This window comes from Cervus elaphus, chromosome 4 (genome assembly GCF_910594005.1).
Source record: "Cervus elaphus chromosome 4, mCerEla1.1, whole genome shotgun sequence".
NCBI classification, from domain to species: domain Eukaryota; kingdom Metazoa; phylum Chordata; class Mammalia; order Artiodactyla; family Cervidae; genus Cervus; species Cervus elaphus.
The window spans coordinates 67,006,073-67,148,719 of NC_057818.1; the positions used below are offsets into that span (position 1 = coordinate 67,006,073).

The following is a 142,647-nucleotide window of genomic DNA, read 5'->3' on the forward strand; positions in this document are numbered from 1 at the left end:
TCCTTTATTGAGCCCATCTTTGCATGAAATGTTCCCTTGCTATCTCTAGTTTTCTTGAAGAGATCTCTAGTCTTTCCCATTCTGTTGTTTTCCTCTATTTCTTTGCACTGATCACTGAGGAAGGCTTTCTTATCTCTCCTTGCTATTCTTCCGTTCATATTCTCTGCATTCAAATGGGTATATCTTTCCTTTTCTCCTTTGCTTTTCACTGCTCTTCTTTTCACAGCTATTTGTAAGGCCTCGTCAGACAACCATTTTGCATTTCTTTTTCTTGGGAATGGTCTTGATCCCTGTCTTCTGTACAACGTCACAAACCTCCATCCATAGTTCTTCAGGCACTCTCTCAGATCTAACCCCTGGAATCTATTTCTCACTTCCACTGTATAATCATAAGGGATTTGATTTAGTCACACCTGGATGGTCGAGTGGTTTTCCCTACTTTCTTCAATTTAAGTCTGTATTTGAGGGAAATGCAAATCAAAATAATAAGAGGGCCATTCCTGGCAGCCCGATGTTTAAAGACTCTGAGCTTCCCGGCACAGGTTAAGCCCTGGCTGGGAAGCTAAGATCCCACCTGCCTTGTGGCCAAAAACAGTCACGAGAGACAGCACCGCATGCCTGTTAGGATGGCTATTATCAAAAAAGACAAAAGATAACTAGGGTTGTTAAGGATGTGGAGAAAAGAGAACTCACATACTTTCAGAGGAAATACAAATTGATACAGCTCCCATGGAAAACGTGGGATAAACACTGCATGATCTCACTTACATGTGGAATTGAAGAAAGTCAAACTCTTAGAATAGTGGTTGCCAGTGTCTGGGAAGTGTGGGAAATGAAGGGGTGTTGCCCAAAAGGTATAAAGTTTTAGTTACACTGGATGAATACATTCTAGAGTTCTAATGTACAGCTTGGTGACTTTAGTTAATAATACTGTGTTATATACTTGAAAGTTGCTAAAAGAGTAGATCTCTCTTCTTGCCCCCCAAACATAACCATGTGAGGTGATGGATATGTTATTTATTTTGATTGTAATAATTATTACACAATGTATATGGAATCAACACATCACATTGTAAACCTCAAATAGATAAAGCTTTTTAAAATTAAAGGTGAACACCAGGCTACTGGCATATTTTAAATTAATTCATTTTTTGGCTGCGCTGGGTTTTTGCTGCGGCTCTCAGTGGCGGAGAGCAGGGACAGCCCTCTAGTTGTGGTTCAGGAGCTTTTCACTGCAGTGGGTCCTTTGAGGGGCCATCACATCCATGAGGCTGTCAGAACTGCCCTGCCCCCGCTCCAGGATCTGACTACACCAGCCGTACTTCCTCGTCTTTTTTTAAACTTATTTTGTATCGGGGTGTAGTTGTGACAGTTTCAGAACAGCCAAGGGACTCAGCCACAGATATTTACATGTGCCCACTCTCCCCCAAACGCCCCTCCCGTCCAGGCTGCCGCCTACCCCTGGGCAGAGTCCTCTGTGCTCTCATGGGTCCTTGTTGGTTCTGCATTTTGGATATAGTCGTGTGTGCACACGTCCATCCCAAGCTCCCTAACCACCCCCCTCCATCCTTTCCCCCTGCAACCGTAGGCGTGTTCTCTGCGTCTGTGTATGCTTCCTCCTTTTCAGTACGGGGGTTCAGCTCACCCCAAAGGACATCAGAGAGCATTCCGAAAGCTGCCGCTCCCACGGGCAGCGCCCCCTGCTTCCCCTTGTGTGAGAGGGAGGTGGTGGGTGAGGAGTGTTTTCAAGGGCTTGGAGCTTCAGAGGGGTCCCTGTGTTTCCAAGTCTCCTAGACACCACCATTCCGATTGCCAGGATTCCATTTCTCCGGGGCTGCCTGAGCTTTTCTCGCGGGAAACAGGGCGGGGCTCTGGACGTGGCCAAGCACAGTCAGAGGGAGACCCGCAGCATCGCGGCGTGCATCAACAGAAGCCCACCTGCGGCTCTCACCCGGACACCCTTCACAGTCTCGGGGGTTGTGACAGTTGCTGTCAAGCCCTCCCCTATTCCCCACGTCCCCACCCAACCAGAGGAGCCGGAGGACTGACGTCCGGGCGGTATGCAGAGATCTTACTGCCGCGTGGCCTGTCTTCTGGGCCCCCCTCCCCATCCCGGGGCCTGACCCTGAGTTTTTCAGAGTATCCCAGTTGCCCTCAGGGTTTATCATGTCCAGCCCACACTCTGTCTCCATTAGGGCTCTTTGGGGCTACAAATGGCCAACTTTGGCCAAGTAGAGCAGGGGAGGAGAAGCCTGCAGGGACAGAGTGCTCAGAGGATGAATGGGAGGCATTGATGCCTGGTCAGCGCTGACCTTGGGAGGACTCTGTGTTCAAGGGGCCTGAGCGGCTCCAGGCTCAGCCCTGGGGACAGGGACGGGGAGGGGCCGGGAATTGAGCCTTCTCACCAGACTCGGCAATTCCCAGGGAGGGGAAAGGACTCGGGGCCGGTGACAAAGTCAGCTCGTGGGAGAGGGGTTCCGAGGGAGCCCCAGGTGACAGTGTCGCCAGGATCCCCAGGCGCTGGGCGCCCAGCGTCCCTGGCGCACGTGGCCGTGTCCATCTGCACGCCCAGCCACGCTGGTGTGAGCGCCGGGCCAAGCCCTGGTCTGGGTCTGACGGGACCACGGCGACCCAGGGGCAGTCAGCTGAGGCCGGGGAGGGTCTGACCCGGGGAATGAGAGTGTGGTGGGGCACTGGGGAGCTGTCCGAGAGGGCCAGCGCTGGCCAGGCAGGCCCCAGTGACCCTCACCTTTTCCCTTCCTACAGGACATCCTTCAGTGACGGACCCTGCACGAAGTCAGCCTTAAAAGAGAACCGACCCCTCGCTCTGATGATCTCGGACGCAGGGGAGGATTATTGAAGCTGTCACTCGAGAGCTGGTCAGGCACCTCCAGACAGAACCATTCAGCTTCAGGGGAGTTAGGGACCCACATGTCATGTGACAGGCCTTCTGGTGGCTCAGACCGTAAAGAATCTGCCTACAATGCAGGAGACTCGGGTTGGGAAGATCCCCCGGAGGAGGAAGTGGCAACCCACCCCAGTATTCTTGCCTGAAGAACTCCGTGGACACAGGAGCCTGGTGGGCTATAGTCCCTGGGGTCACAGTCGGACACGACTGAATACAAAGAGATTCCAAATCACAGTATTTAAACATTTTTTATGTTACGGGGGATCATTCTTGTTTGTGTTTGAGGGAGTATTCTATTTAGATGAGATTAAAATTTTAAATGCAGACTCAAAGTAAGTGAAACTTACTTAACGTTTAATGTCAAGTTTAAAAACATTATTGAGATGTATCTTTTAATTTTATTAGTGCAGTTACAAATGTGGCTTTGTGTAGTACTGAGAGATCCCTTAGAAGTGAGCTCTTGAAATACACAATAATTAAAAAAGGCATGAGATTTGTAGGGCCTAAGGGGACACTAAGTGCTTGGATTTTGCTAACCACCCCAAACACTTCAAATGGACAAAAGAAGAGGCTGAGAGCTATCTTACTTTTAACTTTATTTTTATTGGTGACACGATTACAGATAGAACGGCCACAACCATACTAACAAACCAAAAACCTGTGCACAGAAACAAGATGAAGAAAACACGTCAAGATGTTAACCGTCGTCTTTGGGTGATGGCGACAGGGGCACGCCTCTCTTCCACACTTCTGTAACTGCCAGCTTTCTACCACAGGCAGACAATGCGGTTACCACGGAGGTGCCCGTGATGAAAGGTCGGTGACCGGGACAAGGAAACAAGCCTTCCAGGAAAGCGAGCCCCACAGCCTCACGCCGCAAAGACCACACAACCGTTTCCTCACTGCTTCCCGTGTTTCCTCTCCTCTTCCGCCCTCTGCATTCTCACCTCAGACACCCCCGTCCTCAGACTGTGCACAGATCAAGGTTTAACAGCAATGATTGTTGGGTGTCGGGAATATACGTGAATTTCTTTTGCTTTACTAAATCTCCCCCAAAATATGCCATGAGTATGTATTAAGAGTTTTAATGGAAAAACATACATAAGATTTAATACTCAAAACACCAAAGATCATTCAAGAAATTTGAGACAAGATAGTTAACCATAATCCCACAATGACAACACTACTTTAATTATTTTCTGTAATTTTTTCTTCATTGTAGACTTTATGCACACATAATCACCACGGTCATAAATCACAAGCTTGTGCACTGATACGAGATGGAGGAAACAGATCAAGATGTTAACAGTAGTTGTTGGGTGTTGGGAATATGGGCGACTTTTTTGTTCTTTTCTAATTTATTTTGCATTTTTCAATTATTCCTCTGGGTGTGTATTATGCTTGCTAATTGAAGCAAGCATAATAAACTTTGTTATCAGGAAACTATTTTAAGGGCCATCTGAAAACATTAAGATGAAAGCGTGTAACCGTAATTCCACAAAGGTAACACTTAATCTGAGTACACGTTTGGGACACAGTTTTAAGCCTGTGCACAGAAACAAGGATAAACAATATAGTGAGGCGTAGATCTGTCATCTTTGGATGGTGGGTATATGGATTTTTTTTTTTTCCCTCCACTTTTCTGTATTCTCCAAGTGCCTGAATAATGATCTCAAATTATGTTCACAATGGAAACGTGATTATAAACTTTTGATTAACACTATCATAAAGAACAATCAAGGAATTTAAGAAAATAATGCTCAACTATAAGCCTACAACAGCACCACCACCACAGCTTTTGACTATAAGCATACATTTTTAAACAGCTATAATTGTAGTATAAATATAATTCTGTGTCCTGCTTTTTCCACTTGGTATTCCGTAAATATATCTCCACGTCACTACATAACTCTCCATGATTATCATTTCTAGACAGCTGCATTCAGACTCCGCGGACACATGCCCTTCACCTTGCTCCTATTTTTGGCATTTGTCAGTTGTTCCTGTTCTCTCACTGACCGAAGGACGGCTGGAACGGACACCGGCAGGCGGCTCTCTGAAAACACTCTGCCAGTTGGTGCCGCCGACAGCGATGAGCGCCAGGTTCACCCCCACGCCGCCCGGGCTGGCTCTCAGCCCGGGCCCCCCCGATGTTGGCCTCGCGGCCCCTCGGGGCGCTGGGGCGTCCATTCCAGTGCTGTGTCTCGTGATGCAGCTGCCCTCAGGCCACCAAGTGGCCCTTCTCCTAACTGCCAGGACACCCTGCTCATTCATTCACCCCCCATCGGGCCTTCCAGTCCCTGCTTCCGATGTTCCTTCCATCTGACACCACCCTCCCAGGTCTGTGTGAGGCATCAGGACCCCCTGCTTTGGCTCTCCCCAACTTTGGCGTTCCCTCCAGCTCTGACACGCTCTCCCCAGCCCTCGTGGCAGGGACCTAGGAGAGGGGGGTCCGGACGCAACTCCAGAGCAGGCCTCCTCGCTCTGCTCTCCCAGATGGTCTGCTCTTAGCTTCTGCTCACTGCATCTACAAGATCCTCTTTTTTTTTTAAAGTTTTTAAAAAAATTTTTTAAATTTTTTTGCCAGCCAACTCAAAGCCAAGAAATTTCTTAATAGTCATTATGCAAAGAGGGGGCGGGGAAGCAGAGGGAGGGCACAGAACAGGACGCAAGAGACCCCAGAGCGGTGAGGTCAGCTTGGGACGAGGACACGGGAAACCGGGGCCGCTCTGAGGACAGCGGGGGTGCTTGTCAGGAGGGCGCTTCCTGAGAGGGGGGGACAGATGGCAACGAAACAAATTAAGGCTGCCGGGGAACCTGAGTCCATGTTGAGCTTGAGTTGGCTGTAAAGAAAGATTTTTTTTTTTTTAAATGCAAGTTAGATACGGGGTTGGCTGAGGGTCAGACAGGTGGAGAGAAGGATTAAGTCTCAGGCTGGAAAGCTCTAAGGATACTAGCTCCTGGGCGCCCAGGGTGCAAACTTGCCATGTGGCGGCACGGAAGGGCCAAGCCACGTTGCTACTTGTCACTTAAGGCAGGAAGCGCGCAAAGGGAAGTAATGAAGAAGTAGCCCCTCATCCGTATTTACAACAGGAGAGCCCCCCTCCCCCCGGTGGTTCTCAACCTTCATTAGGCACACGTGATCTAGTGATGGTTACAACCCACTCTTTAAAGGCAAGGATGTAAGACTCACAGGGAAAAGCTTCGGCTTTTGTAAAATTCACTATCGAAGAGACATCAAGGTGGGTTAAAAAAATAAAAATAACAAAAACTTGTAGTGTTTTTTGCATGAGAACCACTGCAAGGTTACAAGGTGGCAACCAACCAATGAGGTTACAAAAGGCCAATCCACATGATAAAGGCTTACACAGCACGAGGTTTCAAAAGTGTCGGTGTAGACGAGGCGGCTGAAAAGGGAGCAGAGAGGCTTCCCTTCACACAGCAAAGCGGGCAAGGCGCGCTGCCTTTCATGCCTACACCGTGAGGGGGCTATGTAAAGAATAAGGAACCACACAGTAAGTCAGTCAAAAAGATACGGATAGGGTTCAAACAGCGCACAGTAAATCTTTCTAAAGCTCTAAAATGCTTACAAATATATTGTACTTTGTTGCTCTCTTCCTCCTCCAAAAAAAATAAAACAGCAAAACCAGAGTACCAGGTGAGGTGCGGCTGCAGGTGAACCGCCGGTGAGGGTCACACTCAGTCCAGTTCGCTGTGCTGTGTTCTGGGTACATCGCGGGAGGCGGTGGCGGAGGTCCCGGGCGGTCACAGATGGGTGCTCTCTGCAGCCGCGGAGGCCCCACGGAGGGCGGGTAGGTGCCCTGCTGTCCCGCATGTACCTGCTGTGCTGGACACGGGAGCCGCCGGCGTCTGCACCTGGGGGCCGAGAGTGTGAATCCAGGCCGGAGGGTGCAGTGCAGGCCGGCTCGGGGGTCCGGTTGTGCGTGGGTGAAGGGGGCCGGGTCCCAGTGGAGGCCCCGGCCCGCCGAGCCGAGGGTCTGAAGTCCAGGTCGGGTGGGTGCAGTCCGGGCTGTCGCGGTGGGTCTGGTGTGTGTGGGTGAGGAGGGTCGGGTCCCGGGGGCCCCCGGGCCTCAGCCGGTGTGGGTGTTCTGGTGCCTGGCCAGGGACAGGCGGTCGCTGAAGAGCTGCCCGCACACGTCGCACTTGAAGAGCTCGTCGTCGGGCCGGCCGCCCTCGGGGCCGCCGGCGCCCTCGCCGTAGAGGCCGGCGGGCTCCAGGATGATGAGGCTGGCGTGCGCCGTCAGATGCTCGGCGTAGGCGGCGCCTGACGGGAAGGTCTCGCCGCACTCGCCGCAGTCGTAGTAGGGCTCCTCCACCTGGATCTCCTGCTCCTCGCCCTCCTCTTCGGGGTCCTCGATGCCCGCGCCGTCCGGCTCGTCGGCGTCACCCTCGGGCTCTTCGGCGCGCTCCTCCGGGTCCTCGATGCCTGCGCCGTCCGGCTCGTCGGCATCCATGTCGGGCTGCTCCGCCTCGGCGTGGGGCTGCTCCGCCTCGCCGCTCGGCTCCGCGGCCTCCCACTCCGGGCCCTCGGCCTCCGCCTCGGGCTCGGCCGCCTCCGCCTCGGGCTCGGCCGCCTCCACCTCGGGCTCCGCCGCCTCCGCCTCGGGCTCGGCGGCCCCCACGTTGGAGCCCTGGAGGCGCAGGACCTCGCGGGGGACGAGGACGTTGGCCTCGGCGCCCTGGGCGGCGGCGGCGGCGGCGGCCGCGCCGTCCTCCTGCAGGTGCAGCCTCTGGTGCTTGGCGAGGATGGTGCTGTGGATGAAGGACTTGCCGCAGTCCTTGCACTCGTAGAAGGGCCAGTCCCTCCTGGGTGGCTCCGTGAGGAAGGACGTGTGCACGAAGGCGGCCCCGTAGGCGTAGGGCTCGCTCTTCTCGTGCACCCGCATGTGCTCCTGGAGGTCGGCCTGGCTGGGGAAGGACTCGCCGCAGGTCTCACACTCGTAGCGCGGCTCCTCGCCCGGGCCCTGCTGTGGCTCCGTGGGCGCCGGGCCGGGCCCCGCCGCGCCCGCGCCCCCCTGGCCCTGATCCGGCAGCCCCTCGCCGGCGTGGCCCCGCACGTGCTCGCTGAGGACGGAGGCGTGGATGAAGTCCTGCCCGCACACCTGGCACTGCAGGGCCGCCCCGAAGGGGACGCTCTTCGGCGGGGCCTGGGGCCGCCGCGGGGCGGCGATCAGCGGCTGCATGAAGGGCTCGTACCGCCTGTGGCCGTAGAACTGGTCCTGCTCGTGGACCTTCTGGTGCTCGAAGAGGAAGGAGCTGTGCACGAACGACTCCCCGCAGGCCGGGCACTCGTAGAGCTGCTCCCCGAGGCAATCTTTCTGGTACTCGCTGACAGGAGGCGCGTGCACCGCGGGGCGCGTGTACTCACGGCTCTCCACCAGGGGCTCCCGGCGGTGGACCTTCTGGTGGTCGCGGAGGTCCGCGCGGTCCGCGAAGCCCAGCCCACAGTCCTTACAGCCGTAGATGGAGTCTTCGGGCTCCTCGGGCTCGTCCTGCTCCTCCTGCTCCTCCTGCTCGTCCTGCTCCTCCGTCTCTTCCTCTTCACCCTCGGGCCCGTCCAGGCCCAGGTCCGGCATCACAGGCTCTCCAAACAGCTTCCCGTCATGGAAATTCTCTCGGGCATAGATCTTCTGATGTCTGGCAAGCTCTTCAACGGTGGCAAAGCATTCCCCACACTCCTTACATTCATTGAGAACTGGCGGCTCGCAGTAACTGGCCTCACTTGTTAGCTCAGCATAGCTGGTCTGAGCTGGTGGTTCAGAGTAACTGGTCTGAGCTGTAAGCTCAGCATAACTAGTCTGATCTGCTGGCTCAGAATAACTGATCTGAGCTCCTAGCTCAGCATAACTAGTCTCAGTTGGTGGTTCATCATAGCTTATCTGAGCTGCTAGCTCAGCATAACTAGTCTCAGTTGCTAGTTCAGCATAACTGATCTCAGCTGATAGATCAGCATAAGTAGCCTCAGCTGGTGGTTCCTCAAAGCTGACCTGAGCGGCTGGGTCAGCGTAACTGGTCTCAGCTGGTTCTGTATAACTAGCCTGAGCTGGTGGCTCAAAGTAACTGGTCTCAGCTGCTAGTTCAGCATAACTAGTTGGAGCCGCTAGTTCAGCATAACTGATCTGAGCTACTAGTTCAGCATAACTAGTCTCAGCTGGTGGTTCCTCAGCATATCTGGCCTGAGCCGGCTCCTCAGCATATCTGGCCTGAGCCGGTTCCTCGGCATAACTGGCCTGAGCCGGTTCCTCAGCGTATCTGGTCTGAGCCGGTTCCTCGGCGTATCTGGTCTGAGCTGGTTCCTCGGCATAACTGGTCTGAGCTGGTTCCTCGGTATAACTGGTCTGAACTAGTTCCTCAATGTAACTGGTCTGAGCTGGTTCCTCAATGTAACTGATCTGAGCTGGTTCCTCAATGTAACTGGTCTGAGCTGGTTCCTCGGCGTAACTGGTCTGAGCTGGTTCCTCGGCGTAACTGGTCTGAGCTGGTTCCTCGGCGTAACTGGTCTGAGCTGGTTCCTCGGCGTAACTGGCCTGAGCTGGTTCCTCAATATAACTGGTCTGAGCTGGTTCCTCGGCGTAACTAGTCTGAGCTGGTTCCTCGGCGTAACTGGCCTGAGCTGGTTCCTCAATATAACTGGCCTGAGCTGGTTCCTCGGCATAACTGGCCTGAGCTGGTTCCTCGGCATAACTGGCCTGAGCTGGTTTCTCAGTATAACTGGCCTCAGCTGGTTCCTCAGTATAACTGGCCTGAGCTGGTTCCTCAATATAACTGGCCTGAGCCGGTTCCTCGGTATAACTGGTCTGAGCCAGTTCCTCAATGTAACTGGTCTGAGCCGGTTCCTCGGCGTAACTGGTCTGAGCCGGTTCCTCGGCGTAACTGGTCTGAGCCGGTTCCTCGGCGTAACTGGTCTGAGCCGGTTCCTCGGCGTAACTGGTCTGAGCTGGTTCCTCGGCGTAACTGGTCTGAGCTGGTTTCTCGGTATAACTGGCCTCAGCTGGTTCCTCAGTGTAACTGGTCTGGGCTGGTTCCTCAGTGTAACTGGTCTGAGCTAGTTCCTCAATATAACTGGTCTGAGCTGGTTCTTCGGTATAGCTGGTCTCAGCTGCTGGGTCAGCATAACTAGTCTGAGCTGGTTCCTCAGTACAACTGGTCTGAGCTGGTTCCTCGGCGTCATTGGTCTGAGCTGGTTCTTCGGTGTAGCTGGTCTCAGCTGCTGGGTCAGTGTAACTGGTCTGAGCTGGTTCCTCAGTGCAACTGGTCTGAGCTGGTTCCGCAGTGCAACTGGTCTGAGCTGGTTCCTCAGTACAACTGGTCTGAGCTGGTTCCTCGGCGTCATTGGTCTGAGCTGGTTCTTCGGTATAGCTGGTCTCAGCTGCTGGGTCAGCATAACTAGTCTGAGCTGGTTCCTCAGTACAACTGGTCTGAGCTGGTTCCTCGGCGTCATTGGTCTGAGCTGGTTCTTCGGTGTAGCTGGTCTCAGCTGCTGGGTCAGTGTAACTGGTCTGAGCTGGTTCCTCAGTGCAACTGGTCTGAGCTGGTTCCGCAGTGCAACTGGTCTGAGCTGGTTCCTCAGTGCAACTGGCCTCAGCTGGTTCCTCGGTATAACTGGTCTCAGCTGCTGGGTCAGTGTAACTGGTCTGAGCTGGTTCCTCAATACAACTGGTTTGAGCTGGTTCCTTAGTATAACTGGCCTCAGCTGGTTCTTCAGTGTAACTGGTCTCAGCTGCTGGGTCAGTGTAACTGGCCTGAGCTGGTTCCTCAATACAACTGGTCTGAGCTGGTTCCTCAGTATAACTGGCCTCAGCTGGTGCCTCAGTGTAACTGGTCTGAGCTGGTTCTTTGGTGTAACTGGTCTGAGCTGGTTCTTCGGTGTAACTGGTCTGAGCTGCTGGGTCAGTGTAACTGGTCTGAGCTGGTTCCTCAATACAACTGGTCTGAGCTGGTTCCTCAGTATAACTGGCCTCAGCTGGTGCCTCAGTGTAACTGGTCTGAGCTGGTTCTTCGGTGTAACTGGTCTGAGCTGGTTCTTCGGTGTAACTGGTCTGAGCTGGTTCTTCGGTGTAACTGGTCTGAGCTCCTAGTCCAGCATAACTGGTCTGAGCTGCTTCCTGGACATAACTCATCTGCAGTGACTGGCCTTGGTAGCTGGTCTGAGGGTCAGTGGAGGTCAGGCTGCGAAGGACAGACCGTAGGTAGTTTTTATTTCCGGGGAGCTTCTTTCTGCTGTGGATCTTCTGGTGTTCAGCCAGCTCAGAGCTACGGACAAAGAACTCTCCACACTCTTGACATTCGTAAAATCTCTCTCTCGGGCGAAACGTTTGAGGCTCACCAAAACGCAGCGTGTGCATCATGGAGGTGTCATAATTCTTGCGCTCGATGTTCTTCTTCTTGGAGCGTGCCTTCTGGTGCTGGCGGCCGTCTGAGCTGGAGCCGGAGGCTTCACCGTCTCTCTTCCACCCGCTGGGGCCTTCCCCAGCAAGGTGGTCCAGAGGGGCGGGGCGCGACGCACGGTAGAAGACCGAGCTCCTGAAGAAGCTGTGTCTGCCTCCGGCGTAAGGGCTCTCCCAGGCCGGGGTCTTCTGAGGCGGGTCACGAAGGCCTGAGAGGTATGTGGAGGGCTCCCCGTCCTCCCTGAGGCCACGGGGAGGCCGGAAGGCGGCCAGGCTGTGGAAGATGGCCCTCTCGTAGGCACTCCTCTCATAGGCCCGGGCCTCCTGGCTGTCTTCGGGGTTGCTGCTGATGGTGAATGCCTTCTCGTCGTCGTCGTCCTCGTCCTCAGGTGGCCTGGTGATCGTGTGACTCTTCTGAGACCCAGGCATGGACATGCTGTGGAGCAGCGGCTTCTCGTACCCTCGGCTGTCGAAGCAGCTCTTCCGAGAATGAATTTTCTGGTGCTCCATGAAGTCTGAGCTCCGCCCAAAGGCATCCCCGCCCTCTCTGAAGTCGTAGAGCTTCTCCTTGGAATAGGTTTTCTGGCGCCTCTTCAGGGACTGGCCAGGAATGAAGGTCTCCTCGAAGGCTCTGGCCCTGCCGTCGGACGGGCTCCCGCGGCTGTGGATCTTCTGGTGCTCCCGCAGGGCCGCGCTGTGGTGGAAGGTCTCCCCGCAGACCTTGCACTCATAGCGCTTCTCCTTCCCGCAGGCCCTCTGCAGCTCGCCGAGCATGGGGGTGCGCCTCACCGCGCCCGTACTGCGCTCCCGCTCCCGCTCCCTCTCCCTCTCCTCACGGCTGTGGATCTTCTGGTGCTCGATCAGGGCCGAGCTGTGCAGGAAGGTCTCCTTGCACACCTTGCACTCGTAGAACTTGTCTTTGCCGTACATCTTCTGAAGCTGACTGACGGTGGGGCTGGGCAGGTGGGGCTCGTGCTGCTCCTCGCCCCCGCTGCCCCCCAGGTGCTCTCGGGCGGGGCCCCGCCGACGCTCGGCCGGGCCGGTGGCGCCTGCGGCCTGCGCGCCCTCGGGGCGCCGGGCGCCCGCGGGCCGGCTCTGGGCCTCGCTGACGGCTGCGCTGTGGACGAAGGACTCCCCGTACTCGTACAGGCTCTCTCGGGTGTGCACGATCTGGTGATCCACAAACTCAGAGATGACCGCGAAGGACCTCCCGCACTCATCGCACACGTAGGGCATGGCCCCCAAGTCCGGTGGCTGCGACAGGGCCACGGGCGGCGCGCCCAGGTTGCTGCCGCCCACTGCCCTGGCAGCCTTGCGGGCCTCACCGCCGCTTTCGAAGGGCCGCTTCCTCGCCCCGCCCCTGGGATCGTGCACTGGGCCCTGCCCCTCCGCGTCGAAGTGGTAGCGCCTTTTTCTCTCCAGAGCGCGCCTTTTGGAAACCAGGTCTGAGCTACAGCTGAAGCCTCCTCCCCCAAAGGCGCCCCCCTCTGAGGCTCCCGCCTCCCTCCTGCTGAAGGACGCTTCCTTCCAGTCGCCGCCCGGCCTCCGGGAGAGCCGGTGCGGCCGCTCATTCGGCTCCCGTGCCCGCCCGGACCTGGAGCTGCGCGCCACGTCCTTGATGAACTTCTCCATGATCACCCCGTGGGAGGACTCGGCCTCACAGATGCCCCGCCGGTGGGATGACTTCCTGGTCTCGGGCGCTGTCTTCAGACCTGGAAGCAGCCCCGTGTGAGCACTCTCCGGGGCCCCGACTGCGTGCCCCCAAGTGTCACTGCACGCCGCCATATGCCTGTGTGCACACCCGTGTGACTGTGTGTGCTGTGTCTGTGCACGCCGCCCCCCCCCCGCCCCGCGTGGCAGTGCGTGTACACCGCCGTGTCTGTGCGTGCACCTGGCACCCGCTCCTGCCGCGGGGCCTCATGCTCACCTCTACTGGTGCTCGGGTAGGCACTTCTCTTTGACCTCGACGAGTGGCCTTGGGTCATGTGTGAGTGGCCGTCGTCCTCGGCAAGCTGAACCCCTGTCCGCAGGAAGAACACAGCATGAGCCGTGTCACTGCAGACGACGGGCTTTCTCTCGGGTGCTGAGCGTGCCCTGGATGGCCTGTGTCTCACCTTTCCTCACTGTCCATTCCTTAGCCCCTTGCCCATCTCTTCTTGGTTAATTCCCCAGACTCTGCTGACAAGATTGCGCAGAGGCCTCCGAGCACCCCTAAACCCAGGGAGTCCTTGCTGGCTCTCTGGCTCCACAGGCTTCCCCACCTGACACGGCCCACACGACCCCTCATGGGCCCACTGCCACCTCAGACCCAACCACGTGTCCCCTGGGGAAGCCACCCAGGACTGCGGACCTGCCTCAACGCAGACTGGAGCCGCAGGGCGGCACTCCAGGGTGAGAGTCGTGTGGGCACAGCCCCGTCGGAGCAGGCCACAGGGCCACTCCCTCCCGCTCCTGCTCTGCCAGGAGCCACGGGATCACCCTTTCAGCGCTCACCCAGTGAGAGCAGCTTCCGGTAGTTCTCCATGTTGTCCTGAATCGGGTTCTGGGGCTTGTGATCCTCAGTGAGGGCCACCATGTCCTGGTACAACACCGCCTCCTGCAACAGCAGACGTGTCCTTAGTGGGGTCTGCCCAGGCGCCCGCGGCCAGGACCGCGCCGGTGGCGCGGGAGCCACACACACACACACAGTGTGCAGCAAGTGCTCACAGCGCCGGGGGTTCCGAGTGGTCTGGTCAGGCTCTACTAGGGACCTACGTCGTACCTACCTTGGCGCTACACTCTGAGGAAGCTCCCAAAGACGGAGGGCACATATTCCTTGCCCTCATGCAGCTTATCATTTGGTTGGAGAGAAACAATCAGAGAACAGTAAACAACAAAGTGGGGTGCAGAGAGTCGGCGCTAAGCGGGCATGGCAGGGGGACAGCTCAGGGTGGGCTGGGGGGTGAGCAAGACCCGCAGGTGTGGGTGGGGCCGGGAGCGCTGCTGAGGCCCCAGGAGGGGCACGGAGCCAGAGGAACGCCAGGGTCAGAGGAGCTCAAGCACCTTCACGACCGAGCAAGCTGGGAACAGAAGTCCTCCCGAACCTCAGCGACCTCATCTGTGAAATGGAGAGGAGGGTGTCCACCTGCCCCCCTCACGCCGTAAGGGTCCTGTCACGTGGGCCGCTGACCTGGGGCGAAGTACTGAGGGGCTAACAGTAGGTGTGCATGTCCCGCCACGTGGTCTGCTGCACGTGGGGCTAAGTGTGCAGGAAGACTCGGTGGGCCTCCCCTGGAGGGCCAGCACTTAAGACCCTGGGCTTCCACTGCAGGGCGCGTGGGCTCAGTCCCTCGTCAGGGAACTGAGACCCCACACGCCATGTGGCTGGGCCCAAAAGTAAAACGAAAAAAATTATGTAAAGAAAACAAGTGTTGTCACTACTGAACTGTCGTGTAAAGATGTTTGACATTAAATCTGCCATGGTTCTGGCAGTGGCACGGGACACGACAGCCACGTGCAAGTGCAGCAGAGAGAACAAGCGCCGCGGGCACAGGTAGGTGCCGCTCCCCCGGGGAGAACCAACAAGCACAGGCGCTGGGGCTGAAGGGGAAGAAAACCGCCTTCACACAAGTGCCGGAGCTCAGCAACTAGAAACGAAACCCCTGGCAAAACGAAGCAGGGCTTCAGAAACGGACCCCTCGCCAGGGCAGGGCTGTGGAGTCCAGGGGCACTCAGGGCTGACAGCGCCCCCTGCTAAGGCCTCCCCGAGTTATCACAGCGCAGGAGACTCCGTGGGGTGGGCGGAGCACAGGTGTGTCTGCCACGGGACAGGCGGAAACAAACCGGAGCTCCTAGCTCAGGGCCGGCAGAGAGCAGATGAGGTCAAGAACTGGGGGGCCGAGGGTGCCACAGGGCACCACCCCTGGTGCTAACAGACCCCAAGAGGCAACGGCAGAAGGAAGTGGCACCTCCCACACCTTCCTGTCGGTCGAATCTGAATGACACAACATGCATTACCTTCTGGACTACACTGTTCCCAGGAAAGAGCACGCTGCTCTGACTTGAGCTGGCCCGACCAGTGGGCAGCCCTAAGCAGGGTCCACTCTCTCACGCGGCTGCACGGGTGCCCTCCTCCACATGGCCACGTCGCATGTGGCCATCTTTCTCGAGCCCCTCCTTGCCTGTGCCCCTGTCCCTAGTGCACAGGGGCTGGAAGTGACAGCGTGCCCACCAGGCCACGCACTGTGCACCCCTCACAACAGCCCTGCTGAGGCTGTCGTCACACCCATTTCACAGATGAGGAAACTGAGGCTTGGTGCAGCTAGCGGGCTGGCAGGTGGTAGAGCCAGGCTGCAGACTCAGCTCTTTTCGGCTCCGGGACCTGAGCGCCCTCTCCCTCTGCTCTGTGCATGGGACAGCCGACCGCCAGGGGACATGAGTGCTGACCCCGTGAATGAGCTGGAAAGCAGGCGACAGTCACTGCGGCCACTGGTCACCCCTGGGCTCTCTCCCCAACCCTGGTGGGCTTCTAGGTGGCAGATAACTCAGCCTCCCGAGAAAGAAAGGCACCTCCAACACGGAGTGAAGACGGCCCTCCCAGAACGAGAGGAAACCTGGGCGCACCTCGGATCTGGCGTCCAAATCCAGCAGGGAGTCCCTGCGTCTGTGCTCTCTCTCCTTGGCTCTCTCCGCCAGAGGAAGGGTGAGGTCCCGCTGGTGAAACCCTGGGAAGGGAGAGGTGGCGTGAACGGATGTGGCGCAGTAGGCCAGACGGCGAGTGGGGCGGCGGGGGGGGGTCGCAGGGACACGTACTGCTCCTGGGGCTCCGGACGGACGGCCAGCGGTCCCGTGACTCCATGTCCCGGTTCCGGCCGCGGCGGCGCTCCCGCTCCCGCGCCCGGCCTCGCTCCCGGTCTCGCTCCCAGTCCTGGTCCCAGTCCTGGTCCCGGTCCCGGTCACCTGCGGATGCAGACATGCGGAGCTGACCGCGTGCTCTGCACACCCCTCCACACCCGAACGCTATGCCTGCTCTCCCCTGGGAGCTGGGGCCCATACCGAGGGGCAGTTGTCCCCGACACCAGGGACTGGACCTGCTGCTGCGGCCTGGACCCACTTCCGGGGCTTCGCGCGGGCTGGCCTGGCCTCGGTCAGGCCGATGCCCTCTCAGAGGGGCCGATGCCCTCTCAGGGGGCCCGCTCCCGCTTCAGGCTCTCCCGGTGTCCCGGCTCCTGCGGTCTCCGCCTTCAGGAGGGCCATCTGCCAACCCTCCATGGCCTAGCCAACCCCAGCCCGGCTTAACGTGCTCCCCACTTGACTATAGAGAGAGAGAGCACCATCCCCAGAGCACCGCTGCTTCAGAAAGTTGTCTGGAGAACCCTGAACAAACGAACAGCTGTGCAGGCAAAGTGGCGATGAACTTCGCCTCCCGGAGGCTGTGGGCACAACCTGAAACAACCTACTGCAAATTCCAAATAGCTTCAAAATTTTAAATGTTTTCCCTCATCATTGAACAATAAAAAGTTGTATTTCACTCCATGGATGTGTCTGCCCTGATGAAAACGTCTCATTCCGCCATCCCAGAATCCCCCGCCCCAGATCCCCGAGCAGCAGCAGCAGGGCCCCAGCAAAGGGCTGTGCGCAGACCCCACGGCGGTGGGCGGCTACTCACCGCTGCAGGGGAGGGCGGGGCGCGGCGGCGGGGACTCCGCGGCCCTCCGGCTCACTCCACCTTCGCTGTGGGTGTCGCTGCTGTTGTCGTCTGAAGGGACACCAGACACGGCTCAGGGGCTCAGCCACGCTTGCCCATTAGCTTAGCCCCTGAGGGCACCCGCCACGCCCCTCTCCACCGCCACCGCCCCCCCCCCCCCCCCCCCCCGGCCCCTTGCGGGCAAGAAAGGCCAGGGTTGCCACATCCAGCCCCCCACCCCCGGCCCCCCAGAAGAATCCTGCCAGAGCAGCGGGGGCCCCGCCTTCCCCTTGGCTCACCTTCCGGCTCGTACATCTCCTCGTAATCTTCCAGCAGAGCAACGAGCTCTTCGCAGTTATCCGGCTTTCTTGCCTGCACCCAAGGCTTGATCTTTTCCGGAAGGATGGTCAGGTACTGCTCCAGGACCAAGACCTCGATAATCTCCTCCTTGGTGCGAATCTCCGGCTGCAACCAATCGAGGCAGAGGTTTCGGAGTTTGAGAAGGGTCTTCCGAGGCCCAAGGAATTCCACGTAGAGGAAGTTCCGAAACCTCTGATGAAAGAACTCAGAGTCAGTGGCGCCTTCTCCTGGGACGGCGTCCGGCTCAGACAAGTCACTGTCTAGCTCATACTGGTTTGGGGCCCAAGACTTCTTGGGTTTGGTGGCGGACAAGGACTTGGGAGGCAGCATGTCTCTAAGGAAAAGTTTCACTGGAGGAACCCAACATGCGCCAACAGGGCAGACGCAGCAGCAGGGGCAGTCACTGCTCAGGGACCTGCGGATCGTAAGGAGACACACATGTCCCAGGGGTTGGGGCCCGCCCGGCGGGAGGACAGGCCCAGGGCGGGCGCCGCACCACACCCCCGACACACAGACACATGCGAGCAGTCGCAAGCAGCACGCCTGCAGTGGGAGGACTGCGCCCTGCTCCTGACTGCCTCTGCGACCCTGGGCCTTGGGGCCCGCATCCTGCAGTCTGTCCCTTCTCGGCAGGCCCGGGGCCACGGACCCGCGTGCCTCCCGCGGCCTCAGTGTACAGCACAGGAAAGCCGCACACACACGAGACCGCGTGGGCCCGGGGCTTCGGGTACTCTGGGCAACTTCTCTGCGCCTGTGCTCTGCATGTGCAACATGTGCTGGCCAAGCTAAGGGCCCCTGAAATCGGCAGCTCAGCTCCTCTGTCCCACCAGCCGCGTCCCCACCGCACCAGCCGGCTGGCTGCCCTGTGTCTGCGGCAGCAGGCATGCCTTCTCCACGGCGTGCACCGAGGGCAGCCCTGGGCTCCTGTTTGCACCACTGCCTCTGGAGCCCGAAAGGAGGGCGATCTACTGGTATTCCGGGCACCCCTCGAATTTCGTCTTAAATATCTGAGCCAACTGGCCTGGGCCCCACTGTGAAGGGATCAGAGACAGATGCTTCCCTCACTGGGAAAGGCAGGGGTCAACACCGGCCCCGCCGGCGTTCCGTGGAGCTCGGACCCCGGTGCCCAGCTCAGCGAGCCAGCAGAAGGTCGGATGGAGCGCCGCTGAGTCCGTGGGAACCCCACATCTACTACTCACATCAGTGGTGATGACATGCCCAAGCGGCCAGCAGGGTTCTGTATGCCCCACACCACCTCCTGCTCTGGCCAGCCTCGTCTGAGATCCAGGGGTCTCCAGAGAAACCAGCTTGCTACTCCCTTCACCCTCCCGCCGCTGCGGCTCTATTCTACGGTCTGCCCACACCCTGCTAAGAGAACTTCTCAGGCCGAGTATAAAAGCTGACTCCCCGTCCTCCTCTCGCTCTGGTGTCATCAGCTAAGGCTCCTCACCCCCCTTCACCTGGGCCACTCAGCGGCCCACGAGCTCTCTGGCCCCGCCTTGTCCTCAGTGGTCAGCCACGCTGCAGCAGGAAGCGGGCGGCACAGCAAAGAAGTCCAGGTCGGGGTGCAGTAACTTACCTGACAGTTTTGTACTTCTGACTTTACTTCCAGAGAAGGACAAAACCACATGCAGCAAAAATTCTTTTTTGTTTTAAAAGGAAAACCAGTAAGTTTAAAAAAAATTGTTTTTAATGTCTAAAGAGAAAACAAAAGGGGTTTCAATTATTTAGTCTTACAGCAGCCTTCCTGACTGGGGCGTGAATGCCTCACTGTGGTGGGCTTGCTCTGCCCCTGCACACACCCCCACTCTCTCTGTAGCGTCCTGCCCACCAGCTGGGCAGACCCTTGCCTCCGCCACTCCCGCTCGGCCTGCCCTGCCCTCCTCTCCTCCACAGCAGACAGGGTGCCAGGTGACAGCCTGCTGGGCAAGCCCCCAGGCTCTGGAGAGCTGCCGTGAGCTGACCCTGAGCCTGGCGAAGAGGGACTGCCTGACCAGAGCAGGGCCCTCAGAGCCCGTGGGCCTGGGGGGGGACAGGGCAGTGAGCCCCGGTCTCTCCATGGCCTCCGATTCAGAGAACTTGTTCCCCTAGACGGCCACGGCCCCACCTCTCAAGAGGCCACGGGACACCCCTGGGTATGTAAATCACCTGGTGGGAATAGGGTCCCTTCCGGAACTTCTGAACAAGTAGCTATCCACAGGAACAGAGTCAAAATGCCAGGCACCTGCAGACATTTTAAAGAAAGAGATACATGGACAAATCAACACAGAAGAAGTGTCAAGAGTGTCAGAGAATTCATTCTCCATGTGGCTGTGGACTGAGACCACGCTGTGGGCAAGGCCTTTAGGTATCGTCTTCAAGAGAAGGCCCACTCCCCCATCATATAAACAAACCAGAGACAGGAGGTAGAAAGCTTTTGTTTCTGCTATGAAACCTGAATAATTTAAGAAATCTAAGACAAAGAGAGAGCCACGGAACTCCAGACCAAACTCCCTTCTGAAGCGAACACACACTGCTATGACTGCTGAGCCACACCCCCTTGAAACTGCAAGCCACACGCCTTGATCCCATTTGTTCCTACAGGAAATCTTTCATAGTCTCTATACATATTACATCGTTTCTAACAAAATGAGATCACACCAGGGGCTCTCTGTGTGTGTGTATTTTTAAACGCAGTAATTTTTGATCAGTACATATAGATTTTCCAATCAGTACATATAGATTTACGTCATTGTTTCTAAAGGCCACACAGTCATCCTTTCTATGGATACAGTCAATTCACACTTGATGTAAATGACTAATGTAAAAACTGTTTAAAGCATTAAATGAAAATACTAGGGTATGAAATGGTATATAGCATATCTGGCATTCTTACTGCAAACATACTCATTTATATGTACACAGAAAATGATGAAGATGTCCCCACATGGAATAAAATGCAGTTTTAGAAAGCAAAGCTGTAGATGGAGGCGTGTTTATACTGAAATTCTTATGGCTGTTGCTAAAGAGCTGCACAAAATCATGTCCACACACAGAAACACACCCACATAAATGTAATGGACACAAGGTCCCAACTTTCACATCACGCCCCACCCCCAACCAAATGTTGCCTAACACCCCACTTACGCTTCACTCTGGTGGCCTGAGTTTGAAGCCTTAATGAATTGGGCATAGTCTTATTAAAATCAAAAAAGCTACATAGGTACTTAAACGTACGGAGGTGCGTACAAACCAAGGTAGAAGCCAACTTCCATATAAACTGGGAACTTCCCTGATGGTCCAGTAGTTAAGACTCTGTGCTTCCACTGAAGGGGGCACAAGTCTGATCCCTGGTCAGGGAACTCAGATCCTGCATGCCACACAGTGGGCCAAACAACTACATAAATAAAACTTGTATAAGGACCGTTAGTAAAGTGGGGAAAACTGAAAAAGGAAATGATTAATAAAAGACACTTTATCATACATTTCAATTTAGAATGTTATTTGAAGTTCACAATCAGAAAAAAACCTGAATGTAAATCTGAAGTAAGCTCAGCAGCTGTGGGCTTTCCCCTCCTTTCTGTTGGCCAGTGCCCACAGGAGCCCTCCTCCTGTGTCTCCCTCCCTCTCCCACCTGCAGAGCTCCATGGAGCACCCCCCCACACACACACCCTTCAGGGCAGAACAGCACTGCTGGGGCCCCCCGCCTAGACCCCGACATCGCCATCTGCTGTCCCCTCTGCCTCCCTGAACTCTGGCCCCGAGGGAACCAGTGTGGTTTCCGGGCCTGGAGGTGGGCTCTCACCGGCCCTAGTTGCCAGGCCCCCACCACACTCTCTTTGGAGCAGGAATCCCAGAGTGAGTTGAGCAGTGGTCAAGAGCAGGATTTTAGAAGTCAAGGTCTGACCACACTCAGAGGATGGGAGCGAGGGTGGGGTCACACAGAGTTGGGACTCAGGCCATCTCTGCTTGTAGGGCCAAGGGGGGCATCAGCTCTGCGGGTGGGGTGGACAGGAGATGAACGAGGGCAGACGGTCAGGACGAGGTATCACCACCTAACCAGGCAGAGGGGTTTACGGGGCTCCAGCTCAGCTGTCCTCAAACACACTGGACAATGAGCGTGAAGCATGTGCGCTGTGAGCACTGTGTGCAGATGGAGCTCAGCGCTGAGCTGGGCCATCCCACCACGGCACAGCAGGGCTGCCCGCAGGCCAGCAGCGCTGCCCCTTGGTCCATGTGGGGTATTTGGGCCGCACTTTCAATATCTTACAGTCCTTTACTTCTACTTCGTAAAAATGCATAGAAAACGAAAGCACGGCCTCACAACTAATGTACCTGAAACAAAGCCGGAGCTCACCACGTGTTCCTGCCACAGGTCAGGGGTGGGGGTGGGGGGTCTTTGGCCTCCAAAAAGATCAGTGGGTCAACTGTTCAACTGCACGGGGAGGAACTCGACTACTGGGGGCTGGACTGGTGGCTGGGCCATGGGAGGAGAAGTCAGACAGTCCGTGGCCCCTGGGGCCCCAGGCTCCCCACACCCCACCAGGGGTGCCAGCAGCTCCGTCGTGTGGTCTCCAAGCCCGGTCCCACTTGCTCACTTTGGGGCCTCGTCACGGAGCTCTGAGGCCCAGCCCCTGTCTCCTGCTCCCTACCTCATCAGAGGGGCTAGAATTGAGAAGTTACTGCCTTCGTCTCAGGGGCAGCAGAGGGCACGCACTCTTCTCTCATGCACTCCGTTCTCCTGCCTGTCTCTGCACACAGCCTTACTTTTTTCAATGTCTTTCATTACCCAAAAGACTATGAGCTCCAAGGAATCACTTCTTTTCCCACTCAGGGTCATGACTGATAGAAGACTCAATGAATTTCTCATGCTTCCTTAACTACCCAATAAGAAAGGGCAGGCCTGAAGGAGTAGCTGAGTGTTGGGAAGAGAGCCTGGACACCCCAAAGGGTGGCGTGAGACCAAGGAAAATCTGGTGAACACACGGTCCACCGGAACAGTCTGCACACTCTCAGCAAGCACGAGCGGTGCCTGTGGTCAGGTGCAGCGCGTGTGCAGCAGGGAAGGGTCAGGCTCAGGGAGCACGTGCTCATCCCCAGGATGGCGTGACGTGGTCAGAAGGGACTTCAGCTCACCTGGACCCAGACACCTGGCGTTTGGACCAAGTCCCTCTTCCTCCCGCCGATCACCTCGGAGAAGAAGAGAGCAGAGCTGGGGAGGGAAAAGAAAACATGAGACCTCAAATTTATTCTCCAAATCCTGGAATTCCCAGGCTGGAAATGACCCCACACAGTTTCATCTCTACCTCCCACAGGGTGGATAGGTCATCAGTCTCACCCCCTGGGGTGTACGTTGTACTGCGGGCTGTAATCACAGCCTTCCCCCAGTGAGGTCATGTCAATGGGTGTGCAGCCAACTCTGAGTCTGTGTCTCAGAACCTTCTCTAATAAGCAGAGCAAAATAGTAAAAACACAGGACTTGGGGCTGAGAAATTCAAGACCCCAATTTCCCACTTAATAGCTCTGCTGCACCGGCCACCCTTTTAAAGTCAAGGTACACACACTGCAGGTAGAAACTAGAGGGAGAAAATGGCTAAGAAAATAGTACTATTTATTGTTAATTACGTGCCTCCTATAGTGCTTAGCACCTTACTTTCAGCATCTCTGTTAGTTCTCACATTACTAATTTTCTACATATTTTACAAAAATGAAGCAGAGAACTCAACCTCAGAGTTCATGGCAATTACAGATCAACTAATGTCATTTTGGAAAACAGTACATCTACAGATATTTTCTATGGAAACCTTGTGAAACAATGATATAGACACCACTTAGAAAGATGAGCTGAAATTCTATTTTTGCCATGTGATAACCAGTGATGCAAGTCCAGACCTATGCAGCATGAAGAGACTAGCTTATATTAGGACCTTAATAATAGTCATCATCACTACTATGAGATAACGGCATCATTACTTAACCTTACACAACATTTTAGGTTATCAACAAGATCCCTGTGGACGACACTACACGTTTCAAATCCCACTGTGGCTCAGAGCATGTGTTCAATCAGAGGCCCGTAGAAGCTCCTTCAGGTCTGTGCCTCTGGCTTTTATTAACACTATCAGCTGTCAGCGGATGTATAATTAGGTCCCGCCCACCACACACTTGGCAACGCCCCCCTCACACCACCCCTCCCTGCTGGGGCCACCCCGCCCCGCCCCGCCTCCCAATCCCGCCCACCTGCCAGCCCCTCCTCCGTCCCACCAGGCCCCACGCCACGCCTCCCTCGTAACCTTCCACCACCGCACATGCTCCAGGCCATCTACGAGCTTGAGTTTTTTTCCTTCAAGTCACCGCCTACCAACCTCAGAGCCTCCCACCCTCAAATCTCATATGCACAGCCTCCTCCACTCTCTCACTTAGGAACCCACCCTCCCCCAAGTCTATTAAGATTCTGTTTCCCACGTGACCCCTGGATGTGCACAGTTGAGCCCTGCCCCACAGCCCCCGCCCCCACCCCCTCCAGGGAACACAGCGCCATCGCGCGGTCGCTGAGATGTGGCGCAGAGGCAAGCAGCGGTCCACCTGGCGCCTCGCACAGCAGAGACTGCAGGGCGGGCTCGGTCTCCCGGGACACCAGAGGTGGTGGCCCGCTAATCCAGCCCCGCTGGCACTCACGACGGCGCATGCGCAGCAAGCAAAGCCCACCCCCTGCCATTCAAGATGGCGCCTGCGCAGTAAGCCTCACCGCCACCTGTCGGTCAGCAGAGCTCTAGGTGGGTAGGGGTCTGCAGCCCCTCCCCCGGCCCACCCCCTGAAGCCAGCCCCACGGTCATTCAAGCCGGTGCCTGCGCAGTAAGCCTCGGCGCCCCCTGTCGGCCAGCGGAGCACTAGGTGGGTAGGGGTCTGCAGCCCCTCCCTCGGGCTGCCCCTGCAGAACCACCGTCATTCAAGATGGCGCCTGCGCAGTAAGCCTCGGCCGCCACCTGTCAATCAACAAACAGCGCTGGAGTGGGCAGGGCTCTGAAGCCCCGCCCTCGGCCCGCCCCTGCGGCCAGCCCCGCTGCTATTCAAGATGGCGCCTGCGCAATAAGTCTCGGCGCCACCTGTCAGTCCACAGTGCTAGAGTGGGCAGGGCTCTGGAGCCCCACCTTCGACCCGCCTCCTGAGACCAGCCCCTCTGCCATTCAAGATGGCGCTGGAACTGTAAGCCTCGGCCGCCACCTGTCAGTCAACAAACAGCACCGGAGTGGGCAGGGCTCTGCAGCCCCTCCCTCAGCCCGCCCCCTGCGGCCAGCCCCACTGTCATTCAGGATGGCACCTGCGCGGTGCCATCTTCTCTTGCCATCAAGACTTGGCGCCACCTGTCAGTCAACAAACAGCGCTGAGTTGGGCAGGCTGCTACAGCCTCTCCCTCTGCCTGCCCCGAGACCCGCCTCGCTGTTACTTAAGGCAGCGCCTGGACAATAAGCCTCAGCTTGTCTGTCAACAAACCGCAGTGGGGAGGGCAGGGCTCCGCAGCCCCTCCCTCAGCCCGACCCCTGCAGCTCCGCCGTTATTCACAATGGTTCGTGCGCAGTGAGCCTCGGCGCCACCTGTCGGCCACCATATACACAGTCACAGCGCGCAGGGCTTCACAGCACTCCGCAGCACTCAGTCCCCACAGACGGCCCGCGGCCCCATGCCCTCGGCCCAGCCAACGGGGCACCTGTGCAACGCGTCTAGGCTGTACCCGCCGCCCAGTCCCCACAGGGCCAACCAAAGCATGGAGCCAGAAACATCCCAGGGTAAAAGCAGTCCAGAAAGGAGTCATGCTCTGCAACCCCAGAGCAGCCAAAGAGAGGCAGCGGGCACAAGGACAGCCCGTGACCCTGTCCCTCAGGACAACAGCTCCTTAGTGACAACAGTGTGGCCCCTGCTGATCAAAAAGAAGCCCCCCTCCCGTCACCAGACCACAAGCCGGTCAGGGGTGACGCATCGCGGCAAGCATCTGCGGCAAGCGTCCGCGGCAAATGTCCACGACCGACCCGAGACCAGAAAAAAAGGGTTGAGACAGAGGACCCCCTCAGCCCTCAATCACAGCACAGACTCGGGCACCACGACCCGCAGCCCCGCCCCCGTGGCTGGCCAGCCGGACCGCGCCGGCCAAGCCTCTGCCGCCCCCATCAAAGATGGCGCCGCGGCGGCGGGTTTGACTGGACAGTCTCTTCTGAGACCCACTGTCACGACAGCCCTCGGCCCCGCCCCGGCCAATCAGAACAGCGTCCTTGCAGCCCATCTCCGCTGCTGCTTCAAAGACAGCTCCAGGGTGGGTGGGCAGCAGCTCGTCACCGCCCTGAGAACACACCCAGCAGGCACCGCCATCCTCGGCCCCGCCTATAGCTCCTCCCGCCGCCACTGCGGCAAGCAAGCCCCGCCCCAGACACCGGCAAGGATGCAGGGGTGGCCGGAGGGGACCTGGCTAGTCTAGGACCCCGGGGGATGGGGTGTCTTTTGCAGCCCCCAGGCCAAGCCGAGGAAGACGGGGGCACCCTGTGACTTCTCCTGCTCATCAGGGACCGCCGCCACTGCTCCAGCACCCACCCCAGCGGACTGCGGAGCCCGGAGCCCGTGGCAGTCCCACCCCCTGCCCAGGATGATCAGCCGTCCCTGTACACGCTACGCTCAAGACAGGTGGCATGGGAGACCCAACCCCAGACTCTGGCTGGCCGCGCAACATGGTGCGGCTGCGGCAAGCGCGGCAGCTCTCGCCCGTTGACCCGGGTCCCGGCTCTGCGGCATCCATCCCGACGCACCATCCAGATGCAGTGGTGCGGGCCGGGGCAGCCGGACTCACCTCACCGGACCTCAAGGCACCACCCTGCCCCGGGCTGACAGCTCGACCACAGCGCAGCCTGTGCAAGGTCTAGTGCCCCCACAAGGCTCCAGGCGCTCAGTGGCGCCAGCAGCCAAGGGTAGACATGTCCGATCCTCCGCTCCAACCTCTTTCTCCCGCGGCTCCCAGCGTCTGCACCGAGCCCCGGGCCCGCGGCTCCTTGTCTGGTTCTCCGCAGAGGCGGGGCCGGGCACCGGCCAATCAACGGCTGTGTGCGGCGCCCAGGGCCCCTCGCCACACCCCCAGCCCTGCCCATCGGGCCGCGGTTGCCGTGGCGACTGCTTGGCGCGAAGGCAGGAGGTTGACGTCAACGGAGCCAATGCTAGGGGCCCTGAGGAAGGGTCTGGAAGCGGGGGGGGGGGGTTGTTCGACCCCCAAACAAAGAAGGGGGGGGTTACACGGAGAAAGCCTTTCCAACGACTCCCAAATGCAAATCCTCTGAAGAGACCACACAAACAAACAAACAAACAACCCCGTACATTTGTCTAAGAAAGTGAAAAGCTGGCGGGCAAAAACATGTATGTTGAAGTTAAAGACAAACGAGAAAGTGGGAGACGAGACTTTTCCGCCTGGGACACACGAAAGACCCGGGGCTAACTTCCCTAATAAACGAAGAATTTGGAAACCGATACGGTAAAGACCAAATCGCGCCTGAAAAATGGGCAAAAAGGGAGGACACTGGCAATTCACAGAAAAGCACAAATGGCTGACAGACCTACGGGACAGAACTCTTGACCCGACTTCCAAAGACCGAAAAACTGAGAGCGCAGACCTGCGCCGTTCCGCAGGCGCTCTCCTCAAGCGGCCGCGCGCGCCGCCGCCGGGCCGGTCCACCGCCGTCCAGCCAGACCGTTGACGTGCGGGGCGCACCGCCGCCTGCGGAGACCTGTGTGCGGCGGGAAATGCGGGCTGCGCCTCGCGGGACAGACCACCACCGAGGACTCGGCCGTCAGTCACACCGACAGTCAGGCCGAAGCATGCAGACACGACCCGGTAAGTACTCGCACTTGTTCGTTTGTTAAGGGTGAACACACACGCGGTTAAACCTCTGGGGAAGCGTGCAAGAAATTGTCAGCCGGTCACCTCGGGGGCCACGGGAGTGAGGGGAAGGAAGATGGAGGAGGGCTCCTGCCCGTCTCCAGTCCATTCTGCCGGACTCCCCTTCCAGAAACACGCGTTTTGTCGTGCGGTAGCCGCGGGGTGTCTCATAGAGCCTCCCGAGGCGCGGGTGATCCGGCCGCCCCACTCTCCAGGAATAAAGCGGAGAGGTGTGAGCGAGTCCATGCAGGCGTGCTCAGCGAGCGTCACTTTTTATGAGAAAAAGGCACTCTGTGGAAGCACTAAACCGTACTCGGGCAAAGCCATACCGTGCAATTTTATGTGGCCAGTTAAAATGTAAGACTTGAATTTTAAAGGAGAAGATTCATGAGATACGTTCAGAATAGGATATCCAAAATGAAAATTTATATTTACACTTCGTAAGTATAAATATTTATAAATCAGTGGTTCCTGGGGATACTGGAAGCTGCTGACCTGGGGCGGGGGGCGAGGAGGGCAGTGTTTGAAACCCTCCAAGCCTTCAACAGTCTCCGGTCAGCCAGCAGTGCCACGTAAACAGAAAATCTGAATGAAAATGCCTTTGCTCTGCACCCTTGAAATGTACTCCTCAGGAGCATCCACGGAAATTCTAGAGGTACCACTGAGAGTGAATGCGGTCCTAAGCTTAGGGAAGAGGTTTCCAAATCTGGCCACACACGTCAGGAGCCGCTGGGGGAGCTGTTGGACGCTGCAGGTGCCCAGCGTCCCACAGAGGTGTTTTTTCCGAACCCCGGAGGGGAATTTAAAGTCTGGCTAAGGTCTGGAAGGTGATTTAACACATTCAAGGGACCCCTCCATCCCCTCTCTCCTCAAAGACCTCTATCTGCAATACAGGTTTTTCTCCTGGATCCTGCATCATTCATTCCCATCAGATAGCACATGCTCTCAGAGCGTCTCCCCTTTCTCAGCACTCCCTTCTGGCACTGGCCAATAAAGCCTTCTTGATGGAGTGGTCTCTGTCACAGACTCAACAGACTTACTGCGCATTCTCTCCCCTTACCATGCCACACGGGGGGCTTACTCCTTTCCACACTCCTGAAGCCATTTGGCAATTTCAGCAGTTCTCTATGTGGCTAGGAGACTTGTTCTTAATCTCACTTGATCTTTCAGTAACATTCAACATCCTCATTAAAACAATGATAAAAACTCAGACCATCTTATTTTCAGAGACACTACACTACCCTGGTTTTCCCCTTCTGTTCTCTTAGCTGGCTTCTGCTCTGTTCAAGCTCCCAGTGCTCAGAACTCAGTCACTAGCCTTCTCCCTCAACATCTACCCCCTAGGCAGCAGTCTCACCTCGCGGGATGGTTTCAGAGCCACCTGCATGCCAACAGCTCCCCCTGGCACAGAACTCTCCACAGAAGCCGAGTCTCATATACCCAGCTAGCTGCCTAACAGCTGAGTGCTCTACCAGGATGTCAAATGGGCAACTCAAAACACGAAAACAAACAGCAATTTCCCTTTTCCTTGTTTCTATAAACAGCACCAGCTGCAGTAGCCAAAAATCTTGCAATTGTTCTGGATTCCTGGTTCCCTTACCACCAACATTCACTTCATCAGCAGGTCCTGCTGGCTCTACATCCAAGATACACTCCAAATTTGTCCCCTTTTTGCTCTGCATGATAGTCCTAATCATTACCCCCTAGGTATTAGCCTACTCACTTGACTACCTGCTTTGACTTCAAACCCTTCCCTCTAGTATTTTCTAGAGAGCATCTTCTTTAACCGTAAATAAGACATCATGTTGCAGCTTGAATTACCTTCTATTCTTGACCCCAATCACACTTCAATATGTCTAAAATCCATACCATGAACAAAGTTAAAAGAAAAGGCATCAATATCTTTTGTCACGGAAGAATGTTAAATATTTGTGCTGTAAAATTTAATAATCTTTTCCTTCAGATTTCTGCTTTTTATACCTTAAGAAATCCCTCTCCACGCTGAAGTCATAAAGATATAATACTCTTAAGTTTTAGTCTTTTTAGGTTTAGTTTTATATATATTCTGTGGTATGGATTTATTTTTTCTCCTGACATATATCATATTTCTGTATGAGTGTTCCTAACCTCTAGTCTGTCCCATTGGTCCATCTGTGTGCATTAATTATTGGAGCGTTATAATATCTTGATATCTTAAAGGACAATTGCCCTACCTTGTTTTTCAAAAGTGTCTTTGGCTATTCTTAGCCGTTGACATTTTACTGAATCCACAAAAAAATTTAAAGAGAACCAAAAACATTTTATCACAACATCTCATCTTTGCCTATGATCTGTGCTACCTGTTTATTCATGTCTTCTACAGCCAACAACAACAGTACACTGTAATTTTTTCCCATAAAGATCTTAGTTGACTTTTGGAGGTCTTTTTTCCTATTACTTACCTAACAGGTTATTTTTGAGTTAAAACAGTGATAAAGCTTTTAAAAAATAATTTCATATTTATAGAAAAGTTGCAAAGATAATGTAAACATTCCTTCCTCAGTCCCCCCTGATGTTTACATCTTACCTAACTTCGGTATGTGGTCAAATGAAGAAATTACCACTAGTACAAAACTAGTAATTATACTATAGATTTGCCATAAATGTCTTCCTTCTGTCCCAGGACCCCATCCAAAACACCACATTACATTTAGTTGTGTGTCCTTAGACAACTCCAGGCTGTGACAGCTCCTCGGTATCTCCTTGTTTTTCATGACTTTAGCAGTTTTGAGTAGTGGTGGTCAGGTATTTTGTAGAAAGTCTCAATTTGAGTTTGTCTAACAGTTTCTCATGATTTGTCTTGGATTATGGTTTTTGAGAATTATCTACTATTGCTTTTTATATGTTGATTTTTTTTTTAATCCAGTGAATTTGCTGACCTGTCCTTGTTAGTTCTAATAGTTTCTCACAGATTTTCCTGGACGCTTTAAAAATGTTAATCTGTTTATGACAGTTTTTAGATTTTTATTGACAATTATATCTCATTTCTATCATAATGTGTTCTCTAGGACCTCTGGGGAAATATGGAATAAATCTTGTTCTAGACTTGAAAGGGGATACTTATCTTTTACTATCAAGTAAAAATGTCCACAGTAAGCTTGTTTGCAAAGCCTCTTTGTTGGGGATTAAGGAAATTCCCTTTAGTTCTAGTTTTCTAAAAATTTTATCATGAATACATTTAATTTTTATGTAATGCCTTTTCTGTTATCTATTGGGAAGATTATGTTATATAATCTGTTAATGTGGAGAATTAAGGCAAATTTTCTGATGTTGAAACATGTAGCATTTGTAACCCCTACTTGATCATGATAATGAGGGTCTGATTTATATACACATGTAGCAGGATACTACTGAGTTATATTTTACTTTTGGTTTTTGCACCTAAGTTCTTATTCTACTATACTTGTTTCACTTTGGTATCAAGGTTGTACTAGCCTTATAAAATTATTTGGATTTTCTTCCTGCTTATATTCTCTATAACAGAACATACAAAATAGAGTTTCTCATTTTTGAAAGTTTAACATAACTTACTATAAAATTAAATCTGATGTCTTTTTGCATGAAATATTTTTTACTTGGTTTCCTTAGTTTTGTTCTATATTTCTGCTTTATCTTGAGTCAATTTAGGTCATTTCTATTTTCTAACATATTTGTCCTCTTTACTTATTCTTTTTTTACATTTAATTTCTGCTCTCTATTTTATTATTTCCTTTTTTCTCTTTATTTGAGTTTCTTTTCCTAGCATCTTGAGTTGCACATTTAACTCATTTACCTTTAATCTTTCTTAATTTTTAACAGGTACATTTAAGGCTATTACATTCCTTTCAAGTACCACTTGAACCGCATTCCATACATTTCACTGTTGTTTGGTACTATATTCCATTGCTGCAAATAGATTTCCTCTTAGTCACACTAAGGAATGTATTTAGGTTTTCAAGTTCTTTAAAAGTCTTTTGATTATAGATTTCCAATTTAACTACATTATAGCCAAATGATATGGCCTATATGTTATTGATACGTTAAAATTTCTTTTGTGATCTTAGGATGTAATTAATTTTTAATTGTTCAGTATATTAGAAAAGAATAAGTATTCTCTAATTATCAGGTACCAATTTCTATTTATGTCCATAGGATCAAGTTCTGTGTTTACATTTTCAGTATTCTTATTTTCTGTCTGCTTGATATATCAGTTCTAAATAATTATTTTTTAAAAAAATCTCCCATTAGCATATGGCTTCATTCACTGCTCCTGGTAATTCTTTTTAGTTTTTGCTTTATGTATTTCAAGGCCATGTTTTCAGGTAGGAACAAGCTCATGATTTCCTCTAAATCAGATATCAGAGAAATTAATCTTGAAGTCTGCCTTTAATAGGGGAGTTAATCTGTTCACATTTTATATTTCTGATATACTTGCTTGTTAAATGTTCCTTTTCCTTTGTTCCTTATTTTCTCCATTCCTGCCTTCTACTGAGTTGATCAAGCTTACTTTTTTTTCCCTTTGCTAATTTGAAAGCTTTCAATTAAACTTGTTATTTTATTGTCTAGCTTTAAATTCCTAATTATACGCAAGTACTTATTTTTTTAAACAGAGTGTAAAATAATAAAGGAAGCTGGCATACCTTAGCAATTCATTGAAGTTCTTATTCCTACTTTCCTGGTTACTGTCTAGAATTTTAGCTACATATTTTTAAAACAAACCCAAAGCACAATTTTTGCAGTCAATGATTAATTACGTTTATTGATAATTTATTCTCATTTCTCGAATTTTACTCCTCTCTAGGTTCTTTTTTTCCCCTCATTGTAATAAATCCTTAATTAAGCCTTTTAGTATAGGGGGCAGTCTCTCTATTTGTGTTTCTAAAAATGGCTTTAAGATATTTTTTTGAATGACAGTTTACTTAAGTATGGAATTCTAAAGTGACCCTTCTCTTATTTTGAAGATATTATTCTATTGTCTTCAACATCTAACATTGCTGATGAGGTTTGCTATGATCTAAGTGTTCCTAATAGCATTGGTTTTTTCCTCTGTGGCTTTTCAAATGGTGTCACATATGGATTTATTTTTGTTTCTCCTGCTCAGGACTTGTGTGACCAATGAAGGTCTTTTTGCCATTCTGCAGAATTCTTGGCCAGTCTATCTTGGCCAATATAGCTTTTCTGCCATTTCAACTTTATTCTCTTCTCAACCTAATAGAGTATATTCGCCCTTCTTAGTCTGTCCTTTGTTTATGTTCTCTATTTTTCATATACTTTTCTGGGTTGCTTTCTGAGTAACTCCTCTTTTAAACTGCATCCAATATAGTGTTTACCTTGATGTGTTTTACAGTGGCCATTTTTTTTTCACGTGTAAGATTTTTAATCCATACTTTTTTATATCCACCTTTGTCAAATGGATGAACATTTTATGAATACTATTCTTTATCTTTCAAGAGTCTTAAAGTTACACTGAAACTATTAGAATTGCATTTTATCAGGAATGAATTCATCCCGACAGCTGATTTTGTTGTCTTGCTTATTAAGTTTTCCTATGCTTAACTCAGTGCTTTGTAAATTTAGTTTCTAAGTGTTTCTTAGAACACTTAGCTATCACCTCTGACCCCACCTGTCTCTCCCCTCCATATCTAGCTTTTTTCTCTTTTTTGGTTGTGTCTTCTTTGCTCTGAGAAACTTAGTCCTGAGACAAGTCAAATGGGGGCTCTGTGCCATGTGATAAAGGGGGTATGTCAGTCACTGAGCAAAAGTTAAGCACAGGCTGGGTCCGCTCTACATGGCCATGTGTTCACTCCTGCCACTGCTCTTAATATAAGCTGAAGCCCTGAGTAACTATTACTGGCTTTTTTCCAGTCTCATTTCATGTCAGGAGAATCTCACCCCAGCCCCTGTTTGACACAGTGAGCCTGGGACCTCAATGTGCATGGAGTGCTTCTGGACCTTGTTACTCCACAACAGTCAAATTGTTAACTACCTCCGCCTATTTAAAGATCAGAAGTCCAACAGGTTCAGCTCTTCAACCCCACAGATCCTTGTTTTTCTGTTCAGTTTTTGATCCATACAAATGTCATGCACTTCTAGATCACTGGAAGTTATATTAAAAAGAGGTTGAAGTGTGAATGCAGCACTCACAGCACCAACTCAATCAAAAATATTATCCTTTTTTTGGTTGGGGGGAGGGCACACTGCCTGGCAGGTGGGATCTTAGTTCCCCAACCAGAGATCGAACCCACACCCTTTGCACTGGAAACGCAAAGTCTTAACCACTGAACTGCCAGGGAAATCTACAAAATACTATTTTCTAAATTATCTACAGCAGTTCTCACTTCTTTCCCAAGCGTACAATGGGGTTTTCCTGAGGCTCTATGACATGTGGTATCACCACCGAGTGAATGCTGAAGCAGTTGAGAATCTAGCTGTTTTCATTCAAGCCAGTTGTTAGATTTGTAAAGATTTAAAACAATGCCATTCTTCTCAGTAGTCTTTTGCTTTGGGAATTATTAACGTTAAATTTAAAAAAGGTTGCTTATATTAACATGTAATAAACTTACTACCTATTTTAAATTAATATACATTTAAAATTTTAATTTCTAAAACTATATATATTGATAGGTGTAATCCACATAAAAAATTCTTTGGAGTCCTCAATCATTTCAAGAGTGTAAATGGGTCTTGAGAAAAAAAAAGTTTGACAACCCCTGGTCTACAATAAATCTTTAACAGATTGGGTGATCTGGGTATTATGATCCCATGGATTTGCATAGAGTTTAGTACATGGTTAAGTCTCTCAACGAATGCTTACTCATCCATTCTTTAAGAACTATTTGAGTGCCATATATATATATATATATGGACCAGTGCTAGGCCAGGTTCTGGCTCACTGCAATTAAATTAGAAATGGCCCCTGCCCTAAGTCATTTATTTCATAAATATGTCTTTAAGCTTCAGTCTAGCTGGCAAGATACATAAAGTTGACCAAAAAAAACCTTTAAAAATTGCAGTGAGGAGTCTGAAGAAAAAACAGGCAGCTACAATGAGGTGGAGAGGTGGGTAAGTGTTTGTATGGCAGTTAAATAGAGCAGTCAGGGAAGGCTTCTCTGAGGAAGAGAAGCTAAAACTAAACCGTGAGAAAGAGCTAGCCCTGGGAAGAGCAAGGGGAAGAATATTCTAGACAGATAAAACAGCAATATACAAAGACTAAAAAGGAAAAAAAAATAGAACAGACATCAGAATGCCTGGAGGATAGCAAGAATGGAGTAGAGGGGCGTAAAATGAGGTTTTACAGGTGTGCAAAAGCCAGTTCTTTAGGAACTGGAGGCCAAGATAAAGATCTTGAATTTGATCCAAAAGGTGATACGGAGTCATTAAAGATGTTTAAATAAGGTCTGACATAATCCATTGAAAGACAATTCATGTTGCTGTGTGGAGAACTAGGGGACTAGAGATTGAAAAGAGAGGAGGCCCGTAGACCAGTTAGGAGGCAGCTGTCTAGGCAGGATGACAGTGCTCTGAACCAGCAGGATGGCAGTGGAGATAAGGAGAAGTGGACAAATACAACGGGTGTTTTGGAGACAAAATAGACAAACCCTGCTGATAATTTGTGTATTTGTGGCAAAGAAAAAAACATCGCAAATGATTCCTATATTTTTGGTTTGAGCAGCTGGGTAGATGGAAGTGTTATTTAGTGAGTCGCTGAGTCACAGGTTTGGGCAGGGGAAGAGCAGAAAATCCAGAGCTCTCTTTTTGATGTGTTACATTTGAAATGCTTACCCTCAAGCAAGTGGAGATGTTGAGTAGGTACTCTGGAGAGGTTGGCTAGAGCTCTGACTCTGGAAGTTTTCCACACAGAGCTGTGAAGTGAACACTGTACTCTACAAAAATAAATTCAAAAATGTGTTCTTCAGTATTTAGTACTCTTGCATATATATTTAGTACTCTTGCATATTCAGTGCTGGATAGGTAATTATCTTAGTATACAAATTTGTATACAGTTCCTCAGTAATGCAAATCTAACCAATTTTCTTTGAGAGTGAACTTAATTTTTTAACCCCCTCTAGGAATTTCAAGACAACAGAAAACCAAATATTCACATAAAGGCAACCAACTCTATCACAAAAACTGCTTCTAAATTCAAATATTAAACAGTTAACTACACATAAGATTAAAGACAGGCAAAGGAGAACCCTGTCACAAATCTGACGTTAGTAGAGAAAAATTCAGTGTCAAATCTGGCTGACGGTGTTAAGGTTCAGAACTATGAGACTTCCTATAGGCCAGGAAGGCTCGCCTACCCACAGTTCTGCTCACACACCCCTGTCCAAGAGGGCAGCAGGTGCCTTCTCTCACAGGGAGCACAAGCACTCAGAGTCAAGTTATCACATGCCAAGCAAAATACTTATCTAAAAAACAAAAGGTTATTCACATACTTTTTTCTCATATTGGTTTGCCAGGCAGAAAGCTCTAATCCTGAACTGGCAAAATGGTAGACACTCATTTATTCAACCATTTAATAAGCAGGTATTATCAAACACATCCAGACACTAGGGATAAAACGATAAAGGAGATGCAATTTCTGCTTTCATTGGGGTGTATGGTTCATGGTGACACCAAATAATTATGAACAGCCACATAAATAAGAAGAATGACAAGCAGTAAATGTGACGACGATACACTGTGCTATAAGCATGTATGTGAGGGAGTCTGACTTGGACCAGGTGCTGAGGAAAAACATTCCACGTCTAATAAACAGCATGTACAAAGGTCAGGAGGTAGAGAGGACTGTGGAGAACCATGCAGCTAGAATACAGACCGGCTTAGGACAAAGGAGGGAGAGAGAAGTCGGATCTTGCAAGGCCTTGGAGGCCACTTAAGGACTGGAGATCCCTGACGATCACAATCTCTAGCTCGCCTCAAAAATTCCCCCCAGGGTGATCAGCCAGCACTCGAATCTCACTCAAGTCTCCCAAAAAGTGGCATGATTTCCACACATACTCACATGTCAACACCTCAGGATGTGATGAGAATGTTATGGAGAGGTGATCTGGCTTCCACAATGCAGATTGTCAGGCTAGGAGAGAACCCACACTCTTATCTGGTTCATTTTGCCAAAGGCCCACCAAAATAAATCTGAAGAGAATAGGAAAAAGACCATCATCGAGATAAAAGTAAAACATGAATCAGAAAGCAGAAAAACAGCTGGAGATTAGAGAAACATTTTATAAATTCTACACATTTCACATAATAGAAACTCCCATAGCCATAAAAAAAAAAAAAGATGAGAAATACCTTATGGAATGATCTCCAAGATACACTGTTAAGTGAAAGTCAAGGTGCTGAACACTGAATATAATATGCTTCATTTGTTAAACAAAGAGGCAAACAATATACACGTTTGCTTCAATATACATGAAATAACTTTGGAAAGAATATACACAAAACTAGTGACGCTGGTTATCTACAGGGAGGGAAACTGGTGCTGAGAGAAGGGATGTGGGAAGGAAATTTTCACTGTATACCCTTTCTCCTTTTTGAATTTTGAGCCACACAAATAAATTACCTATTAAAAGTTAAAGCAAACATGTTAATATTAACCAAGGTTTTAGACAAATGATATGAAAATTTTAATGAGAATGAACATTGTCACGGAAAATGCTGCTGCTGCTAAGTCACTTTAGTTGTGTCCGACTCTGTGCGACCCCACAGACGGCAGCCCACCAGGCTCCTCTGTCCCTGGGTTTCTCCAGTCAAGAATACTGGAGTGGGTTGCTATTTCCTTCTTCAGTCAAGGAAAATAAGAATTACTAAAACTGACTACCAATGGAATAGGAAAAAAATTAGGAGAAATCTTCTTACAAAGAATTCCTGTGTGCTAAGACTCTCTATTTTATAATTTCTATGCGAAGAGCTGACTCACTGGAAAAGACCCTGATGCTAGGAAAGACTGAAGGCAAAACGAGAAGGGGTGGCAGAAGATGAGATGGTTAGACAGCATCACCAACTCAATGGACATGAATTTGAGCAAATTCTGGGAGATAGTGAAGGACAGGGAAGCCCGGCATGGTGTATAGTCCATGGGGTCAGAAAGAGTTGGACATGACTGAGCGACTGAACAAGACTCTCCACATTTAATAGCCTAGCACAACGATTTTCAACCTCACAGTCTCTATGAGATTAAAAACTAATATTTATTTAGCACTTCCTGTATGCAGGATACAGCATAAAACATTATATGTATTTGCAGCTCCTCCTTACTGAGATAGAGGTGACCTCGTGACCTGTTTTACATGTAAGCAAACTGAAGGTCATGGAGTCTTATTCCAACTTCCAAACCCAGCAAATGACTGCAGAGTCAGACTCTTCAACCACTATGCTAAGATAATTTTATGCTAACAAATTGGAAAATCTTAAAGGAATGCATCACTTTCTAGGGAAGCAGAAATTATTTGAAATCTCAGTTTGACTGGAACTGTCCTTCAAATGCTCAAGGAGCAAATTATTCTTAGTTGGTACACATTGTTCCAGAGCATTTAAAAAGACAGAAGGTTTGCAAGTTTATTCAGCTAAATTAGAAGAGTGGCCTTCAAGAACAAATTTTTTACAATAAAATGGCTATCTTGTATGAGGCATTTGCTCTATGTCAAGTTTTAGGAGTCAAGTTCTTTAAAAATGATCTGGGTGCTACTTGGAAAACAGTCTGGCAATTCCTTAAAAGGTCAAACAGTTACCATAAGACCCAGAAATTCCTTTTTCTGGGTGAAATGAAAACATATTCACATTAAAAACTTGTACATGAATGTTCACAGCAGCAGTATCACAAGAGTGATACTGAAGTTTCCACTTCAAAAAGTAGAAATAACTCAACTGCCCATCATTTGATGGACCCATTGTTTGATAAATGGATAAATAAAAGGCGGTATATCCATACAACAGAGTATTTGGCAATAAAAAACGAAGTACTGATACATGCTACAGTATTGATGGACTTTGAAAACATTATGCTAAGTTAAAGGAAACAGTCATAAAGGCCCACAAGATCGTATGATTCCATTTATATGAAATGTCCAGAATAGGCACAGACAGAAAGTAGATTAACAATTGCCTAGGGCTAGGGCAGAGGGGAATGAAAAGTGAGGGTTTCTTTTTAGGGTAATGAAAATGTTTTAAAATTGATTTTGATTATGGTTGCACAATTCTGAATGTATTAAATACCAGTGAAGTGGGTGAACTGTATGGTAGTGAATTAATTACATCTAGATGAAACTGTTATTTAAAAATATGTATCTGGGATATACTCACTGGGTGAGTGCTCCCAATAATCTTAATGAAACTAGAACTAATATACTTGTTTTATAGATGGGAAATCTGCAGCTCAGAGAAGATGGCATTTACTCAAGTTCATAATCTGGTTGAGACAGTCAAGACTCAAACCTAGGTCTTTCTGTCTACAGTGCTTTCTACTTCCCAACACAGTTCTATGCAAATAAAGTGAGAATCTTCAGGAAATGGCCCCCTTGTTGAGAAACATAAACTGATGGCTAACAGGTTCACGAGAGCAATGTCCTAAGAACAAAAAATTCCTACATTATTAAACATTCCAAACTTAGAATGAGAGAGAAGGCTGCCCATTAAAAAACCTAGCAAGTGGTTTTCCATCTCAAATGGGTCTGACTTTAATAAGAGTGCCCTGGAGGACAACAAAAGTAATAGCTGTCATTTATTAAACTTTTACAACAGGCAAGGCCTGGCATCAAGCACTTTATATGCATCAGTATGTTTAATCTTTGCAGAAACTCTATGAAATAGATACTATTATTATCCAAGTTTCATAGATCAGAAGTGAGCTATGGGAGGTGGGTAGCTTGTCTCACGTCACATGTTAGTAGACGGTAGAGTCAGGAATCAAATCCAGATCTGCGAGACACCCAAGCTCTCACCACCGAATACACTTCTGAGATATGAAATTTGAAAGCCATAATGGAATGGATCATTCTTGAGAGGAAGGCAGATAATAAAAACTTGGCAAATATCAAGGGAGTGCTTTCTTCAGAAAGTGCCCTAATCCCTTGCCATTTACCAGCAAGTTTCCTCTCATTTCCAAGGTACAAATCCTATGCTTTATAAATTGCACCATTTCAGGGGAAAGAGGCAAAAGTCTTTCATTTTAACAACACAGCACAGGAGTTTTTAACCCCAAATATATCTTGTGAAATAGTAACAGCTAATATTAATGGAGAACTTATATGTGTCAGAAATTTTTCAAAGTGTTTCATTAAGTGTTAGCTTACTTAATAGTCAAGACAATTGTCTGAAGTAGGTACAATTTGGACACAGAATAGTTGAATGAAAAAGTGGTTAATTGATTGGAAAAAAATCAAAATAATACTTTGTGACACATGAAAATGGTATGAAATCCAAATTTCAGTGTTCATAAATACAGTTTTATTGGACACAGCCACATCCATGTTGACATACTCTATATGGCTGCTTTCACACTACAGTGGCTCAGCTAAGTAATTCTGAAAGATACCACATATCCCACAAAGCCTGAAATATTTACTGTTTGGCCCTAACAGAAAAGATTTATGGACCCTCATTCTTTTGGGTATTAAATTTAAAACTCTTAGTGAAAAATGGAGGGGGAGTATATAAAAAGTACTCCCTCAAAGAAGAAAAAGCATGGCTTTAAAGGGTGACTGGAGTAGGAATGGAAACTTCCTTCCAAACTTTCAAGGAACAAATTTCTATGTTCCAGAACGCGTTCCAAGGCCTCAAAAACAGTGGAGGACGTCCCAGTTCCTTTTAATGACTGGTTCATAAAGGTTTACAACCCCTCAGCTGTTTTAGTTGGAAAGAACTCTGCATAATGAAAATAACAACAGCTGACAGTTACAGAACTTTCCCTACGATTCCAGGTGCTTTGCTAAATACAAGATTTCCATGTAATCCTCAACCAAGGAAAGCAGGGTACCATTGTTATCCAATTCTGTGGGTGAACTGGAGACTCAGGAGGTTAAGCACATTGCCCAAGGTGCTAAAGGTGATAAGAGCTCAGGCCTCTAACCCTTGCTTCTGTCTTCAGAGTCTACACTCTTAACACGACACCATTTAATTTTAATCTGGTCTGCAAATATTGAGGAAATGCACACTTTCCTGAGCAAATAAAAAGTACCAAAAACTACCAGAATAATCTTGAGGTGGGGAGGAGTATATAGAAGCTTCCTACTGACTCCCAGGGCTTCCCTGGTGACCTGTACGGTAAAGAATCTGCCTGCAATGCAGGTGACAAGGGTTCGATCCCTGGGTCGGGAAGATCCCCTGGAGAAGGGCATGGCAATCCACTTCAGCATTCTTGTCTGGAGAATTCCATGGGCAGAAGAGCCTGGCAGGCTACAATCTATGGGGTTGCAAAGAGTCAGCCACAACTAAGCAACTTTCACTACCACTACCGACTCCCAGGGAACAAATAATTATGTGCCATAAATTGATTTGAGGGTGTGGAGAAGAGAGCCCTCCTACACTGTTGGTAGGAATGGAAATTGGTGCAGCCACTAAAGAGAACAGCATAGAGATTTCTTTAAATTAAACTAAAAACAGAGCTACCATATGATCCTACAATCCCACTCCTCGGCATATAGCTGGAGAAAAACATGGTCCAAAAGGATACGTGCACCCCCGGCACCCCCAATGTTCACTGCAGCACTGTTTACAACAGCTAAGTTCATGGAAGCAACCTAAATGTCCACCCAGAAATGAATGGATGAAGAAAATGTGGTGCATATATACAATGGAATATCACTCAGCCATTAAAAAAATAAAATAATGCCATTTGCAACAACATGGATGGACCTAGAGACTGTCACACTGAGGGAAGTAACTCAGAGAAAGAAAAATATCTATCGCTTGTATGTGGAATCTAAAAAATAAAATAAAATTACAAACTTATCTACAAAACAGACACAGAGAAGGAACTTATGGTTACCAGTAGGGAATTGTGGGGGGTCAGGGATATTTAGGGAGTTTGGGATTAACATTTACACATGACTATATTTAAAATGGATAATCAACAAGGACCTGCTGCGGAGCATAGGGAACTCTGCTCTATTACCGTGTAACAACCTACATGGGAAAAGAATTTGAAAAAGAATAGGTACAACTGAATGTGTCTGTACAACTGAATCACTCTGCTGTACACCTAAAACTAACACAACATTGTTAATCAACTATACTCCAATAGAAAATAAAAAGTTAAAAGAAAAGGCCTCTCAACCTAACACACCAATGTTATACCCTAGCTGAGTCAGTTGCAATAGCACTCATTTGTTGACTCACCACCCTCTCTCCCCTGGAAAGGAATCCCTCTAAGATAAGGAGAGTTAACCTTTTCAGCTGGAGTGTGTGTCAGGGCACTATTTTAAGACTTTCTATGCAGTAATTCATCTAAGGTAGGAATGATTACTTCCTGAACTGAGAACCACAGAGACTAAATGGCTGTTGACAGTCTCACAACTAAGAAGTTAAAAGCCAAGTCAGGCAGCAAAGTCAGCATCCTTAACAGACTCCCTACCATTCCATGGTAATAAATCTCAAAATCCTAATCAAACATGTTCGACCCAGGGAAAACAGAAATTGGAAAACCTGAGCCAAACTTATGGCAGGGGTTGTGGGGGCAACGGCATTCCAATAGTGCCCAGTCAGCTGTCTTCACAAATTATCTAAACTCCCAGCAGAGCAGTTCTGAACCAAAACCATCTGACTTCCCAACTCTTGATAAAGAGACTTCAAAAGCTTTATGCTAAGTTTAAGAAGCCAGCCGCAAAATACCACATACTGTACCATTTCATTTTCATGAAACTTCCAGAAAAGGGAAATCTAAAGAGACAAAGTAAACTCATGGTTCCTCAGTGGTAGGAGCCACCACTGACTGCAAACGGGCGGGACCGAATGGAACTGTTCTAAAGTGGCCTTGCAGCGGGGCCTGCACAACTCCTTAGTGAAGTCAGAGTCGCTCAGTCGTGTCCAACTCTTTGCGACCCCATGGACTATACAGTCCATGGAATTCTCCAGGCCAGAATACTGGAGTGGGTAGCCTTTCTCTTCTCCAGGTGATCTTCCCAACCTAGGCATCGACCAGGTCTCCCGCTTTGCAGGCAGATTCTTCACCAGCTGAGCCACCAGGAAGCCCGGCACAACTCTTTAATTGTGCTTTAAAAAAAAAGAAAAAAATTTGAGTTGAACACTTAGAGTGGGTAAGTTTTAAGGTAAGTTAATTTATGTTTCAAGAAAGCTGTTTCAAAGACAAGAGGCTGGCTGTTTCGACAACCGATTCCTAATCGAAGGCAGTTTCCTAGACTCAAGGCTTCCTCTAGTCAAGTCAATGGTAGTCACGGGAAAGCCCAAATTCAGAGAAAACACGGGGGCGAAACAGAGGTAGGGAGCGGGCCCCGAACTTCAGAAGCTCTTCCTGGAAGGTTTCTCGCTGTTTGAAGAAACCTGGCGGTGAGGCTGGAGGTCTTCAGTGGGCCCGGCCGAGAAGCAGCCCCGCAGCGCGGGCAGGCAAAGGGAACCGAGGTTGTGCGGGCACCGAGGAACGCCTCATTCCCGACGGCTTGAGTCCAGCGCGAGGCCTGACAAGGACGCCCGGAGAGGCTCCGCAAGGGAGGGAAAACCGACGTCCCGAGGGGCTCCACGACGCGAGCCCACCAACCTCGCAGCCCCGAACGGCCAGGACGGGGATGGATCGCCTCCCGCGACGGCTCAAGATGGTGCCCGGACCCTGAGGGCCCGCGCGCCTGCGCCCTGGACCGGCTTTGCCATTGGGCCCACGCCGGGGCGTCGGCCTTTCAGCGGTTCTCCCACCGGTGTGGACTAGTAGCCCGATCCCTCGGTAGCGAACGGACAGAAGAATCACGCCCTCCATTTACTGCGGCTTTAGGGTCGCAAGTCTCTAAGCCGAGCCCGGCTCCCTGAGGAGAACCGGCGAGCGACCCGGGAACAGGCGTTGCCCTGGCCAACGAGTCGGTACTTAGTGCGCAGGCGCGGTGTGGGGCTAGGCGCAACGGCGCCTGGGAAACCGCCCGGAAAGCGAGCCGGGCCTTGCCCTCAAGGAGCTCTCACAGGAGCCAGAAGCAGAAGGAAAGCGACAGGAGAGTGTAGGTATCCGTTAGCTCTACCTGAACCGTCCGTTGTAGAGTTGGGGAAATGTGTTTTCAGACACAGTAGTTTTATTTCACGATCTAAACAATGAGTTCATCTTTTGTCAGTGAATTTCAGTTTCAGAATTCTGTGAGGTTATATTTTGAATAGATTTCACTATGTTCTGGGGAAGCGATTCCGTGACCAGAATGAAAACTCTGAGCGGGCAGGCACTTGTCAGTACAAGTACCCACTGCACCTAAAGGGTACCTGGCACAGAATGAATGCTCAATGAATAGTTTTCAGATCTCTGAAGTCTGTAAAGGAGCGTTGTTTTTTAGTCACTAAGTCGTGTCTTACTCTTGCGACCCCGTGGACTGTAGCCCATCAGGCTCCTCTGTCCATGAGTTTTCCCAGGCAAGAATACTGGAGTGGGTTGCCATTTCCTTCTCCAGAGCATCTTCCCTACCCAGGGATTGAACACGCGACTCCTGCGTTGGCAGACTGAGCCACCTGGGAAACTCTCAAAAGGCCAAAAGTTAGAGTTCCTGGTAAGTGAACCATCCGCTAGCTTGGCTGATAAAACCAAAGTTTCATTTGTTAAAAAGTAGTCTAGTGTGCGAAGTAGGGTTGCATGATATAGCACGTAAAATTACAGGATAACCCAGTTAAATTTGAATTTTAAATCAATGACAGTTTTTTAGCGTTAGTATTGTCCCATACTGGATTTTCTATATTTTATCTGGTACCCTAGTGAGAAGGCGAGAAGGCAATGTGTTAAAGTGTAGAGGGAAGATGATTTCATTCCTCCAAGAAAGAACTGGAGAAGGAAAAAAAAAAAAAGGGCACATGGAATTTATAAATAAATACCTCCAATTATGAAACAGACCAAAGACAATGCTTGAGAAACTTTGATTTAAAGTCCCCCTAGCCCTGTGCTAAGGATTGTATTTCCATTATCATAATTGAAATGTTCTCTGCAGTAGGATAATTATTATTTTTATTTTACAAATGAAGAAAGAGGCTCAGAGATAGGAGGTGGCTTGCCGAAGTTGCCATATTTTCATTCAGTCACCCTAAAAATAGTTACTGAGAATATTTTTGTGTGCTGTTCTGGTATTTTTATTCCACACACAGGCTGCCTCCTGAGCTTGAAAATTTCAGTCTCTGCTCACTCCTTAGGCGCCTTCTCTTTCCCCACACCAGCTGTTGTTTCCATGGTAACCGACCCTCTTCTGCCTCTGTTGCTAATAGAGCTAAGAGCTCTTGAAGGGGAAGAAGAGGAACCAGTGACGTCAGTGTAACCTGCCTAAGGAATGGGAGGAGTGCCTGGAGCCCTAAAGCTGAGTCTTTCAGTGGTTTGTGCAAGATGCCTGTATGTGTTCAGATCTGCCTTTGGTGGGGTGTCTGCAGAAGAATAAAACGTTGACCGCATGAACCTCTGTAGACTCCGTGGAGTCAAAGATTGTCAGTTCACAAGCTGCTGCGAGCACCAGTGACATTAACATTTTGCATGCTTAATACTTATTAATTCATTTAGTCTGTCACTCAATCAGTAATGATCTGCAGAGAGCTGATTTCCTATGTGTGCTGAATGCTAAAGGTACTACTGCTATCAATACTCTTATGGTCTCTACTGCCCTGTTCCTTAGAGTCCAGCAGGAAAGATACTTATTTATTTGTTTATTTTTAATGATTTTTTTAATTGATGCATCTTTGATATACAATATTATGTTACAAGTATACGATATAGTTATTCAGAATTTTTAAAAGTTATACTCCATGTATAGTTATTATAAAATATTGACTATATTCCCTGTGTTATACAGTATATCCTTGTAGGTTAGTTTATGGTAATAGTCTGTACCTCTTAATCCCCTACCCCTGTTTTTCCCCTCCCTGCTTCTCTCTCCCCATTGGTAACCACTAGTTCTTTCTCTACAACTCTGGTTATTTGCTGTATTCACTAGTTTGTTATATTTTTTAGATTCCACATATAAGCACTATCATACAGTATTTGTCTTTCTCTGACATTTCACTTAGCATAGTCCCCTCCAAGTCCATCCATGTTGTTGCAAATGGCAAACTTTCATTCTTTCTTCTGGCTCCGTAGAATTCCATTGTATATATGTAGCACATCTTCTTTATCCATTCCTCTGCTGATGGACACTTAGGTTGCTTCCATATCTTGGCTATTATAAATAGTGCTGCTCTGAACATTGAGGTACATATACCCTTTTCAAATTAGTGTTTTCATTTTTTTTTCAGCTATGTACCCAGAAGTGGAATTGCTTAGTCAAATGGTAGTTCTGTTTTTAGTTTTTTTTTAAGAAACCTCTGTACTGTTTTCCGTAGTACCTGTACCAATTTACATTCCCACCAACAGTGTACAGTTCCCTTTTTCCCATATCCTCGCCAACATTTGTTTGTGTTGTTTTGTTATTTATTTGTTCCTTTTGTTATTTTGTTATTATTTATTTGTTCATCACTATATTCTGAGAGCCCATTATGTGTGAGACATATTAAGAGTCTGGGAGAAACAGAGTGAGTTTAAAAAATAAAACAAAATGCTGTGCTGCATGGAAATGAGCATGGTAGGTCTGAGGTCAGGTATTAAACAGATAATCACAAGCATGGCAAATATTTACTAAGTACCTACTGTGGTGCCAGGCACTGTTTCAGACAAAGGGACTGTAGCAATGAACAAAATAGACTTTGTATCTATTCTCATGGAGTTTACATTATGGTGTAAAGAGAAGAAATATATGTAAATGAATCAATTAGTATCTTTCATTTACAACATTAGAGAAGGAAAATGGCAGCCCACCCCAGTTTTTTTGCCCAGAGAATCCCAGGGACAGAGGAGCCTGGCAGGCTATAGTCCACGGAGTTACGAAGAGTTGGGTGTGACTTAGTGACTAAACAGCAACAACAACAACAGTTACAAGGTATTCAACTCAAACTGACTTAAATAAAAAGGAAAATTTATTGGCCTAACTCATTGAAAATGCCAGAGAGATAGGTGGTCTCCTCTATTTAGAAGCATGATTTCTATTATTCTTGCAAATCTCTGTGGTTTTTCTGCCCAGTATTCCCTCCTCCTGTTTCTTGCCACAGAAGCCTTCCATTTTCTATGGAGAACTGATGAGTGTTTGACCCAAGCTTTGTCAGACGCTCTGTTCTGTTGCCGTGTCCACCGTGATTGGTTCAGGAATCAGCATGTGACTCCTGGTGAGGCATTTGGAGATAGGCCTGTAAGGAATGATAGCTCTTTGCTAGGATGCTAAACTGGTCCTGTCTGCCTGTTAGGGACAAAAGCAAGAGAATCAGAGCCTCCCACTGCCTCTTCTGATGTGTTGAGGGGATAAGGTATGTAATGGACTTAGCACAAAGTGGGCTCTCAGTAACTGTCAGCTAGCATTGTGGGTGAGTTACAAAGGGAGCGGTGAGAAGAAAGTCTTCCAAGGGACCGGAAGCTCACGAGTTTGTCGACCACTTCAAAATAAAGTCAATCAGGAGGTTTCTTGGAGTGCATGTTGCTGTTGTTCAGACTCTGAGTCATGTCTGACTGCGACCCCATGGACTGCAGCACACCAGACTTCCCTGTCCTTCACTCTCTCCCAGAGTTTGCTCAGATTCCTGTCCATTGAGTCGGTGATGCCATCCAACGGTCTCATCCTCTGCCTCCCCCTTCTCCTCCTGCCCTCAATTTTTCCCAGCATCAGGGTCTTTTCCAGTGAGTCAGCTCTTCACATCAGGTGGCCAAAGTATTGAAGCTTCAGCATTAGTCCTGCCAATGAATATTCATGATTGATTTCCTTTAGGATTGACTGGTTTGATCTCCTTGCAGTCCAAGGGACTCTCAAGAGTCTTCTCTAGCACCACAGTTTGCAAGCATCGATTCTTTGTCGCTCAGCCTTGTTTATGGTGCAACTCTCACATCTGTACATGAGTATTAGAAAAACCATAGCTTTGACTGTACAAACCTTTGTTGGCAAAGTGATGTCTCTGCTTTTTAATACACAGTCTAGGTTTGTCATAGCTTTTCTTCCAAGGAGGCAGCATCTTTTAATTTCGTGGTTGCAGTCACCGTCAGCAGTGATTTTGGAGCCCAAGAAAATAAAATCTGCCACTGTTTCCATTTTTCCCCCTCCATGTATAAGTGTTATCATGTAATATTTGTCTTTCTTTGACTTATTTTCCTTAATATGATTGATCATTTCTAGGTCCGTCCATGTTGCTACAAATGGCATTGTTTCATTCTTTTTAATGGCTGAATAACATTCCATTGTAAATGTGCACCACATCTTTACCCGTTCACCCGTCAGTGGACACTTAGGTTGCTTCCATGTCTTGGCTGTTGTGAGTGGTGCTGCTGTGAACACGGGGGTGCGTGTATCTTCTCAAATTAAAGTTTTTGTCTATTCAAGGTGTACGCCTAGGGGTAGGATTGCTGGATCAAATGGTAGCTGTTTTTAGTTTTTTAAGGGCCGCCACTGTTCTCAGTCGGGGCTGCACCAAATTACATTCCCCCCAACGGTTTAGGAGGGTTCCTTTCTCTCCACAGCCCCTCCAGCATCTATTGTTTGTGGGCTTCTTGATTACGGCCATTCTGACCTGTGTGAGGTGGTGCTGCCTTGTAATTTTGACTTGCATTTCTCTAATCATTAGTGTTATTGAATGTCTCTTCATGTGCCTGTTGGCCACATATATCTCCTTTGGGGGAAGTGTCTAGGTCTTCTGCTCAGTTTTTTATTTTTATTTTTTTCTTTTGATAATTGAGTTGTAAGCTGTCTGTATTCTTTGAAAAATAAGCCCATATCAGTTGCATCATTTGCAAATACTTTCTCCCATCCTGTAGGTTGTCTTTTTGTTCTGTTTATGTTCTTTTTGTCTTTTTGTTCTGTTTTGCACAGTTTTGCTGTGCAGAAGCTTTTAAGTTTGATTAGGGCCCATTTGCTTATTTTTGCTTCTGTTTCTTTCACCTTGGGAGAGTGATCTAAGAAAATATTGCTACAGTTTATGTGAATGACTGTTTTGCCTGTGTTCTCCATTAAAATGAAAATCTGACTGTTTTCCTCTTCCTACAATCCTCAAAAAGAGTCCTACAGCTTTTTAGCCAAAGACCCAGCTCCTCACCAAGGCTTGCAGGGAGTGGAGACTCCAAGTTCTCTTTGGAAGGTCCACGTGGTGGCATTTGGCTTAAAAATAGGTGAACGCAGGGTGTTCCTGAATATGTCTGGAAGCTCCACTTGCATCACTTTATGAATGACTACATCATACTACTATTCAAAAAACCAGTGTTCCTCAATGTATACTTATGTTTTGGGGGGTGTGTGCATGCGCTAGTGTGTGCATGTGAGTACAGACATGGTGAGGTGACAAACAGTAACACTGAAAATAGGGCTTCCCTAGTGGCTCAGTGGTAAAGAACCTGCCTGCCAGCGCAGGGGTCAGGAGTTGGATCCCTGATCTGGGAAGCTCCCACACACTGCAGCACGCCGGGCTTCCCTGTCCTTCACTGTCTCTTGGAGCTTGCTGAAATTCATGTCCCTTGAGTCGGTGATGCCATCCAACCGTCTCATCCTCTGTCGTCCCCTTCTCCTCCTGCCTTCAATCTTTCCCAGCATCAGGGTCTTTTCCAATGACTCAGTTCTTCGCATCAGGTGGGCAAAGTACTGGAGCTTCAACTTCAGCATCAGCGCTTCCAGTGACTATTCAGGGTCAATTTCCTTTAGGATTGACTGGTTTGATCTCCCTGTGGTCCAAGGGACTCTCAAGAGTCTTCTCCAACACCACAGTTCAAAAGCATCAATTCTTTGGCGCTCGGCCTCGTTTATGAGCAATTCAGATCGTGTCCCTGTTCTTGCGGAGCTGACAGTCTTGGGGGCCACCACCATCCTGCAAGCGGGGTGTTGGAGAGTTCCCACAAGCTTCAGAAAAGAGCCAGAGAAGCAGGCTGCCAACCAGAGTCCGTCAGAAGCACCGTGGCTCGCCTCAGCGAACGCGCTTTTGCAAGCCAAACAGTCCATGTCAGCGCTCTACCCTGCAAGCTCAGCCAGTGAAAGAGCCCATCAAGGGTGGACTCACTCTGATAAACACGCCTCCGGGTGCCAACCAGTCAGCGGGGATCTCATTTGAGAGACCACAGTCCTACAGACGGCACGAAGCTGTTGATGCCTCCAAAGGTCCACCACCCTTCCAGCGCCAAACCATGCATGAGATCAGTCCATCCAGGACAGAGAGACTGCCTGACTAGCAGAGCTCTCCCTTGCTAGGGGAAAAAATAAGTCTGGCACTGTCCTTTTATTTTATTTCATTTTTTACCTTTTTGTTTTGTATTGGAGTGTAGCTGCTTAACAATGCTGTGATAATTTCAGGTGGACAGCAAAGGGACTCAGCCACACATACACATGCACCCACTCTCCCCCAAACTCCCCTCCCACCCAGGCTGCCTCATCACATGGAGCAGGGTTCCCTGGGCTGTACAGTAGGTCCTTGTTGCTTATCCGTCTTAAATACAGCCGTGTGTACATGTCCGTCCCACACTCCCCAACTGTCCCTTCCGCTGGCAGCCGTCCGTGCGGTTCTCAAAGATTTGTCAAAGTCTGCGAGTCTCTTTCTGTTTCGTGATAAGCCTGTTTCCATCATTTCTTTTTAAATCCCACACATGAGGGGTGTCACGTGATGTTTCCCCTTCTCTGTCTGACGGACTCCACTCAGGGTGGCAGTCTCTAGGTCCTTTTGTGTTGTCGCATCATTTCATTCTTTTTAGTGGCTGGGTAATATTCCGTCGTGTACATGTGCCACGTCTTCTTTATCGGTTCTGTGTTGATGGGCATTTAGTTTGTCTCGGCCATTGTAAACAGTGCTGCAGTGAGTGCCGGGGAGGCACTGTCCTTTTATTTGGGGTATGAAGTTGTATCAGTCTGCTAGTGCCGCCGTAACAGAGCAGCACAGACCAGGGGGCTGAGACAACAGAAGTGTCTCGTCTCATGATCTGGAGACCAGAAATCTGAGATTAAGGTGTCAGGGGTGCAGGCATCTTCTGAGGCCTCTCACCATGGTGTGCAGACGGCCACCTTCTCCCGGTATCCTCGCGTGTTCTGTAGCGCGTGTGTCCAGACTCCGTCCTCTGATAAGGATGCTGACCGTTGGATTTGGGCCCTCCCTAATGACCTCAGCTTACTTTAACTATCTAAAGATGAAAAAGACTACATCTAGACTAACTGTCTGAAGACTAAAAAGACTAAATCCAAGCTCAGGCACAGTCTGAGCTGCTGGGGGTCCGGGAGGGATCAGGACTTCAGTGAATGAATTTAGAGGCATAGAGTTCAGCTCATAACAGAGTAGTAGTCTCACTTGACTGTCTTTGTTTTGTATTGTTTCTTTCTAAAGATTTTTTGATGTGGACCATTGGGCTTCCCTGGTGGCTCAGTGGTAAAGAATCTGCCTGCAGTGCAGGAGACGCTGAGTTCAACCCTTCGGTCAGGAAGAGCCCCAAAGATAGGACTGGCAACCCGCTCCAATATCCTGGCCTGGGAAATGCCATGGGCAGAGGAGCCTGGCCGGCTACAGTCCACAGGCTCGCAACAGCCAGATACAACCGAGAGACTTAACCACCACTTTTAAAATCTTTACTGAATTTGTTACAGTTTTGCTTCTGTTTTATGTTTTGGTTTTTGGGGCCATGAGTCATGTGGGATCTCAGTTTCCCAACCCGGGATCAAACTCTCACTCCCTGCATTGGAAGGTGAGGTCTTGACCACTGGACCGCCAGGGAAGTCCCCGCACTGTGTTTTTTTCTTTCTTTAAATATTTCTTGTGTACGAGGGTAGAGCCAGGCAACAGGCAGTGTTGTGATAGTCTCAGGTGAGCAGCGGAGGGGCTCATCCACCCATGTGCACATATCCATTCTCCTGCCGAGTCCCACGCCCGTCCAGGCCTCCCTGCGTTTTGCCAGAGTCAGTTCACAGCCACACACGTGGGAACAGGTGGCCTCCGCCTTCCTAAGCTCTCTGCTCTCCCAGGCGTGTCTCTTTCTTCCGCTGGGAGACACGAAGCCCTTCTCAGCCCTGGGTTTTGGACATAGGCCATGAGTTCTCCGAGTGCACACACGTTCTCTCTCCTGGAATGCCCACTCACCGATGGCCTGCCTGCCCCCTCCCCGAACCCCTACCCCGCCCACCCGGTCGGCCTCACTCAAGGAATGCAGCTTTCCACTGGAGAGACTCGGCCACACTCCAGCCTTCGCCTCCGGGTGTTAACTAGCGCCAGGAAGCTGGGGTCATTTCTCGCTACACATCCTGTGCTCCCAGTTGGAAAGGAAAGACCCACATGGCGAATCTCACGGGACTGGAATCAGCAAGCACCCAGCACGTCTCATGCATTCAGGGGCCCAGGCTGGGGTGAGGGACTCTCCCACAGTCTAGGGAGGCAGTAGAAAACTCGGTAATGTCAAGACGTGTAATGTTTTTCCTTTATTTTTTTAAAAAATATTTTAAAAAACATGGACCATCCTAAAGTCTTCATTGAATTTGAATTTGTAACAATGTTGCATCTGTTTATGTTGTGGGGGTTTTGGGGCCGCGAGGCACTAGGGGGTCTTAGCTCCTGGACCAGGGATTGAACTCTGGCCCCCCGCATCACACAGTGAGGCCCTCACCCCAGGACTGGCAGTGCGTGCCTGCTGAGGCGCTTCAGTCACGTCCCACTTTCTGGGACCCAGCCAGGCTCCTTGTCCATGGGATTCTCCAGGCAAAAATACCGGAGCAGGTTGCCATGCCCTCCTCCAGGGGATCTTCCCGACCCAGAGCTCAAACCTGCGTCTCTTATATCTCCTGCATCGGCAGGCAGGTTCTTTACCACCGGCACCACGTGGAAGTCCTAAACGTGTAATGTTCTCAGAAGACTGACTCTGGGCCGTGCTGGCCCCGCTGCGGCGCGGGCTTTCTCTCGCTGCAGTGAGCGGGGCTGCCCTGCAGCTGCGGCGCTCGGCCGTCTCGCTGCAGGGGCTCCTGTCGCTGCGGGGAACGGGCTCGAGTGGGGAACGGGCTCGAGTGGGGAACGGGCTCGAGGGCGCGCAGGCTGAGTGCTGTGCTGCCCAGACTCGGCTGCCCGGAGGCGTGTGGGGTCTTCCTGGGGCGGGGGTCGAACCTGTGTCCCCTGCGTTGGCAGGTGGATTCTCAACCACTAGACCACCAGGGAAGCCCCAAATATATAATATTTTAACACAGTGCTTTTAAAAAAAAATCACAATGAATGCAAAGCGATCAGAGATGAAGGATTCCTGTTGGGATTCGTGGTGTCTGAGGCCTGGTTTAGGATAGCCTCAGGTGACCCAGCGAATGGCCCGCTGGATGGGTTTGTTCCTGCCCATGTCCAATCTTCAGCGCAAATCTGCCTCCAGGGCCCCCAGTCCTTTCTCAGGAGGGGAGCTGGGGGAGGAGAGGAGCAGAAACGCCTCTGAGCCGCTCCCAGGCTGGTTCCAGCCGGGCTGGCGACCCTTCCTTGGAAGGAGTTGACCTCTCATTCTCAGGGAGCAAGGCCTTGGCTGGTCATTAACCTGCAAAGTATCTGGGAGCCCAGGCCTCCCAGACCCTTCTCTTGGGGGTGGGAAGTGCCTCTCACGGTCATGAGGCAGAAGCATGAGCTCTCCCACGGACAGTCTCCAAACAGCACAAGCCACAGGGTCCGCGGGTCACGCTCCCTCAGTCTGCGGGCCTCTTCCCCGTTCCCTCCTTGATGCCCCAGCCCCATCTTCCCCCTAGCTTACCCCCCTGGTCTCCTGAGGGCACCCCCACTTCCATTCCTGCTCTCCCACCCTCCAGTCTATCCCCCACATAACTGAGATTTTACCATTTCCCAGTGCTTCCCCAGTGGCCCAGTGGTTAGGACTTCGCCTTCTGATGCAGGGGGTACAGGTCTGATCCCCGGTCAGGGAGTAAGATCCGACATGCCTCTTGGGCAAAAAAGCCAAAACGTGAAGCACAAGGAATGTTGTAACAAATTCAATAAAGGTTTTAAAATAGTCCACATTAAAAGAAAAAAAAAAAAGATATTACCATCCCTTACTTCAAACCAACCGGTGCCTCCGCATTGCCAGTAGGGGAAAAAAAGAAATCTATGCTCCTATTTTAATTTTAATTTTATTTTTTTTCAAGAGACAAAAATTTATGTATGCAGTTTTATATATAATGCAGCATCACACCCTGTAGGGCATTTACTCATATACTTTAAGATATGTTTGCAACACTTCTTAAGGCTACAAAACAGAACAGAGAAAAATGAACAGAAATATATTCAGCATTTATAAAATGTAATATGATAAACATATAAAGTACTATTTTCCTTTCAACACTTCAAAAGATGTGTATGTGCTTTTTGTTTTTTAACAAGTAACATCACGAATATAAACTCTAAGCCCCTTTTTAAAAAGGAATTAGGAGAATTTCCCTGTTGGTCCAGCGGGTAAGAGTCTGCCCTGCAGTGCAAGGGATGCAGGTTCAATCCCTGGTCGGAGAACTGAGATCCCTCATGCCACAGGGCAGCTGAGCCCACACATTGCAACCAAGACCTGGCAAAGCTGAATAAGTAAACATTTAAAGTTATTAAAAATAAATAAATGCAGGCTTATAAGCAGTGGAAGCTTCAGAATCTCCACCATGGAGGGCTGAGGAGAACAATTCAGTTACCTGGAATGGAGTGACAGGAGGCAGTTTGACTTTGCCTGAAGCGGCAGCTGGGTTTGTACAGGTTTTCTAAACAGAGTAGTCACTATTTGTAAATATGTTACAATATAACTCATTGCATTGTGTGTTTGTGTGTGTTTATTGTTGTTCAGTCCCTAAGTTGTGTCTGACTCTGCAACCCCATGGACTGCAGCACGCCAGGCCTCCCTGTCCTTCACCAACCATCTCCTGGAGTTTGCTCAAACTCATGTCCATTGAGTCAGTGATGCCGTCTAACTGTCCTAGCCTCTGTCGTCCCCTTCTCCTCCTGCCCTCAATCTTTCCCAGCATCAGGGTCTTTTCTAAGGAGTCAGTTCTTTGCATCAGGTGGCCAAAGTGTTGGAGCTTCAGCTTCAGTACCAGTCCTTCCAATGAACATTCAGGACTGATTTCCTTTAGGATGGACAGGTTGGATCTCCTTGCAGTCCAGGGGACTCTCAAGAGTCTTCTCCAACACCACAGTTCAAAAGCATCAGTTCTTCGGTGCTCAGTCTTTATGGTCCAACTCTCACATCCATACATCACAACTGGAAAAACCATAAGCTTTGACTACATGAACCTTTGTCAGCAAAGTGATGTCTCTGCTTTTTAATATGCTGTCTAGTTTTGTTATAGTTTTCCTTCGAAGGAGCGTCTTTTACTTTCATGGCTGCAATCATCGTCCACAGTGATTTTGGAGCCCAAAAAAAGAAAACCTGTCACTGTTTCCACTGTTTCCCCATCTGTCTGCCATGAAGTGATGAGACCGGATGCCATGATCTTAGTTTTCTGAATGCTGAGTGTTAAGCCACCTTTTTCACTCTCCTCTCTCAGTATCCTCAAGAGGCTCTTAGTTCCTCTTATCTTTCTGCCATTAGAGTGGTGTCATCTGTGTATCTGAGGTCTCTGGAGTTGTAATTCCTTGAGACGGAAAGTGCAGTGGTGGTTTGCAGGGGCTCAGAGAGGGAGGGTGGAGAGCTGGTGTTTAATGGGGACAGAGTTTCAGTTTTGCAAGATGAAGAGTTCTGGAGATGACGGTAGTGACAGTTGTACCACATTATGAGTGTATTAAACACTGCTGAACTGTACACTTAACAGTGTTTGAGAGGGACTTCCCCGGTGGTCCAGGGGTGAAGAGTCCGTCTTCCACTGCAGGTGGCCCAGGTTCGATCCCTGCTCAGGGAACTAAGATCCCAGATGCCATCTCGTGTGCCCAAAACCAAAAAAGTTAAGATGGCTAATTTAATGTTATGTGTATTTTAGCAGTTTTGTTTTGTTCTGTTTTTTTAAAAACAAAGATGTCGGGTTGTTTTCATTCATCTGAAGGCTTGACTAGTGGGAAGATCCACCTCTAGGGTGGAGAGTGGCCACCACAACCAGTAAAACCCAGTAACTGTGAAGGAAGAGGATGGCAGTGGGTTCTTCCCTGAAGCCTCCGCGGTGGAACCCAGCCCAGCCCCACCTTGACTTCAGCCTCGTGAGACCCAGTGGAGGCTGCCTGGACTTCTGACCCTGCAACAACGGTCAGGTGATCTGTGGGCATCGTTTCCAGACTCCCAAGTTTGCAGTAATTTGTTCCAGAGCGATGAACACTAACAGTTATTGTCAGAATGGACCGTGGAATTTAAATTAGATCAGGAGGCGCTGTGGTCAGGTGCTGTGAACTGAATGTGCCAATAAGTCACAGAATTGTGGGGGGGGGGGGGGTGGCGGGGGGGGGGGGGGTGGCGCGGGCAGGAAGACCTAAGGAGACCAGGGCCAGGGTTGAGAGCAACGACGATCTGATACGTGATTTCAGGCATGGTGCTCTTTCTGATGATGACAAAGTCAGAGTAGGTAGGTAGACAGATAGATAAGTATGCATAGAGCACAATAATGGAATAAATATCCCCAAACGTCAAGAGTCATTATCTCTATGTTGCCTGATAGTGGATAATTTTTAAACTTAATCACATTTGATATTTTTTATTTTTAAAAATTTTTAAACTTTTAATTTTTTATTTTGTGTTGGGGTATGGCTGATTAACAGTGTTTGATAGTTGCAAGTAAATAGCATAGGGACTCAGCCGTACATATACATGGATCCATCCCCTCCCACATGTTTATTTTGTTTGTTTTTGGCTGCACTGGGTCTTCCTTGCTTTCTCTAGCTGTGGTGACCGGGGGCGGCTCCCTAGCTGCAATGCCAGGGCCTCTCACTGCAGCGGCTCCTGTTGTTGCAGAGCTCAGGCTCTAGGCACGTGGACGTCGGGAGTGGCGGCCTCCCGACGTAGTTGCCATGCAACTCAGGGCCTTCCTGGCCCAGAGGTCTCTGCGTTGGGAGGCAGGACCCCCAGGGAAGCCCCGCAGAAGCTGTTCAGGTTACTTTTGATGGGGGTGTAGTCGCTTTGCGATGCTGGGTTAGTCTCTGCGGTAGAGCAGGGTGGACCAGATGTCCGTACAGTACACACGCCTCCCCTCTCTTATGTCTCCCTTCCCGTCTGGGCCACCACAGGAGCCGAGTAGGGTTCCCTGCTTCACAGTAGGCCCTCCTGAGTCGCCGAGTTCGTGCACAGTGTCAGCAGTAGCTTTGTGCCAGCCCCGGTCTCCCAGCTCCTCCCGCCCCTCCCGCCCCCTCTGGTGCCCACACGTTTACTGTCTGTGTCTGCGTGTCTGCTGCTCCTTGGCAAAGGTTTTCATCAGCTGTAGCCCTGCTTTGTCTCCTTTTGCCTTTGCTGCCTGTGTTTTGGCATCCTGTCCGTGAAGCCGTCCTCTCATCCTGTGGAGCTCACAGAGCTCTACCCCGTGCTCTGCGGGGACCTGGACGGGAAGGAAGTCCAGAAAAGAGGGGACATGTGTGTACACGCGGCTGGTTCACTCTGCTACACGGCGGGAGCTAGCACAGCATTGTAAAGCAACTTGTTCAGTTGGTAAATCATCTCCGACTCCATGGACCGCACGGACTGCAGCACGCCGGGCCTCCCTGGCCGTCACCAACTCCCGGAGCTTGCTCAGACTCATGTCCATTGAGTCGGTGATGCCATCCAACCATCTCATCCTCTGTCGTCCCCTTCTCCTCCCGCCTTCAATCTTCCCCGGCATCAGGGTCTTTCCCAAAGAGTCAGCTCTTCATATCAGGTGGCCAAAGTATTGGAGCTTCAGCTTGAGCATCAGGCCTTCCAATGAATATTCATGATTGATTCCCTTTAGGGTTGACTGGCTTGATCTCCTTGCAGTTCAAGGGACTCTCAAGAGTCTTCTCCAGCACCACAGTTCATAAGCACCTTTGTTGGCAAAGTGATGGCTAGGTTCACGAAAGCTTTTCTTCCAAGGAGCAAAGGTTTATTAACGGCATGGCTACAGCACCCCCCCCCCCCCCCGCCCCCGCCATCTGCAGTGATTTTGGAGACCTAGGAAAGAAGACCTGTCACTGCTTCCACTTTTCCCCATCTGTTTGCCATGAAGTGATGCCATGAGCTTAGTTTTGTGAATGTTGAGTTTTAAGCCAGCTTCCCCACTCTCCTCCTCCACCCTCATCCAGCGAGTCTTCAGTTCCTCCTCACTGTGTGCCCTTAGAGGGGCATCCTCTGCACGTCTGAGGTGGCTGGTGTCTCTGTGGTGACCCAGAGAGGAAGGAGATCCAAAAGAGAGTGGATACATGTGTACGTGTAACTGATGTCCTTCACTGCACAGCAGGAACCATCACAAGACTGTAAAGCAACTGGATTTTTTTTAAAAAGTGGAAATCTGGAAGAAAGCAGAGAAGCCGTGCCCTGGATGTCAGTGCTGGGGCAGTGCCCCTCGGTGGGGACGGGCGCAGGATGGACGGGGCGGGACGGGGGCCTCCTCTGGCCCCTCCACGGGCCTCTGGCCCCAGCTGGAGGATTAAGGAGAGCAGGCTCCTGGCGCCCCGCAGTCTGCGGCCGCCGCCGGGGAGTGTCCCGGGAGAGTCGGAGGGGCCAGAGGGCTGGAGGCTCCCAGAGGAACCGGAGACCCGAAGGTCAGCAGAGCCCTGGCCTTCCAATTAGGTTCCTTGTGACCCCAGAGGCGTGCACACCCTCCACGCGGGGGAGAAAGGCTGAAGAGAGGTGAACTGCTGGAGACAGGCCGTTTCCCAGAGAGGCGCCTGGGGTTCCCATTTCACTGTGACCCTCCGACCACTTTGCAATTAAACAGCCCACCTCTCCCCATTCCCACCCAAGTCTCACCAAGGCACATCCTCCTGGGGTTAGGAAAGGCCCTGCGGGGGCGGGGGTGGGGGAGGGTCCCCACGCTGAGAGACCATTCAAAATACTGTTAAAGGCAGCAGGGAATGCAAAATGCCAGAATTGGGACTAATGTGTCAAGTTAAATGAATGTATGGGGCTTCCCTGGTGCCTCAGCGGTTAAGAATCCACCTGCAATGCAGGGGATGTGGGTTCTGTCCCTGGGTGGGGCAGATGCCCTGGAGAAGGGCATGGCAACCCACTCCAGTGTTCTTGCCTGGAGAACTGCACGGACAGAGGAGCCAGGCAGGCTACGGTCCTTGTGGTCACAGAGTCAGATACGATTTAGCACAGACACCCACAAAGGGATGACTGGGATAACGCAGGCCTTCCTCTCCCCTGTACAGTCACCGGGCACGCAGGAGACAGGCTGCCACTGGCTTTTGCTGGAAGATGTTGACATGCTGCAGCCCCAGATTCCAGACTCCAGATAAATCTTCAGTTCCCCGATAATCATCTCCCTGCCGGCTTATCCCCACCAAGCGCTGCTCCACGGGGTCAGCTGAAATGCATATTGTACAGTAAGTGATGATGGGCGATCAGTGGTAAGATTGTTGTATGTTCTCAGCATGGATGATTTCATAACTGTACGCTCAGGTCATTGTTCACACATAATTATACATATGGTGGTTATATTCAGCACTGTGTTCTTTTCTGACATTTGTTTATTTCTTTGGGTGCACTGGGTCTCAGTTGCAGCATGCGGTGCGGCATATAAGCTCTCACTTGCAGCGTGAGGGCTGTAGTTCCTCGATCAGGGATCGAACCCTGATCCCGTGCACTGGGAGCACAGAGTCTTAGCCACTGTTTGTTGTTCAGTTGCTAAGCTGTGTCTGGCTCTTTTGCAACCCTATGGACTGTAGCCTGCTACCTCCTCTGTCCATGGGATTTTCCAGGCAAGAATACTCTAGTGGGTTGCTCTTCCCTTCTCCAGGGGGTCTTTCTGACCCAGGGCATTGAACCCGAGTCTTCTGCATTGGCAGGCGGGTTCTTTACCACTGAGCCACCTGGGAAGCCTTAGCCACTGGACCTCCAGGTAAGTCCCAACATTCTATTCTGTATTTAATTACATGTTATCCTATTGTTGTTCAGTCACTAACTCGTGTCTGACTCTTTGCCACCCCATGGACTGCAGCACGCCAGGCTCATCTGTCTTCCACTATCTCCTGGAGTTTGCTCAAACTCATGTTCATCGAGCTGGTGATGCCATCCAACCATCTCATCCTCTGCCACCCCCTTCTCCTCTTGCCCTCAGTCTTTCCCAGCATCAGGGTCTTTTCCAATGTTCTTCACATCAGATGGCGTAACATTGATCTCCATTATCTTGTAGTAACTTTGAATGGTCTATAATCTATAGAATTTTGAATTGCTTTGATGCACTCCTGAAGGTAGTGTAATCTTGTGTATCAACTGTGCTTCAATAAAGCAATAAAGGATTGTGTGAAGTGGAAGCAATGGTGTGTAAAAAGTAAAGATGGGTTTGTTAGGTATAAAATAAAGGGTTTCCCTGGTGGCTCAGTAGTAAAGAATCTGTCTGCAATGCAGGAGACTGGGGTTTGATCCCTGGGTCGGAAAAATCTCCTGGAGAAAGAAATGGCAACCCACTGCAGTATTCTTGCCTGGAGAATCTCATGGACAGAGGAGCCTGGCGGGCTACAGTCCAACGGGGTTGCAAAAAGGCGGACACAACGGAGCAACCAAACAACAAGGAAGGTGCATTGCTCTGAAGGCAGCTCCTTCTGGGTGGTCCCACAGGACACCCCTGGTTGCAGGAGAAAGACGCCCGGTTCGGTTCAGCTTGGCCCTCCCCCCAGATGAGGTTTTCAGTCCGCACCCACGGGGGCTCTGTAGACAGGCAGGGCACAGCTGGTCTGGCCGGGCTTGGTAGACAGAAACAACTCAGGCTTGTTCAGGCCAAGAGGGGGAGTTTCCTGGCTCCAGCAAGCAGACCAAAGAATTGATGCTTTCAGACTGTGGTGCTGGAGAAGGCTTTTGAGAGTCCCTTGGACTGCAAGGAGATCCAACCAGTCCATCCTAAAGGGAATCAGTCCTGAATATTCACTGGAAGGACTGATGCTGAAGCTGAAGCGCCAGTCCTTCGGCTTCTGCCCGATCAGTTGAAACCACCGTAACTGTCTCCAGGACGGACACGTGGCTGCAGCTGGGAGAGCAGGCCCAGGGCTGGGGCATTTGGGGAAGGGATTCGGGGTGGTTCCTGCTGGGGAAGGCAGAGGCTCGAGAGGGGAGAGGCGGGCCCCTGAGGACCTGGGTGCCGCCGTGCCTGAAGCCAGAGGCCCCTGTGCTCGTCCGGCCTGAGTCAGTCAGCCGTGTGAACAGTTAACTGCCACTGGGGTCGCGCTGCTCTACGGTCCCGTGTTGGCTCCTGCTGTGCGGCTAGGCGAATCGGCCGTGGTGTGCAGACACCCGCTCTTGGATGCCCTTCCCGTCTGGGCAGCACACAGCGCTGAGTAGCGTTCCCCGAGCTCCACCGGCGGTTCTCACTAGTGTCTGTCTTACACACGCATCACCAGTAGGCATGTGTCAGTCCAGTCTCCCAGCTCATCCCACCCCTGCTTCCCCTCGCCGTCTCTACTTCTGCCTTGCAAATACGAGCCTCAGGATCATTTTTCTAGATTCCCCACATTTACACATTAACAGATGAGAAAACTTTTATTTCGGTTCATTCCTTTGTCTCTGCATTGGCAGTTAGCATCTCTGTGTCTCATCACTGAGGAAACGTTTCTAAGCCGGAGCGTGGCCGAGTCCGATGTGCATTTCAGGAGGATGTCCTCGAGATGGGGTGGGTGGATGGAGAGAGCGCGCAGTGGGGATTAGCGGTGGGGTGGACTCGCGTTCTGTGATCAGCGGGAGAGACGGAAAACGCGTGAGCAAGAGCGGCACGTGTGAGAGACATGGGAGCCACGGTTGGGCGTGGACTGTCCGAGACCCGAGCGCTCCGAGTACGGAGGATGGAGGAGGGGGAGGAGTCGCGGCGATCTGCGTTTTGTGGATCGGGGGATGGAGAAGAGGCAGGTGTTGCGGTCATCTGCGCTTTGTGGATCGTGCTTGTCTGATTCCGGCTGTGCGGCTCTTCATCGCCGCGCTGGGGCTTGCCCGAGCCGCGGTGAGCGCGAGCGGGGCCCCTCTGGCTGCGGCGCGGGGCTTCTCCTGCTGCTGAGCATGGGCCCCAGCAGCTGCGGCTCCCAGGCTCTGGCGCACAGGCCCAGCGGCCGTGGCCCACGGGCTCAGCCGCTCCGCGGCCTGTGGGATCTTCCCGGGCCAGGGATCAAACCCCTGTCTCCCGCATTGGCAGGCGGATTTTTCTTTTTTAACCACCGAGCCACCAGGGAAGCCCTTAACTGCTGTTTTATTTTTTAATTGGAATAAAATTGCTTTACACTGTTGTGTTAGTTTCTGCTGTAGGACGACATGAATCAGCCAAATACACTTACGGGGGATAGTCTGGAGGCGGGGAAGGCTAAATGAGGAGTCTGGGTCAGCAGGAACACACTACTAGACAGTCAGCTTCCCAGGGGGCTCAGTGGTGAGCAACCTGCCTGCAACACAGGAGACGTGGGTTTGGTCCCTGGTGGGGAAGATCCCCTGGAAAACGGAATGGCAGCCCACTCCAGCACTGTTGCCTGGAACATCCTCCTGACAGAGGAGCCTGGTGGGCCCCAGCCCACTCCACACTCTTGCCTGGAACATCCTCCTGACAGAGGAGCCTGGTGGGCCCCAGCCCATGGGGTCGCAAAGAGTCTGACATGACTGAGTGGCTACATCAGCAAAGTGTGTCCATGTCAAGCCGCACCTCCCAGTGTCTCCCTCCCCTCCTCCCCTCTGGAAGCCATAAGCTTGATTTTTACATCTCTGACTCCGCCTTTGTTTTGTAAATAAGTTTATTTATACAATTTTTTTTACATTCCACATATATGTGATGTCACATGATATTTCTCTTTCTCTGACTTATTTCACTCACTATGACAGTCTCTAGGTCCAATATTAATACTTTATAGATCTACATCCATCTATCCAACATTATACACATGTGTATCTCTATCAGGCATTATATATATACACACACAGAAATGTATGTATGTGTACATATACACATACAGTAAAATTTAATATATAATAATTTTTATATTTATTATAGGTTTCTTTATTATGTGTTTATCATATATAAATTCTTATATATATCATTGGCATGTGTGTAAAGAGAGATAGATTCATGTAGAAATTGCTAAAAATACTTATGTAAGGGTTGTATGATTATGATAGTTTCTTAAAGTTGTTTTTTAAGACTTTTTTAAAATTAAAAATATAATATGCAATTGTTGATAAACCTCAAACTATATCAGAAATGTAGAAAGAAAAACTGTAAAAATCCTTTCTATGTCCATAGGGTCAATAGCTTCTGACGTTTTCTTGTTTTTCCCCTCTCAAGATTTTCTATACAACTCAGAGAGTGAACTTATGGTTGCCAAGGGGGAAGGATGGGGGAACGGGAGGGTTAGGGAGCTTGGAATGGACATGGACACACGGCTGTATTCCAAATGGAGAACCAGGAAGGACCTACCGTAGCTCAGGGAACTCTGCTCAGGGTTATGTGGCAGGCTGGATGGGAGGGGGGTTTGGGGGAGAGTGGGTATGTGTGTATATGGATGGCTGAGTCCCTTCACTGTTCGCCTGAAACTATCACAACACTGTTCATCAGCTGTACTCCAATAGAAAATAAGGTTAGAAAAGAAAGACGGCTGTCAGAGCTGACTGCGCTGTTATCTGCATGTAGCCCCTCCCTCCACCTCTGCACCCTTGAAACTCCCCTTTTTTGCTCCATGATCATCAGTGGAGGAGTCAGCATTTGGGCATGAGTCCACCTTCTCCAACACTATGGTTTTTCCAGTGGTCATGAATGGATGTGAGAGTTGGACTATAAAGAAAGCTGAGTGCCGAAGAATTGATGCTTTTGAACTGTGGTGTTGGAGAAGACTCTTGAGAGTCCCTTGGACTGCAAGGAGATCCAACCAGTCCATCCTAAAGGAGATCAGTCCTGGATATTCATTGGAAGGACTGTTGCTGAAGCTGAAGCCCCAATACTTTGGCCACCTGATGTGAAGAGCTGGCTCACTGGAAAAGACCCTGATGCTGGGAAAGATTGAGGGCGGGAGGAGAAGGGGGCCACAAAGGATGAGATGGTTGGATGGCGTCACCGACTGGATGGACATGGGTTTGAGCAGACTCCGGGAGATGGTGAGGGACGGGGGAGCCTGGCGGGCTGCGGTCCGTGGGGTCGCAGAGAGTCGGACACGACTGAGCGACTGGACAACAACAACAGCAGCAGCAACCACCCTCTCCCCCGGTTGCCAGTCTCTGAAATACAGTGACTTTTCTTTCCACCAAAAAAAAATGTTAGGGGTTTTGACCACTAAATAGTTTTCTTCACTATTTTACCCCCCAGTCCTCAGAACAGCATCTGGTACGTGACCCGAATGCAAATACTGTGTCGATTCCACCTCAGCCCCGCTTCCTCTCGCTTCTCCAAGGCCCACAGAGCCGGCCAGTCGTTTTAAACTAAGAACAACCGAAATCTGCCAAAAGCCATGTGCACACACGTGTAATCCAGGCAGCTGTGTCCAAGGTCATGATTAACTGCTAAGCCCCCCTGGATCTGTGCGTTCACTCGGTCAGCACATTCTCTTCCCGGGAAAGCGGCTAGAGGCCCAGTGGTGTGATGTAACTCTCACCACACCCCATGAGAAACATGTCTTGTAATCATTTCAGTTTAGAGATGCGGGATTTGAGGCTCAGAGCTGCGAAGGGCAGATCAAAGTGGCCTGTGAGGCTGACCCTGTTTTATGGGGTGGTTGGATGGTAACCAGGACCCCGAATAGGGATCAGGAGCAGAAGTCTGTTTGTGGGCAGAGAGAGACAGGCGGTGACCTGAGCACAAGAGGTCTGGGAGCCTCAGGCAGCGGCATTTAGGAGCTGGGTCTGGAGATTGAGATCGGGGCTGATGTTGGAACGCTCTGGTGGTGGCTGGACTGTGACCTGAGCTGACTTTTTGGGGAGGAAAGTTGGTGAGGAAGGCGGATAAAGGCCCTCCACGTCCTCTGTGCTTGAGTTCTGTTGGGAGCAATGTTGATTCAGTCATGTCTCAATTGCACACATGAGAAAAGCCTACCATGGTGCCCTGAGTGAGTAAGGGCTTAATTTTTTCTCCTCTAACTCATGATGGACTCTTATGGCTCAGTCAGTTCACCAAAGCCCCAAGTTCCTTTTTCCTGTCTTCTTCTCCTTTCATGGTGTAAGGCTGTCTTCCTCATGGTCACAAGATGGCTGTTGCACTTCCAGACATCAAACCCATGTTCCAGGCAGGAAGTAGGAGGGAAGGCCAAGTGCCTCCTCCTAATGAAGCTCTGCTTTTTATTCAAGAAGGAATACTGAGACGATTTTTGCCCATGTCTCGTTGGCCAGAACTGGCTTGCCTGTTCCATTCATGCAGCTGCAGGGGAGTTCTGGGGTGGGGGGTGCTTGTAACTGAACACATCGCCGTGTGGAACAAAATCAGAGTTTGTTATTTATTTATTTTTTAAAGAGCAGAATGGGTACAGAGTGAAGAGGTAACTTGTTGGAAAAGGCGCTGATGCTGGGAAAGATTAAGGACAGGAGGAGAAGAGGACAGCAGAGCATGAGATGATTCATGTCAGTGGACATCAATTTGAGCAAACTCTGGGAGATAGTGAAGGACAGGGAAGCCTGGCGTGCTTCCGTTCATGGGGTCGCAAAGGTCAGACACGACTTAGTGACTGAACAACAACAAGCAACCTGAGTGCTTGGCGTAGTCCTTGATGAAGTGGGGAGAGAATTTAGAAAAGAACGGGGCGTGAACAGGATCATAGAAACCAAAGGTGTCTCCAGGAGGAGGGGCTGGAGACTTTTCCCCCTTAGGAGTCAGGGTCTGGAGGAGAGAGGGAAAGGGAATCAATCACAACACCTTTCCCCTTTATCAAGTGCTTGTTACAGGCCAGACACTGACCACAAACCCTCTTCCCAACAGCTCTTCTTAGAGCCTCACCACCACCCAGTGACGTTTTACGTCTTGGTTTATTTTGCTGTGTCAAGTCTTAGTTGCAGCACCTGGGATCTGAAGCTTTAGTGGCCACCTGTGAACTCTTAGTTGTGGCCTGTGGGGTCCAGTTCCGTGACCAGGGACCCCCTGTCTTGGGAGCCCAGAGTCTTAACCCCCGGACGACCAGGGAAGTCCCCACCCGCTAATGTTGACATTGTCACCCTCTTTTTACCAATAGCAAAAGGATGTCTTATGTCTTACACAAGTTAGCCAGGTCTCATCACTGTTGCAATTTCTTGACACCTTTCATTTATTTTTTTGGATACATAATAAACATACTTTTTACAAAGATCCCAAAAGTAGCAAAGACTAGTTCAAGAGTGACTTCTTCCTTCCATCCCCGCATCTCACTCACCTAGTTTTCTTTCCTGGAGACAACCCGTGTTAACACTTACAGTCCTTCTGTGTTATTTGCGGATTCTGTGTTTACAGATTCGCCTACTCCCTAAAATGTGTAATAACCCCCAAGTCAACATTCACTGAGTTTTCCCAGACGTATGCAGAGTGGTGAAAAATTTGTCATCGTGCGTGAGGTTCTGCCTTCTTGTTTCAGGTTTTGTGCTGTAAGTGGGTGTCTTTTGAGCAGGCTCTTTAGTGCCACGTATGACAGTGAGGGCTTCCCTTGCGGCTCAGCTGGTAAGGAACCCACCTGCAATGTGGGAGGCCTGGGTTCGACCCCTGGGTTGGGAAGATCCCCTGCAGAAGGGAATGGCTACCTGCTCCAGTATGCTGGCCTGGAGAATTCCATGGACTGTATAGTCCCTGGGGTTGCAAAGAGGCAAGCACGACTGAGCGACTTTCACTCACTCATGGCAGTGACTGGGGCTTCCCGGGTGGCTCAGTGGTAAAGAATTCACCTACCAACGAAGCAGATTTAGGTTCAGTCCCTGGGTGGGGAGGACCCCCTGGAGGAGGGCACGGCAACCCACTGCAGTGTTCTTGCCTGGAAAACCCCGTGGCTGGCGAGCTACAGTCGCATGCGACTGAGCATAGGAGCGTGTGGGAGGGCGGCTGACGCCCCCACACTTTGGCCAACACAGTGTGGGATCAAGTGTTTTTCCTCGCCAGACTGGTGAGCAAGAGGTCGTGTGTGGAGGTGGTATTCTGGGTCTCTTGTACCATGGCTGAAGCCATAGTCTTTTTACACATAGAAGGGATATTGTGTTTCTCTTCTGTGGGTAGTGGCTAAGTCCTGCGACCCCATGGACTGCAGCACGCCAGGCTTCTCTGTCCTTCACTATCTCCCGGGGTTTGCTCAAACTCATGTCTGTCGAGTCGGTGATGCCATCCAACCATCTCATCCTCTGTCATCCCCTTCTCCTCCTGCCTTCAATCTTTCCCAGCATCAGGGTCTTTCCCAGTGAGTCAGCTCTTTGCATCAGGTGGCCAAAGTATTGGGGCTCCAGCTTCAGCAACAGTCCTTCCAATGAATATTCAGGGTTGATTTCCTTTAGGATGGACTGGTTGGCTCTCCTTGCAGTCCAAGGGACTGGACAGAGTTTGCCTGAACGAGCGGTTGCTTGCCATCCATCCCGTCACTGGGAATTAGGTCCCAGGAGGACAGCAGGGCCCGCGGCTGGTGCTGACTGCCCATGGCCCCCGGCTCAGAGCTGGTGGTCGCGGGAAGAGCTCACGGCTGGCACGCTGTGGGGCTGGGGCTGGGGCTCAGGCTGCCTGACAGCCCCCCACCCCCGGGGTGGCCGCTTTCGATGCTGCGGGCCCGCCGCCAGGCACAGGGTCCCGGCTGGTTTGTATCCAACCTCTCGTTGGCCTCTTACTGCGTTTGCCTGAGTCCTTTCCCCCTTTCCCAACAACCGCGGCTCCGAGAACACCCAGGGGAGCCAACCTCAGGGTCACAGGACTCCTGAGCAGAGGAGAGGGGACTTGAGCTGGAGACGGCTGGATTCGAAAGGCGGTGCAAACGCTGAGGCAGCGCGGTTTGATTTTTAACACATGGCCCAGTTTCCAGAGGCAAATTCAGCTCATCAGCCTACCATGGGATTTTCCTCCAGGCTGGAACGCCAGGTTGGATTCCAAGAAACATACACATTGCAGTGTAATTAAGCAAGGAAGCCACGTTCTTGGAGCCTGGGTGCTGTGTGATCAGCTTTTGGGCCACATCGACTTCCTGGCAGTAAACAGATTTAAGTGCACCATCTGTTTCGCAGTTATTCCCCTGGACCTGCTTTTAGTCAGTTCCTCTCCTTTTCAGGTTCTGACAACCTTGTTTTCTTTTTCTCTCCTTTTTCTTTTTTTTTTTTTCTAACTGATGTAAACCAGTATTTGCTTTTTTCCCCCATGTGCCAGGTTAGATTCTTTTCATTTACATACCATCATTTGTTCCATAAAAGTAAAAAGCAAGCCATCTTTCTCATCTGTTTTGTCAACATTCACAATAATTAAGAATTTAGAGAATTACTATTCAGTTTTGTCCTCAAACTGAGAGAAGGTAGTTAAAAAAAATTTTTTTTTAACATTATGTCAATTTAATATCACTTTATTACATTTTTAATTAAAATAATAAGCTTTCTTCTTGAAAAGTGAAAATTACCCATTCCCAATAATATGTGTGTGTGTGACCAGTTGTGCCCGACTCTTTGTGACCTCATGAACTGTAACCTGCCAGGCTCCTCTGTCCATGGGATTTCCCAGGCAAGAAGACTGGAGTGGGTTGCCGTTTCCTCCTCCAGGAGATCTTCCCAACTCAGGGATCAAACCTGCATCTCTTGCATCTCCTGCATTAGCCTGTGACTTCTTTACCACTGTGCCACCTGGGAAGCCCAATAATGTGTTCCACAGACTAAAGGGCAAATATCCAATTAAGGTGTGTTTTGGTTTTTTTTTTTTGATAGATAGGCATGGGAAATAAAATTGATAGGAGATGAGTAGAATGTGATCATGTGGTCTTAAAAGTCTGTTAACTTTGGGACTTCCCTGGCAGTCCAGTGGTTAAGACCCTGCACGCCCCATGCAGGGTGGAAGGATTTGACCCCTGATCAGGGAAATAAGATCACATAGCTTGTGGCTTGGCCGAAAGAAAACAATCACGTTGCTTCTTAGGACATCAGAAAGTGCCTTTGGGCAAATTCATGGGGGGGGGGGGTGACATTTACAGTGGTGTCTGTTGTTGCCGCTTGCAGGTTCTGTCTCTGTCTCTGGGGCAGAAAGTCTCGAGGTGCTGAAGCCCGTGTTGTGTCACAGGCAGCCATAAGCAGCTTTCCGTCCACCCTCTTCATTTACACTGTCGGACAGTCCTTTTATTATTATTATTATTACTAATCCATTTAATTTTCTGGAACCTATTTTATTGAAGTGTAGTTGATTTACAGTGTCGCGTCCACTTCTGCTGTCCAAGAACGGAATAACACCATCTGCAGTAACACGGGTGGGCCTAGTGCACAGGGTCAGACACCTCCTAGGACGTGCCCGCTGCACTGCGGGCCAGTGCTTCCTAAGTTTCTGGGCGACTACAGTCCGCCCGCCCAGTGTCCGTCCTGACTTGCTGAATCCACTCCGTCCTCATTCACCCACCCGGAAGTGTCCACAGGGCGGACTGGACTGCAGCTCACCCCGGCATCTGATGTCCATTGTAACTCAGTGCCCAGCTGAAACTTTTCTTGAAACGCTTCTTTGGGGGAAAGCAGTGCCTCCCAAAATCAACTTAGTCATGACATAGCATAATAAAACACAACATAACATAACAACATAGTACAACATGATACATTATATAACATAACGCAGCATAATATAATACAGCATAACATGACAGAGTATGTTGTTGTTATTCGGTCAGTAAGTTGTGTCCACCTGTCAATGCAAGAGACGAAGGTTCGATCCCTGGCTCGGGAAGACCCCCTGGAGAAGGAAACGGCAAGTGGCTCCAGTATTCTGGCCTGGAGAATCGCATGGACAGAGGAGCCTGGCGGGCCCCAGTCCGTGGGGTCACAGAGAGTTGGATACGACCGCAGAGCTGAGCATAGCACACATAAAATAGGTAACTGGTGAGCACCTCCCGTGTAGCTCGGGGAGCGTTGCTAAGTGCTCTGTGTGACCCAAGTGGGGAGAAAGTCCGGAAAGAGGGGACGCGTGTATATGTGGAGCTGGTTCACTTTCCTGTTCAGCGGAAACTGACACAGCAGTGTAAAGCAGCTCGAATTCAGTAAAAATTAATTTAAAAAAATAAAAAAGAAATTTAAAAAAATTTAAATATTGTATTTGATACTGTTAAAATATTTTAAATGTACAGTAGGAAGCTCTGAAATAGATCATTTAAAATATTTTTTTGCATATGCTGCTGCTGCTGCTGCTAAGTCGCTTCAGTCGTGTCCGACTCTGTGCGACCCCGTAGACGGCAGCCCGCCAGGCTCCCCCGTCCCTGGGATTCTCCAGGCAAGAACAATGCAGTGGGTTGCCATTTCCTTCTCCAATGCATGAAAGTGAAAAGTGACAGTGAAGTCGGTCAGTCGTGTCCGACTCTTAGCAACCCCATGGACTGCAGCCCACCAGGCTCCTCCATCCGTGGGATTTTCCCGGCAAGAGTGCTGGAGTGGGGTGCCATTGCCCTCTCCTTTTTTGCATATACTTTTGGGCAAATAGGAGAGTCTATCCTGACCTGTAGAATCTCCTAAATTAAATTGTTAAAAAAAAGAAAGAAAAGAGTCAAGTTTGTGAGTGTATTCATTTCCGAGGGTTGTTGTAAGAGGTCACCACAAACCTGTGGCTTTGAAACAACAGGAATCCATTTTCTCGCAGTTCTGAGGCCAGAGCCCCGAGTCTGGGTGTCAGCAGTGCGGGTTCCGCGTGGGCGCCTGCCTCTGCCTGCCTCCTGGCCTCCGGCGTTTGCCGCCGGTCCTCCCGCCCAACTGAGCCCCTGCGGCAGCCATCACACGCTCCTCGTCTCCGCATGTCCCGAGCCTCCTCCCCTTTTCTACAAGGACACTCGTTACTGGAACTGGGGTCTCCCCCTACTCCAGGACACGCACGTCTGCAGAGACCCTGTTTGCAGATAAGGTCATGTGCTGAGGTTCAAGGGGAAGTTGGGCCTGGGCTGGGATGAGGGGGACACTACTGAGCCAGTGCAGAGAGTCGTGGGCACCGGCTTAACGCTGGATGTGCCTGGCCTGCAGAGGCCACGTGGATCGCAAGGGGAGCTGGTTTTTTTTTTTTTTCCTTTGCTGTTTCGGTTTCGCTTGGGCCGAAACAAATTTCGGTTTTGCCCTAGTTTTTGTTTCATTTGGGCAGGCTTGTCCTGATTTGCACAACCAACTCTATCACCCATCAGATGCGGGTGTGATCCTCACCTGAGGCATGAAGCTGCTCTCTGACGTTTAAAACACGTCAGAAAGGTACGTGGTCGTGCCGTTCAGACATCTGTGCACTCAGAGAATCTCAAGCAGCCAAGACAGTCACAAAAACAGGTTGGGTGCTGGAATCCTGCTCTCCTGTTTACAGCACCTTTGACATCCCAGGCCCACGGAATACTCTTGGTTGATCCACCCAGAGGTTCTTCATTTTAAGAAATTAAAAATCCTCAGAGTACCCTAAATTCCAGTTTGGTTGTGACAGGACAGCTGTTAGCGTAAATCTGAACTCGCACTCCGCTCCCCTAAAAATGAAACTAAAACCTCAAATCACGCAAAAGCTCTCTTGCAGATGGGGTTGCTGTCACCATCCGAAAGAGCTCAGAGGAACACACTCTTGCTTGCTGCTGTTGTGTAGATAAAGTTGATGCATGTGTCCACTTCAGGGGAATTAGCCACGCAGCCAAAGCCGTCAACGGAACAACTGATTCTCAGCGCATCTGAAAGCTGAGATCTGGCAGTCGGAAAACACGGCCCGGCCCGTAGCTGGGCTTCGGTTTCACAAATGTCTGTTTGAAAGTTCCAGTTGCGTCTCCTCATGCATTCTTCTCTATGTGTGACATATTTCACAGAGAGATAAGGGGAGACATTCCCACGGGTCAGAAAGAACAGAAACGGGATTTGATTCAGCTTGTTCGGGATGAAACTGGTGGCCATCGACACAAAGCTATTTAGAATTAAATAATAATAGTAACTTTTTAAAAAGGTCTCACCCCAGACACCGTCTGCAGCTTTGGAAGCCCGCCCCAGCCCGCGAGCGCGCTTCCACCCCCGCAATAGGCACGGCGCGGTGGGAGCTGGGCCCGGGGGCGAGGCTCCTGCAGCCGGGCCTGCCGAGCAGACCCGCACGCCGTCCCTCTGCCCGCCGGCTGCGCCACCTCCCTTCTTCCCTCCCAGCTTTCCTCTCTGTACTCTTCATATTCAGAATACCTCTTCTTGTCTTTCTTTTTAAAAAACAGAAACTGGTATCTGTTTCTGTTGACTCCTGAGTCAGCTTCAGGGGCCCTCGAGTTAACTCCTAGACCTTATGTGTTCCTAAAAGGAAAAGCATCGTGTTTTGTTTCTTCCAGTCTCAGTCACAGAGGTTAAGAGCTTTCTAGGCAGAATTTTGCTTTATTCTTTCACAGGGAGGTGTTTTGTCTGGACACCTGAAAAAAAAAAAAAAAAGACAGCTCATACACAAGAACTGGTAAAATGTGATTATTGATTCTTAAAATCTGATAAATAGAAAACCGTCTGATACTCAGTCTTATATATGTATTTCCTTGGGACTTTCCCAGTGATCCAGTGGTTAAGATTCCACTCTTCCAATGCAAGTGCTGCGGGTTCGGTCAGGGAACTAAGATCCTACCTGTCATGCAACGTGGCCAAGAAAATAGTCTTTAAAAATTTAAATATTTATGTGTGTGTGTGTGTATCTTTTTTATTTTTGGCTTTGAACTATTTGGGGAGTTACTCTTTTTGTCTGAAAATAGGAAGAACTTTGAAGACTCCCTTGTTTGTGCCAGGGGGCCCCCCATGAATTGCACGAGCAAATCCCAAATGAAGTGATGGAGAAAACACCAGAAGAAAGGGGCTCAGCCTTTTTTGTTCAAAGGCAGTTGGCTCTGTGTGTTGTTGTTCAGTCGCTAAGTCGTGTCCAACTCTCTGTGACCCCACGGGCTGCAGCACGGCAGGCTCCTCTCTCCTCCCCTGTCTCCACGGAGCTGGCTCAAGCGTGCGTCCACTGAGTCAGTGATGCCATCTCATCCTCTGTCGTCCCCTTCTCCTGCCTTCAGTCTTTCCCAGCATCAGGGTCTTTTCCAGCGAGTTGACTCTTTGCATCAGGTGGTCAAAGTATTGGCGCTTCCGCTTCAACAACTGTCCTTCCAGTGAACATTCAGGGTTTGATTTCCTTTAGGACTGACTGGTTTGATCTCCTTGCAGTCCAGTCGACTTTCAAGAGCCTCTGTGTGCAAATACATTTATTCTAGACTTTGGTGCTTCCTCTTTTCATTCAGAATAAACTCGCGCTCGTTGTAACAGAACAGCGGAATAAAGATCTCTGAGAACCGACAGAGTATCCTTGACTCCTCCACCAGCACCCACAGTGTAACAGGATAAAAAACGGTTTGCATTTGCTTCTTCTTCCCATGGATTAGTACACCAGTTCAATTTTATGATCACTTTTATTCTAATCCTTTGCTTTCATCGCTGACACCTGATCTTATACAAGTGTGTTAGTCGCTCAGTTCTGTCCGAGTCTTTGCAAGCCCATGGTCTGTCCATGGAATTCTCCAGGCAAGAATACTGGAGTGGTTAGTCATTCCCTTCTCCAAAGGATCTTCCCGACCCAGGGATCTAGCCCTGGTCTCCTACATTGCAGGCGGATTCTTTATCATGTCAGCCAGCAGGGAAGCTCATCTTATATGGATCAACACTAGTAAGAATTTTTTTTTTGTAAATAATCACTATCGGTCCAGCATGAAAGTTCCCCACATTCAGTGCTCCTTTCCCATTTTTAATTTGTGTGCTCTCACAGTTAGAGTAACTACTGACATTTACAAAGTGACCATTGAAAACCAGGCACTGTGCAGAGCGCTAACAGGTGTTTTTAAATTTATTCTTCAGAAAAAATGATACCCTGGAGGTATATTGGCTCTCCTTCCATAGATGCGGAAGCTGAGGTTCTGAGACATGAAGTGAGTCACCCAGTCACACAGCTCATATCCAGCAGAGCGGGGACTCGAACCCTGGTTTGCCTAAACGGACACACAGCTGAGTGTTTTGCTGTGTTGTTTCAGTTTCTTTCGGTTTTTATTTTTCTTAATAATACCTCATAAGCTTGTTTCCATTCTAAATACTCGGTTAATTTCTTCATTCAAAAAGTATTGATTGGGAGCTTCCTGGAGGTGCACTGGTTAGGACTCCCTGCTTTCACTGCTGAGGGTTCAATCGCTGGTCAGGGAATTAAGAGCTCACAAGTGATGTGACTGGCCAAAAAAAAAAGTATTGATTGCAGGGCTGCTGCCTGCTAGGTGTAGCATCTAACCAACACAAGGCCTGTGTGGCTCTTAAGGGGCTAGAATATGCTCCCCCCAAACATGCTTTCTTGGCACGTGGATTATTCTGAGTTTCGAACCGTTGAGAACTTTGAGACAGGCAAGGCTCTAAAATCAGGGCCGCAGCCTCCCCGTCTCCCTCTGAGTAGCTCATATTAAGGTGTCTGTCTCTCTCTCTATTTTAATTGTTTTATTTTTTATCCTCCCTTCGTTCCTCTACATCACCGTCTATCCATCCATCTATCTGTTTTTGGCTGCACTGGGCCTACATTGCTCTGCGCGGGCTTCCTCTGGCTGCAGCAATCAGGAGCTGATCTCCGTCGCGGAGCAGGGCCTTCCCGTGGCTGTGGCTTCTCTGGCCGCGGAGTACCGGGCCTCTCGACGCTGTGGCTCCTGACGGTCCACTCCAGTCTCACCTCCGGCCTCCGCGCGCCTGGACAGCCCCAGCCCTACCCGCGGGCGGCCGTCAGCCCCTGAACCTGCCCTCCACCTGTGCCCAGCCCCACTGCCCTCGCATCTAACGTAACTGGCCCTCTGTCATCCTTCTGGCTGTGGCTGCGCTGAAGTCACTTCCTCTCCATTGTCTTCCGTAATCATCCAAGTGAAAAAACATCCCCGCTCTGGTTATCTGCTGGGTCCGCCTTCCCAGCACTTGGCACCTGCGTGCTAGGTCACTTTAGTTGTGCCTTTAGTTGGACTCTTTGCGACCCCATAGACTCTAGCCCGCCAGCCTCCTCTGTCCAGTGGATTCTCCAGGCGAGCATCCTCCTCCAGGGGATCTTCCTGGCTCAGGGATCAGACTCACAGACCCTCTGTCTCCTTGTAACTTGTTCTGTGCATCAGTCTGTCCCCTGACCTCTTCTTTATCTCCCTTACCTCAGTTGCTCAGTCGTGTCTGATTCTTTGTGAGCCCGAGGACTGTAGCCCACCCGGCTCCTATGTTCAGCCAAGAATACTGGAGTAGGTTGCCGTTTCCTTCTGCAGGAGATCTTCCCCACGCAGGAATGGAACCCAGGTCTCCCGGGATTCTTTGCCACGGAACCACATGGGGAGCCCCTACGTAAAGGCTTATATCCTGCTTTTTCTCCCCTCGAGTATTTTATGAGGGACTTCCCTGATAGCTCAGCTGGCAAAGAATTCGCCTGAAATGCAGGAGATCCCTGTTCGATTCCTGGGTCAGGAAGATCCGCTGGAGAAGGGATAGTCTACCCATTCCAGTATTCTTGGGCTTCCCAGTGGCTCCACAGTAAAGAATCTGCCTGTAATGCAGGAGACCTGGGTTTGGCCCCTGGGTTGGGAAGATCCCCTGGGGAAGGGAAAGGCCGCCCACTCCAGTATTCTGGCCTGGAGAATCCCGCGGGGTCGCAGAGTCGACTGAGCAACTTCCAGTTCACTTTCATCGCACTTCAAATATAACGTGATCCTAAGTGTCCTTCAAAAACAAATTTGTATAAGTTTATTTATTTTTAAGTGTCGTGTTAGTCTCCGCTCCCCGTCAGTAGGAATCAGCCGCCGTCGGTACACATTGTGTCCCCTCCCGCGTGAACCTCCCTCCCAGCCCCACTCACCCCAGCCCTCTAGGTGGTCACAGAGCACCGGGCTGAGCCCCCTGCATCAGACAGCAGCTTCCCGCCAGCTGTCTATTGTACACGACGCCGTGTGTGTCTCAGCGCCCCTCTCTCACTGGCCCCACCCTGCCCCTCCCCGCTGCGTCCACAGGGCTGTTCTCTAGTCTGCGTCTTCACTCTTAGCCCGCGTATCCGTTCATCACGACCGTCATTTTAGGTTCCATATGTATGTGCTAATATGTGACCTTTGTTTTTATCTGTCTGACACACTTTCAGAGGAAAGCATTTGCTTTTCCTGACAGTAAAACACTGCCTCATCGTCACACTTGGTGCCCTTGTGTAGGCGTGGTGTCTTCTCCCCCGGGCCCCCCCGCTCTCCTTGACCTCATGTTGCGATGACGCCCTGTGTCTGTCATATTGTGAGTGTCCTCACAGTCCAGAAGCTGGCTTGCGTGTGCCGAGTTATGTCTGTACTTAACTCCAAGGCCTGTCTTCTGTGTTCTCCACAAAGCCTGTGCCAACCACACGCAGCTAGCTTAGGGCTTTGCCCCTTTCTCCACGTCTTTGACAGCCCTGGATTTTATTGCTTTTTTCATCTTTCTCACTTTTGTTTTTTTTTTTTTAATAGTAGTATTTTTATACAACTGAGGAAGCAAGGAGAAGAATATTTAATAAGCATGTAGCATGCATCAGTGACATTAGAATGATTATACGGACTTCCCTGGTGGTCCTGTAGCTGAGACTCCATGTTCCCAGTGTAGGGGGCCCAGGTTCAATCCCTCGTCAGGGAACTAGATTCCACATGTTGAAACTGAGAGTTCACGTGAGGATCTCCAGTGCTGCACCTACCGCCTGGCACGGCCAAGTAAATAAATGTATTTTTTAAATTATTACAAATGGCTTTCAATGTCTTGAGAAGACAACACGTCTCAGATACAGTTTATCAGTCTCATGGGACTAAGCAGCCTCTCATTTTGGTTTCGATGTCCAGGTTTTGGGTCCCAAGTAAGGTAGTGTTTTTCAACATTTGACCCCCTCCCCACCCCCACCCCCTGGCAGTATCCTTTGCCTACATTTTTATCTTGAGGTTTTCTCCTCTCTTTCACCTCTTCACGGTCTGGGCTTCTGTGCCTGTGTAGATATGCTTTGAATATACGTTTTGTGACATTTTCACTCAGGTGTTCATTAAGGCTTATTCTTGACAGGGTTTCCCTGTCTCTCATTTTTCCAGTTTGTGGAGACAGACTTATCAATGTTTTCCTTTATATTCACCGGCTTCTTTGCTACGTGTACTGGGCCCTTGCCCCATCCCACGACTATGAAAGTGCATCTTCACCTACATTGTCTCCTGGTGAGGTGAGCAAAGGCGTGTTCTGCCTGCTCCAAACACTTCCCCCACCCTGCGCAGACACACACGCAGCGTCCTTTAGCGGCCAGGCACCAACGCAGACCTGGACCAAACACGGCCACAAGCCAGGGTCCCGCTGAAGGTGGCTGTTTCTCAGCAGAGACGAACTGACGCTGAAAACTAGCCATCAGGATGTCAGCTCGGACCCAGCTGCCAAATAAAACGCCAGGGCAGACACCCACCGTGGAATTTCCCCCTGATTAATGACCTACGGAGGCCAGGCTCAGGTCCAAGCTCCGTATACATCGACACCCGGCTCAGGAAGGGAGCTGTTTTCCCAGAAAAGGCACAAATGCCCAGTATTCTGGCCACGTCCACTTCTAAACCATAAAGAGGTTTAACATTAGCTGCCTGTTTACAGATTAGATCCCTGAGCCGTGCACATAGCTGGGTTTTCTCTGGTTTTCTGGGGTGAGAGATCTCATGTCCTTGTTTGGAGATGAGTTGAATGTTTGTTCCCTGTACGTGTAGTCCACTGTTTGCCTCATATATGAAGGTTTTAAATGTCGACGCACAACGGCCGTCTACTTCCAGGTGTGTTTGTTGAGCTAAGTCACACAAACACAGGGATAATAGCTCGACAGTGAGTCCCTTTCTGCTCCTGTTCCTCCGTAGCTGACTTTATAAATCCCTAAATACGTGCATTGAAGGGAGTTGTTTGCTTTCTTTCCAGTGGGCTGTCTCATGTAACAGCAACCATTATGGTGCAAACACTTCTGCCAGGCACATCCCTGAAGCCCCCAACCTCCAAGCTTGCCCCCCCAACTCCCTGCCGTGTGGAAATTCCAGAGTTCCCTCTGCTTGTAGCTCCTCATGAGGAGCTGGGCGTGCATTCAAAGAGTGATGCCAACTCCTGATGTGTTCTTGGCTCGGCCGTGACCCTATCTTCCCTTGACACATCTCTTCTTGGTTTTCTTGACATTTGACCCTCCAATTTATTATTATTATTTAATGATACAACTTCATCTCATTGAAGGCAAAAGGAGAAGAGGACAACAGAGGGTGAGATGGTTGGATGGCATCACTGACTCAATGGACATGACTTTGAGCAAACTCTGGGGGATAGTGAAGGACAGGGGAGCCTGGTGGGCAAAAATCAGACACAGCTGAGTGACTAACACTGTTACTTTTCACTTTTTTCACGGCCGCTTTCATGCCCCAAAGGCAGAACTGAGTGGTAGTTGAGTCAAAGACCACATCACCTCTGAAGCCTAAAATATTTACTCTGGGACCCCTTGCAGGAAGAACTCAGCTCAGCCCGTGTGTCTCATGGTTCAGAACTTCACGTGGACCCAGCTTTGAGGAGCGTTCAAACAGAGCCCCCTCCAGCATAGCTGGCACCCCCACATTCCTCTGAAGAGGCGACCTGGGCCCCTAGAGCTCGTGGACTGTTCTGCTGCTGCTGCTCAGTAGCTCACTCGTGTTTGACTCTTTGTGACCGGGGAATGCACCTTTCGTGTCCACAGGGTTTCCCCCGGGCGAGAACACCGGAGCGGGTTGCTCCACGGGCTCCTCCCGACCCGCCGGCTGGACCTGGGTCTCGTGCCTTGGCAGGCGGGTCCTTTACTGCTGAGCCCCCTGGGAAACCCCCGTGGACTGTTTTGAAGGGGGTGGGATTTATCCTCAGAACAAGAATGGGCTGAAAGGCCCGGCAGATGGTGGTTTGGCCAGGTTTTCCTTAGAGAAGGAGGGATAGTGAGGGTTGTTTTTCAGGCAGTTGAGCAACAGGTAAACAGGGTGGGCTGGTGAAAACCCAGTTTCTTTTTAAAAGTTTTCTTATTTGGCTGTGCCAGGTTTTAGTTGCAACACGTGGGATCTAGTTCCCAGACCAGGGATCAAACCGGTGCCCCCTGCAGGAGGAGCCTTGGCCCCTGGACCACCAGGGAGGCCCCCAAACCCTCCTTCCAAGGCAGAACCCGCAGGCCTTGGGGGGCAGTCGGCTACAGGGCTGTGAAGACAGGGAGCTAGCACTGCTGTTCTCGTTTTTTCGTTTTCAGATATGGTGAGTGAAATAAAATAAATGACTAGCATTCACTTTAGCTTTCTTTTTTCCCCCCTTTTGAAGTCATGGCTACTAGAAAATGTTAACTCATTTACACGGCTTGGATTCTGTTTCTGTTGGACAGCGGTGGTCTAGGGAGAGCCGTGTGCTGACTTTTTGATCATCGAGGTTTCTTGTAAACAATGCCCCCAGGTTTGAAATGTGTGGAACTTGAATTTTGCTTTATAAGTTTATGGAAGTGGAATTCCCATGCCATAAAATTAACTATTTTCAAGAGAACCATATAAAATAGATAACTCAGTTCAGTTCATTTCAGTCGCTTAGTCGTGTCCGACTCTTTGCGACCCCATGAATCGCAGCACACCAGGCCTCCCTGTCCATCACCAACCCCTGGAGTTTACGCAAACTCATGTCCATCAAGTCGGTGATGCCATCCAGCCATCTCATCCTCTGTCGTCCCCTTCTCCTCCTGCCCTAAATCTTTCCCAGCATCAGGGTCTTTTCCAATGAGTCAGCTCTTTGCAACAGGTGGCCAAAGTACTGGAGTTTCAGCTTCAGCATCAGTCCTTCCAGTGAACACCCAGGACTGATCTCCTTTAGGATGGACTGGTTGGATCTCCTTGCAGTCCAAGGGACTCTCAAGAGTCTTCTCCAACACCACAGTTCAAAAGCATCAATTCTTCGGCGCTCAGCTTTCTTTATAGTCCAGCTCTCACATCCATACATGACCACTGGAAAAAACCATAGCCTTGACCAGATGGACCTTTGTTGGCAAAGTAATGTCTCTGCTTTTTAATATGCTGTCTAGGTTGGTCATAACTTTCCTTCCAAGGAGCAAGTGTCTTCTAATTTCGTGGCTGCAGTCACCATGTGCAGTGATTTTGGAGCCCCCAAAATAAAGTCAGCCACATGTCCCCGCCAAAGAGAGAACCATGCAGTGGTGTCTGGTGCATTCACAACATTGTACAGCCACCACCTGTATCTAGAAGCAAAATACTTGCTCCCAAAGGAAACCCTGAGTCCACTAAGCAGCCCTTCCCCCATCCCCCCCCCTCCCCCCCCCCCCCCCCCCCCCCCCCGCTTCCGCTCAGGCCCTGGCCATCTGGGTGGGCGAGGGGCTTCGCGGGAGAGGAATTGGAGGGTCGGTAGGCAGATGTGAGCCCAAAAGGGAGGACATCCCGGGGCTCAGTGCAGACACAGTGCGGAGGACTCCGCTCAGGTCTTTCCCTAATACTGCAGAAGAAGGCGGAAATATCAGCCACCCCTGTGAGTGTTCCATCAGCGGTGCAGCCCAGCGGCTCTCGAGCTCCGGGGAGCATCAGACACCCTGGTGCGCCCATTAGCATCCATGGAGGCGTCCCCCCGACTGGACGTCCCCCAGGTTCTCAGGTGCTGCCGCCGGGGGTCTCGGGGGCGCCCCTCCACTGTGCAAACACCGGCCAGTCACTCATCCTCCTCTTCATGGGCCCCTCCAGCCTCCCCATCCTCCCGTCGCCCTGGAGAACTCTGTTCTCCAGATTAAGCTTTTCTAGGAGTTTTCAATGGAGGAGAAACTGCTCTTAAAAAGGAAAAGGAAATGATAATTATGTGGTGTGACAGAGGTGTTAGCTGAGGGGACAGTGGTGAGCCTGCTGTGACTCATAAATGTATCAGCTCAAGACGTTGCCGGCCTTAAACCTATACAAGAGTATAGCTCAGTTCTATCTCAATGGAAAGAAGACGTTTTAAGTCCAAAGATAAAAAACAGAAGGTTTTCTGGAATGCAGAAATCTGGTCCCGCATGCACTCGCTTGTGCAGAGGATGGGTGTGGGGTGGGGGTGGGGGGGGTGGCGCGGATGGCGGCCTCGGCCGGGCCCCATCCCCCGCCAGGCAATGTCATTATCGCGGCTCCGCTTTGTTCTCTGCGGTACCAGCGGCGGCCGCGGGCAGGCTTATCGGTCGCCATGGAAACTGCCGCCTGGCGTGGGAGGGGCGGGAGCCGGTGGAAGCGGCCGAGAGGGAGCCTCCGAGCCTGGAATTTTCCAGACTCCGGAGGTAAACAGGCTCGGGGTTGAGAAACACGGGCCAGCACGTCGCTGTCACGTCTCTGCGCTTCTTGACAGAGGAGGGGGGCGGCCCGTCTAATTGCTCCAGGGTTAGATTCCTCCTGGGAGGGTCAGCAATCCCGCGAGTGGGCATCTCGTTGCAGCAGACAGTCGACTCCCTGAACCGCCCTTTTTAATTGAATTATAGCTGGTAGGAGGCAAAACAGTAAGGAGAGCTGTAAACACTTAGAGAAAGAAGATGGATGGGTGCGCCTGGAGATGATCGCACTGAGGCATCCAGCCAGGCGGAGCAAGACAAATGTCCCGGGGCACAGCCTGGGGTGGGGGCTGGGGGGTGGTCTTTGAAAAGCGATAGGGATGAGCTTGTTTACAAAACAGAAATAGACCCCAGACACAGAAAACAAGCTTACTGGGTTACCAAAGGGGAGAGGGGGCCGGAAGGAGAAATTAGGAGTCTGGGATTAACATAAACACACAAAATAGATAGCAACAAGTAATAACCCAGAAGGAAAAGTAATCTGAAATAGGATATAGCCATTCTGTAGTAGTTTTTTTTTTTTTTTTTAAAGAGAAGATGTAAAGCTTTTATATAGTTGTTTAGTTGCTCAGTGGTGTCTGACTCTTTTGCGACCCCATGGACTATAGCCCACCAGGCTCTTCTGTCCATGGGATTCTCCAGGCAAGAATACTGGAGTGGGTTGCCATTTCCTCCTCCAAGGGATCTTTCCTAGGGGATCGAACCCGAGTCTCCTGTGTTTCCTGCACTGACAGGCAGGTTCTTTACCACAGAGCCACCAGGGAAGGCCCCAAACTTTTTTACGGAGAATGAATAAACAACAAGTTTCTTCCGCATAGCACAGAGAACTGTATTCAGTATCCTGTGATGAACCATAATAGAAAAGAATGTATGCAAGAGAATATATATATGTGTAACTGAATATATATCAGTATATGTATATAGAACTGAATCACTCTGCTGTACGCCTGAAACTAACACGACTTGGTAAATGAACTATGGGCTTCCATGGTGACTCAGCTGGTACAGAATCCACCTGTAATGCAGGAGATGCATTCATGTACACTCCAATTCAACTACACTATACTCATTCAATTCTACTCCAATTAAAAAAAAAGAAAGAAAGAAAGGGAAAGAGAAAAAACAACAACAAAAAACCAAGAAGATGGTTTCAAAACAAGCGCACAGGAGAAGTCTTGTTGGGGAGGTGATTGACAGCTTCCATCCATGATGGCGCCATGTTGGGACTTCGGCTCCTGACTCAGTAACTGTGTTGCCCAAATGTGTTCCTGGGGAAGCTTGGAGCTGAGGTTCATTCATTGGCGTGGCTGTGCAGTGTGTGAACAGGCTCTGTTTTCTGTAACAGATCCATTGGTAACTTTAGACTCCCACACCCCCGCCAGGTTTTCCTTACTACACACCCCACTAGAGAGGTTGGCGCGAGTCCTCGTCTGATAAATAACTGTTGCTGGGTTCGTTCTGGTATTTTTCTCCTTCCTCTATGTGGAGAGTCTCTCCAGGGTGTTTGTCCAGGAAGGGAATTAGTGGCCGGTGTTGGAATTCGTTGTTTCAACCTGTCTCCACGTTGTGACATGGCTGTCCCGATGGGTAGTTTGTTTTCTGCTTCTCCTACTAAAAGCAGGCCCCCAGAGGACAGAGACATTTTCTGTCTTCCCTCTCCATCATGTCAGAACACCAGGTACACGGTCAATACCCAGTGCAATTTGTAGATGAGTCATGAAAGTGCAAATTATTTTTTTGCCCAAAATTGGGATCGTGGCACATATAAGAATTTTAATTTTCTTCATGTAATATGCTGTTATGATATTAAGTATTTTGTTAAAAGTTGTTTTCATTTTTTAAAAGCTTCTTTTCAATTGGAGGATAATTCCTTTACAGTGTTATGCTGGTTTCTGCCACATGTCAACAGGAGTCAGCCATAGGTGTACATACGACCCCTCTCTCTGGAGGGCCCCTCCCACCTCCCACCCCAGCCCACCGCTCCAGGCTGGCAGAGAGCCCCGAGCGTGGCTCCCTGCCGTATGCATCAGCTTCCCATTAGCGACCTGTTTCATACATGCTGGTGCACAAATGTCAATGCCACTCTCTCAATTTGAATTTGAAGGCAAAAAAGCAGCACCTCTGTTTCAAAAACACTGATAAATCCGTGGATCTGTAGGAATGCGTCTCATGCCGCTCAGTCCCTTGATCTTGGCAGGGAAAGAGGCGCCTTCACGGGGTCTGAGGTTGCTCACTGTCTCTGTGTGTTGCAAGAACAGTTAACGACTTTTCTATCTGGGGCGCTCATCTCATTTTTACCATTTCTAAGGGGTGGAAAAATGCACGTCGCATGACTTTCACCTTTGAAACCAGTTTTCATGGGCAGTTGTGCACTGCTAGGGACGTTCCTGCTGTGGTGAGGGCAAGGGTCTCATCTTGCCACACCTAAACTCTGTGCCCAGCAGACTCTTCACCGTCCACCCCTGGGCACCAACCGTTCTCCCTCTGATTCTGACTCTGGGGGCCTCACATCAGTGGATCCTACAGCTGTTGTCCTTTTGGTCTGATCACTCTGGGGCAAAATTATTTTCACAAGAAGAGGCAATGCAGCCAAAACCAGCAAGCACACATGCACGACACACAGGAGGTGCATTCCAGAGGTGCCCAGGCCATCAGTTAATAAAACACCGTGTGTCACTGAGGTGACACTTCTTGTGATCTGAGCCATTCCGTGGTATCTGGGGGGTGATTCCCTGCTGACTTGTACACTCATCCTGAGCACATTTTCACTTGTGTATCACGTTTTCCTATTTGTTATTTTGTGTTCTCTTCCTCGGGAGAAGGACATGGCAACCCACTCCAGTGTTCTTGCCTGGAGAATCCCGTGGACAGAGGAGCCTGGTGGGCTGCCGTCCATGGGGTTGCACAGAGTCAGACACGACTGAAGCGACTTAGCAGCAGCAGCAGTGTCTTCCTCAGAGAGGCTCCCCACCTGCCCCCCACCCAAACGGCCAGACTCCAAAGCCCACTTGGCCCGGGTCTCCTCTGGGTCCTCAGCACCAAGTGGACCAGCTGTGTGGGGAACCCACTCCCGTCGCGGTCTGTGTTACACGCGGTGCTGTGTGTCAGGGCTCATCCCAGCCCATCCCCACCAGGCCCGTGAGCCTGTGCTCCACGTCTGCGTCTCCATCGCGGCCTTGCACAGAGGCTCAAAGCTGTTGTTGGAGAGCTTACTCTGACACACTCGGGGCTGTGTGACACGTCCTTGTTCTTGGTTTCTTTACTGCCAGAGTCAAGGCCTCGCCTCACCCCCGTGTGGGTGGGTGCTCTTGTGTGGATGCCGACGGGCAGGGGCAGAGTCCCAGAAGTGGAATTATTGGATCAAAGGGTAATGTGCATTCTAAACTCTATAATCCCTGCCAGAATGTTTGCTAGGAAGGATGAACCAGCCGTCCCTCCCCGACACCCCTTCCTCCAGTCCCCGTCAACCTTGGGTGGTATCAATTCTTTCATCTTTATCTGCCTGATAAGGAGGGAAATGACGTCTCAGTTTGGTTTCAAAGTCTGGGTTTTGAAACATAAGAGAGAAGTTATCGAACACTTGACCCAGAGGAGATCCGGGCTTAGTGGGCTTTGAAGTTGGGCAATTGGGGTGGGGGGCGGGTGGGGAGCCTCTCTGAGGAAGAGCATGCAAAACAACAAATCGGGGAACGTGATACACAAGTGAAAATGTGCTCAGGATGAGTGTACAAGTCAGCAGGGAATCACCCCCCAGATACCATGGAATGGCTCAGATCACAAGAAGTGTCACCTCAGTGACACACGGTGTTTTATTAACTGACGGCCTGGGCACCTCTGGAATGCACCTCCTGTGTGTCGTGCATGTGTGCTTGCTGGTTTTGGCTGCATCGCCTCTTCTTGTGAAAATAATTTTGCCCCAGAGTGATCAGACCAAAAGGACAACAGCTGTAGGATCCACTGATGTGAGGCCCCCAGAGTCAGAATCAGAGGGAGAACGGTTGGTGCCCAGGGGTGGACGGTGAAGAGTCTGCTGGGCACAGAGTTTAGGTGTGGCAAGATGAGACCCTTGCCCTCACCACAGCAGGAACGTCCCTAGCAGTGCACAACTGCCCATGAAAACTGGTTTCAAAGGTGAAAGTCATGCGACGTGCATTTTTCCACCCCTTAGAAATGGTAAAAATGAGATGAGCGCCCCAGATAGAAAAGTCGTTAACTGTTCTTGCAACACACAGAGACAGTGAGCAACCTCAGACCCCGTGAAGGCGCCTCTTTCCCTGCCAAGATCAAGGGACTGAGCGGCATGAGACGCATTCCTACAGATCCACGGATTTATCAGTGTTTTTGAAACAGAGGTGCTGCTTTTTCACTTTCAAATTCCTGAACAGCTGCAAGAATGTTGTCCGCGGTGGATGACAGCCGCTCAGAACTTGTTTTCCTCTCTTGAGTAACCTCTCCGAGAGAGAGATAGTGAGCGGCAAGCAGCACAGCTCCCAGGCACGCTGTCTCACCGAGTGCCCCAGGGTGACAAGCCCAAGGTGGGCCATGTCTGGACAGTCCCCGCGGCGTCCAGAGCAGCAGCGGAGACGCGGCGTCCTACTTGGCGCCTGGCGTGGAGAGTCCGATCTGCCACTTTGTTTAGTAAACACTTCCCCCGTTATTTAAATTAATTCTTTATATACAGTTCTGTTTAAATAAGGCACATTTGTTTTCTCACTTTGATTTTTTTTTCCTCCTCCTGAGTGCCCAAGATGAGTATGATGACAACTCCCATGAAATTTATTTAAAGAGTTATTCGAAGAGTAAATATTCCTTCTTGTCTGGCCTAGTGCATTTGTATTTGAATAATGTATCATCTGAGTCAACACAGCCTTCTGTGCTCTGCGTAAAGTCTTTGCCGTGTTGCATAGCTCGAGGTATATTTTCCTCCTTTGAAAACCTGTTTGATGCAAGGAATGGTGTTCTGGTTGAAAACTGTATACAAGCAAAACAGTGATGTGCAAACGTTAGTGTTCAGAATAACTAGGCTGAATCTCAAGATAAGCTGTGTACTGTCATGGCCTACTCAGTGGGTTCTTTGTAAATATTACTGAGATCACACTTTGAGGGGAAGAAAACCGTGTTGAATGGAAGATGGCTCACTGCACAGTTCATGATGAAAGCTCAGAGTCCTTACTAAAATCAGCAACTTTTTTTCTAGCTTAACTTTTTTAGGTTTCATTGAGAAATGACTGACAAACATCACTGTCTGTCAAGAGGGGCAGCGTGATGGTCTGCTTTAAATCTGTTGTGAAATGATTATCCCCGGAGGTCAGCTGACAACCGCCTTCTTACAGAGATATGAGAGAGAGAAGAGGTGAAAAGAGTAAAGGAGAGACATTCGCCTTATGTTTAGAATTCTTAGGATTTCTCTCTTAAGAACTTCCCTACATATCATACAATGCTGTTAGCTATGGGCTTCCCCGGTGGCTCAGCTGGTAAAAGTTCTGGCTGCAATGCAGAAGACCCCGGTTTGATTCCTGGGTCGGGAAGACCCCCTGGAGGAGGGATAGGCTGCCCACTCCAGTGTTGATGAGTTTCCCTGGTGGCTCAGATGGTGGAGAATCCGCCTGCAATGCGGGAGACCTGGGTTCGCTCCCTGGGTTGGGAAGACCCCCTGGAGGAGGGCATGGCCACCCGCCGCAGCAGTCATCTTGTGTGTGATGTCCCCTCCACACACCCTTGTTGCTCAGTCGCTCAGTCGTGCCCGACTCTCTGCGACCCCTGGACTGCAGCACGCCAGGCCCCTCTGGGTCCCACTGTACCCCGGAGTTTGCTTAGGTTCATGTCCCCTCCACATCGCTACGACTGGGGGTCTGCACCTTTTCACCCCCTGGGTCTAATTCCTCCTCTTCCCACTCTGCTTCTGGTGGTCACCGCCTGTTTCTCCCTGGGTCGGCCTTGGTAGCTTGTGGGTTTCTGAGAATGCTTCCACTGCTCCTAGGTTGTACGGTTGGCTGGTGCAGTTGTTCACACAGCCTCTTACGACCCTCCGGGTGTTTATGGTGTTAGTTAGCATAACCATATCTCCTATAAAACCAGCATAAGTGTATGGAAACGGGGCTCGTGCTGACCTCCTGGCCCGTTTCTTGGCGACCCAGAAACTGCGGCTTGTGTTTGCTCTCACGTCCATGTCTCCTTCTGCTTTTAATTTCCTGTTTGGAAGAGTTCTGGGTTCTTGTAATGAGGGGGAAAAAAAAAAACCCAAAATCTTCTGCAGTTGTTTTCACGACTTCTATCTTTTTGGCTGTCATAGCTCTGTTTCTTTTCATTACGACTTTTGTGTAACAGCGTTTTCAGTTATCTTCAAATTAGGAAGGCCCTGCCAGACTTTCTTTCTTTCAGACTGAAACTTGGCTTCCATGGGCATGTTTCAATCTCTGGCATATTTGAATTCTGATGTGATTGATAATTCTGAAAAAAAAAAAAAAAAATATATATATATATATATATATGTAAATCTGATCTGAAACTAAATCATACCCAAGGGCAGTTGAAATGCTTTTCTAAATTGTCATCATGTTGTATGTACAGGGTGGTGCTGAAAAGTCGTGTGATCAGATCACTGTTTCACTAGCGAAACTGATGGACAGACTGATGAAGGAGGGCTTCCCTGTGTCTCAGACAGTAAAGAATCTGCCTGCATTGAGGGCGACCCCGGTTTGACCCCTGGGTTGGGAAGATTCCCTGGAGAAGGGAATGGCAACCCCCTCCAGTGTTCTGGCCTGGAGAATCCCATGGTCAGAGGAGCCTGGCAGGCTACAGTCCATGGGGTCTCAAAGAGTCGGACACGACTGAGGGACTAAGACGGTCACTTTCACTTTCTGATGAATGAACACATACAGGAACTAGGCCACTGAAGCACTTCCTTCTTCGGTTGTCGCCTCTGCGTCAGAGGGCCTTGTCTGTGACACTCTGACTGGAACCACCAGACCTCGTCAGGACCACACGCGTCAGACACTCATCCATAAGTCTTCTCAAACGGTCTTACTTCCTGTTTGTCCATCACGTCTGACCCAAGCAAAGCAGAGCTTCTGCTAAAAATCTATTCCACAATTTACCAAAATGGTATCATCACAGACACTGCCCTGAGGAGGAGTGAACGGCTGGCAGGGAGTGACTGGTGCATGGCCAGGCATTGGTGATGATTGAATCTTTGCTTACAGGCTTCACATTTCTCATGTTTAGAAGAGTTTTCCATGAACTGGCTTCCACTTTGTGCCTCTCAAACCTTATTTCTTCTCACATTTCTGGTGCCCTGAACCAAGAGACAGGTTCATAGCAGGAGGACTGAAGCTGAAGCTGGAGCTCCAATACTTGGCCTGCCTAATGCAAGGAGCTGACTCATTGGAAAAGACCCGGATGCTGGGAAAGACTGAAGGCAGGAGGAGAAGGGGACGACAGAGGATGAGACGGTTGGATGGCATCACCGACTGGATGGACAGGAATTGGAGCAGACAGTGAAGGGCAGGGAAGCCCGGCGTGCTGCAGTCCACGGGGCGGCAGAGAGTCAGACACGACAGAGCGCGCAGGAACAGCGGTCAGTGGTCATGTGTCCCGGCAGCCTTCGGAAGCCAGGACAGAGCGGCCCCTCCTTACTCATCTGTGACTGAAACGCACGCAGCTAGTGACTGGGGCAGGGGATCTGCTGGTCAGGCGTGCTGAGGGCGGGTGTGCCCAGCGCGCCATTGGAATTCTGCTCATGGTGACCGTGGGGCTTTCCCCGGGCTGCGGTACAGAGCGCCGCAGACCAGGCGTCTTAAGCATCAGAAGCATTTTATCTCCTGGCTCTGCAGGCCGAGACGGAGGTGTCAGCAGGGCGGGCTCCTTCTCAAGTCATGTGGGAAGGTGGCTGCAGGGCTCTCCCCGCCGCTGACCAGGCTCTGATCTCCCCGGCCCTCTCTCTGCACCTGTCTATCTGCAGATCTCCGCTGCAGGTTCCTCGGGGCTTTTGCCCTCAGTGGGGCAAGGATTCTGTGTACGTGCTAAGTCACTTCAGACTCCTCGTGACCCCTATGGACTGTAGGCCGCCAGGCTCCTGTGTCCATGGGATTTCTCAGGCAAGAATACTGGAGTGGGTTGCCGTTTCCTTCTCCAGGGGATCTTCCCAGCCCAGGGATCGAAGCCACATCTCCTATAGCTACCTACATTGGCAGGCGGGTTTTTTACTGCTAGTGCCACCTGGGAAGCCCTCTGCCATCCCCATCTGTCCCCAAATCTCTTCTTAAAAGGACTCCAGGCGTATTGGACTGGGGTCCACCCTATGGCCTGATTTTAACTCGATTACCTCTGCAAATACCCCCTCTCTAAATAGGGTCACATTTAGAGGTCCTGCAGGTGAATACCTCAACAACTGAACTGCCAGTTGGGGGAGCGGCATGTGGTCCCAGTGGTAAAGAATGCACTTACCAATGCAGGAGACACAGGAGACTCGGGTTCCATCCCCAGGTGGGGAAGATCCCCTGGAGGAGGACACCCACCCCAGTATTCTGGCCTGTAGAGTCCCATGGACAGAGGAGCCTGGCGGGCTACAGTCCACGGGGTCTCAAAGAGTCAGACGCGACTGAGCAACTGAGCGCGCGCACACACACGCGCACACACACACATATTTTCTGACTTTTTTCCGCTGCAGGTTATTGTAAGATGTTGCGTGTCGTCCTCTGTGCTGTGTATCAGGCCCTTGTGGTTCGCATACTTTTATCTGTTTTGACCTGTGGCTGCACGCGGTCTTCCTCGCAGCATGCAGGCTCTCTGTGGCGCACATGGGCTCTCTAGGTGTGACCTGCAGGCTCAGTGGCTGTGGCATGTGGGCTCGGCTGCCCTGTGGCCCGTGGGGACTCAGTTCCCCACTAGAGATGGAACCTGTGCCCCCTCCATTGGAAGGAAGGCAGATTCTTGGCCACTGGGCCACCAAGGAAGACCCCCTGTTTATATATGTATATATGTAAATTAATTTATATAGTAATGTCAGTATGCTCTTCCTTATCTCCTAATTTTGTTATACTTTAAAAATATATAGAGACACGCATTTAATGTATTCAAATTTCTGTTTTTGCCCTTGGCTGGGCAGGGGTTTCCCCGCTTTGCTGCAGCGGACCTGCGCTGGGAGATGGCACCCTGCTGGCAGGGGCCCCCTCTGGGCGGGTTGGTTCTCAGGGCCGGCAGTGGCTGATGCTGCTGACGGCTGTGCCCTCCCCAGGACAGTCTGATGGTCGCTTGTGCAGCTACGGAACCTCCCTGCTGCCACGTTTTCAAATGTAGGTTGTATCACTCCTTGTGTGTGGGAAAGCAGATGGATTCCTCCTGTCTTCTCCAAAAGGCAGGCAGGAGAGACTAGCAGTCATGAGGGTTTCTTCTGTTTTTCAGTCGCTCAGTCATGTCTGACTCTCTGCGACCCTGTGGACTGCAGCACGCCAGGCTCCCCTGTCCTTCAGCGTCTCCCAGAGCCTGCTCCAACTCATGTCCACTGAGTCAGTGATGCCATCCAGCCACAGTACCCCCTGCCCCCCTTCTCCTTTTGCCTTCGGTCTTTCCCAGCATCAGGGTCTTTTCCAGTGAGTCAGCTCTTCACATCAGATGGCCAAAGTGTTGGCGCTTCAGAGGGTTTACCATGTGCTAATCATTTTGCTTGTCTAAATTACTTCAGTTAAGCCTCAACATCACCCTAACAGGCGAGGTGCTCAAGAAAGGTGTAACATGAGTCACCGACCCAGAGCCAGCGTATAATAAGTGCACAACCGATATGAACCATATGGCCAAAAAAACCCCAAAACAAAACGATGTACATGCGTTTCACGTGCACGCGGGGCAGTCTCTGGGACTGGCTGCCTGCTAGGCCATGAAACAAGCCTCCGCAAATCTAAGAGGGTAGAAGTTACATCCCAAGCATCTTTTGTGACCACAGTGCCGTGAAACAAATTAACGACGGAAAAAGAAATGAGAAAAAAACGTGAGAAGGCAGCACTGTCACATACGCACTGCTGTGGGTAAGACAGACAGCTCGCGGGGAGCTGTGCGTGGAGCAGGGAGCCCAGCCCGGGGCTCTGGGACGGCCCAGGTGGGGCTGGGGGGCACTCGAGAGGGAGGGGACATACGTGTCATTATGACCGGTGCGCTCTGCCGTATGGCAGAGGCCAACGCCATTTTGTAAAGCAGTTATCCTCCAATTAAAAAATAAACTAAAAAAATGACTGCTGCTGCCGCCGCTAAGTCACTTCAGTCGTGTCCGACTCCGTGTGACCCCACAGACGGCAGCCCACCAGGCTCCGCCGTCCCCGGGATTCTCCAGGCAAGAACACTGGAGTGGGCTGCCATTTCCTTCTCCAATGATTATTGCAGTAATGTTATACGTTATTACAATAGCAACAATTACAGTACAATTATGTTATACATTATTACAATAATAATTACAAAAATGATTACACAGCAAGTGAACAACATTCTACAAAAAAATAACCAACGAGTCAACGATGACATCAGAGAGGAAATTTTTAAAAAGATGAATCCTGCGGACACTCAGAGCTTCCCAGGTGGCTCAGGCAGTGCAGGAGGCACAGGAGATGTGGGTTTGATCCCTGGGTCGGGAAGGTCCCCTGGAGGAGGACATGGCACCCCACTCCAGTGCTCTTGCCTGGAGAATCCCATGGACACAGCAGCTTAGCGGGCTACAGTCCGTGGAGTCACGAAGAGTCGGACAGGACTGAGGACCACAGAAACCAGAAAGAATGGACCCTCAGTGATTTCCCACTCAGCTCACAGATGCCGGAGCGGGCGCCCCGAGCGCAGGGCCCGGCCGCCTCCAGCCTGCGCCCTGCCAGCCTCAGCTCACTCTGCTCCAGCCAGCTCCCCTCGACGCCTGCTCCCCCTCAGGCTCTCTGCAGCCCTGTGTGCTGTGCCCTCTGCGGGGAGGCTCCTCCTCTTATCTGCCCCAGCTCTGCGCCCCTGGAGAGAGCCTCCAGACCTTCTTGTCTAAGCCAACCCCCATGTCTCACCATCGGCGCAAGGACCCTGAGCTAGTCCTCATCTTAGGACTCCACACCCCACCGTCACTTCACATGCGTGCTCACAGCCCACCTCCTGGACGAGAATACGAATTCCCAGTGACCCAAGGCCTCTCCCGCTGCTTTCAGAGAATCCCTGGTCTCCTGCAAGTGGGAACTTGTGTAAGAAAGAGTGAATGAAACGACACTGTCTGAGTGAGGTAGTGTCTCCTGTGGCTGAGACTCCTAGCCCTAGGTGTGGCAAACAGGAAGGACCCGGCCCGATTTCACCACGTGAATAAACGCAAGAATGTGTGAACGGTGAAATGGACAGTGTTGGTTACCCCTGGAGCTTGCGGGGGTCAGGGAGGGCGGTGGAGGTGGTTGTGTGCGGAGACTCGGGAGAACACGGTTTTGTCACCTTTTGCAGAGACCCTGCCTGTTGATGCTGTTGTTTTTTCACACTATGTCGCAGGCACAGAGGCTGTGCCTGAGACGTGCCAAGGGGGCGGGGGCCACCCACTGGACCTTCCCCGGCCCCCTGGCGGGGCTGCATTGCTTTAGCTGCTTGGCTCTGTTCATCCCTCGAGAGCTTTCTCCCTGCAACTGTTGCCATGGAAACTGGAGCCAGGGCCACGGCAGAGGCGCGGGGCTGTGGAGACGGAGAAAGACCTGCAGAATCGGGAATTTTCCAGCCTCTGAAGATGGACACAGGTGGCCTCGAAGGTGTCTCAACACACCCTCGACATGGGGCATCAAACATGGTAGCCACTGGCCACCCTCAGCTCGTGGAGAGCTTGAAGTATACTGGTCTCGAATATGTGGGATTCATTATACGTGGACTCTAAAATAATATGGTGCAGGTGAATTTATTTACCAAACAGAAATAGAGTCAGAGGTGTAGAAAACAAACTTACGGCTCCCAGGGAACAGGGTGGGGAAGGGATAACTCGGGACTTTGGGACTGGCATAGGCACACTGCTATACAGAAAACAGGTGACTGATAAGGACCTTCTGTGGAAACAGGGAAGGCTACTCGGGACTCCGTAATGACCCAGACAGGAGAAGCATCCAAAAAGGAGTGAATATATCTATACACATAACTGATTCACTTTGGCATACACCTTTAAACTAAGACAACATTGTACATCAACTCCAATTCCAGTAAAAAGTTTTAAAAAAGATAACTTGGTGCAATTAGAGATGTATTCTCATTGCAAAACACTCAATCGATTTCAAAAAGTTAGTACAAAAAGCTTTAAATGCCTGGTTTAATATTTTGTATTCTTAATTTCACATATCTTTTTTTTTTTGGATGAAAGCAGTCCCTAGAAGACGTAGAGTTTCATATGTGGCTTGAATTTGTGGCTGTTATATTTCTATTGCACAGAGCCCTTCAGGAGTATATGTAAGTGAATGAATGAACGAAAGATTATTGGTCAGAACTGGGATTGCCATATACTATTTTCTGTCCTGCTTTCTTTCCCAAACAATTTATTGCTTCAGTAGGTAATTAAATATCTCTTGACAAGTTTATAGATAACAGTTTTCAGTAGTGGATTAAAGTGGGAGTTAATTACCATTTTCCAAACCTTGCATTAAAACGCCATTTATATTTTTAAAAAAGGAGCCTCCTGGTCCTGACTGTAAGACGCCACACCGTCACGGCAGTCGACACCCTCGTGGGTTCGTTCCACGCACCCGCTTCTGCGGCCTCACTGTCATTTACAGTGTCAGCATGGCCGCCGTGTAGACAGGCAGCCCTTCCGTTGACCAGATTCCCAGGAGCAGGGTTGCCAAGCCCAGGGGCACCCGTGGACACTCGGCGCTTTGGGACTTGTTGCTGAAATGCCCCTGTAAGCCCACACCTGCCTGTACCTGTACCCCTTCCCACTGGCCTGGTCTCAGAGGGTCCACTCACCCTCCTGCTCCCGCCAGCGCTGAGTGTCATTGTTCATCTTTGTAAGCGCACTGACGTTTCCTTTGGGTTTTGACGTCTGAGTTTCCTTTTTCCCCCCACTTTTTATGTCTTCCAGCTTTATTGAGATATAGTTGATGTATAGCACATATGGGTAGAGCATAGTGATTTGACTAATACATTATTAAATGATGATCATAATAAGTTTAGTCAGCATCCATCATCCAATATAGATACAAAATTAAAGCAGTGGAAAAATATATCTTTTTCCCTTGTGGTGACAACTCTCAGTATTTACTCACTTAGTGATTTCATATACAACTTGCTGTTGTTCAGTTGCTAAGTTGTGTCTGACTCTTTGCAACCCCAAAAACATCAACACACCAGTCTTCCCTTGTCCTCACCACCTCCTGGAGTTTGCTCAAATTCTTGTCTATTGAACCATGCTGTCTAACCATCTCATCCTCTGTTGCCCGCTTCTCCTTTCGCCTTCAATGTTTCCCAGCATCAGGGTCTTTTCCAGTGAGCCGGCTCTTCATATCAGGTGGCCAAAGTACTGGAGATTCAGTTTCAGCATCAGTCCTTCCAACGAATCTTCAGGGCTGATCTCCTTTAGGACGGACTGCTTGGATCTCCTTGCAGTGCAAGGGACTCTGAAGCGTCTTCTCCAACACCACAGTTCAGAAGCACCACTTCTTTGGCCCTCGGCCATCTTGCTAGTCTGTTGTGCTCCAGGTTCCCTCTTGCTGCTCCTTCCCATATCTGGAGTCATGATATGTTGCAGTCCTTGATCTTACAGAGCTGTCTACCTTGTACTGTGTCTCAAGTCACTCTCTGGGGGCCTCAGTCACACGTTTGGTAACCGAAGGAACGATTACCTCATAACGGAGGCAGAACACAAGTAGCAGATGTCATAACCCTGACAAGGTCATGAGCAAATGTTTGAATCAAGATCTTCTATGAGGTGCAGCTCAGATTCGCCCCAGGTCATCTGACCAGTCAGTTCTGTACCAGTCTTTAAGAGGAAAAGATTTATTGTTCTTGCCCATAAAACAGAGGGCCAGGGACTTCCCTGGTGGTTCAGTGGCTAAGACTCCGTGCTTCCAATGCAGGGGGCCCGGGTTCAAACCCTGGTCAGGGAACAAGATCCCATGTGCTGTAACTAAGACCTCACGCAGTCAAATAAATAAATAAATATATATTAAAAAAAAAAAAAAAAACAGAGGGCCAAACAATTGATGCTTTCCATCTGTGGTGCTGGAGAAGGCTCTTGAGAGTCGCGTGGACAGCAAGGAGATCAAACCTAATGGAAACCAATCCCAAATATTCATTGGAAGGACTGATGCTGAAGCTGAAGCTCCAGTACTTTGGCCACCTGGTATGAAGATCTGACTCCCTGGAAAAGACCCTGATGCTGGGAAAGACTGAAGGCAGGAGGAGAGGGGATGGCAGAGGGTGAGGTGGTTGGATGGCATCACCAACTCAATGGACATGAGTTTGGGTGAACTCCGGGAGTTGGTGAAGGACAGAGGTGCCTGGCGTGCTGCAGTCCGTGGGGTCGCAAAGAGTCGGACACGACTGAGCGACTGAACAACAATGAAGTTCCCCAGAGATGTCTGCACGTACACGGCAAGCGGTGACTCATCTTGACCCCTTCCAGGACTGAGGAAGGAATGTTATCTTCTGAGGAGCCGCACGGCTGGCTCCAGAAGGAGGGAGGTTGATCTTGATGGTGGAGCAAGTATTTCTGCCTTTGGGGAGAGGAGGTCAACCCAAAGTGCCAAGGCAGAACACAGCAGTGGGGAGGGAGGAGGCCAAAGGGCAGAGGACAGGCTCTCTGTCTGCTTTCTTGTCTCGCCTGACTTAAAGCGCGGGTGCTCATCTCATGGGTCGTTAAAGCTTACTTGTGATGGGGGTTTTCATGTTCTCGCCTTAATGCTCATGGATGGAATCAGGTGAAGCACTCTCTTTGTGGTTGTTGATGTTTGGATTGCCTGGGTTTTTTTTTTTTTCCGGATCCGTTCAGTTCAGTCGCTCGGTCATATCCGACTCTTTGCGACCCCACGGACTGCAGCACGCCAGGCCTCCCTGTCCATCACCAACTCCCGGAGCCTGCCCAAACTCATGTCCATCGAGTCGGTGATGCCATCCAACCATCTCATCCTCTGTCGTCCCCTTCTCCTCCCGCCTTCAGTCTTTCCCAGCATCAGGGTCTTTTCCAATGAGTTAGTTTTTCACATCGATAGCCAAAGTATTGGAGCTTCAGCTTCAGCATCAGTCCTTCCAATGAATAGTCAGGACTGATTTCCTATATGATAGACTGGTTGGATCTCCTTGCAGTCCAAGAGACTCTCAAGAGTCTCCTCCAACACCACAGTTCAAAAGCATCAGTTCTTTTGTGCTCAGCTTTCTTTATAGTCCAACTCTCACATCCACACATCACTACTGGAAAAACCATAGTTTTGACTAGATGGAACTTTCTTGGAAAAGTAATGTCTCTGCTTTTTAATATGTGGTCTATGTTGGTTATAACTTTTCTTCCCAGGAGCAAGTGTCTTTTAATTTCATGGCTGCAGTCACCATCTGCAGTGATTTTGGAACCCAAAAAAATAAAGTCTGACACTGTTTCCACTGTCTCCCCATCTATTTGCCATGAGGTGATGGGACCAGAAGCCATGATCTTAGTTTTCTGAATGCTGAGCTTTAAGCCAACTTTTTCACTCTCGTCTTTCACTTTCACCAAGAGGCTCTTTAGTTCCTCCTTGGTTTCTGCCGTAAGGGTGGTGTCATCTGCTTATCTGAGGTTACTGATATTTCTCCCGGCAGTCTTGAGTCCAGCCTGTGCTTGCTAGATTCCTTGGTCCCTTCCTGCCTGAGCTGGGTCTCTGTTGCTGCGCGTGGGCTCTCTCGGGGCAGAGAGGGCGCTGCTCCCGGGGTGCCGTGCCCCTGGGCTCCTCACTGCAGCGGCCTCTCCTGTCTCGGAGCGCAGGCTCGCAGGTCAGCAGTCGCCGCCATGGGCTCGTGACTCCGCGGCACGCGGCGTCTTCCTGGACCAGGGACTGAACCTGTGTCGCCTGCGGCTGTTAACCACTGCACCTCCAGGGAAGCCCTGGATTGTCTTGAACAAAGCATTTCTCCCCGCACCCCGCAATCAGAAACATACTCTCCTGTAGTCTGTGTGTGTGTGTGTTTGGCCGCACCTTCCCGGCAGGGACGGGACCCGCGCTCCTGCAGGGAAAGTCAGGGCCGTGAGCACTGGGCCGCGGGGACGTCCCTCTCCGTGGGCTCAGAAAAGAGCGCTGCCCCTGTGCAGCTCCTCCTCCCCACACCCAGAAACTAGCGCGGACGACGGCCCCCAGGCCTCAGCGTCACAGCAGGCACTGGCCACGTCTGCACTCTGTTGGCAGCTGTCCTTGCTGCGTCGCTCAGTCGCGTCCGGTCTTGGCGAGCCCTTGTGCTGCAGCCCGCCAGGCTCCTCTGTCCATGGGAGTCCCCAGGCAGGGATCCTGGAGTGGGTTGCCTTTCCCTTCTCCCGGGGATCTTCCCGACCCAGGGATCGAACCCACGTCTCCTGCACTGGCAGGCCGATTCTTTACTGTCTGAGCCACCACGGAAGCCCCTCAGTCAGGAGACAAACGTCTAATTGGTGACTGGTGGTCCTGGAGAGGAAGGAGCTTGCATGTCGCTTCCTGGCCCAATCATCGTTATATTTTAGTTCAGAGACGCACCATGGCTCATCAGCTCAGCCAAACAACACATACTCTGCCTCCCTCGCAGGAAGCAATTGAACTTCTTGGAAATGACTCAACGTTGACCTCTGTTCCGAAGACATGAGTTTTCAAATCATGAAAATATTTCACGCCAGCCATCTCCCTTCCAGACCCCACTCTTTCATGTTCTTCTTCCTCAGCTGTCCCCTTAGCTTTCTAGGGTGAAATTCCCGCCTCCTCCTTTTCTTCCTGATGGAATGGGGGCCTGCTTGGGTCCTGGCGGCAACAAAACGCGGCCTGGGGGGTGGGCTTGTGTGCACACGGGGCAGGTTTTTATACACAAAAGCCATCTGGTTCTGGATGTGCTTGGCTAAACCGAATTACACAATGCGCGGCAGTGTGGCTGGGTCAGTGAGAAGAATTTCACTTCTGTTCCTTTGTGTTCACACGCGCACCAGCATATGCACATATATTCAAAGGAAGCGTTTGCATTGTTTCTAAAGGCAGCCGGTGAGAGTCGAAACATCATGCAAATGAATCTTAGCCGCGGGAAGCCCCGCCGTCTTCTTCAGCCCCGCCTGGGTAGACTTTCTGGAGGAGCGCCCACCCACCGCTGGCGTCTCGCAGGAGGGAGCTGAGTCTTTGCTTCCAGAGCAGAGGGAATCCATCGAAGTGAACTAAGCTGAGATACAGCCCTGCTTTCCTCAGGGACCTGTTACGTCTCCGGGTGGGGAAGGGGTGTTAGATACTTCTATCTGTGTACGTGTGTGTGTACGTGTGTGTGTGTGTGTGTGTACGTGTGTGTGCGTGTGTGTGTGGGTGTGTGTGTGTGTCTCCAAAAATTGGTCACAGAGAATGAATATATTCAGAGCTCTGGAGTTCAGTGACCACATTTTCCTCCATTATCAGACCGTCCAGTGAAAAACATCAGTTATATCTAGCCGCGGTTTTTTCCAATCTTTCTCTCTCACGCACATCTCCATATGGAGTCTTACAGGAAAATTGACATGTGTTGGCTCAGTCATTATGTCATGTCTGGCTCTTTGGGGCTCCATGACTGCACCGCGCCAGGCTCCCCGGTCTTTCACCATCTCCTGCTCAATCAAATTTCATGTCCACTGAGTCAGTGATGGCGACGGCAGCCATGAAATTAAAAGACGCTTGCTCCTGGGAAGAAAAATTATGACCAAACTAGACAGCATATTAAAAAGCAGAGATATGACTTTGCCAACAAAGGTCAGTCTAGTCAAGGCTATGGTTTTCCCAGTAGTCATGTATGGATGTGAGAGTTGGACCATAAAGAAAGCTGAGCACTGAAGAATTGATGCTTTTGAAGTGTGGTGTGGGAGAAAACTCTTGAGAGTCCCTTGGACTGCAAGGAGATCCAACCAGTCCGTCCTAAAGGAGATCAGTCCTGAATATTCTTTAGAAGGACTGATGCTGAAGCTGAAACTCCAATACTTTGGTCACCTGATGCAAAGAACTGACTCATTGGAAAAGACCCTGATGCTGGGAGAGATTGAAGGTGGGAGGAGAAGGGGACGACAGAGGATGAGATGGTTGGACGGCATCACCAACTGAATGGACATGAGTTTGAGTAAACTCCAGGGATTGGTGTTGAAGAGGGAGGCCTGGCGTGCTGCAGTTCACGGGGTCTCAAAGAGTCGGACACGACTGAGTGAATGAACTGAACTGAGTTGGTGACGCCATCCAACCATCTCATCCTCTGTCGTCCCCTTCTCCTCCTGCCCTCAGTCTTTCCCAGCATCAGGGTCTTTTCCAGTGAGTCAGCTCTTCTCATCAGGTTATCAAAGTATTGGAGCTTCAGCTTCAGCATCAGTCCTTCCAGTGAATATTCAGGGTTGATTTCCTTTCATCCTAACATCTCTGTTCATACCTCAGCGTTTTCTCATGCCATGAAATCTGCTTCAAAATATGCCTTTAGAGTACTTCCCTGGCAGGCCAGTGGTTAAGACTTGGCACTTTCACTGACTGGGGCCAGGTTCAGTCCCTGGTCAGGAACTAAGATCTCATGAGCACCATGGCATGACCAGAAAAAAGAAAAGAAAAAAGAAAATTTTGAGAGAGAAGAAGAACTTGACTCTTTATTTCTCCCCCTTCCCTTTGAAATTTCATTATCTTATTTTATTATGGCAGGGACACTTAAGCTCAGCCCTCTTAACACATTTTTTGAAGCTTTTCATTTTGTATTGGGGTATGGGTGATTAATAACCGTGTTGTGATAGTTTCCGGTGAACAACAAAGAGACTCAGCCATATATATATGTACATATATCCATTCACCCCTGAGCTTCCCTCCCATCCAGGCTGCCACGCCACATTGAGCAGAGTTCCAGTTTTTTAACTAATTAATTTTCTCTTCAGCGTGGCCCTCCTGCTTTATCTTTTTAAAAATTATTTCATCGGAGTGTGGTTGCCGTACGCTGTTGTGTTGGCTCCGGCTGTCCATCAGCGTGAGCGGATCTGCGGATGTGCATCTCCTCCCCGTGAGCCGCCCCGACCACGCCCGCGCCCCCCCTCTGGGTCATCCCAGCCCTGCGCGGAGCTCCCCGTGCTGCCCGGCAGCTGCGGTGTGTGTTACACAGGTGTGTGGATGTGGATGTGGATCCCTGCCTGCGTCACACATGGGGCTGTGTGTGTGTCAGCGCTCCTGTTCCAGCGTGTCCCACCCTCTCCTTCCCCGGCTGTGACCACAGATCGGTTCTCTGTGTCTGCATAAACACAATTTTTAGTGCCTGATGCGGCGTTGCTGGCTGCAGGTACAGCGGGGCACAGATGAAGCCCAGCGATCACGCCTCCTGCTCAGCGGAGACGGACAGCATCCAGTCACTGGACTCAGCCTCCTGGTCGGGGTATTTTACAGACCCAGCTGCCGCCGGTGTCTTCTGAAAACAAGGCCGCTCAAATCCCCCTTGTATAGCCGCCGCTGGCACATTTGATGGGTTTCTGTTGAGGGTAAATTCCTAGACACGGAACTGAAGCATGGGTCAAAGAGATGAAATTGTGTCCAAACTCCCAGTCTACCCCTGGGGTTGGCAGATGCGTTTAGGGTGGATGAACAACAAGATAGGTCCTACCGTGTAGCAAAAGGACTATATCCAGTCTCCTGGGATCAACCATCTCAGAAAAGAATACTCCAGTAACAATTTAAAAAATAAGATAGATAACCAACAAGGACAGGAAACGCTACCCAATACTCTATAATAACCTAAAAGAGAAAAGAATTTCTGAAAGAATAGATTCATGTACATGTATAACTGAGTCACTTTGCTGCACGCTTGAAACTAGGACATTGCTAATCAACTCTACTCCGATATAAAATAAAAATTTTTAAAGTAAAAAGCAGTTTATAGATAAAAACTTAAAAAGAGTAAAAAAATGTATATATGTGTATGACAGAGTCACTTGTAGAGCAGAGATCTGCACAACACTCTAAATCAACTATACTTCAATTAAAGGTAAATAAAACATGTTTAAACGTTTTATTGTAAAATATTTAAATTGTAGAGGAGCAGGCAGAGTGCAGTGAACACCTACCTATCTGCCCAACACTTGGCTTAAACCCCTGTGGACCTGTGGCTGTATATATTTTAGCCGTGTGTATGTGTCTGTTTCAAAGTTCATCACTTTACATCTAAACATGGCAGCTTCTCACTCCTAAATGCTTTAGAGAGTAAGAGCAGCCTTCTGTGTGGCCCCCAACACCACCTCTCCACCTACGACGTGAAGAGATGCCCTCTGCGGGGCTTCCCTGGTGGTAAAGAATCCGCCTGCCCACGCAGGAGCCCTGGCCCAGGAAGATCCCAGCCGCACAGGGCAGCTGAGCCACCAGCCGCAGCTGCCGAGACCGCGCCCTCAGAACCCGGGAGGCGCAGGCGCCGGGCCCCACCCTGGAGCCTGCGCTCCGCAACGAGAGGTCACCGGGGTGAGACCCCACGCTCTGCACCTAGAGAAGGCCTGCGCACAGCGAGGAAGACCCCGCACCGCCGGAAGTACGCACGTAGATGAAATGCTTTTAAAAAAGAAATGCCCCGTATGAATGAATGACATGAACACACGGAATATTCCAGTCCATCATTTAGAAGAGGACTCGTGTGGATGCTGGCTTTTTACTGAAAGCTTTTAGCCTGAGGTGATCACAGATTCACTAGCACTGCACTCTCTTTTTTAATTTTTATTTTATATTGGAGCATAGTTGATTACCAAGTGGCGCTGGGGTAAAGAACCTGCCTGCCAATATAGGAGACATAAGAAACGCAGGTCTGATCCCTGGGTCGGGAAAGATGCCCTGGAGGAAGGCATGGCAACCCGCTCCAGTATTCTTTTCTGGAGACTGCCATGGTCAGAGAAGCCTGGGGGGCTGTGGTCCATGGGGTCGCAGAGAGTCAGACACGACTGAAGTGACTGAGCACGCAGGCATCGTGGATTAACAATGCGGTGTGAGTTTCAGGTGCACAACATGAGGATTCAGGTGTACATATGCATGTATCAGTTCTTTTTCAAATTTTTCAAGTTGCTTGCTCCTTGGAAGAATAGCTATGACAAACCTAGACAGTGTATGAAAAGGCAGAGACATCACTTTGCCGACAAAGGTGCATATAGTCAGAGCTATGGTTTTTCCAGTAGTCATGTATGAATGTGAGAGTTGGACTATAAAGAAGGCTGAGCACCAAAGAATTCATGCTTTCAAACTGTGGTGTTGGCGAAGACTCTTGAGAGTCTCCTGGACAGCAAGGATATCAAACCAGTTAACTCTAAAGGAAATCAACCCTGAATATTCGTTGGAAGGACTGATGCTGAAGCTGAAGCTCTAAGACTTTGGCCCCCTGACTCGAAGAGCTGGATCATTGGAAAAGACCCTGATGCTGGGAAAGATTGAGGGCAGGAGGAGACGGGGGCGACAGAGGATGAGATGGTTAGATAGCATCACCAACTCAGCAGACATGAGTTTGAGCAAGCTCCGGGAGATGGTGAAGGACAGAGGAGCCTGGCATTCTGCAGTGCATGGGGTCGCAATCAGTTGGACATGACTTAGCTACTAAACAACAACAACATGTAATGTATCAATACGGCACCAGGAACGCACCACAAGGACCTTAGCTGACTGATTTGTCAGGCTCTGTTCATTGACTGAAACAAGCGTCCCACCCTTGGGCGGGGGAGGGGTGTCAGTAGTGGGCTTTCGTGTACGTGGGGCCAGGGGTGTGGGAAATCTTCATGCTTTCTGCTCAACTTTTCTGTGAACCTATGCTGCTATAAAAAAATAAAATCTACTAGAAAAAAACACAAAAAAACTGGGTATGTTCGTGTGTGGCACGGTTTCCTAACCCAGCTTTCCCCTTACGCATGTTCCCTACAGGCTGTAAGCGTGAGTGTCTGCCCCAGGCCTGACTCACAGTTATTCCTCAGTGACCCGTTTTCTTTTAGATTCTTTCTATCATCTGTTACTCTAAAGGTGTGGTTCTCAAAGTGTGTTCCTTAGGCCAGCCAAGAACTTGTTAGAAATGCACGTTCTTTGACCTTATCCCAGACCTGTTGATTCAGAAATTATGGGGGTGGAAGCCACCACTCTGACCACAAACTGGCCCCTCTAGGGGTTCTCATGACCCTCGGGTTTGAGAAGTGCTGGCCTAGAAATAGCCTGTCTTTACCGGGTTCCTCGTGTGAGGCGTACAACTCTGACAGCGGTGTTACAACCTCTATTTCTCAAGTGTCCCAAGGATGCTGCTTTCCTAAAACCATTCTAGGTGCAGAGGAGAAAAGCCCATTCATTGACTTCATCCAGTGGTTAGAAAATCAGAGGCTCATGTTGATGCGTTGCAGAAACCAACACAATATTGTAAAGCAATTATCCTTCCATTAAAAATAGATAAATTTAAAAAAAAAACACGAAAATCAGAGAAGCGAAGAAAGTAAAGGATGCGTCGTACAAAAAGAGATCAGGGACTTTTCCCTGCTGGTCCAGTGGTTAAGACTCCCCACTCCCTCTGTAGGAGGCCTGGGTTCAAACCCTAGTCAGGGAACTAGATCCCATATGTCACAACTAAGAGCTCACATGCCCCAGCTAAGACCCAGGACAGCCAAATAAATAAGTAAATAAATGATAACTTTAAAAAAAGGAAGGGAGGGGATAAATGTATACTTATGGCTGATTCATGTTGAGGTTTGACAGAAAACAGCAAAATTCTGCAAAGCAATTATTCTTCAATTTAAAAATTAATTAATTCTTTTTAATAAAAAGGAAAAAGAGATCAGATTCATGGTTACCAGAGGTGGGGAGTGGAGAGGGAGGATTGGATGAAGGGGGTCAAAAAGTACAAACTTCGGATTGTGAGATGTGAGTACTAGGGGTGTAATGTACAACGTGATCAATATTGTTAATACTGCTGCGTCATGTGTGAACGTTAAGAGGAGTGAATCCTGGGAACTCCCTGGCAATCCAGTGGCTGGGATTCTGTGCCTTCACTGCCAAGGACGTGGGTTCAATCCCAAGTCGGGGAACTGAGATCCCACAAGGCAGGCGGCATGGCCAAACAGATAAATAGATAGAATTCGCTTTAAAAAAGAAACGTAAATCCTAAATGTTCTCATCACAAGGAAAAAGCTTTCTTTTTCTTTTTTCTGTCCTGCAGCTAATGAGACAATGGGAATTCACTAAACTTACTGTGATCATCGCTTTGCGATGTTTGTGAGTCAAACCATGATGCTGTGTGCCTTACACCTACATGCTGGATGCCAGAGATATCTCAGTGAAACTGGAAGGAAAAAAAGTAAAGAAAAGGAGAGTCCTCCATGAAATAAGTGGAGACATGGCCTAGGAGAAGACTCCTTCCGTTGTCCACAAAGACGTGGGTTTTGACATCTATAGATGTAGAATTCCATCCAGTCACACATGTGGTGTGGAACGCAGTGGAATTCAAGGGAAAGGTCTGGGCTGGGGTGGCAATGTGGGAACTTTAGGCTGAGCAGAGCCGGGGAGAGGATGACGTGGTGTGGGGAGAGGAGAGAGAGAGGGAATAAAATAAGCGTTCATGACAATTTTTAAATGAAAAACAGCTTATTAATAATCACCTCCTTCACATGAATTTTGGAGGATGCAGCCCCATCCATAACGGAAGGTCTGGGATGGGGGCCTGAGATCCTGCGTTTCTACAAAGCCCCCCAGGGGACGCCCGTGCTGCTGGTCTGCGGACCACACCAAGCAGTGAGGCCCGTAGAGGTGAGCTCGGCGGGGTCGCCCAGTCGTGTCCGACTCTTGGCGACCCCGTGGACTCTAGCCCGCCAGGCTCCTCTGTCCATGGGATTTCCCCAGCAAGGATACTGAACTAGGTTGCCATTTCCTCCTCCAGGGAGAAGTTACTTTCTCCCCGAATCTTTTGTGACCCCATGGACTGTAGCTCAACAGATTCCTCTGTCCATGGAGCTCTTCAGGCAAGAATACTAGAGTGGGTGGCCATTCCCTTCTCCCGGGGGATCTTCCTGACCCAGGAATTGAACCCAGGTCTCCTGTATTGCAGGCAGATTCTCTACTGCTGAACCACCGTGTTAAGGCCAGGCATTCTGGAAACGTCAGCTGTGGCCCATTTGAAGCATCCCGCGGGAGCAGGTTAGAAATGCAGGTTCACAGGCCCACCCAGATTTCACGGCGTGGAAACTCCAGGGCATTCACGCACGGATCTGCCAGGTGTCTCTCATCCCCAGCGTTCACTTCCCGCCTTCACCTCAGCGACGTCAGATTCCCCAGGTCACCACATTCTCCGCGTGGATGGCGTCTCCAGCCACCGAGGACCTGGAAACAGGGATGCAGAGACCTGGTTTCCTGTGAAGTCGATTCTGAGCGTGGGGCCGTGGCACGCACGCCTGCTGGGGCTCGGGGGGCCCAGCCCGTCCCGGAAGGCCTCAGCTCTCCGCCCTGGGGTGTTTCACTGTCCATCTGCAGCAGGTGAGAGGCTCAGGCTGTTGCCGTGGGAACAGCTCCAGGTCGGGGTGGGGGGCTGAGGAAGAAGCTTCAAACTGGAGTTTTCCGAGCCCGGCGGAAACAAATACCTGCAGTTTCAGAGCAACATCTGGGCACATTGTGGGGCATCGTCTACACATTTTTGAAGAACAAGCCACCCAGGCCACCCCCTGCCACGAGCCTATCTGTCTATGTGTCACAGAGAAGGCTCCTTCTGGGCGAGACCAGCTCTGGAGTCTCGGGAACGGCTCATTTAGTCCTCCCGGTTATGACAGCTCATCCGTGGGCGACAAGGAAACGGGAAAGGGGAAGGAAGGGTGGCACACTCAGATGGTGGTGTGTGCTCAGTCCCTTCAGGCGTGTCCGACTCTCTGCCACCCCAGGCACTGTAGCCCCCCAGGCTGCCCTGTCCATGGGATTCTCCAGCAAGGATACTGGAGCACGCTGCCATCCCCTTCTCCACCCCCGTCTCTTACGTCTCCTGCGTTGGCCGGCCTGGGAAGCCCCAGGTGATGGCAGAGCAGTGAGGAAAATTAAAGCAAGCGGGACACAGCAGTAACTACCTGAGGGCCTCAAACCCATGGGGCCCTGGGGTGAGGTCTGCGACCCCGCCTCAGCCTGCAGCTTGCTGCCTTTGGCTGGCATCCTGCTCCTGAGGCTTGTCCGTGTCGGCTTGGCTGGCCTGGGCTGTGTGTGGTAAAATCGCCGTGCGACCACATCATCATGCATTTATTCCTCCTCCCCGTGGTGGGCACTGGGGCTGCTCCGCATCCTGATTTTTGAGTTGTTTACCTCTGGTATCGCAGTCCCTCCGAATACCTCACACAGTACCCAGTGCAGACGTTTACTGAATGAGCGGAGGCTGCGGGGAGCATCGTGTGGCTGCGTTACCCGCGGGCTGCAGAATTTCTCCAGCTCAGACAGGCACAGAGGGAAGCACATTCTGTTTTTAGACGGTGCCGGATTTCTCTGAGGCTGTGTTTTCTTCGTTTTCTCTTGGCAGCTCCACATGCAAGGACCTGCCTCGTGTTCATCCTTCAAAACGTTCCCAGCATCTGGTGCAAAGTGTCGTAGAGTCTTGGTTTGCGTATCTCAGATACGGGTGAGTACATGAATGGATGCATTTTTTTTTCCCCTCAAAATTGGCATTGAGCCGTCTACTCATGTATTTATCCTGCCTTTTCATTGAACGTGCTATGACATCTGATGTGCCTCAAGAGACAAGACCTTTTAGGAGGAAAGAGTTCATTTCACGTGATGATCATGTGCATGTGTTGTATACACTTGTCGCCAACTTCTTGCCGTCCCAAAGAGGTAATAACCACTCTGTAGATTTCTGAATATTCATGAATGTTCATAGACTTTAGATTCCCAGAAATGGACTTGCTAGATCAAAGCACACACACTTATGTGTTTATAAATGTGTTTTTAATTGAAGGGTAACTGCTTTGCAATACTGTGTTGGTTCCTGCCATACATCCGCATGAATCAGCCGTAGGTTTACATGTGTCCCCTCCCTCGGGCCGCCTCCCACCCCGTCCCGCCCCGTCCCGCCCCTCTGGGTCGTCCCAGAGCACGGGGTTTGAGCTCCCTGTCACGTAGCAGATTTCCACCGGCTGTCTAATTTTACACATGGCAACGTCGATGTTTCGATAGTGCTCTCTCGATGCATCCCACCGTCTCCTTCCCCTCCTGCCGTGTCCACAAGTCTGTTCTCTACGACTATTTCTCCACTGCTGCCCTACAGATAGGTTCACCGGTACCATCTTTCTAGACTCCACATATAGCGCTCATGTGTGACATTTGTCTTTCTCTGTCTGTCTGACTGACTTCAGTCTGTATAACAGGCTCTAGGCTCATCCACCTTGTCAGAACCGAGTCAGAAGCATTCCTTTTTATGGCTGAGTAATATTCCACTCGTGTGTATATGTGCCACAGCTTCTTTACCCACTCGCCTGTCGTCGGGCATCTAGGCTGCCTCCACGTCCTAGCTGCTGTAAGCAGAAAGCATGCACGCATTTTAGGCTGCGGTACCTGTGACCAAATACACACTCGACCACCAGCATTTGAGAATGTCCGCTTCCCGGGAACCTTCCTGACTTTTTCCCTCAACTTTGCCACTTGGAAATATCACCTTCCCCGAGCCCTTTTGCGCCGGGTGTCTGTTTTGATATTAGACCTGTGATGGCGTGTCTTTGTTGTGTTTATCACACACGCGTACACCCCCCTGTAGATAGTCGGTTCACATCCTCTGCGCGTTCTTCTACTTTCGGTGTCCAGCTTTCTCTCTGCTGTGACTCTTCACGTGCTGGTGAAATAAAGCCCTGTGCCGTCACCTGTGTTTCCACGTATTGCCCTGGGGTGGCCATTTCAGCCGTAGGTCCAGTGGAAGCTCCCCTCTTACGTACATTTTTCAGTGCTAGTGGCGTCAGCTTTACGGGTCTGTTCCTAGTTTGTGCTCATTGACTTTTGGCCATGTTTAGTAAACCCGCCTTCATCCTCTTGCTTCAAAAATATTCTCTTCCGTTCTCTTGCCATGACTATGACTCAAAAGCCAGGAGTCCTGTCCTCTGCTCCAAACGCTGCTTTTCCTACCCAGACAGAACTCTCAGGCCAGACTGTCAGGAGAATCGCCATGGGGCACTTGTGGCTGATGAGCCTTTCAGACGTGGCTGGGCTGAATCAAGATGTGCCGCATGGTGGGTTTCAAAGACTTGGTATGAATGTGCGTGTTCAGTCATGTGTGACTCTTTGCGACCCCCCCGCCATGGACTGCAGCGTGCCAGGCTCCTCTGTCTATACAATTTTCCAGACAGGAATACTGGAGTGGGTTGCCATTTCCTTCTCCACTCGGTATGAGTAAAAGGATGTAAAATATCTCATCAACAACTTTTACATCAATAACGTGTTGAAACAGTAGAATTTCTGATGTACTGGGCTACACACAATGTATTAGGAAAATCAATTCCACCTCATTTTTTTTGTTTTTGGTGAATTAGGTTTTATTTCTGTGGACTGGGGGAAACAGGTCTGACTTTAATTTAGTGTTGTTATTCAGTCGCTAACTCGTGTCTGACTCTGCGACCGCATGGACGATAGTGCACCAGGCCTCCCTGTCCTTCACCGTCTCCCAGAGTTTACTCAGACTCACGGCCACTGAGTCAGTGATGCCCTCCAACCATCTGATCCTCTGTCGTCCCCTTTCTTGCCCTCAGTCTTTCCCAGCATCAGGGTCTTTTCCCGTGACTCGTCTCTTCAGCCCAGGTGGCCAGAGCACTGGGGCTTCAGCCTCTGCATCAGTCTTTCCCATGCCCCAAAGTGAGAGCCTCTGGCTCGTGATAAAAGTCCTCAGCACGCTGTGCCCCTCAGTGAGGGTGTCTTGCCAAAGCTGTCTAACATGGATTAGGAAGGCAGGTGTAGACACTGTTCCGTATCAGCTGAGACCTTTTTTGTGTCTCTGAAGGCTGTGCCAGAAGCTGAGCCAGGTCCATAACCCTTTTTTAAAAATTGATGTTTATTGAAGTCTAGTTGCTTTGCGGCATTGTGCTCGTTTCTGCCGCCCAGCAAAGTGAAGTCAGTCACAGGTGTACATGCGTCCCCTCCTTTCCGGACGCCCCTCCCACTGGGGTCGCCGCAGAGCGCTGGGGAGAGTCCCCCGAGCCCTGTGCCGGTTCTCGTCAGTCATCTGTTTTACACGCGGCATCCGTCGTGGACGTGTGTCCACCCAGCCCCCCAGCTTGCCCCGCCTCCCCGCCTCCCCACCTTGCCGTCTGTGCACTTGCCCTCTATGTCCGGGGCTCTCATTTCTGCCCTGCAGGTGAGTTCATCCGTACCACTTTTCTTGACTCCACATATAAGCGATGATCGTATGATGTTTGTCTCTCCTCGGTCTGACTGACTCCACCCTATATGACAGCCGCTCGGTCCATCCATGTCTATTCTGATGGCAGTGTTGCGTTCCCTTTTATGACTGAGTAACCCCACCTCCTTCAAAACAGGTAATAGAAAATGAAGGTGGTGTGCCACCTCGGCTAACAGAAAACTCAGTTCCAAGGTGGCGCACATTGCGATCTGGCAGCGTTGCTCTGGGGCCCTCAAGACAGCGCCAGCCCCGCGTGCGAGACAGCGAAGGAGGCGCGGCTGTGAACGGCAGACTGTGGGGCTCTGTGGGGGAGGCGAGGGTGGGATGGCTTGAGAGGAGGGCCTGGGAACGTGTATGCTACCGTATGTGAAATAGGTGACCAGTGCAAGTGCAATGCATGAAGCCGGGCACTCAAGGCGGGTGCTCTGGGGCATCTCAGATGGATGGGGTGCGGAGGGAGTGGGGGGGGTTCAGGATGGGGGGTGCATGTGTACCCACAGATGATGCATGTTGATGTGTGGCAAAAACCACCACAATACTGTAAAGTAATTAGCCTCCAAAAGAAAAAAAAAAGACAGCATCTGCAGCCACAGGAAGGATCTGGGCCCAACCGAAACAAATCGAAGAGGTTCAGACGGCAGAAGCCGTTCTGACTGGAGACTCTCAGTCCACCAGAAGTCGTCTGAACGTCAACATCAGGCCCCGCTGCCAGATAAAACCCCAGTTCAACGACCCACCATGGAATTTTTTCCCTGATTAATGAGCTGGATGCTGGACTGGAATCCGAGCAATATATACATTGCCATCCAACCCGGGGAGGGACCGACTTTCTCAGAAAGAGCACAACCCAGCCAGTGTTCTGGAAACCTCTTTCCAGACCATAAAAAGACGAAATGCCAGCCATCCGTTTTGTGGAGTGCGTCCCTTCACTGACTTCCTTCCCCCACCCTCTTCACTTTCTGGGGGTGAGTGTCCTGACCTCTCGGGTCCCGCGTCCCGGCTCGAGGGTCTCTTGAGGGTCCCACTGTGCAGATAACAGTTGCGTGTGGACGTCTCACCTTGTGGTGCCTGACGCCAGCCTACCCCCAGCTGAAGGGAACTCTGTCGTGCGTTCAGAGCAGAGCTGGACACGTAGGAATTCACCTTGGTATGTTTTCATAACAGCCTTACTGAGATGTCCTTCACAGACTCTGCAGTTCATCCAGAGTATTCACAGAGTCGTATAGCCACCACCACCATGCATGTTATTTCATTTACTCACTTTTGTTTATCTGGCTGTGCCGGGGCTTAGCCGCGGCCTGTGGGAACGTCAGTTGCTGCGCTGGCATCTACTCCCCAACCAGGGATCAAACCCGGGCCTCCTGCACCGGGGCTCAGAGTCAGCCACGTGACCACCAGGGAAGTCCGGTCACAGCGAGTTTTAGGACGTCCTCTCCAAAAAGGAACCCTGGGCTCACTGCTGGCCACTGTCCCCTGGGCCCCGGGCAGCGCACTGACCTGCCTCCTGTCTCTGTAGGTTTCCTGTCCTGACACGCAGCCTTTGGTGGTCAGCTGCTTTGACTTATCTTAATTTTTCAAGTTCATCTATGTTGTAACATGTTATTACATGTAACATGGGGTTTTTCCAGGCAAGAATACTGGAGTGGGTTGCCATTTCTTTCTCCAGGGGATCTTTCCCACCCAGGGATCGAACCTGCGTCTCCCACATTGCAGGTGGATTCTTTCCCACTGAGCCGCCAGAGAAGCCCCTATTCTAATATGTCTCAACACTTAATTTCTCTTTATGGGTAAATGTATTTCACTGTATGGATAGACCATGCTTTATTTGTCTGCTCATAAGTCGATGGACATCTCAGTTTTTTCACTTTCTGGCTATTATGGACAATGCTGCTATGAAAATTTAGGTACAAGTTTTTGTAAAAAGTTAGGTTTCATTTCTTTAGGAGTGGAAACCCTGGGTCATACCGTAATCCCATCATAACCTTTCAAGGGACTGCCGCTGTTGTCCAAAACGCCTGCACTGTTTTACATCCCCAGCAGCATTTACGAGGATTCCAGTTTCTCTACATCCTTACCAATACCTGCTTACAGCCGTCTTTTCTGCCACAAAGCACGGCCTGCAGGACCTTAGCTCCCCCCGGGGTGGAGCCTATGCCCCCTGCCGTGGGAGCACAGATTCCCAACCCCTGGACCCCCAAGGAGTTCCCTCAGTCCAGTTCAGTCGCTCAGTCGTGTCCGACTCTTTGCGACCCCATGAACCGCAGCACGCCAGGCCTCCCTGTCCATCACCAACTCCCGGAGCCTGGTCATACTCATGTCTATCGAGTCGGTGATGCCATCCAACCATCTCATCCTCTGTCGTCCCCTTTCTCCTCCCACCTTCAATCTTTCCCAGCATCAGGGTCTTTTCCAATGAGTCAGCTCTTCGCATCAGGTAGCCAAAGGATTGGAGTTTCAGCTTCCAGTGAACACTCAGGACTGATTTCCTTTAGGATGGACTGGTTGGATCTCCTTGCAGTCCAAGGGACTCTCAAGAGTCTTCTCCAACACCACAGTTCAAAAGCATCAATTCTTCGGTGCTCAGCTTTCTTTATGGTTGAACTCTCATGTCCATACATGACTACTGGAAAAACCATGGCTTAGGGAGTTCCCTAAATGTCTTTTTTATTATAGCCACCCCAACAGGTATGAAGCAGTATCTCATTGTGATTGTGATTTGAAATTTCCTTGATGGCTAATGATAGCAAACATCTTTTCATGAGCTCATCGGCCATTTGTCCATCTTCTTGGCACAAATGTCCATGGAGAACCTTTGTTCACTGATCACCTTACATCCGTCCAGTTTTGGAGCAGCTGGTCTACCCGTGACAGGTTAAAATTTGAATTTCTGTGTACAGTGTAATCAGGGAAAACAGAAAGGTTACAAGAGCAATTTAGACAGTAACCAGAGAGATCGTTGAGAGACAACCTTGACTGTATCTGCTGAGGGATGAGCTTTGTTGAACAGGATGAGATCAATTTTGAACTTTGTTGAGGGTCCAGTGCCCAAACCCACCCAGCTCAGAAAGGCTCCTGGTTAAGGCTACAGGGTTGAAAGGTCACTCTGGCTTCAGGGAAGGAGGGGGCAGGAGGAAAAGAGGGGGACAGAGAGATACCAGAGGAGTCGGCTGGAAATAAAGGATAGAGTTCATTCTTCTCTTGGACCTTTATGAATTTATTTATAAACGGTATTCACATAAAAATGTTACGTGCAAAGTAAAACTTAGGAAACTTCCAGTGTGTGTGTGTGTGCGTGCGTGCACGCTCAGTCACATTCAACTGTTTGTGACCCCATGGACTGCAGCCCACCAGGCTTCTCTGTCCATGGGATTCTCCAGGCAAGAATAATGGAGTGGGTTGCCATTTCCTCCTCCAGGGGATCTTCCCAACCCAGGGATAGAAGCTGCATCTCTTGTACCTCCTGCACTGGCTGACCACATTTGAGACCACAGTCTAAAGTACCACACTGTGGAGGGAGGCCAGGGTAATGGCAGAGTTTTAAGAGAGGACGGGAGGACTGGGGAGTTATTTAGGGCGAGTAGAATGGCTGAAGGTATTAATACATTGCGGGGGGTGGGGGGTGCGACTGGCTCCGACGTCCCGGTGGACTTGGTCTCTCATTTCTCACGAGACCCATTGTGAACGTCTCTAGATGGACATGTCAGGCCTCTTCTGGTTTGGAGTTTATCTGCAACTCCAAAGGGGTTTCTGGGCTGTGGGGTCACTGGGCTGGCAGTCGTGGAGAAACAAGCTGATAAGCGTGGCCAAGGGAGAGGAGGAGGTGGTAGCAGGGAGGAAGAAGCAACCCCAGAGCCCCAGCAGGCCCTGAAAACTCCTCCTGAAGACACACGTCTGGGCCGCAGCCCCTTCGAGGGTCCAGGGTGTGCCCAAGGGCCTCGCAGTAGCTGCCTTTGTCGTGGAAGCTGGACGCAGCTCTTCCTGTCGAGAAAGGAGTTCTCACTCAGACCAGAAGCGGTGGCTCCCATGCCCCCACGGCCCGCTGCTCCCTAAAGAGCTCACCGAGCACACATTTCAAGGTAGGAGAAAACCATGCCGTGAGCACTGAAGGCTTGGGCCCCATCCCCATCTGTTTTGTCAGCTCTGATCTGCTGAGATCAGCATGGTCACGCGCTGGCCATTCATGGAAACCAAGAGACGGCACTTGTGAGCACTCCGGAGGCAGCTGTCTGTGGGTTCAGGGGTCCAGCCTCGCATGCAGCAGGTGGCTAATCAGTGTTTGCAGAGGGAACGGATCTCTACCTCCCCCACCCCACCCCCCGACACCCCCAGCATTCTGTTCCCTAAGAACCATCTTATCATGAAACAAATATTTGTGAGCTTAGAATTTTTTAAAAAACCCTTCAGGTCTTTGAGATATGAGCTCTATATTCTGCAGTTTGTCCATTTTTAGTGTACAGTTTGCTGTCTTCATCATGGTGATCAGTCATGCAACAGCCGTTACTGTCAAGATGCTGCTGTTGTTCACTCAGCAGTGTCTGACTCTCTGGGACCCCATGGACTGCCGCACACCAGGCTTCCCTGTCCATCACCATCTCCTGGAGCTTGCTCAAACTCATGTCCACTGAGGGGGTGATGCCATCCAACCGTCTCGTCCTCTGTCACCCCCTTCTCCTCCTGCCCTCAATCTCTCCCAGCATCAGGGTCTTTTCTAAGGAGTCAATTCTTCGCATCAGGTGGCCAAAGTATTGGAGCTTCAGTTTCAGCATCAGTCCTTCCAATGAACATTCAGGACTGATTTCCTTTAGGATGGACTGGTTTCATCCCCTTGCAGTCCAAGGGACTCTCAAGAGTCTCCTCCAGCACTTAAGTGACTTCCTTGGTGGTCCACTGGTTAAGACTCTGGACTTCCACTTCAGGGGGCATGACTTTGGTCTCTGGTTAGGGATCTCAGGGGCTTCCCAGGTGGCACTAGTGGAAAAGAACTCACCTGCCAATGCCGGAGTCGTAAGAGACTCAGGTTCCATCCCTGGGAAGACCCCCTGGAGCGTGGCATGGCCACCCACTCCAGCATTCTTGCCTGGAGAACCCCACGGACAGAGGAGCCCGGCAGGCTGCAGCACAGAGGGTGGCAGAGAGCTGGACACGACTCAGCGGCTGAGCAGCAGCCACTTTTAATCGGAGGGTAACTGTTTTACAATATTGTGTTGGCTTCTGCCATGTAGCAACATGAATCAGCCACAGGCGTGCATGTGCCCCCCCCCGTCGTGAACCTCCCTCCCACGTCCCACCCCGTCCCAGCCCTCTAGGTCGTCACAGAGCACCGGGTTTGAGCTCCCTGCATCACACAGGCAGTTCCCACTGGCCGTCCATTTTACACATGGGAATGTACATGTTTAACAGGAGGGGAATTTTCTATTTTTTCTTGCTCATTTCAGTGCTAAGTTCTCATCTGATATGCCATTCTGTTTTTAAAAAAGTTACTTGCTATGATTCTGGCCGTGCTGCGTGGCATGGAGGATCTGGGCTCCCCAAGCAGGGCCCAAACCCATGCCCCCTTCCGGGGGAGCACGGAGTGCTAACCGCTGGGCCGCCGGGGCAGTTCCGGACACGCCACCCTTGTGTGTGATGGTTTGTTTCCAATTATCTCACCAGCATGGTGTGACCATGCCCTCTGTCCACATCTTTGTGTACTTGGGTTGCAGTAACGAGGGATCAATCCTTCCAATCGGATTAGCGGGAAGACCAAAGCAGACGTGTCATGACCTTGGTGCGTACAGTATTGACGAAGTGTCCGTCAGAAAGGTCGCTGTCTGCCTGATGGACGGAGGAGGGGAGGGGCGGTGGGGAGACAGGGACGGCTGTGCCGTTCACCCCGGCGGGGGCGGTGGGAGGGTGGGAGCCGCCCCTAGGGGTCTGGCCTTGGCCCCCCGGATCAGCCCGGGACGCAGTCAGGAGACCAGAGGGGGCGGCACTGAAACTGCGAATCGTAGGTGGGGGCAGCTCTTAGAGCGTCCAGGGGCCAGGTGGAACCTCACACGGCAGCCTCCGAACGGCTCCGGATCTATGAGGTTTATGAGATTAACTCCTGGCTGCAGTGCTATATAGATGTACATACATGTTGTTGTTCAATCGCTCAGTCGTATCCAGCTCTTTAAGACCCCATGGACTGCAGCACACCACGCTTCCCTGTCCTTCACCATCTCCCGGAGTTTGCTCAAACTCACATCCATTGAGTTGGTGATGCCGTCCAACCATCTTATCTTCTGTTGTCCCCTTCTCCTCCCACCCTCAGTTTTTCCCAGCATCAGGGTCTTTTCAAATCAGTCGGCTCTTGGCATCAGGTGGCCAAAGTACTGGAGTTTCAGCTTCAGCATCAGCCCTTCCAGTGAACACCCAGGACTGATCTCCTTCAGGATGGACTGGTGGGATCTCCTTGCAGTCCAGGGGACTCTCAGGACTCTTCTCCAATACCACAGTTCAAAAGCATCAATTCTTCGGCGCTCAGCTTTCTTTATAGTCCAACTCTCACATCCATACATGACCACTGGGAAAACCATAGCTTTGACCAGACGGACCTTTGTCAGCAAAGTGATGCCTCTGCTTTTCAGCACACTGTCTAGGTGGGTCATAACTCTCCTTCCAAGGAGCAAACATCTTTTGATTTCATGGCTGCAGTCACAGTCCACAGTAATTTTGGAGCCCAGGACAGTGAAATCTGTCACTGCTCCCCCTTGTACACATGCCCACATACATGTTTCCATCTCTAATTCTGTGTTTGGGGTTTTTGTTGCTCTCTCTTGTTTTGGCTGTGTCACGAGGCGTGGGGAGTGGGGACCGGGGCCTCTGCATTGGAAGCACAGGGTCTTAAGCAATGGGCCACCAGGGGATTCCTGTATTTCTATCTCTGTATAAACATATATATCTTGGTAATTTAGTGGCTCAGTCATGTCCAACTCTTTGCAACCCCATGGACTGTAGCCCACTAGGCTCCTCTGTCTTGGGATCCTCCAGGCAAGAACATTGGAGCGGGTTGCCATTTCCTTCTCCAGGGGATCTTCCCGACCCAGGGATGAAAACTGGGTTTCCTGCACTGCACATGGATTCTTTACCAACTGAGCCAGCAGGGAAACCCAAACATATATATCTTGTACACATATATTTCTATATAAACACATGTATCTTACACATAAAAAATATATAAACATACATGTGACATATATTTTTTTCTCATCTGTATAAAGAAGGAGAGAATTTCGTTCCCTGAAGAAGCACATTTTAGGTGATACTGCTAAAGCATGCTGATATTTTTCTTTTATGATCACTTCCCTTGTAACCATTCCAAAGTTTTAACCGTAGAGAAAAGGAAAGACCCCTGCCCTAAAAAGTAACACACCTGCCGTGGGCTCAGTAACCGCTTCCCTTGTCACGTCCAATCGACCTGTTTATCTCTCCTTGGTGGGGGGAGAGACTGACCCATTTGCAAGCAGATTTCAGACCTCCGGCCCTTTCCCCCCGGACAGGTCAACATCGCCCTCCGTTAGCAGAAACGGTCTCCTGTATAAACACAGTGCCATTAGCCTCACTGGACAAAACTAACAGCACCCCTGTGTGCAAACAGAAGTTATACATCAACCAGCGCTTCTGGAGATAACAGGCTGAAGCCCCGTGTTTACCGAGTTGTTCTCAATTTGTAGGGCGGGCTGATAAGCCCGCCGTGCACGTCTGGGTGTTTGAGTATCTTATCCTGAGGGGCTGTCACAGATCCGGCGCACAGTTAATGTTCAATGAGCACTCGCCACCCGGGTTGTGCAAGGCGTCCTGAGCACGCTCAGGCAGCGTGACGCCTGTGCATCTGCTGGTCTCTGCCCTGACACAGCAAGCCTGTCAGCCACACTCCGCCGCACACGTCCATGCTCACGCGGGCTGTGGGCTTCTTCTGAGGCATCTTTGTCGGCGTACAGGTGCTTTGCAGGGTCGTGTTGGTTGCTGCCGGCAGCAGGGACCCAGCCGCTCGTGTGCACACACACATGTCCCCTCTGCTTTGGGCTTCCCGCCCACTCGGGCCACCACGGAGCACTGAGGAGGCTTTCTCGTGCTCCGCACTCTGTTCTCGTCAGTCACCTGTCTTATCCACAGTATCACCAGGGTGTACATGTCAATTCCAACCTCCCAGTTCCTCCTGCCCCCACCTGCTGTCAGGGTACCCACACATTTCTTCATCTGAATCTCTCTTTTTGCTTTGCAAATAAGAGCATCTGTACCGTGTTTTACTAGATCCCACACTTACCTGTTGTATGATGATTTTTTTTTTCTTTCTGACTTACTTCACTCTGTACAGCACGCTCTAGGGCCATCCACTTTGTATGACACTCTCGAGGTTCATCCACGTCTCCACAAATGACCCAGTTTCCTTCCTTTTTATGACTGAGGCGTATTCCACTGGATATCTAAGCCATATCTTCTTCATCCGTTCCTCCATTGATGGACATTTAGGCTGCTTCCATGAGTGTACTAAAAAACAGTGCTGCATTGAACATTGAGGGGCATGTGTCTTTTGGAATGATGGTTTTCTTTCAGATATAGGCCCAGGAAGGGAATTGCTGGATGATATGAACATTCTATGTTTAGTTTTTTAAGGAACCTCCACACTGTTCTCCATAGTGACTGAGGTTTAGAATGCTTTTTAAAAAAATACACATATTTATTTATTTGGCTGCACCAGCTCTTAGTTGCAGCCTGTGGGACTTACTTCCCTGATCAGGGGTTGAACCCGGGTCTGTGTGGTGGAAATGCAGTGTCTTAGCCACTGGACCACCAGGGAAGCCCCTAGAACGCTTTTCAAACTAGCCGGCCAGAGAAATCCTGCCAATGCCTCCCACCAAGCCCCTCGTTGCTTGCTGGGGGGCCTCTCAGCAAGCCTGCCTCCCCCGGCCCCTCCTCCAGGAAGATGCTGCTGGGCCCAAGTGCCGTGGGCCTCGGTGTGGGGAGGGGGGGGTCATCCTAAAAGCGCCAGGAGTGTGACTCGAAGGGGGTCAGGGCCAATTTAACCTGAGGAAGGAGGCAGGGCCACGGAGAGATCATTGCCGGAGATGAGAGAGAGGGTCAGTGAGCAGGGATACCCGGAGCGCTCCTGAGCAGAGCCGGCGAGACCGGGGTCGACAGGCCACCTCCGAGGCCTCGGGCTCAGGTGGGAGACAGATGGGGTGGAGGAGGTGTCCCTGGTCGCTGGTCCCGCCTGGGAGAGGAGAATGAGAGGCGCCCGCAGAGGGCCAGGGCCCGCCAGCAGGAGGGGAAGAGCCTCCACCTCACACCCCGCTCCCGCCGCTCTCAGCAGCACCGCTGCACCTTCCGCGTGGACGGGAGCCCCGCCCTCACTGCTCTCCCCATCCCAGAGCCCCCCGCCTGAGTCATCCGCACTGGCGGGTGGGTTCTTCACCACTGAGCCTCCAGGGAAGCCCTGTCTAGCTTTGTCCTTCTCGTGCAGTCGTTCAGTCGTGTCTGACTCTTTGTGGCCCCATGGACCGCAGCACGCCAGGCCTCCCTGTCCATCAGCAACTCCTGGAGTCCACCCAACCCATGTCCATGGAGTCGGTGATGCCACCCAACCGCCTCATCCTCTGTCGTCCCCTTCTGCTCCTGCCCTCAGTCTTTCCCAGCATCAGGGTCTTGCCCAGTGAGTAGGCTCTTTGCATCAGGTGGCCTGAGGGTTGGAGCTGCTGAGCCTGGGCTGATCCTTATAAAGTGCAGTCCTGACCCAGAGCCTCCTGGGCGCCCCTGCGCCCTGCCTGGCTCTGCAGTCACCCCGTGTCTGAGCACACACCCGTTACTCGTGTTCCAGTGAGGCTGGGCCAACACGTCAGCAGATGACTACTGTAACAAAGATAACTAAGGACTCCCCCGGCGTTCCAGGGGTTAGAACCCTGAGATTCCACTTGGGTTCCATCCCTGGTCGGTCAACTAAGATTCCACAAGTGGCACAGCACGGCCAAAGTAAATAAATAAACACTAGAAAAAGGAAACGCGCTCGGCCTGCCTAGCTGGCAGGGTTCTCGGTCTTGGCAGCGATCCCAGGGAACCCGCCAGCCCTGGCAGAGCAGGGTGCTCGGTCAGCACGCTGGTGAAGCCAGAGGTGCCAGGCCCTCCTCTGGGCGGCAGAGCCCTGGCTGGACCCGCTGCTTCACCCACAGCCGCTCAGACACGGAGGGGAGGCGGTGTCCTCCACCGGGCTCCCAGTCCGCTTCTCTCCCGGCTGACTTTTCCTCCCCGTGGGCACGGCCTCTCGTCCTTCTGAAGTGTGGACAAACTCGGGTTTTATCCTGCTGGATGGTCCTCGTCCGTGCAGGCCCATCTCGGCGTGATCTGTCTTGGGGTCAGGCCTCCCCGTCTCTAAAGGTGTAGACGCGTTTGCTGTCCACACTCTGTCCACACCCTGTTAACAACTAACCATTAACTGCCCGAACCCTCTCTTCCACTCACGTTGAGCCCCAAACTCATCCTTGGCCACCAGAACGAGGAGCCGTCTGCTCTGGGAACTGGGTCTTCATTGAACCGAAAAAGTGTCCATCTGCAGGGTCTGCTCCAGCAGAACAAACCCAGGCAGGGCCCCTTGTCCCAGAGGGTCTCAGTGAAGTGGGAGAGCAGACAGCAGGAAGCACAGGCGGGCGGCAGGGATTTATCTGGGGAGGCTGGAGAGTGGATTCTCTGTAGCCAGTGGTTCTCAGCCGGGGCGGCGGGGGAAGTGTGCTTCTTCCACCTCCGGGGACATTCTGCAAGGCTTAGAGACACTCTGGATTGTCACAGCTGGGGTGTGGGGAGGGATGCTGAGGTATCTAGTGACTAGAGACCAGGGATGCTACTGAACATCCCGCAAAGCACAGCACAGACACCCCCACCCCCCAAAAGTGTCTCAGCCGTGTCCGAGTCCCTGTGACCCCAGGGACTGTAGCCCGCCAGGCTCCTCTGTCTGTGGGATTCTCCAGGCAAGAATGCTGGGGTGGGTTGCCATGCCCTCCTCCAGGGGATCTTCCTGACCCAGGGGTGAAACCTGGTTCTCCTGTGTCTCGTGCATGGGCAGGCAGACTCTTGACCCACTGAGCCAAGAGTAGCTGGCCCAAAATGTCAGCTGTGTTGAGGGTGAGGAAGCCGCTCTGTAGCCCAGCCCTTCTGCTTCTGGATAAACGCCCCAGGGATGGGAGGAGCGCACCCCTGTCCCCGTCTCATCAGGTGCAAGGGTGCCCGCTGGGATATTTGCTCAAGGCTCCCTGTGTGCCAGGCACCGCCCCACGGATGGGGGCTGTGCATACTCCTCATAGTGAAAATTATGTCTACCAACAGGAAAACAGATGGTGCTTCATCCCTTTAGAGGAATACAGTGTAGCAGATTTACAAATGAGTATATCCATATAGGTGTGTGTGTGCATGTGCTCAGTCGTGTCTGGCTCTTTGTGACCTCAGGGACTGTAGCCCGCCCGCCTCCTCCGTCCATGAGATGCTCCAGCAGCAACACTGGGGTGGGCTGCCATCTCCTCCTCCAGGGGATCTTCCCGACCCGGGGATTGAGCTCATGTCTGCTGCAGTGGCAGGCGGATGCTTGCCCCTGAGCCACCTGGGAGGCCCCCTCCGTAGAGACACATCTCGGTAGATGGGAGCAGGCTGCCCGGTGGGCCTCCCGCCTCCGGGTGGGACCCACAGAGGCCCCAAGCCCTTCCGTCCCTGGAGGTCTCAGCTCCCAGTTGGCACGAGGGGCTCCCGTGAGTCAGCGCCCCGTGAACAAGAAGGAGCGGAACGTGATCCCACGTGGACACTCAGGTCTCTGCCCTGCAGAGAGGAGAGAAACGCTCCTGTGTAATACACGGACGTTTGTTATGCACCTAAGGTATGCTCCCTGGCATCCTGAGCCTCCCCACCATCCCCACCACCACACACAGTCTGACGTCAGAGCCTGGAAAATTCCAGTCTCGCTGGGGCGGTCCCCGACCCCCTCCCTCCCCTGCTCCTGGCTGCAGTTTCCATGGCAACAGCCGGAGCCTGCCTCCATCTCCAACAGGTAATTACTCCTCAAGGGCAGGGGCAGCTCGAGGTGGGGGGTGTGTGGGGGGAGATGGGACGACCCAGCCCCCAGGCCTCCTGTGGCAGCCACTGTCCTGCCCCTTAAAACACACTGGAACGGGAGCTTGGCAGAAGGTCACGCATTTGTCGGCCTGGACCTGCACGGGGTCACACACGTGTTTCAAGCATCAGTGACACCCGCTATGGCCTCTTCTCTGCTCGCTTATCTATTCATTTATTCAGCAAATATGATCCACTGTTCCCGGAGCCGGTGGCAGGAGACAAAAACAAACCCTGGAAGAGGTGCTCTTCGGTCCGAGAGCCGAGCCGCTGGTGACATTTTGTTCCTTCAGACAAGAGTGTTTCAGATTCATTTAGCAAAAGGTTATGGAAGGACCGTTGCTCACTGCATGCAAGGGTCACGCAAGGTGTAGAGAATTATGTCGTAAGGAATGAACGTCAGATCCCTGCCCAAATTGCCTGGCAGGACCTTCGAACATTTTTAGAAAAAGAGTAAACGGACAAAGGAGTGAAGTCTGTTCAGCTCAAAGTTAGGATTCTGTGCCTTCATTCATTTGACGTCACGGACAAGCATGAAGTTTGGGGCCTTCGCAGTGGTTCAAGCGGTAAAGATCCACCTATCATGCAGGAGATGTAAGAGATGAAGGTTCGATCCCTGGGTCAGGAAGACGCCCTGGAGAAGGGCATGGCAGCCCACTCCAGTGCTCTTGCCTGGAAGGGTATAGTCCGTGGAGAGTCAGACACGACTGAGCGCACGGGACGCGTGCAGAAAGTGTACTTTCTTGAACGGACAGGCAGGCAGTGGGATGTTGAATACCCCGGAACTTTGCCTGAGGCCCAGATGTAGAGAACAAACGTGTGGACACCGAGAGGGGAAGAGGAGGTGGGATGACCTGGGAGTTTGGGGTTGACACATAGACAATATCGATGGTGTATAAAACAGGTAACCGATGGAGCCTTCGGTGCAGCTCAGGGAGCCCTATATGTCGATCTGGTTTAAAAGGAAATGAATTAAAAATACAGGAGAGGGGATTCCCTGCTAATCCAGGGGTTAGAGCACCATGCTCTCACAACCAGGGGCCCGGGTTCGTTCCCTGATTAGGGAACTCGGACCCCATAAGCTTCACAGTACCGCCAGAAATTTTTTAAAGATAAAGCACTGCTAATATATATATACACACACATATATATGTGTAGATGTATATACATATATGTATATATGTAGCAATGCTTTATTTTGTGTGTGTGTATATATATATATATATATATATATGGGTGAAAATAAACTTTATAGTATTTCAGAATGGACAGAAAGGCTTTATAGGAAAAAATTGAAATGTTAAAGAAATTACAAAATAACATTCCAACCTCTTTGTACACCAGAAAAAAAAAGGACATGAAAACCAAACTGGCAAGTCATTTTTCCAGTTGTCAAGTGGACAAAAATGGGAAGATAGACAAAGAGATGGTGATTGTGTGAAAAAAACAAAAACAAAAAACCGATGCCTTCACAGGCTAGTAGGGAGAATGCCATTTGTTACAACCTTCCTGGCAAGTTCTTTGGGCAGAAGGCATCCAGATTTATATGCGCATGCTCTCTGACCCGGCAAAAGCACCCCTGGAAATCTGCCCCCTGCAGACGCTCACAGACACACACACACACCACACCGCGCTCAGGTCAGAGGTGCTGGGGAAGCACCCAGTGGAACAGTCCTCGTCTGTGTGGGGCCTGGAAAGTGCTGTCGTGGCCGGATCTTAGAGCCCAAAGACATAAGTGTTTGCGTGACGAGGGAACTGTGTTCTGAAGGGGGTTGGATGTTATGATTCCGTGTTACATAAACAAGAACCGGATTAAACTCCTGTATACACATCACTGGGGCTTCCCAGGTGGCCCTGTTGGTAGAGAACCTGCCTGTCAGTGCGGGAGACTTTAGAGACGCTGGTTCCATCCCTGGGTGGGGAAGATCCCCTGGAGGAGGAAATGGCCACCCACCCCAGTATTCGTGCCTGGAGAAGCCCATGGACAGAGGAGCCTGGGGGGCTACAGTCCGTGGGGGTCACAAAGAGTCGGACACAGCTGAGCAACTCAGCACGCTTAAGGCCAACTTGCAGATCAGCTGGACAGTGTCTGGAAGAGCTGGTGATGGGCACTCCCCGACCTCTCAGAAAACCCACCTTGAGGTCTGTGCCCAGCACAGACTCTCACCGGTGGAAGGAGACCAGTTCATTGTGACCCTCACTCATCCGGCAAATGTTTGTTGAGCAGAAACCACGTAGCAGGCACTGTCACAGGCGCTGGAGACATCCAGGGTTGCTTGTCATAGCAAGGGGGAAAAAAAAAAACAAAAACACGCATCCTAAGGGTCCACCCGCGGGAGAACAGGCAGATTAACTGATGTCTGTTGATCCATGGAGTGTGATGAGCAGCTGAAAAGCAAGAGTGAGGGGCTTCCTTGGCGGTCCAGTAGCTAAGGCTCCATGTTCCCAGTGCAGGGGGCCTGGGGTCCGTCCCTGGTCAGGGGACTAGATCCCACTTGCTGCAGGTAAGAGTTCAAGGGCCACAGCGAAGACCCGGCTCAGCCAAATAAATAAAAATAGGTACTAAAAAACCAGAAGGAACTAGCATCGGCACAGACACAGCAGCATCTGTGAAAAGACAGCTGGTGGGAAGCTGCTTCATAGCCCAGGGCGCTCAGCTCGGAGGTCTGTGATGACCCAGACCTAGGTCTGTGATGACCCAGGGGCTGGGGCGGGTTGCGGGGGAGAGAGGCTCAGAGGGACGGGGCCTGTGTGTGCCCGGGGCTGGTGAGAGACCAGCACAACGTTATAAAGCGATTATCCTCCAATTAAAAACTGCGGCTGTTGAGTCACTAAGTCGCGTCCAACTCTTTGTGACCCCATGGGCTGCAGCCCACCAGGCCCCTCTGTCCATGGGATTCTCCAGGCACAAATACTGGATGGGGGAATCCTCCCGAGCCAGGGCTTGAACCCATGTCTGCTGCACTGGCAGGCATATTCTTTACCACTGAGTCATGTATTGGAAGCACAATTAGAGAAGTAAGTTTACCTAACTCCGGAGCTTGGCATTTAGAAGCTCACTTGCCCTGAAATATACCTTTGCCAGCTCTAAAGATGTAATCAAGATACTGTGGTCTTCAAAAAATATATGTGTATATAAACTGATTGTGTGTATGGATATATGTGTATATATAACTGATTCACTTTGCTGTCTACCTCAAGAATGGCACAACATTGTAAATCACTTACAAAATGCAGGGAGACTCACAGACAGAGAATGAACTTATGGTTGGGGGGGTGGGAACGATGGGGAAAGGGACAGTTAGGGAGTGTGGGGTGGATATGGACACACGAATGTATTCAAAATGCAGAACCAGGAGGGACCTACTGTAGACGCAGGGAACTCTGCTCAGGGTTATGTGGCAGCCTGGACGGGAGGGGGTTTGGGGGAGAGTGGGTACGTGTATGTGTAGGGCTGAGTCCCTTCATTGTACACCTGAAGCTATCGCAGCATTGTTAATCGGCTGTAACTGCCAATGCATGATATAAAGTTTAGAAAAGAGGAAGGACCACCTGCTTCGTGATAGCCAGGCTTGTGGACCCGGGTGCCGTCTAACTTCAGAACTGGAACTCTCCAGCCCGCAGCGGCCCCCTTGCCCTCCTCTCCGCGGTCTGATCAGGCAGCGGTTTCCATGGCAACGGCAGCCTCGCGCGCATCAGGTGCCGGCTCTTGCGGGAACACGGATGACAAAGCGGGAAGCCGGGGTCTGGGGCGAGGGGGCGGGGGGCCCGGGGCCGGGCGGGTCCACACCTGCCGCCCCTCCGCTCCGTCTCCGTCGCGGGTCAGGCCCGGCCTTTGTGCACGTTCGGGCGCAGTATTAGACAGGGGTCACTGCAGAAGAAAAGGGAAGCGGGCCGCTCGGGTCCCCACAGGCCTCGGAGGACTCGCAGGCCTCCTGCCAGAGCCGGGGGCATTGTTCCCCGCCTTTCAACGCCCAGTGATCGGGTTCATTCAGCGTATTGATCGAGGCCCGCTGTGGCCGCCGCTCTCCCTGAAGCCAGAGATGCCGTGTTAGGGAAGCATGGGTGCGTGCCCAAGCCCCTCATGGCTGAGGTTTCCATCACGGGACGCGTGCATTGACTCGCGCAACAAACCGCCTCCGAGGGCTCGCTGGGTGCCGGGTGCACTCCGGGGAGGGGTGCGGGTGAAATAGAGACACGCAGAACTCTTCCTTGGGCTTGACATGCACCCACCACTTACGTAAAACAGATATCAGTGAGGACCTGCTGCTTAGCACAGGGAACTCTACCCAATACCCTGTAAGGGCCTACATGGGAACAGAATCCCAATCAGGACGGACGCGTTTATCACTGAGTCCCTTTGCTGTACGTCTGAAAGTAAAACAGCATTGCAGATCGGCTATTGTTGTTGTTTAGCTGTTCAGTTGAGTTCAACTCTTTGCGACCCCATGGACTGTAGCCCGCCAGGCTCCTCCGTCCATGGGATTCTCCAGGCAAAAGCACTGGAGTGGGGTGCCCGTTCCTTCTCCAGGGGATCTTCCCAGCTCAGGGGCTGAACCCTGCTCTCCTGCATTGCAGGCGGATGGTTTACATCTGAGCCCCCAGGGAAGCCCCGAGAGGACGCGGTGCCTGCCCCCACGGGCTGACTGTATCTGCTAGGCACCTGCTGCATGCCTGCCGCTCAGCCCTCGTGACAGCCTGAGAGCTGAGGGGAGCTCTTTCCCCCACCCCGCCAGTTCACAGGTGGGGCCCCCAGGGCTTGCGGGGAAGACAGGAGGGCACCTGGCTTCTGGTCAGGCGTGGGGAGGTGGACTCAGGCCGGCCTCGTCCTCACCCATCACGCCTTTCCTCTGTCATCACCAGAGCCTCAGCTTCCTTCTCTGATCAAGAGGGCCTGTGAGGCCATGGGTATACCTGTGGATTTTATTAATTAGTCACTGCGAGTGTTAGCATTGGCTTCCCCGGTGACTCGGTGGTGAAGAATCCGCCTGCCAATGCAGGAGACCTGGGTTCTATCCCTGGGCTGGGAAGATCCCCTGGAGGAGGGCACGGCAAAGCACTGCAGTATTCTTGCCTGGAGAATCCCATGGACAGAGGAGCCTGGCCTGCTATGGGGTCAGTCCAGGGGGCCGCAAAGAGCCGGACACGACGAGTGACTAAATGACAAGTGTTGGTAGAGATGATATCCTTTATCTGCATGAGCAGGGTTGTGAGAGAAATGGAGGTGACGGGACCTCCTGACACATTCCACGTGTGGGCTTATGTCTCACATACAGGAAGCGCTCAATGCTCATTAGCTCGGTGTTTGCAGCGGAAGTAGGAAGCTCTTCCTTGTCTTGCTAAAGGCTGGAGTGGTCACAGGGCTGCAGCGTATGGTTGGGCAGGCTGTTCACTGCACAAGGGGGCAAGTGAGAGACTTGGAGTGCAAGCCGCCCTGAGCCACCCCGCTGTGCCTCATGGCACGTGGCTGCGCCCTCCCGGAGAGGCAGCATCTCTGGCTCCTTCACGTGGAGGCAAAGGCCTGGATGAGCCGCGGTCCTGGAGGCCGTGACGCCTCGGGAACTTGGGACACCAGGTCCAGGAGAGGCCGGTGTCTTAACAGCAAGCATTCTTGGCAGCGAGCCGCCGAAACCACTGAGGCAGACTCCAGCTGCTCAGAGAGATGTGTGGGAGATAGCGGGCAGATCTGAGAGAAGCCAGGCAGGCTTTAGATTCCCAGGTGAGGTTCTGGAGCCAGACTTGTCAGAGACAGACTGGCCTCAGGACTGGTCCGGGGAGAACAGAGGCACCGCCGATCCCGGGCTCGGGAACTCACCGCCGCCTCTGCCGTCTCTGGCCGCGAGCGCTCACGCTGCGGGAGGCATACTCTGCTGGGCCACTAATGGGCGTGCATTGAGGGGAAAAAAGGAGAATCCTCAGCCACAGCGAGAGAATCAGGAGGAAGAGAGAAAGAGGAAAGAGCGGGAGAAGAGAGAAAGAAAGAAAGGAGAGAGAGAAGGGGAAAGAGAAAAAGAAGGAAACAGGGAGAGAGGAGGAAAAGGGGAGAGAGAAAGAACAGGGATCCAGTCACCGTGTTTCTGTAGCTGAATGTACAAACACACACAGAAAGCACGGTGACAAAATCATGAGGATTTTTCTCATTTGTTATGTGTCAAGAGATCTACCTCTGTGTCTGAGTTACTATCACTGTTCTTGTTGATCTTTTACTATAATTCGATGTCATACCGGACTCTGGAAGTGGGCTACAAACGCCTGAGGCCCGCAAGGTCCCAATAAAGTCACTCGGCACAGGGAGTGAAAGCGTCAGAATATCAGAGTCAAGATTTTAAGTCCAGGAAAGTAGAGAGAAACCGGTTGGTCAGCGGCTCCAGGCATGTAACCTACAGGACAGACAACTAGTCTTCTATATGTTTACGGTTTGGGGGGGGGCGCGTGTCTCCCAGAATACTGGCTGTGTTTCACTGTTTCCGAGAAGGCCGTTCCCTTTCTGAGTGAGAAGGCAAATACAGGGAGAGCCTGGGCTCTGGTCTGGCCTTTCGCTCATCAGTCAGGGAAAATCCTGAGGTGGATTGATGTATCTGGCACGCAGGCTCAATGGGGACGTTCTGAGAGCTCCGTCCAAAGGGCCGTGGGTTTCCGGGAGAAACTCCTCTCCCACATGAACCGCCTTTTCAGTCGGATGCTGGCTCGGCTTCCTCCGTGAGCAACTGCAGCCAGGCTGGTGGTGAAGAACAGGGTTTCCTCTATGTGGGCCCCAGTGGTCTCCTGTCTGCAGCTCCACACGGGGCTCCTTGCGAACGCTCTTATCATCATGGACAGGCGAGGAGCTGCTCATGCAGGTCGCAAAAGCAAGCTAGCATGAAAGAAGAGAGACATAACCACGTAGAAACCATGAGATGCCACCTCACACCCGTTAGGATGGTAACGATTTCTTTAAAAACAAAAACAAAAAAAGAAAAGAAAATACGGCTGGCCCTCCGTATCCACAGGTTCGTCAACTGTAGGTTTAACCAACTGCACATGGATTCAGTCCCAGCTTGGCTGAACCCATGCATGCTGGAGGGCCACGCCTGGGGGACTTGGGCAGCCTCGGAGTTCCGATCCGCGGAGGTCCCAGAACCAATGGGGGACCATGACGAGTACTGGAGAGGAGACAGAGAAAGCGGAACCCTCGTGCACTGCTGTGGAAATGTAAGATGGTGCAGCCACTATGGAAAACAGTTTGGAGGTGTGGCTCCAACAGTGAAGAGTCTGCCTGCAATGCAGGAGATGCAGGTTCTGTCCCTGGGTCAGGAAGGTCCCCTGGAAACAGGAGTGGTGACCCACTGCAGTGTTCTTGCCTGGAGAATCCCATGGTCAGAGGAGCCTGGCGGGCTACAGCCCACGGTGTGGCAAAGGGTCGGACACGACTGAACCACTAACACTTGGACATTCAAAAAAACTACTGACAGAATTGCCATACGGGGAATTCCCTGGTGGTCCAGGGGTTAGAATTCTGTGCTTCCACTGCAGGAGACATGGGTTCAGTCCCTGGTAGGGGAATTAATGTTGCAGGGCCAAAAAAGAAAGAATTGCCATATGATCCTAGAATTCCATCCCTGGGTATACACCCAAAAGAATCGAGAGCGGCATCTTGACGAGATATTTGCACACCCGTGTTCATGGCAGCATCGTTCACAGTAGCCAAAAGGTAGAAACCATCAAGTGTCCCTCAGTGGATGAACAGATGAATGAAGTGTGGTCCACCCGTCCAGTGGAATATCATTCATCCTTGAAAAGCAAGGAAACTCTGACACAGGCTACAACATGGACGAACCTTGAGGATATTGTTCTTGCTGTTCAGTTGCTCAGTCTTGTCTGACTGTTTGTGACCCCGTGGACTGCAGCACGCCAGGCTCCTCTGTCCTTCACTCTCTCCCAGAGTTGCTCAAACTCATGTCCATCGAGTCGGTGATGCCATCCAACCATCTCATCCCCTGTTGTCCCCTTCTCCTCCCGCCTTCAATCTTTCCCAGCATCAGGGTCTTTTCCAATGAGTCAGCTCTTCGCATCAGGTGGCCAAAGGATTGGAGTTTCAGCTTCAGCATCAGTCCTTCCAATGAATATTCAGGACTGATTTCCTTTAAGATTGACTCATTTAATCTCCTTGCAGTCCAAGAGAGTCTCAAGAGTCTTCTCTAGTCTTCTGAGGACATTATGCTATGAAATAAGCCAGTGGAAAAAAGGCAAATCCTGCATGATTCTGCTTGCATGGGGCACCGAGAACAAATTCATAAAGACAGAAAACAGGGTGGTGATTTCGAGGGGCTGGGGAGGGAGAGAGTGGAGCGTTCATGATTAATGGGGGACAGAGCTTCAGTTTTGCGAGATAAAGAGGGTTCTAGAGATGGACATGCTGATGGTCACACAACAGTGTGAATAAGACTTAATGCTACCGAGCCGTGTGCTAAAAACTGGTTAAGATGGTAAGTCTGTGTGATCTGTACTTTGTCACAACTTGAAAAAACATGTTAAATAGTGTATGTGGCTACGTAAAGGGGACAGCCGCAGTTAAAAGAGCTAGCAAGGAAAAACCGCCACAGGTTAAATTCACTCCTGCAGACGTGGTAGGCAAGGGAATTGATATCACCACAAAGAACTGGTGCTTTCGGACTCTGGTGCTGGAGAAGCCTCTCGAGAGTCCCTTGGACTGCCAGGAGATCAAGCTCCTCTCCACCTGCGGCGGTGGACACGTCCACCCTGCTGAGCTTTCCTGGCAATGTGTTAAAGTCTAAAATAGGCTCATCTTTTTTTTTTTTTTTTTTAATTTTATTTTTAATTGAAGTGTGGCGTTTCACGGTGTGGTGCCAGTCTGCGGCACAGCAGAGTTACACGCGTGTACAGACGTTTTTCCTCGCTCTTTTCCATCATGCTTCATCGTGGGATAGTGAGTCCGGTTCCCTGTGCTCTCCAATCGGACCTTGTTGTCCACCCTTCTCCCTGTAACAGCTTGCCTCTGCTAATCCCGAACTCTGGCCCATCCCTCCCACGTGCCCGCCCCCAGACTGTGTTCTCTGCGTCCTTGAGCCTGTTTCTGTTCTGTAGATAAGTTCATTTCTGCCATATTTTAGATTCCACACATAAGCGATACCGCATGGCATTTGTTTTTCTCAGTCTGACTTGCTTCACCCAGCATGACAGTCTCTAGGCCCATCCATGTTGGTGCAAACGGCATTATTTCATTCCTTCTTTCCTACGGCTGAATTCCGATGTGTATATGTGCCGTATCTTCTCTATCCATTCTTCTGTTGATGGATACTTCGATTGCTTGCATGTCTTGGCTATTCTGATGGCTGATGCAGTGAACACTGAGGTGCATGTATCCTTTCAAATTAGAGTTTTCTCCAGATACACGCCGAAGAGTGGGATCGCTGAATCATATGGTAGTTCCAGTTTTGTTTTCTGAGGAACCTCCGTGTTCTTCTCCATAGTGACTGTACCAGTTTACATTCCCATCAGCAATGGAGGAGGGTTCCCTTTGTTCCACACTCTCTCCAGCGTTTATTATTTGTAACAGACTGGTTCCAAATAGGAAAAGGAGTACGTCAAGGCTGTATATTGTCACCCTGCTTATTTAACTAATATGCAGAGTACATCATGAGAAACGCTGGGCTGGAGGAAGCACAGGCTGGAATTAAGACTGCCGGGAGAAATATCAATAACCTCAGATATGCAGATGACGCCACCCTTATGGCAGAAAGTGGAGAGGAACTAAAGAGCCTCTTGATGAAAGTGAAAGAGGAGAGTGAAAAAGTTGGCTTAAAGCTTAACATTCAGAAAACTAAGATCATGGCATCCGTCCCATGGCAAATAGATGGGGAGACAGTGGAAACAGTGGCTGACTTTATTTTGGGGGGCTCCAAAATCACTGCAGATGGTGATTGCAGCCGTGAATTAAAAGACACTTACTCCTTGGAATGAAAGTTATGACCAACCTAGACAGCATATTAAAAAGCAGAGACATTACTTTGTCAACAAAGGTCCATCTAGTCAAGGCTATGGTTTTTCCAGGGGTCATGTATGGATGTGAGAGTTGTACTATAAAGAAAGCTGAGCACTGAAGAATTGATGCTTTTGAACTGTGGTGTTGGAGAAGACTCTTGAGAGTCCCTTGAACTGCAAGGAGATCCAACCAGTCCATCCTAAAGGAGATCAGTCCTGGGTGTTCATTGGAAGGACTGATGCTGAAGCTGAAACTCCAATACTTTGGCCACCTGATGTGAAGAGCTGACTCATTGGAAAAGACCCTGATGCTGGGAAAGATTGAAGGTAGGAGGAGAAGGGGACGACAGAGGATGAGATGATTGGATGGCACCACCAACTCAATGGACATGGGTTTGGGTGGACTCCAGGAGTTGGTGATGGACAGGGAGGCCTGGCGTGCTATGGTTCATGGGGTCGCAAAGAGTTGGACACGACTGAGTGAACTGAACTGAACTGAACTGAATGGAATCTTTTTAATGATGGCCATTCTGAGTTGTGTGAGGTTGATACTTCATTGTGATTTTGATTCGCATTTCTCTGATAATTAGTGACGTTGAGCATCTTTTTACATGCCTACTGGCCACCTGTATGTCTTCTTTGGAGAAATGTCTATTAAGGTCTTCTGCCCGTAAAACAGGTTTTGGCCCTGCATGGAGCAGTTCCACCTGTGGGACTCACCAGAGCACTCTTGCCTCTCTCGTGGCCACTGCAGAGACATTTATGAGGCAGTTAAGTAAAATAAGTGAAGTATAAAGTAAGTGATGTGTAATCTGTACCCTCACATCGTAAGAAGCTGCAAGTTACAAAAGCGTGCAGTGAAAAGTAAAACCTGCGGTGCAGGTGGCTGCAGGCTGCAGAAGAAAGCCAGCTCCCATCCGGCACCGCCCTCGGTGCGCGGGGCGTAGACGTCCCCAGGCCCACCCCGCATCGCAGGACTCGCTGCAAGGACTCAGGTACCGCTGTGCTCCCAAGCCCGTCCTCAACGGTCACACCCCGTCCTGTTTTCATCCTCCTACCCGGGAGCTGACGTTCGTCCCTTTCTCCATGAGATATTAGAGTTTTGAGTAACGCTCCCCCCAACAATTCCATTTGTGAGCAGTTACTAAGAGGGCAATTCTTCCCCGGAATCCTACACAGATTGCCTTGTAAGGAGGAAACGTTCCTCAAGGCGCAGAGCGAGTGGGTGCGGGCGTCAAGCGCGGTTTGTTCCCTCCGCACCCTCCTGTCACCTCGCGAAGGTGCCGAGATGTTCCCGAGCCCACACGCCCCTCCCTGGGGCCCCGCCGCGCCCGGCTCCGCGCCCCGGCTCCCGCCGTTCCCGCCCGGGCCGTTCCCCTGGCAACAAGCCTGCCGGCCTCCGGGTCAGAGGTCTGCAGGGAGAACAGCCCGCAGCAGTGGGCGACCGAACCAACCGGTCTGCGGAAGACTCAGGCCCGAGGAACGTCCCCACAGGCCTGGGTGTGTGTGTGTGTGTGTGTGTGTGTGTTGTGTTGTGGTAAAAAGTCGCATCATATAAAACCTACTATTCTAACCGTGTTTTTAACTGTGCAATTCAGTGGCACTAACTACACTCACCTTGATGCACGACCCTCACCCTCGACGTCTCCCGAACGTTTCAGCGTCCTAAACGGAAACGCCGTCCCCATGAAACAGCACGTCCCCCTTCCCAGCCGCACCCCCAGCCCGCCTCACCTACCCGTGTACTTTCTGAGCCTGTGCGTTTGACTGTTCTGCTAGGTCCCTCCTGTGAACGCAGTCAAACAGGACTTGTCTGCACCTAATGTGTACTGGAATGCACTTTTAAGATGAACATATGTCCTCTGGGTTTCCCAGGTGGCTCAGTGGTAAAGAATACATCTGCCAGTGCAAGGGCCATGGGTTGGATCCCTGGGTGGGGAAGATCCCCTGGAGAAGGAAATGGCAACCCACTGGCCTACTTCTCAAGTATTCTTGCCTGGAGAATCCCATGGACAGAGGGGCCAGGCAGGCTACAGTCCATGGGGTCGCAGAGAGTCGGACATGACTGAGTGACTAACAGTACATCTCCTAACGCACAGACTGCACCTTCCTTATTTTTCCCCTGTGTTATATAGTAGGCCTTCAGCAGCCAACCTGGACGTGTTCTTCGCTGCAGTTGACCTGCACCCTTGGATGTGTGTAGAGTGTTACATATCACAACTCTCCTGTGAGCCCCCGAGACATCGTTTACTTAAGTCATTCATTCACGCATCCATCCACCTATCCAACCATTCACCAACTGCGCATTTTACCCCGACAGTCATGGCTGACCCTCTTCCAGGAGGTGGGGATCCAGCAGTGGTTTTCAGCCAGGAGCGGGGGACATTTTGCTTCTCCAGGAGGCCTTTGGAAATATTTTGGTTACCACAACTTAAGGTGTGCTGTTCAGCCCCTAAGTTGCGTCCGACTCTTTGTGACCCCGTGGACTGCAGCCCTCCAGGCTCCTCTGTCCATGGGGTTCTCCAGGCAAGAATGGAGTGGGCATTTCCTTCTCCAGGGGATCTTCCCGACCCAGGGATCGAACTTGTGTCTACCCATATTAGCAGGCAGATTCTTCACCGCTGAGCCATCGGGGACGCCCTTAAGGAGGATGGGTGCTATTAGCATCTAGAGCATAGAGGCCTGAAGGTGCTGCTAAAATAAACACATGTACAGCCATGGAGGAGTCAAGTCAGTGTGTGGCAAAACCAATACAATATTGTAAAGTAAAATAATAAATAAACTAATAAATAAAATAAAATAAGCATCCTATAATGCACAGGACAGAACAACAGACACACACGCCAAAGGATTATGAATCTCTGGTCAGGGAACTAAGATCCCACAGGCTGCACGGTGCCGAAATAATAATAAAAGAAAATCTTACTGATCAGTTTGCTTCTGTTAAAGCCAGGAACGCAGAATTATAATAATGTTGGTTTTTTCTCTTTTGTATAATTAAAATATTTAAACATAAGATATTGTTGTAGGTTTTAACTGGCCTACTTCTCAATATTCAGGAAATATGAGTCATTAAAAAATTACATAAAAACAGGTTTAGAGGAGCTCTCATTTTCCCTTCACCCCAAGCTTGAGTATGGTTCAGCACACACTGGACTTTAAATTTTTGATATTTTGTTCTTCTTTTCTTTGGTATTCATTTTGATTTTTAAAAAATACAGTGTTAAAATAATATTTATCTTGGTGGTGAGGTTTTTGGCTTTTTTAAATTATTTCCCTCCACCATGGGTGGAGTTTTTTAGTTTTTACTCTTTCTTCGGCTGCATGGCCTGCAGGATCTTAGTTCCCCGACCAGGGATTGAACTCATGCCCCTGCATTGGAAGCACAGGTGTTAACCACTGGACCACCAGGGAAGTCCCCAGGGATGAGGTTTTCGGTGCCTCTTTAAGCTGACCTCATCCTGCTCCCAGCTCTGCCTTTGAGAATGTGATCTTTGAGCTGAGATGTGAAGATTGAGAAAGAACCTGTCACGGGGATCACGAGGAAAGATAAAAATCCAGTTTGAGGGCAGAAGACGTTTTGAGGGGACGGCAGGGGGCAGGGTGGCGAGGGTCAGGGAACGCGGGCTCTGTGGTGGGAGGCAGACGGGGCCGGGATGCCAGCGAGCCTGTGGGCACCTCTCAGCCTCTGTGTCGCGGGGCCGCTGAATGTGGCTGAATTGGGGGGCAGGCTGACACGGTGGGACGTGTCTGCAGACAGTCTGGGGCTTGCTTCAGGGAGCACAGACTGTCTGTGGAGCTGGAAAGACCCCAGCCCTCAGGATGTCACAGTATGCCAGGGGGAGACGGTGGCCCCTGGGGCAAGGTGGATGCAGAGAGAATCCTGTTGTGCTTGAAGGCTGAGCTGAAGCTCAAGGGTTTGTGTTGGTGGAGACACGTGCATGTGGTGTGGACAGGATGAGAAGAATGGAGGATGGCTTCTGTTTTCACGGAAGTATAGTTGATTTACAGTGTTGTTCCAGTCCCTGTCGTACGGCGTAGGGAACCCTCCTACGCTGCTGCTGGGAATGTAAGTTCAGGCAGCCACTGCAGACTACGGGATGGAGGTTCCTCAGAAAACTAAAGACAGAGTCACCGTAGGATCCAGCAGTCCCACCACTGGGCGTGTATGTGGACTGAACTATGGTTCAATGAGCTACACGCATCCCAACGTTCATAGCACTATTCACAATAATCAAAACATGGACGCAACCTGTGTCCATCAACAGGTGAATGGATAAAGAGGATGTCACATGTGTGTACACACACCCGGAATACTAACCAGACGTTTACAAAGGAAGTGGTGTCTTCTGGAGCAACATGGATGGACCGGGAGATGATCATACCAAGTGAAGAAGGTCCACAAGGGAAAAACAAATACCACACGATATCACTGATACGTGGAATCCAAAATATGGCACGAATGAACTTATCTACAAAGCAGAAGCCGACTCAGAAACACAGAGATCAGCCTTGTGGTTTCCAAGGAGCAGGTTTGGGAAGGATGGAGGGGGAGGCTGGGGTTAGCAGGTGCAAACGATTACACATAGGCTGGACAAACAACAGGGCCTACTGTGGCACCGGGAGCTGTATCCAGTCTCCTGGGATAAACCACGGTGGAAAACAATGTTTAAAAGAGAAGGAAAGGAATGGCTTCTATTTCGAGTCCTTCTGTTTTGAGTTTGGGTTTTTGTGTGGAGGCTGGTGCCATGCACGGGCTTCGCTTGTGGCTCAGACGGTAAAGAATCTGCCTGCAATGCAGGAGACTCGGGTTCGATCCTTGGGCTGGGAAGATGCCCTGGAGAAGGGAATGGCAACCCACTCCAGTATTCTTGCTGGAGAATCCCATGGACAGAGGAGCCTGCGGGCTGCAGGCCACGGGGTCACAACGAGTCAGACACGACTGAGTAACTAACACTTTCCCTTTTCTGGAGCCGTGACTAGAGGACTAGAAGGCTGGGGGTGAGGAGCAGATTTAGGAGAGTGAAGTTTTGTCCCAGGACTCGCTAGCTTAGGACGTACATCAGTTTGCTGGCACAGTGGAGAGGTGTCAAGGAGGCCAGGATTCAGGTGGAAGATCCAGGCTGGAGACACAGATTAGCGTGGAGGTGGTTTTTGGTTTTTGTAAACTGGGCTCTGGGTGAGAGGGTGGCCGGGAGTGGAAGCTGGCCCGAGCCTCTTGGTCTTCAGGCCCTTGTGGTCCCCGCCCAGGACGAGCTGGCTGAGCTGAGCAGATCACAGCAAGGCCTCTGTGCGGTCTCCCAGAATGGGTGTCAGAGGCATCGCCCTTCCTTCCCGCGCTGTCTCGGTGTCCCTCAGGGGGCCCTCTGCAGAGCCCGCGGGGTGGGAAGGGGAAGCCCCATTCCCGAGGATGAGCAAACCCCTGGAACGCGCCACAGCTACAGACAGCGACTCAACAACAACCTCTCGGGGGGCCCTGAGCCAAAACCGCTGCTGCAGAGGGTGGCACCGGAAGCGCCGCTTGGTTCGCGTCTTGGGTAACTTGTTACGCAGCCGTCGGTGACCTATGCAGGTGGGGAAGGTGGGCGCGCACGCACCCCTGCAGCCCTGGGATCCCCAGCAGCCCGCAGTCCCCGGGGGGGGGGGGGGGGGGGGGGCAGGGCCACGGCTGGGGGAGGCCGCCGCAGAGCTGTCCGCCGGGGCAGCCGTCCGGGGGCGTGGCGGCCACAGCGCCCAGGACCGCAGACTGCGGCCCGGGAAAGCAGGAAGCGGACCAGGCCGTGGCCCCGCGGGCGGGCCCAGGACTCCGTGCCTGCCCGTCCGGTTCCGGAGCTCGGCCTTCAGTCTCTGCATTCTTTCCAGCTCCGCGTCCCGCACGCTGGGGATTCCGCCCGGTGGGGATCTGTTGTGGAGGAGGCCACAGGCTCAGGCCTTCAACCCCAGATTGCGGTTTGCAGGAAGGTTGGCCGGCGGGGAGAGGACTGCGAGCCTGGGGCTGGAGAAACCGCCCCAAACAGGCCAGGATGCGGGCTTCCTCCCGGGCGCGGGCACGCGCACAGTCCCCGACACACACACACAGACACACACTCTCTCACACACACTCACACTCAGACACACACGCTTACACATTCACACTCACACATACACACTCACACTCAGACACACTTACACATTCACACACTCACACACACACACTCGCATACACACTCACACACAGACACACACACTCTCACACATACACACACTCACACACACACATGCACACACTTCCACACACACATGCACTCTCATACACATATACACACACACTCACACATGCACACACTTACACACACACACACACACTCACACCAGTTCCAGGAACTGCTGTGCAGAGGGGCCCTGAGCTCACACATCAACAAATTCTAGAAGCAGAAACTGAAAACTCACGTCAGGCCAGTGTCCCTCGGGAAACAAGAGAAGGCACAGTCTGTCTCTCCGAGGGGCCAAAAGTGACAGTGACACTGAGGATCTGAGAAAGGAGAGACGGGCCTTTCCTGGGGGCCCGGCGGCTAAGACTCCGAGTTCCACGCCGGGGGCCCAGGTTCCACCCCTGTTCAGGGAACGAGACCCCACTGCTGCAGCTAAGACCCGGCACAGCCAGATTAATGTATAGTAAAAAAATTAAATGAAAAGGAGAGAGATGAAGTAGCTCTAAGGGAGTGAAACACAAAGGATGTGTCTGTTCACTGAGATTTTTTTTTTTTAGATGTTGGACCTGAAGGTTGTTTTTTTTTATTGAACTATTAGTTGATTTACAAAGTCACGCTAGTTTTAGTGCAGCAAAGCCATTCAATTATATATTCAATAAGTATATTCTTTTTTCTGATTTTTTTTCCATTGTGGTTTATTACAGGATATTGAATATAACTCCCTGTGCCATACAGTAGGTCCCTGTTTTATACACAGTAGTTAGTACCTGCTAGTCCCAGACTCCTAATCTATCCCTCCTCACTTTCCCCTTTGGTAGCCACAGTTGCTTTCATGCCTGTGAATCTATTTCTGTTCTGTAAATATGTTCATCTGTGTTGTATTTTAGGTTTCACATGTAAGTGGTATCATCTATTGGTCTTTCTCTGTCTGGCTGACTTCGCTTAGGATGATAATCTCAGGATCCAGTCCTGTTGCTGCAAATGGCGTTATTTCACTTTTTCATGGCTGAGTAGTATTCTACTGTATGTGAATATTCATTGGAAGGACTGTAGCTGAAGCTGAAGCTACAGTACTTTGGCCACCTGATGTGTAGAGCTGACTCATTGGGAGAGACCCTGATTCTGGGAAAGATTGAGGACAGGAGGAGACGGGGATGACAGAGGACAAGAGGGCTGGATGGCACCACCAACTTGACAGACATGAATTTGAGTAAACTCCAGGAGACAGTGGAGGACAGAGGAGACTGGCATGCTGAAGTCCATGGGGTCACGGAGAGTCAGACACAACTTAGTGACTCAACGACAAGAACCAACCACATCTTCTTCATCCATTCATCTGCTGATGGACATTTAGATTGTTTCCATGTCTTGGTTATTGTTACAGCAATAAAGCATTAAATTAAAAAACTAGGATACACAGTTATTACAAATCCAAATAAATAGTGACCATCGGTGCCAAACTGCAGGAAGCCTGCTGTCTTGCTGGCGTTTCCAGGCTCTGCGTCTGAGAGATTTCACTCACTGTCTAAGCCCAGTTGAACTGCATTTCTCATCTCTCGGCACCAGGTGCATCCTGACAGGTTTGTTTCTCTGTATTTAAGTCTCCGCCTCATTGAAGTTAAGCTCCCCGAAACCAGGGACTGCTGCTTGGTTATTCTTTGGCACCGTCTCCCCAGGGTCTGATCCTGCTAAGGAGATGCCGTGTTTGCTGCTGCTAGGGTGGTGGTGTTCGGCTGCTCAGCCTTTGCAACCCCATGGACTGCAGCACGCCAGGCTTCCCTCTTTCCCCATCTCCCAGAGTTTCCTCAGACTCATGTCCATTGAGCTGGTTATGTTATCCAAACATCTCATCCTCTGTCGTCCCCTTCTCCTCCTGCCCTCAGTCTTTCCCAGCATCAGGGTATTGTCTAATGAGTCAGCTCTTAGCATCAGGTGACCGAAGGATTAGATATGATTATTATATACAACACTATTCTTTTAAATTATTCACTTATTTGGTTGTGCCAGGTCTTAGTTGTGGCGTGCGGCGTGGCACATGAACTCTGAGATCTCATTCCCTGACCAGGGATCCAACCCCGTCCCCCTGCATCGGGAGTGAGAGCCTTAGCCACTGACGGTTGTTGTTTAGTTGCTAAGTCTTATCGGACTCTTTTTGACCCCGTGGACTGCAGTACACCAGGCTCCCCTGTCCTTCACTACCTCCTGGAGTTTTCTCAAACTCAGGTTTGAGTCCATTGAGGCGGTGATGACATCCAACCATCTCATCCTCTGTCGTCCCCTTCTCCTCCTGCCCTCAGTCTTTCCCAGCATCAGGGTCTTTTCCAGTGAGTCGGCTCTTCGCGTCGGCTGGTCAAAGTATTGGAGCCTCAGCTTCAGCATCAGTCCTTCCAATGAAAATTCAGGACTGATTTCCTTTAGCGTTGACTGGTTTGATCTCCTTGCGTGGTTTCTGTAATTAACATCTAACCCACAATACACACTTGAATCACCTCGAGACATGTTGTGGTTTGCTCACCACCAAATCCTCTGATCCTCAGCAAAGTGCCAGACGCAGAGTGGACCCTTGGGAGGCACTGCATTAGTGTATTCTGAGCTCCGTGAAAGTGGAGGCTGGGTCTTTTTTTTTCCCTCTCATCATTTTACTTCCAGTGCCTAGCAGACTGTAGACACTCGGTAAATACTGGGAGGGGGTGAGTGTATGAACAAATGAGCAAATGAGTGAATTACAGATGGTGGGAGGCAGATGATATGTATGCCTTCAGCTCCTGCAGCCACTACTGGACTGAAAACCAAGAGTCTGCAGAAGCTCCGGGGCCATCTTTCAGCCCATGTGCAAAGGCTCGGGAAGCCTTGGAAGGCTTCAGAGATGCACAAGTCTTGACGGGCTCGCAGAACGGTGCGGCTGCTGTGAAACTGTATGGAGGGTCCTCGAAAAAATACCAAGCACAGAAGTACCGTATGATCCAGCCATTCCACTTCAGAATTGAAAGCAGGATATCACCTGTGTTCATAGCAGGATGATTCACAATAGCCAAGACGTGGGAGCAACCCACACGTCCATTGACAGATGAGAGGATGAGCCAAACACAGTGTATAAAATGGAAAACAGCAAGGACCTTCTGTAGAGCACTGGGAACTCTGCTCCATGTCCGGTGGAAGCCTGGATGGGAGGCGAGCTTCGGGGAGAATGGATACATGTATATATAAGGCTGAGTCCCTTAGCTGGTCACCTGAAGCTATCACAACATTGTTAATTGGCTACACCCCAACATAAAAATTTTTATTTTTTTTTGTTTTAAATGTTAAATTAAAGTTTTAAAAATCACAGTGTACACATATGATGAAATATTGTTGTTCAGTCACTCAGTTGTGTCCAAATTTAATTCAGATGACCATTATGTCTACTGCTGTGGGCAAGAATCCCTTAGAAGAAATGGCGTAGCCTTTCATGATCAATAAAGGAGTCCGAAATTCAGTACTTGGGTGCAACTCAGAAACGACAGAATGATCTCGGTTTCTTTCCAAGGCAAACCATTCAACATCACAGTAATCCAAGTCTATGCCCCAGCCACTGATGCCAAAGAAGATAAAGTCAAACGGTTCTATGAAGACCTACAAGACCTTCTAGAACTAACACCTTAAAAAAAAGATGTCCTTTTCATCATAGGGAACTGGAATGCAAAAGTAGGAAGTCAAGAGATGGAACATTATTCAGCCTTAAGAAGGATGAGAATCCGAGGTGTCTCACAAACAGTGAGCACCTAGCTAAGTGAAATAAGGCAGTCACAGGAGGACAGCTGTCAAGTAATCCCGATCATACGCAGCACCTAGATGAGGCAATCCACAGAGGCCCAACAGTGGGTGTCGGGGGATTGGGGTGGGGGCAGATGGGTCCAGAATTCCTGTTTGGGAAGACAGCAAAGTCCTGGGGATGGATGCTGGCATTCTTTTCAAAACAGTGTGAATGTACTCAGTCACACACAGCCATGCACCTGAAAAGTGGTCACACTGGTAAGTTTTATACGTTTGAAAGTGTTGGTCCCTCCGTCGTGTCCGACTGTTTGCGACCCCGTGGACTGTAGCCCACCAGGTTCCTCTGTCCATGGGATCCTCCAGGCAAGAGTACTGGAGTGGGTTCTCATTCCCTGCTCCAGGGGATCTTCCCCACCCAGGGATTGCACCCGGGTCTTTATCATCTGAGCCACCAGAGATATGCATAGTTACCACAGTGAAATATTTTTTCTCTTAAATGTGCTTGAACTTCTGGCACAACATCTGCAACTTTAAGAGTGTTCTCCTCGCGCCATCCTGGTGGGCTTGGCATCAGCGGCTGTATTTCCCCTCTGGAGCATTTATGGGGCTTTTGCATCAGAAGCCGGGGACTTGCGCTGTTGCCATGGAAACTGCAGCCAGCCCGGAGAAGGGGAGGGGGCTGCAAAGGAGCAGAAAGAGCCTCGGGGGCGGGGACTCTCCAAGCTCTGGGCTCACACTGTGTGTCTGCTTTGTAGTAAATGAATGGATGAAAATGAGGCTCTGTGTCCCCAGTAAAACAGCCGCCCTTCCTTCCTCAGAGAGAAGCACTCCAACAGGGATGCACCTGCAGTGTTCCACCCAGGGCTACATGCTGGACGAGGTGGTCTTCTCCATGGTTCTCCTCAGAGTGCCCCTTGCCTGCGGAAAAGGGTCTCTCAGTCCACCTCTCTGCAACCCCAGGCAGCCCGCAGGCTCCTCTGTCCATGGGATGCTCCGGGCAAGAACACTGGAGTGGGTTGCCATGCCCTCCTCCAGGGGATCTTCCCCACCCAGGGACAGAACCCGCGTCTGCTGCACTGCAGGCAGATTCTTCACCGTCTGGGCCACCAGGAACTTGTGATGAAATAGATTCTCATGTAAGACAGAGTCTCTGGGGACTTTCCATGTGGCCCAGTGATTAAGAATCCCCCT

At 50.7% G+C, this 142,647-nt stretch overlaps 1 protein-coding gene and 2 long non-coding RNA genes across 7 annotated transcripts; 2 read left to right on the forward strand and 1 right to left on the reverse strand.

Moving 5' to 3' along the window:
• Positions 1 to 3,491: 3,491 nt before the first annotated feature.
• On the reverse strand, positions 3,492 to 26,365 carry PEG3 (paternally expressed 3). 5 transcript variants are annotated; one of them, XM_043900363.1, is made up of 12 exons: positions 26,157 to 26,365; positions 22,457 to 22,532; positions 19,490 to 19,565; positions 18,921 to 19,037; positions 17,281 to 17,756; positions 16,964 to 17,053; positions 16,108 to 16,254; positions 15,919 to 16,019; positions 13,810 to 13,912; positions 13,244 to 13,336; positions 10,690 to 13,028; positions 3,492 to 10,257 (listed from the first exon to the last, which is right to left on the reverse strand). In XM_043900363.1, exons 5-12 carry the CDS (start codon positions 17,669 to 17,671, stop codon positions 7,000 to 7,002), a joined length of 6,522 nt encoding a protein of 2,173 aa, XP_043756298.1. In that variant the 5' UTR covers positions 17,672 to 17,756; positions 18,921 to 19,037; positions 19,490 to 19,565; positions 22,457 to 22,532; positions 26,157 to 26,365; the 3' UTR covers positions 3,492 to 6,999. The 5 variants fall into 5 exon arrangements, with proteins under 5 accessions (XP_043756298.1, XP_043756297.1, XP_043756295.1 ...); XM_043900362.1 differs by having other exon boundaries at positions 3,492 to 10,365; XM_043900360.1 differs by having other exon boundaries at positions 3,492 to 9,501; positions 9,556 to 13,028.
• Positions 26,366 to 26,616: 251 nt separating this feature from the next.
• Positions 26,617 to 104,504, forward strand: LOC122692645. The gene is made up of 3 exons (XR_006340701.1): positions 26,617 to 27,188; positions 58,695 to 58,868; positions 104,237 to 104,504. It is a non-coding gene; the product is annotated as an uncharacterized LOC122692645 (long non-coding RNA).
• Positions 104,505 to 105,088: 584 nt separating this feature from the next.
• Positions 105,089 to 106,880, forward strand: LOC122692644. The gene is made up of 3 exons (XR_006340700.1): positions 105,089 to 105,546; positions 106,565 to 106,663; positions 106,780 to 106,880. It is a non-coding gene; the product is annotated as an uncharacterized LOC122692644 (long non-coding RNA).
• Positions 106,881 to 142,647: the final 35,767 nt, after the last annotated feature.

Bases quoted from the DNA above. Each gene is read 5' to 3' on its own strand.
- PEG3 (XM_043900359.1), bottom strand. From the start codon at position 17,671: ATGCTGCCTCCCAAGTCCTTGTCCGCCACCAAACCCAAGAAGTCTTGG. The intron at 16,020-16,107 runs GTACGTGTCCCT...CTCCCTTCCCAG, and splicing joins CGTCCGGAGCCCCAGGAGCA to GGTTTCACCAGCGGGACCTC. The intron at 13,337-13,809 runs GTGAGCGCTGAA...TCCTGCGGACAG, and splicing joins CCGGAAGCTGCTCTCACTGG to GGGTTCAGCTTGCCGAGGAC.